Source organism: Stenella coeruleoalba (genome assembly GCF_951394435.1).
Source record: "Stenella coeruleoalba genome assembly, chromosome: 3".
NCBI classification, from domain to species: domain Eukaryota; kingdom Metazoa; phylum Chordata; class Mammalia; order Artiodactyla; family Delphinidae; genus Stenella; species Stenella coeruleoalba.
This window is the reverse complement of record NC_137148.1, coordinates 9,063,871-9,208,049: the sequence shown is the minus strand read 5'-3', so window position 1 is coordinate 9,208,049 and position 144,179 is coordinate 9,063,871. Positions and strand designations below refer to the sequence as shown.

The window sequence follows — 144,179 nt, the reverse complement described above, 5'->3', positions numbered from 1 at the left end:
CCTCTATTAACTGTCTGGACTTGTGTATGGTTTCTTGTTCATTAAACTGGTAAATCCCTTGGTTAGAGGCTGCATCTGTGAATTATTGATTAGCCTTAAGTTTACCTGGACTTTTTTGGGGAAAAAACAGAGTTCTAATCCATAGAGGACAAAACTATTTGTAACTTTCAGCCTTAATTTTTCCAGTCATTCCATGGGCATGCCCATATTTACCTTATTAAGAGAGTGAATTCCAATTTTCAAAGTATTAACAAATAGTCTTTCTCCCCATCAAAGTATCAAACACTTTCCAAGTAAGAAGAAAGGCTACAATATTTAGGGACAATACAGAATACTAGGTTGCTGGAATTCAAATTCAAAAGGCTTTCCTCTATTGTCCTTTTATTGGTCAAACAGGGATGGAGAGAAAAGACAAGCCATATTCAATATGATTGTTAATTTTCTGGGGTGTGATAACAGTATGGTGGTTACATAAGAGATTGCCCTTATTTTAAGGAAGTGCATGCTGTAGTACTTAGGGATGAAATGTCAAGACATTGGCAACTAACTTTCAAAAGATTCAGTAAAAACCATAATATATATTTACATATATTAAAATTTGCAATTGTTGAGCTTAGAATTTAGATCCTATTATGCTATTTTCCCACTTTCTGTATATTTGGCAATTTTTATAACAAAATGTTGTGAAGGAAAAGAGATGGTGACAATGGGAAAAGTTTTCTTCTTCTGGTAAATATGTCGATTAACACTCATCCTATATCCACACATCCAAGGTTCAACTCATCACATCCCCTCAACACCCCAAAAGAACATAGTAAGGCTTAAAGCCCTTGGAACTATTGTTGGGAAGTGAAAACATTTCCATTTATATTTTCAAATTATTGCTTACTTGATGGAGTGTTTTGAGGTTTAAATGAACTATTTTGAGTAAGGTGCTTAGGACAATACTTGGCACAAAGTAAGTACCCAATGCAAGATGGCTGCTGTAAACTGTAATTGCCTACAAATACAATGCATGCTGGTGGCCTCGTGCTAGCAGTTAAGTGCCACAAGTGCAGTTCTACTAGGAAATTAAAGGCATTGGTAGGAAGAAAAGACCCCTACTGGCTCTGGTGAATGGAGAAGGTGAGACAGAGCTGGCAGGACGGGGGCTTCCACCAGCAGGGAGGTTAGAATTCAGAGATGCGGAAGGGATACACATGCTCTCTCACTCTCAGTAATTCGAGAAATAAAATAAATCTTCTATTAAAATGTGAATCTTTAACTGACTCTACCCTGACCCCAGCCCAAAATGGCATGAAGTGCAATTACTGTGATGAACACTTGTCAGAGTTAAGCAAGGACACTTTTTTTTTTTTTTTTTACAGTTCACGGGCCTCTCACTGTTGTGGCCTCTCCCGCTACGGAGCACAGGCTCCGGACACGCAGGCTCAGCGGCCATGGCTCACGGGCCCAGCCGCTCCGTGGCATGTGGGATCTTCCCGGACTGGGGCACGAACCCGTGTCCCCTGCATCGGCAGGCAGACTCTCAACCACTGAGCCACCAGGGAAGACCAAGCAAGGACACTTTGAATCAGAAAAACTACTCCTTTAAAATGTTTGTTGACTTATTTCATTAAAAAATGTCTACCTTTCTTTACATAGGAAACTTCAATTTTTCTTTGCAGAACTTGAAGAAAAGTTGTGATGTAAGCCATATCATACCGATCGGCTAAGACTCTGCTAAACAAAATAGGACTACATTTTTACAATGAATATACACGGAACATTCCAAGGGAGAAATACTCTCCATGTATTATCTCCTTTGAGCCTCCAGAACTCCTGGTGGCAGTCAGGGTGTGAGCCTAGCTTGTCTCTTGCTACACCCCACACTTTCTTGTGGAGAATTTTGAAGGGAAAGTCAGCACGTGCATTTCTGGAGCCTCACTCTTGAAACCGCCAGCTGGAACATCTGGAGCACGATTATAATCCAGCCAGGAGATTCCATCTGGGAGCTATATTAGCTGAAGAACCTTGTGTGAAACTTTCAACATTTCAGAACCTCAATTTTCTTATCCTTATTTACCACCCAGATTATTACGTTGATCAAAGAAGGTGTATGAAGGCACTTGGTGAATTTTAATACACTATATGAATGTTATTGGTATTGCTCTAAATGACCAATTCTCTAAAGAACTTACAGAGGAAAACTTAATAAAGAGCAGTGAATAGTTTCACTCTCCAACTTGACATCTAATACAGACCACCACTTACTAAGTGCTAGCTATGGGCCAAACTCTGGGCCCAGCTTCTTCATACATTATCTTGATCTAACCTTCAGAACAATGCTACAAAGTGGGCATGATTGCTATTCCCATTTTACAGATGAAGTGTACAAATACCCCACCCAATACCACGCATCTTGGATGTGGGAGCCAGGCTTTTTGCCCTCAGGTGTGTGCGTCCAGAGCCAGCCGTCTCCCCCGCTGTGCTTCCTGCAGGGTTTGCAGTCCCTGGCTGTGCACATGGGTTTGTAAGAATACGGTTAACTTTACTAAATCACATCTCACAGAATTGTCTCTCCAACCACCTCAGACGCACAGGCAACAAACACGAGGTGCTGTGCACCACTGTGGTTGTGTGGTTACTTGGTGCACAGCATCACTGGGGCAAGAGATAACTGCTATACCAGGGTGTTCCAGCATGCAGCCAATGGAGAGAATCATTACCTGGTTCATCTCAAGTGTCCTAAACACAGCTCCTTCTTCCCCCAACACACTGGCTAATTCATACCCCACCACGTCCCTACACATACCCACCGTTCAGATTCTTGGTCTAAAGGTCATGCCATCTGGAAACATCTTCCCTGGTGCCCTCCCCTCCCAAGTCCCCTCCAGTTCCCCCTCAGAGCAGCTTTAATGCTCCTCTCCTGTCCTCCCAGGGCCCCAGATACTTTTCCCAATAAGCACATCTCCCAATTCATGTTTAGCAGATGGAGAAAAGCTTTATTCTTAGGAGGTGGTGGGAGTATTGAGAGCCTGGCTTACTCTGAAAAGGATTCTGCTAAGTCAAGAGGATGGATAATAAAGAAAGGCAAAAACCAGAAGAGGGTTTTAGTGAGAATGGTTAGAAATGACCCAACTCCGTGTTTGTTACTCTGCAGAAGAAGCATTTAGGAAAGAAGGAGGTGGAGGGAGGGGAGAGGACCTGAATATAACCGTCACTAATAACAGTCTCAGGCAGAATGCTTTACAGTTTGCGCCATGACTTCTAGGCACAAACTCTCAATGAATATTTAAACATGATTAGAACTACCTTATTACCTGTGTCCTTCTTGATTAATTGGGGGAACGGTTCTACATGCCGATAAGTGTTCTGTGCTTATATGTGCACTAGAGCCATTCATCTAGGACAGTGCCACATCTAAATCCAATCATTTGAAATGACAGAATGTAGTATTACTTGTAAAAGAAATTGTCTGTTATATTAAAGTATCACCAACTCAGACCTACCAACAAAGCTTATTATTGCAAAATACATTTCCTGGGATACCTTGTTTTCATCTATAGATAAGATCCACTTGCAATTACCTTATGAGTTATACATGTAAATGTAGTGCCTAAAATGTTTGGTGACTGGATCTTGAATTTGAAATTGGCCCCTTGTATTGAAATATCGACATTAGCTTTAAAGAAAGTGTTTGCTAAATGAAAGAAATATAATTTGAGTTCCAGTCTAAATGATTACAAATTTTAAACTGATGAAGCCTAAGTGAATGAGGTATGTTTGCTATCAGAGGTCTTGACTTTCCATAAGTTATGATTTAGGTTATCAGCATAAAATATATAAATGGAAAATTATACTCTTTATATATTTTATCTTCTGCCAGTGGAAGAATATAAAAAAAATCATCCAAAAATTAAGTCATATTTCCCCCCCCAAACTGTGTACCTATATGCATCATAAAAGCTGTTCTAGAATGTCCACAGAGGGCCTATTAGTAATAGTCCCAAACTGGAAACCACCCAAATGCCCGTCAACTGTAGAATAGATAAATAGAGCTATTCCAGAATATTTGCTTATTCTATTAGTTGTCTAGTCTATTACAATATATTATTTTATATATAATAACATTGTAATAAGGTATGCTCTATTAAATATAGTATTTTATATATAATCATAACAGTATTATAATAAGATAACAAATCCCACACAGTGGAATATTGTGCAGCACTGAAAATGAACACCCTACTACTGCATTCTACAACATGGATGAGCCGCCCAAACATATTTTTGAGCAAATGAACACAAGAGACTTCATGTATAAGAAGCATGAAAACAGGCAAGGCCCATGTATGCCATTAGAAGTCAGCCCAGGAATTACCCTTGGAGGGAGTGGTGACTGAAAGGGGACATGAGGGGTTTCTGGAGTGTTGGAAACTTTGTTTCTTGCTCAGAACACTGAATATATGGATGTGTTTCATTGTTGAACATTTACCGGGTGGAATTTTTCTGTACCATGGTATACATCAAGAGAAGTGTTTTCTTTTTTAAATTGGAGTGAAAAAATAATACCCAGATCAGAAGAGTACAGAGCCTGCCACAGAAGAAGGTGTTTACAGTCCACTGTCATTGAAATTGCATTAGAATTCTGTCTGATAAAGAACAAATTCAAAATAAAACACTACAAACAGATGCTAGAACTGCCAGAGGATCCAACACACTTTAAAACGTTGTGTGTGTGAGTGTGTGTGTGTGTGTGTGTGTGTGGTGGCAGGTAAATTAGGAGTTTGGGATTAACATACACACACTACTATATATAAAATAGGTAACCAACAAGGACCTACTATATAGCACAGGGAACTCTACTCAATATCTTATAATAACCTATAATGGAAAAGATATACCTGTATAACTGAATCACTGTGCTGTACACCTTAAACTAATGCAACATTGTAAATCAACTATACTTCAGTAAAATAAAAAAAATACCAAAACAGCAACAACAACAAAAACCACTGCAGAATGAAGAGACTGCTCATCTGACTTTGCCAGGCATTATGGAGTTAAAAATACAGACACACCTGAAGGAGCTGAGTGTGGAGGGCAATAGAAATCGCTCTGGACATGGTGATGTGCTTGAGGTCCAGGGGAAAATTCTGCATTTGCAAGTTGCACGACCCCAGGCAAATCATAATTTCTCAATTCCCTCACCTGTCAAATGAGGCTAAGAATACCTACCATACAAGCTTGTTTAAAGGATCAAATGAGAGAAAGTGTGGGAAACATTTGTTGACTGCAAGGTACTATACACATGGAAGTTACCAGGTTAGAGTGGTGTTTTTTCAGCATCCTGTACAAAGCAGGCACAAAATGCTGTCACTCCTGGCCACAGTGAGGATACAGTCTGAACACAGGGGTGTGTTTTTATACTTAAAGTCAAAATGATGCATCCAGAGCAACCCAATACCAGAAATTGGAATGCTGTTTCACTGTTCATTTATTAAACTTTTATCTAAAACACAAGATCTAATCATTCAAAACAACACCATTTTATTTAGTTTTTATTTAAAATAAATTTTTTGTTTTTGGCTGAGTCGCATGGCTTGCAGGATTGCAGTTCCCTGACCAGGGATTGAACCCGGGGCCCCGGCATTGAAAGCGCTGAGTCCTAACCACTGAACAACCAGGGAACTCCCAAAACAACACCATTTTAATTCAGAATTACCTCTCATAATCCTTCAAAGAAATAAAAGATTGCTTCATGATCCAGTGTTCTAAGACCAATATTATCACTTTGTGATCAGCTATGGCTTGCACTTTTCATCTTTATGAGCCCTTCCTTCCAATGTATGTGCACCTAACTCTAATTTGGTCTAATTCGGGATCCACAAATATAAACTTCACATAGCATTTCACTTATCTCCGAATTAAAGTTATTGCTCTAGTTCTAAATTCCTTCCTCCAAAACATTATTGTTTGTTGAATTATTGATCTTATTTGGAAACTTAGAATATTAGCTTTCAATTCCTTTACATTAAAATACCATTTGTTCATTTGCATTAAATAGCCGGCATTATGGGCCCACTGAGAATTAACTTTGCTTCTAGCTGTTACTAATTATTAACATATTTTTATCCTTGGCCTTCAAGTATTTGTTTTGATACCCTACTTTCCTACCTGTTCCAAGTCATAAGTCATCAGGGAGCAAGCAATTAAACTACCAGATTGCCCTAATGGCATTCATCCTGAGAGATCATTCATATTATGAATTAGAGTTTGTGTTTTAACAACTGGTAAAGACCAATCTGTTTAAATATTGAGAATTAAAATACAGAGACTTCCTGATTTTATGTATGAATATCCAGAGTCTTCTGCTTGACGTTGGATTTCTGGCATTGGAGAGACCTGGGGACGTCCATTTCTTCCTCAAAAGCAGAGAAACCCTGGGTAAATATTACAAAATGTTTTAAAAGTACATAGTCAAGTTCAAACGTAAGGGAAATTTTCTGGTGCTGCAAGAAACTGTTAGGGCACTTACACAAAGAAATGCAGGTTTGGACAAGGGCCCTACCAGCTGAGGGCCAGAGTTTTAATGCCCATGTGGGGAGACACTGGTGGGGTCTTAGACCCTGGGGAGCTAGAAGTAGCTGAAATTGCTAGCCCTACATAAACCCAACACCTTTGTAGACCTTCTGTCTCCATCATAAAGTCATTCTGTTATTCGAAATGGAGTAGGATTAGTTATATATGGCTGTGTAACTAATTACCCCAAAGCCTCTCAGCTTAAAACAACAAACATTTATTATCTCACAGTTTCTGTAGGTCAGGAAACTGAATGTGGCTTAGCAGGGCCCTCAGACTCAGGGTCTGAAAGACCAGGCTGAAATCAGGGTGTCAACCAGGGGTGGGTTTGCTTCCAAGCTCACTCATGTGGCTGTTGGGAATATTTCATTCCTCACAAGCTGTTGGCCTGAAGGCCTCAGTTCATTGCTGAATACTGGTCAGAGGTCTCTCTCAGATCCTCGCCACTGAGTCTCCCTATAGGGCAGCTCGCAACATGGCAACAAGCTCCCATCAGACCAAGCAAACAAAACAGTGAGAGAGGGTAGGCATAATGAAAGCCAGAACCTTTTGTAACCAACCTCAGAAGAGGCATCCCATCATTTTTGCTACATTCTGTCTGTTTATTAGGTTCAGGTCATGCTCAAGGGGTGGGATTTACACAAGGCTATGAAGACCAGGAGACAGAGATGGTTGGGAACCATCTTAGAAGCTGTTTAACACATGGTTATTGATCTGGACCCATATGTTCTTGTCCAGGAGTGAGTTATTAGAATGTAGAACTTTGGAGGAGAGATCGTGCAGACCTAAGATTCAGAGCTCTAAGGTGTGCAACCCAGCTGGTATTGGTGTTTCTTGGGGTAATGCTGACACTGGTGGTGTGAGAAGAAGCTAGAAGCTAGAACCACTGCCATCACTGGGATGATGAACCATTGCCAAGGTGATGCTTCAGGAGTAGTGAGCAAACAGGAAGTCTATTCTCTCTCCTTCTGCCTCCCACTCTCACTCTGAGCCCCTTATTGGCAAAAGCTGAAAGAGAGGAAGATGGCAGAAGGGAAATATGATTTGCAGAATCCCAGCCCTGGCATCAGAAAATATAGTGTAGAAGGAGCAGGGCGAAGGCTGAGATCCCGCAGCTGAATAACCAGCACAAACAGCAAAAAGGACTATCTTCCTACTGGCCCAAGAAGGTGGAAGAGACTTCTCTCTGCCTGGGGATCTGTATGGAAAACAATATTAACGTCTCCTATGAGATATCAAAACAGTAATTTTGTACACAACATAGACGTGGAGTATGAATTTATGCTATCCACATAATACAGGGATCTCAACAAATAACAACAAAAAATCCCAGGTAAGTGAACCCCTGTGGTTCCCAGCAGAAGCAGATGCAAAAACCCTCTGTAGAGACGTTTATATAACTCAGGGCATATGGGCTTCCTACAGAAAGAAAGAAATCTCCACTAAAGATGAGCTCATTATCAAAATTAAAAAACCGAAGAGGAAATGGTTCACCATAATGGGATTCAATGATCACCAAAACAGAAGAAAGAAAAGAAAGAAAACAGAAGTAGCCCAGTCAAGGGCTTGAGAGGTTAGAAGAATCTTTAAGAGATTTTAAATTCATCTGTTAAAAAGAATAACAAAGATCAAAAAATAATCATAATGAAAGAACAAGAAAACATGAGGAAAAAGAGGCAGATTTTTCTAACAGTTAAAATAGGACATCTAGAGGAGAAAAACATGTCAATTAAAACTTAAAACTCAGTGGTCAGGTAAAATAGCAGATTAGACAAAACTGAAGCAGATTAGACAAAACAGATTAGCCAACTGAAAGCTCTAGATCTAAACAAATTATCCAGAATGTAGCACAGAGAGAGACAAAGAGTTATTCCTTAAAGGGGGTTCCTAGTTAAACATGGCACCTTCAATATAAACATTTATCACCCTCCTTCATGAAATTTCCCCTAAAGTGGTGGTGGTAAAAAGAATGCAGAGGAACTTCCGTGGCGGTTCAGTGGTTAAGACTCAGCACTTCCACTGGAGGGGACATGGGTTTGATCCCTGATCAAGGAGTTAAGATCCCACATGCCACAAGGTGCAGCCAAAAAAAAAAAAAAAAAAGAAAGAAAGCGGAAACTCAAAGCACAGACAGAATGGGAGAGCAGTGCGGTAATAAAATGTTAGTAGTTAACATTTAGCCCAGAAAAAGCTAAAACCTAAACTGGCAAACCTAAAATGGCAAGGCTGGAAAGCAGGCTGATTCATGCTGCAAAGATCTGGTACCTCTGAGGGCAGGGGTGCATGTAGAACTCCAAACAGAACTGGCTGAAAGACTGAATGAGAAAAGGTTGGGACCAGTTCCCCTCTCATTCTGTAGCAGAAAACTCTGAGGAGAAGTTGAGCTAGACAGACTCTGGACTCAGCAAAATTCACCTCTATCATAGACAAGGACCACGCTAAAAACTGACGAGTCAGCAAAATTCTGCAAATTGCAAGATGAGCCCTGGACACTTTCTGCATTTGAGTTTGAGAACATCGGCAGCCACTGTCTACCCCTCAGACAGTCAAGTGCAGGACATCCCCTTTGGGAGACCGAACAGCTCCAAAGAAAACATCTATTTTTAATATAAAATACTTTCCTCCAATGCCTGGTAATTTTTTAGCTAGCTTCATATTAAGAGTGAGGATTAATAAGTTGATTGGGGGACTTTCCTAGTGGTCCAGTGGTCTAGTGGTCTGTCTTCCAATGCAGGGGACGTGGGTGCAATCCCTGGTTGGGGAACTAAGATCCCACATGCTACAGGGCAACTAAGCCCACTGGCCACAATTACTGAACTCGTGTACCTCAATGAGAGAGCCCGCAGGCTGCAAACTACAGAGCCCATGAGCTCTGGAACCCGTGCACCACAACTAGAGAGAGAAGCCTGAGTGCCACCACTAGAGAGAAGCCTGCGCACCACAATGAAGAGTCCGCACCACATCGATAGAACCTGAGTACCACAACTAAGACCTGACGCAGCCAAAAATAAAAAAAAAATAAAGTTCACTGGAAGCTCTATGTACTGAAAAGAAAAAGAAAAGAAAGAAGTGAAAAGAAAAGTAAAGAGGCTCTGAGGAAACATAGGCAATACTTAGAAGAAACAGAAAAAAGAAGCAAAAAAAAAGTATAATATCTTCAGAGTTATAAGAGAAGACAGCACATACATTAAACAAAAACAGGAGACAATTTAAAAAGGAACAACTGAAGAACAAAAATAATCTCTTGGAAAATAAAAATATGATGGTAAAAAGAAAATTTTCCATGATGAGGTTGAAAGATAATGGAAGAAAGGGGAGTGATGACAAAGAAGGTGTAAATGAGAGCTAATTCCTCATCTTCTGTAGTAAAAAATCAGTAGATGATATCCAAATCTGAAAAATCAATAATAACATCAGCATGTTGTAGTAATACAGAGGTGAATGTCAGAAGAAGCAAACAAAAGAGTTGAAAACAGTTGTGTCTGGGAGTTGGAATCCAGTGTGAGCCAGGGACTATTCTATCTGGTCATAAGTCTTTTAGAACCATTTGACTTTTAAGCATTACATATGTATTACTTCAACAAAAATAAAGTTAAAACTATATATGTAGAAGACGCCGGAAGAGTAAGATGCAGAGATCACCTTCCTCCCCATGGATACGTCAGAAATACATCTACATGTGGAACAACTCCTACAGAACACCTACTGAATGCTGGCAGAAGACCTCAGACCTCCCAAAAAGCAAGAAACTCCTCACGTACCTTGGTAGGGCAAAAGAAAAAAAGAAAAAACAAAGACAAAAGAATAGGGATGGGACCTGCACCAGCGGGAGGGAGCTGGGAAGGAGGAAAGGTTTCCACATACTAGGAGCCCCTCCACTGGCAGAGACTGCGGGTGGCAGAGAGGGGGAGCTTCGGAGCCGTGGAGGAGAGCATAGCAACAGGGGTGCAGAGGGCAAAGCGAAGAGATTCCCGCACAGAGGATCGGTGCCAACCGGCACTCACCAGCCCGAGAGGCTTGTCTACTCACCCGCCGGGGCAGGCGGGGCTGGGAGCTGAGGCTCGGGCTTCCGTCGGAGCGCAGGGAGAGGACTGGGGTTGGCAGCGTGAACACAGCCTTAAGGGGTTAGTGCACCACGGCTAGCCGTGAGGGAGTCCGGGAAAAGGTCTGGAGCTGCCGAAGAGGCAAGAGACTTTTTCTTCCCTCTTTGTTTCCTGGTGCACAAGGAGAGGGGATTAAGAGCGCTGCTTAAAGGAGCTCCAGAGACGGGCGTGAGCCGCGGCTAAAAGCACGGACCACAGAGACGGGCAGGAGACGCTAAGGCTGCTGCTGCCGCCACCAAGAAGCCTGTGTGTGAGCACAGGTCACCATCCACACCCCCCTTCCTGGGAGCCTGTGCGGCCCGCCACTGCCAGGTTCCCGGGATCCAGGGACAACTCCCCCGGGAGAATGCATGGCACGCCTCAGGCTGGTGCAACGTCACGCCAGCCTCTGCCACTGCAGGTTCACCCCGCACTCCGTGCCCCTCCCTCCCCCTGGCCTGAGTGAGCCAGAGCCCCCAAATCAGCGGCTCCTTTAACCCCGTCCTGTCTGAGCGAAGAACAGACGCCCTCCGGCGACCTACACACAGAGGCGGGGCCAAATCCAAAGCTGAGCCCCTGGGAGTTGTGAGAACAAAGAAGAGAAAGGGAAATCTCTCCCAGCAGCCTCAGGAGCAGCGGATTAAATCTCCACAATCAACTTGATGTACTCTGCATCTGTGGAATACATGAATAGACAACGAATCACCCCAAATTGAGGAGGTGGACTTTAAGAGCAAGATTTATTTTTTCCCCTTTTCCTCTTTTTGTGAGTGTGTATGTGTATGCTTCTGTGTGAGATTTTGTCTGTATAGCTTTGCTTTCTCCATTTGTCCTAGGATTCTATCCATCTGTTTTTTGTTTTTAATTTTTTTAAAAAGTTTTTTTCTCAATAATTATTTTTTTATTTTAATAACTTTATTTTATTTTGCCTTACTTTATTTTATTTTCTTTTATCCCCTTTCTTTCTTTCTTTCTTTCTTTCTTTCTTTCTTTCTTTCTACTTTTTCTCCCTTTTATTCTGAGCTCTGTGGATGAAAGGCTCTTGGTGCTACAGCCAGCACTCAGTGCTGTGCCTCTGAGCTGGGAGAGCCAACTTCAGGACACTGGTCCACAAGAGACCTCCCAGCTCCACGTAATATCAAATGGCAAAAATCTCCCAGAGATCTCCCTCTCAACACCAACACCCAGCTTCACTCAACAACCAGCAATCTACAGTGCTGGACACCCTATGCCAAACAACTAGCAAGACAAGAACACAACCCCACCCATTAGCAGAGAGGCTGCCTAAAATCATAATAAGGCCACAGACACCCCAAAACACACCACCAGACGTGAACCTGCCCACGAGAAACACAAGATCCAGCCTCATCCATCCGAACACAGGCACTAGTCCACTCCACCAGGAAGCCTACACAACCCACTGAACCAACTTTGGCCACTAGGGACTGACACCAAAAACAATGGGAACTACGAACCTGCAGCTTGCAAAAAGGAAACCCCAAACACAGTAAGATAAGCAAAATGAGAAGACAGAAAAACACATAGCAGATGAAGGAGCAAGATAAAAACCCACCAGACCTAACAAGTGAAGAGGAAATAGGCAGTCTACCTGAAAAAGAATTCAGAATAATGATAGTAAAGATGATCCAAAATCTTGGAAATAGAATAAAGAAAATGCAAGAAACATTTAACAAGGACCTAGAAGAACTAAAGATGAAACAAGCAATGATGAACAACACAATAAATGAAATTAAAAATACTCTGGAAGGGATGAATAGCAGAATAACTGAGGCAGAAGAACGGATAAGTGACCTGGAAGATAAAATAGTGGAAATAACTACTGCAGAGCAGAATAAAGAAAAAAGAATGAAAAGAACGGAGGACAGTCTTAGAGACCTCTGGGACAACATTAAACACACCAATATTCGAATAATAGGGGTTCCAGAAGAAGAAGAAGAGAAAAAGAAAGGGACTGAGAAAATATTTGAAGAGATTATAGTTGAAAACTTCCCTAATATGGGAAAGGAAATAGTTAATCAAGTCCAGGAAGCACAGAGAATCCCATACAGGATAAATCCAAGGAGAAACATGCCAAGACACATATTAATCAAACTGTCAAATATTAAATACAAAGGAAACATGTTAAAAGAAGCAAGGGAAAAACAACAAATAACACACAAGGGAATCCCCATAAGGTTAACAGCTGATCTTTAAGCAGAAACTCTGCAAGCCAGAAGGGACTTGCAGGACATATTTAAAGTGATGAAGGACAAAAACCTACAACCAAGATTACTCTACGCAGCAAGGATCTCATTCAGATTTGATGGAGAAATTAAAACCTTTACAGATAAGAAAAAGCTGAGAGAATTCAGCACCACCAAACCAGCTTTACAACAAACGTTAAACGATCTTCTCTAGGCAAGAAACACAAGAGAAGGAAAAGACCTATAATAACAAACCCAAAACAATTATGAAAATGGTAATAGGAACATACATATCGATAATTACCTTAAATGTAAATGGATTAAATGCTCCCACCAAGAGACACAAACTGGCTGAATGGATACAAAAACAAGACCCATATATATGCTGTCTACAAGAGACCCACTTCAGACCTAGAGACACATACAGACTGAAAGTGAGGGGATGGATAAAGATATTCCATGCAAATGGAAACCAAAAGAAAGCTGGAGTAGCAATTCTCATATCAGACAAAATAGACTTTAAAATAAAGACTATTAGAAGAGACAAAGAAGGACACTACATAATGATCAAGGGATCGATCCAAGAAGAAGATATAACAATTATAAATATTTATGCACCCAACATAGGAGCACCTCAATACAGAAGGCAAATACTAACAGCCATAAAAAGGGAAATCGACAGTAACACATTCATAGTAGGGGACTTTAACACCCCACTTTCACCAATGGACAGATCATCCAAAATGAAAATAAATAAGGAAACACAAGCTTTAAATGATACATTAAACAAGATGGACTTAATTGATATTTATAGGACATTCCATCCAAAAACAACAGAATACACATTTTTCTCAAGTGCTCATGGAATGTTCTCCAGGATAGATCATATCTTGGGTCACAAATCAAGCCTTGGTAAATTTAAGAAAATTGAAATTGTATCAAGTATCTTTTCCAACTACAATGCTATGAGACTAGATATCAATTACAGGAAGAGATCTGTAAAAAAATACAAACAAATGGAGGCTAAACAATACACTACTTAATAACGAAGTGATCACTGAGGAAATCAAAGAGTAAATAAAAAAATACCTAGAAACAAATGACAATGGAGACACGATGAGCCAAAACCTATGGGATGCAGCAAAAACAGTCCTAAGAGGGAAGTTTACAGCAATACAATCCTACCTTAAGAAACAGGAAACATCTTGAATAAACAACCTAACCTTGCACCTAAAGCAATTAGAGAAAGAAGAACAAAAAATCCTAAAGTCAGCAGAAGGAAGAAATCATAAAGATCAGATCAGAAATAAATGAAAAAGAAATGAAGGAAATGATAGCAAAGATCAATAAAATCAAAATCTGGTTCTTTGAAAAGATAAACAAAATTGATAAACCATTAGCCAGACTCATCAAGAAAAAAAGGGAGAAGACTCAAATCAATAGAATTAGAAATGAAAAAGGAGAAGTAACAACTGACACTGCAGAAATACAAAAGATCATGAGAGATTACCACAAGCAACTCTATGCCAATAAAATGGACAACCTGGAAGAAATGGACAAATTCTTAGAAATGCACAACGTGCCAAGGCTGAATCAGGAAGAAATAGAAAATATGAACAAACCAATCACAAGCACTGAAAGTGAAACTGTGATTAAAAATCTTCCAACAAACAAAAGCCCAAGACCAGATGGCTTCACAGGCAAATTCTATCACACATTTAGAGAACAGTTCACACCTATCCTTCTCAAACTCTTCCAAAATATAGCAGAGGGAGGAACACTCCCAAACTCATTCTATGAGGCCACCATCACCCTGATACCAAAACCAGGCAAGGATGTCACAAAGAAAGAAAACTACAGGGCAATATCACTGATGAACATAGATGCAAAAATCCTCAACATAATACTAGCAAACAGAATCCAACAGCACATTAAAAGGATTATACTCCATGATCAAGTGGGGTTGATCCCAGGAATGCAAGGATTCTTCAATATGCACAAATCAATCATTGTGATACACCATATTAAAAATTGGAGAAGAAAAACCATATGGTCATCTCAATTGATGCAGAGAAAGCTTTCGACAAAATTCAGCACCCTTTATGATAAAAACCCTCCAGAAAGTGGGCATAGAGGGAACTTTCCTCAACATAACAAAGGCCATATATGACAAACCCACAGCAAACATCATCCTCAATGGTGAAAAACTGAAACCATTTGCACTAAGATCAGGAACAAGACAAGGTTGTCCACTCTCACCACTCTTATACAACATAGTTTTGGAAGTTTTAGCCACAGCAATCAGAGAAGAAAAGGAAATAAAAGGAATCCAAATCAGAAAAGAAGAAATAAAGCTGTCACTGTTTGCAGATGACATGATATTATACATAGAGAATCCTAAAGATGCTACCAGAAAACTACTAGAGCTAATCAATGAATTTGGTAAAGTAGCAGGATACAAAATTAATGCACAGAAATCTCTGGCATTCCTAACACTAATGATGAAAAATCTGAAAGTGAAATCAAGAAAACACTCCCATTTACCATTGCAGCAAAAAGAATAAAATATCTAGGAATAAACCTACTAAGGAGACAAAAGACCTGTATGCAGAAAATTATAAGACACTGATGAAAGAAATTAAAGATGATACAAATAGATGGAGAGATATACCATGTTCTTGGATTGGAAGAATCAACATTGTGAAAATGACTCTACTACCCAAAGCAATCTACAGATTCAATGCAATCCCTATCAAACTACCACTGGCATTTTTCACAGAACTAGAACAAAAAATTTCACAATTTGTATGGAAACAGAAAAGACCCCGAATAGCCAAAGCAATCTTGAGAATGAAAAATGGAGCTGGAGGAATCAGGCTCCCTGACTTGAGACTATACTACAAAGCTACAGTAATCAAGACAGTATGGTACTGGCACAAAAACAGAAAGATAGATCAATGGAACAGGGTAGAAAGCCCAGAGATAAACCCATGCACATATGGTCACCTTATCTTTGATAAAGGAGGCAGGAATGTACAGTGGAGAAAGGACAGCCTCTTCAATAAGTGGTGCTGGGAAAACTGGACAGGTACATTTATGAGTATGAGATTAGAACACTCCCTAACACCGTACACAAAAATAAGCTCAAAATGGATTAATGACCTCAATGTAAGGCCAGAAACTATCAAACTCTTAGAGGAAAGCATAGACAGAACACTCTATGACATAAATCACAGCAAGATCCTTTTTGACCCACTTCCTAGAGAAATGGAAATAAAAACAAAAATAAACAAATGGAACCTAATGAAACTTCAAAGCTTTTGCACAGCAAAGAAAACTATAAACAAGACCAAAAGACAACCCTCAGAATGGGAGAAAATATTTGCAAATGAAGAAACTGACAAAGGATTAATCTCCAACATTTACAAGCAGCTCATGCAGCTCAATAACAAAAAACAAACAACCCAATCCAAAAATGGGCAGAAGACCTAAATAGACATTTGTCCAAAGAAGATATACAGACTGCCAACAGACACATGAAGAAATGCTTTTCATCATTAATCATTAGAGAAATGCAAATCAAAACTACAATGAGATATCATCTCACACCAGTCAGAATGGCCATCATCAAAAAATCTACAAACAATAAACGCTGGAGAGAGTGTGGAGAAAAGTGAACACTCTTGCATTGCTGGTGGGAATGTGAATTGGTACAGCCACTATGGAGCACAGTATGGAGGTTCCTTAAAAAACTACAAAGAGAACTACCATATGACCCAGCAATCCCACTACTGGGCATATACCCTGAGAAAACCGTAATTCAAAAAGAGTCATGTACCAAAATGTTCATTGCAGCTCTATTTACAATAGCCAGGAGAAGGAAACAACCTAAGTGTCCATCATCAGATGAATGGATAAAGAAGGTGTGGTACATATATACAATGGAATATTACTCAACCATAAAAAGAAACGAAATTGAGTTATTTATAGTGAGGTGGATGGACCCAGAGACTGTCATACAGAGTGAAGTAAGTCAGAAAGAGAAAAACAAATACTGTATGCTAACACATATATATGGAATCTAAAAAAACAAACAAACAAAAATGGTTCTGAAGAACCTAGGGGCAGGACAGGAATAAAGACACAGACCTACTAGAGAATGGACTTGAGGATATGGGGAGGGGGAAGTGTAAGCTGTGACAAAGTGAGAGAGTGGCATGGACATATATACACTACCAAACGTAAAATAGATAGTGAGAAGCAGCCACATAGCACAGGCAGATCAGTTCGGTTCTTTGTGACCACGTAGAAGGGTGGGATAGGGAGGGTGGGAGAGGGGGAGATGCAAGAGGGAAGAGATATGGGAACATATGTATATGTATAACTGATTCACTTTGTTTTAAAGCAGAAACTAACACACGATTATAAAGCAATTATACTCCAATTAAGATGTAAAACAAAACAAAACAAAAAAAACTATATATGTGTACATATACCTGTGTGTGCATGCATAGGAATCACATAGCATAAAATGAGAAGATCCAACATATGTCTAAAATATCGTTTCAGAAGGAGAAATAGGGAAAATGGGAGGGATACAATATTTTTAAAGATATTGGCTAAGAACTTTGCATTTTTAAAGAAATACATGCTGTTCGGATTAAGGAAGCTCTTTAAGTCTCAAGCTGTGCCTGCTTGATGAAACTGTTATGTAGGTTAACTGAGCTAATACCTATGATGGGATTAGAAGAAGCCCTGTCACAGAATAAGCTCTCAGTATATGTCAGTATCACTATTTCTTAATATGCAATTGAGACAACATTCCAGGATCCTTAGGGTCCTGGAGGAAGAACTGAGGGGTCCATGTGCCCTACCAAACTGTAATGCCTTAAAGGGCACCACAAAAGCCTTACTAGATTTTACTCATATGCATGTAGTTATCTAAGTCTGACAATTTAGTTTTGCAGGTGTAATAACATCAGTAGGTACCATTTATTGAGCGCCAACTGTGTGTGACTCCCTGTATTTTACATGCAGCATCTTATTTAACCCTCGTGACAATCCTATGCAATGGGCACTATCAGGATGCCCATTTTACAGATGAGGAACCCAAGGCACAGGGAGGTTGATTAACCTCCCCCGAAAGATAGAGAATAGCAGATCCAGGGTTTGAATCCAAGTATTCCCAGCTCCAAAGTTAACTTCTCTAGAAAAGGGTTTCTCAACCTCAGCACTACTGGCACTCTGAGCTGGATAATGCTTTGTTGTGGGGCTGTCCGGTGCCTTGTAGGATGTTGAGCAGCATCCCTGGCCCTGAATCACTAACTCCCCCATCCAATCATGACAAATAAAATGTCTTCAGACGTTACCAGATATCCGCTGAAGGTGAACAATCCCCTGGTTAAGAGCCACTGCTCTGGATCATCTTCCTGTATCCCCAGACTAGAGGCTACAACCATCTCCTTAAATCAGCAGAACAGAGCTCAGGAAATGGGCTCAGGTGTCAGGACAACAGGCTCTGTTGTCTACATGGGGCTCTGAGTCTCTCCACACCTCAGTCTTCCCCACTTTAAAATGAAAGTGGATTGGATGTGAGCTGAGGATTCTATCACCTCTGAAATCACATGATCCCCATACAACCTGGAAATGTTTTTGAGTGTGGTGATCCAAAAGTGGTATGTTTTTACCAGTCAGAATGTCCATCATCAAAACATCTACAAATAATAAATGCTGGAGAGGGTGTGGAGAAAAGGGAACCCTCCTACACTATTGGTGGGAATGTAAATTGGTACAGCCACTATGGAGAACAGTATGGAGGTTCCTTAAAAACTAAAAATAGAACTACCATATGATCCAGCAATCCCACTCCTCCTCATATATCCAGAAAAGAAAAACACTCTAATTCAAAAAGATACATGCACCGCCATGTTCATAGCAGCACTATTTATAATGTCCAGGACATGGAAGCAACCTAAGTGTCCATCAACAGATGAATGGATAAAGAAGATGTGGTATATATGTACAATGAAATATTACTCAGCCATAAAAAATAATGAAATAATGCCATTTGCAGCAACATGGATGGACCTAGAGATTACCATACTAAGTGAAGTAAGTCAGGCAAAGACAAATACCATATGATATCACTTATATTTGCAATCTTAAAAAGATATATTAATGAACTTATTACAAAACAGAATCAGACTCACAGATATAGAAAACAAATTTATGGTTACAGAAGGGGAAAGATAGGAGGGAGAGACAAATTAGGAGTTTTGGATTAACAGATATACACCACTGTATATAAATAGATAAATAACAAGGACCTACTGTATACCACAGGGGACTATATTCAAAATCTTGTAAAGAACTATAATGGAAAAGAATCTGAAAAAGAATATAAATATAACTGAATCACTTTGCTGTACACCTGAAACTAACACAATGTTGTAAATCAACTGTACTTCGATTTAAAAATAGTGGTATGTTTCTGAGGCACAAATTGCAGCTGCCTACTCTACCGTGTCCCCTGGTTTGAGCGACTCATTAAAATGGCCCCATAATGGGAGCTCCCGGAAGGAATGGCCAGTGAAGACTGAGAGCAGCTTGTTTATCCTCTCATTTGTAGTCCAGCCAATCGGCCATGTATCTATTCCATGACACTCTACCAATTTACTCGATACGCTGCGGCATCCAGAGGGACACGGAGCAATACCCAGTACTGCAACACGTGATTCTTTTCTGAGGGAGCACAGGATTACTAGAGAATTCTAAAAAAGAACCATTCTCCTCTGCCTGAAATGAGTAGATATCTCATTTTTAAAGAACATGAGTTCTTTTGAAAAAATTAACTTGTTTTCTAAAATAAAATATAAATTTACCTGTTTTTCAGCAGAACTTTGAGATTCTCAAAGAATGAAAATGCAGGGTCCAGTTACACAGTATCTAATATCTGTACAGCACTTTTAAACCTATGACCATGTTTTAGTACCTACTTTTTATTTTCACAACACTGTGAGTTCAATATCAAATTTGCAGCTATTACCATTCTTAGATGAAGAGACTTAGGCACAGACCGCTAATTGCCACAGATGACATGACAGAATACTGCTGAGGTCCTTCCATATCGGGGTTCTCACTTCAGCGGTGTCCATTACCCAACAAAGAACACATGTTGACCTGAAAGGGCAACTTCTCCACACTTTCCATGGCAGTCTGGTCCCCGTTCATTTTATGTCAAGTTTTGAGGCTCTGCAACTCAACAGAGATAGGGGAGGATAAAAGGCTTGGGAAAAGTTCAAAAACAATGGACGCCATCTGAATTTGAAAAATGGAACCTAACAGAGGAAACTTGGAAAAAAGAGGAACGGGGAAGACAAGGCAGAATACAATTGTTCATACAAAATCAGAATTTTTTTTAAAATCCAACTAGAATTAATCAAGTTTAGACCTGAATTAAAGCAATGAAAACTTGAAAGTTTGCAAATAAGGTCCCATTAAGCCCCCTGCGGAGTTGCAGATGCAGGATCCTGGGTAGGATTCACAGGGCAAGGTAGAAGTAGGAGACAGCTGATGACAGATGATGATCTCCAATCCTTGTTTAAAGCTTCCCAAATCATTACCCTCCACCCTCTCATCTCTGCTAAGTTACTCTCTGTACGGAGCTTTGGCAGGGAAACTGGCCCACAGTTTTCATTGTCCTTGTGGACATTGGAAATAACCTGTTGCAATTTAAAAAAAGTCAGGATTGGAAATCAGGAGACCTAGTCCTAGACTCGCTTCCACTATGGACCAGCCTGATGACCCTTGACAAGGCGTTAAACCCCTGGGGGCAGCGATTCTCCCTTGTGGAATGACTGTATTGAACTAGCGGAACTTTAATGTCACTTTTTGCCTTGAACTTCAATAAGCCAGTCCAGATGAAGAGAAAATAGTTAAATCCCTGAAGTTTAACTGAGATCCCTAGAATCTCTAGCTTGTCTTTTCTCCCCGTTTCTGTCCAAGCAGTGTCTTCAGTTCTCATTTCCCCATTAAAATAGAGTAGAGCTGATTCCAGCATTTGTACTTTGTCAGAAAGCCTTTTATACCAACCTGTTGTCTCCCGTTATATTTATATAACAAGTCTCTGAGTCTACAGTAGCCCAGATGAATGGAGTTGCAGCCAAAGCCGAGAGGAGAGATTGAACGTGTAACAAGAATGTCCTTTCAGCTCTTGCTAAGCCTTGCCCTGTGGATAACCTGGCTAGAGTCATTTCAGAAAGTCTGGGAGGTTGGGTCAAAAGAGGGAATGTGGGGGCTTGCCTCCTCCACCGTGCACCCACCCAACCTCCGCCTTTCCCTTCTCTTCATCCCATCTCTTCCCAGAGGGAGGCCCAGGAGGATAGCACGTGTGGGCAGAGGTCTGGGGGTCTTCTTGCCATTGGACCCTGAACCTGCAAAGTACATCTTCCCTGGGGTCCACACGTTTGGGAGACTCTGCACACCTCTCAACACACGCAGGAGCCAATCGTGTGTAGAATGTTCCATTGCAGACAAGTAAAACCTGTGACAAGGTAGATCTGACAGACTATACCTAAGAGTTATTGGGGCTTCATGATAATTAGGAATAAACAATAAGAAGTCCATTGGTCTGGTTTGTGAATGAAATCTATTGCCTGCTATATCAGTAAGCAAAGGAGGTTGCAGCCATCAAGCCATCACATGACAGCCTTCCCGACGGTGAGCCCCGAGGGAACTCAGGATGAAATCAGGCTGCCCAGCATCTAAAGCAGTCAGCCGCTGCAGCCACCCCCAGCAGTGCCCCCTGAGGAGACTTAGGATGGGAAAGCACAGGATACTGGCCCCAGATAGCTGAGGTGCATGTCACAGGAATGACTTCAGTGAGCCCAGACTCTTGCATCTTCCCATACACAGAAAAGCGCTAAATTCCTTAACTTGAGATGTCTGTTCTTCCTTAATTAGCAGTAACCTTTTGATGTTCCGACTACCTGGTCTTTGTTATAGAAACTCCTGTGTATCCTGGCTCCCTCTCTTAACTCTTTGGAGCAGTCCCTCAGAGTGATCTGAGATGCTGCGTCCCAGGCTTAAGTCCTCAGTTTTGTCTGCCAAATAAAACACAATTCTCAACTTTTAGGTTCTGCTTTTTTTTTTCCAAGTCGACACAGTTGTGTCTGGGGGCTTTTCACTTTGCTGGCCCCTGGTTTCTCCGGGTGACAGTCTTCCCTGCTCTTTTGTACTATTGAATTCTAGTACCTTGCTCGCACTCACTCTCACACCCCCAAACACACTCAGGGGATTTAACTCTGTGCAACAAGGGTTTCATTCTCTTGGAAATCTGTGTCTTCTGCTCCATGAGATTTCCTGGGTTCTGTCCCAGACGCCCAGTTTCACCCTTCACATGCCCAGATTCCCAGAACTCTGCCTTCACGTCCTTCCTCTTCATCCTTTTACCTGTAGCATCCCTAATCGCCCCCTTGGGTAAGGTCTCCACCACCAGCACAGTGAGTGTGGGCTTTGACTAGTAGATAAATGAAAAGGAAATAAGGAAGCTCAAGAAAGGGAGAGAAACAAAGTCTCCAAACATCCAGAGATGCAGAGGACTTATCTTCTCTGATCTTCTCAAGGCCACTCCACTTTGACATCTCTTATTTTTCTTCTGAATACAGTGGCTAGAAGTAAACTGAGAAAATATGTAAAATAAGAACACATGAATAAGTACCAAGAACATGAAACTGGGACTCCAACTCTAGAATCTGATGATTCCTTGGAAAACTGTTTCTAACAGACGTGTGTGTCTGACCTTTGAGATCCAGGTCAGACACACCATGACATTTAAAGCACCTCTCGCTGTGTATGAAATGTTCATCCCCATAGGGAGGGGAGGAGAGGATGGAAGTTACAGCCCAGATCAAGGTGGATTGATCTGCAGGAAAACCAGGAAGCCGGAAAAAAAGAGAAGGGAGCTGAAATTTCAGGAAGGGGCTTTCTTCACTAAAAAGTCAAGTAATCGGGCTTCCCTGGTGGCGCAGTGGTTGGGAGTCCGCCTGCCGATGCAGGGGACACGGGTTCGTGACCCAGTCCGGGAAGATCCCACATGCCGCGGAGCAGCTGGGCCCGTGAGCCATGGCCACTGAGCCTGCGCGTCCGGAGCCTGTGCTCCGCAATGAGAGAGGCCACAACAGTGAGAGGCCCGCGTACTGCAAAAAAAAAAAAAAAGTTAAAAAAAAAAAAGTCAAGTAATCAAATCCAGCTTAACAACACAGATGCTACAGGCTGTGATCAGAACATTTTAAATAACCAGCAAACAAGACTTCCTTCAAACATGGGTTTCTTCCTCCTGCTAGAAATAGAATAGTCAGTGCATCTACTCTTACAGCAGGAGAGGAGGGGGGAAAATAAAGGAAGAAAAAGTGAATATCCAGAAAAGCATCCACTTGCTGTGATGCCTTAAAAAAAGCAAAAATATTGACTCTGTGTATTAATCAAGGAGGAACAGCCACACGCAGCTTCCCAAAGAAGAAGTAGGTATGGTTACTGCACTTTGGAAAGCAGGAGTGGAGGGAAGTGTCACTTTAAATAACTGCAATTTAAGCAAAACAACAGCTTAATAAAGTGTCAGCAGCTCCCTCACAGTTTAAAAACAGATGGGCTTTGCTACTCAGGAAGAAAGAATTTTTCGACGTGCTGAGATTTGGAGAGTCTGTCATCGCCCTTTACTGAACCATTAAAACTCTGAAAAGCAGAAATAATGATACAATTTCCATTTCACTTCAGAAACTTTGGTGCTGTATGTTTCATGTGGTCAACAGTACAAAACCATCATCGTTTTCACATTATTATACAGAGAACAGACAGTTATATATTTGCAAAGTTTGAATAAGATTTTAGCTAAAGTATTTTTTTACAATCTTTTCATCTTTTTTTTTTTTTTAAAAAAAAACATAATCTCAAGACTTTATTGTCTTTGGAATGAAACAGGATACGAAGCTGAGAACTGGATCACTTGGTCCTTTCTCTTCTTATCTTTTCCCAGTTCAGGATGTTTGCATCTCTTAAGAGCCAGCTTTCTCCTAGACCTGCAGTTGGGCTCAATGCATTCAAACCTCAGCACAATCTTCTTGGTAATTTTAGGCTTTTTCTGGAAAATCCGTTTAGTCTGCCCACCGTAGCCACTCTGCTTCTTGTTATAATGCTGCTTTCCCTGGGCACACAGAGTCCTTGCCCTTCCTGTTCTGAGGGATTGGTGCCTGCCATACTTCTTACAGAAAGTCTGACGGGTTTTAGGAACGTTCACCATGTTTACGTGAAAACCGTTGTCATGGAAAAAAAGCTTTTTATTTTTTCCTGATCGAATATTCAGGATGCTAACAAAATAGCTGATATTTCAACGTCAGACCTATGAATACTGTATGTGTGTGCACGCACAAACGTGCGCCCACATGTGTATGCATGAGTGTGTGTGTGTGTGTGTGTGTGTATTTCAGCTATGCAAGGTATAGCTTTCCTTCCTGCCACAGAGAGGGTGGGCATCTCCTTCCAGGATGTCCAGAATTATTCTAGTTTTAGCCATGGAAAGTTCCAGTTTCCTGGGAAATTCCTCTATCCTAAGCAAACCAGGACTGTTATTTACGTTAGTCACAGGAGACTTTACCTCAGTGCTGTCAGATGCTACTATAAATTGCTGTAGAGTCTTTTTCCTTTCTTTTTCAAGTTTATTGACATACAATTGATACATAATATTGTATAAGTTTAAAGTGTACACCATGTTGATTTGATACATTTATACACTGCAATGTGATCACCACCAGGGTTTTAGCTAATACATACCTCTATCACATCACATAATTGCTATTTCTTTTTTTTTTTTTTTCCTGTGATGAGAACGCTTAAGATCGACTCTCTTAGTAACTTTCAAGTATGTGGTACAGTATTGCTATCTACAATCACAAAGCTGTGCATGAGATCCCCAGAACTTATTCATATTCTAAAGGGAAGTTTGCACTTTTTGGCCAATATCTCCCCGTTTCTGCCATCCCCTAGCCTCTGGTAACCACCATTCAGTTCCGTTTCTATGAGTTTGGCTTTTTTATATTCCACATACAAACAAAATCGTACAGTATTTGTCTTTCTCTGTCTGATTTATTTCACTCAGCATAATGTCCTCTAGGACCATCCGTACTGCCCTCAAAATATTAAAACTGGAGCTGCATATGATCCAGCAATCCCACTTCCGGGTACATATCCAAAGGAAATGAAAACAGGATGTCTGAGGTCCCTGCACTCCCCTGTTTACCTTTTGTGATAACCATAGCAAAGAGCCTTTTTCTTGATGCAAGGGCCTGGTGCCTTAAGGAAGCTGTGAGAACCCATTTAAACCCTGATCCTAATGTAAGAAGCTTGGCATCTGCCTTAGTTTCCATTTGGAGCTGGAAACCAAATCATTGGAGAAGGAATAGGTAGTTTGTAAAACCTGTCCTGCAAACAAACCTAGGAGTTACCAAGACTTCCAAGGGTTCTTTCATCACAAGCCCTGCAGGATATTTAAGAGGAGGGACTATAACATTCCCTCAAAAAGGTAGAAGCAGCCCTGGCCAGTTGAGGAGACCTAGGTTCTTAACCTGGTGCTGTTCTGACTAGCTGTGTAAACTTGAGTAAGTCTCTTCGCCTACATGGTTGGCTAACCAACTGCTTGACCAGTCAGCTGGCAGGTTGGGCTGGGAGTCCTCTTCCCAGATATCTGACTCTCATTGTTACCCCTTGCCAGTTACATGATATTAACCCTGCCCCTCTCTAATAATCTCCATATGCTTGTGTGTCCCAGTGATCGGGCAACTTGAGGCAAAGATATAGACCTTCAATAGGACATGTTTCTTCAGGCTACCAATAAGTTTCCGTAGGGATGATAAGGTTAGGGAACAACAGTTTTCTAGAACATTTACTCATCTAATAATCAGGATTAACATTTCTCCCCAAATTCTGAAACCAATTAGAATTTCTACCACATGGAAGCTAGTTACTAAACGACACCACACCTTTGTGTTTAATTACTAGTGAAAAGAGAACAATATGGCATCATCTAACTGAAACCAAAGAAAGGACAGCTTTAAGCGATAGAAGAACTATGCTGGGGTTTTAACCTTAAAATAGAGAGATCACATATAGCTTTATCATAATGTTGTATACTTCTTCCCATTACAATTTGATTCTCATTTTGGGGTTATTAACCCCATCATGGCATTTTATTTAAAAAGTAAGCTCTTATCACACCAACATAGAAATAAGAAGACAACACTGTTTTCATTGCAGCTCAGTGTCAATGTTGCAGATCCCAAGGCAACAAAGCTTTGTCCCAGAACAAATCTGTCTCCCTCACTTTTGCTTTGTGACATTGGAAGGAACCATCAACAAGCCCAATACTTTCTATGTTCACACTTTTTGTGTTAAAGGAGGAGTAGGTCAGTAAAAATTAATTAAAAGACCTACTTAAGCAGAAAAGAGAAATTTGCTGAGCAATCGCCCACTTCTTGGTGAAAACCTCATCCCAGGCACTAGTTTCTCCTGAGCAAGTGGCTTTATTTCTGATTTAACAGTGGGGTATTTCTTAGCTTCCACATACCATCTGCATCCATTTTCACAATGACTGAACAAATGCAATTAGCTTGCAGTGAGCCAAGTAATGGTTTTCTTAAAGGATTGGGAATACTTTCTTAGACTCTGATATGCATGGACATCTGCCCCAGGTTCTTTCAGCCAGGCTCCCATTCGTACCAACCACATGTCTTTTCCTAGTGCAGCAAGGCAAAAGCTTTGTTGCAAGAAAACAATACCAGGGGATTGAAGAGCCAGCTGAGGGTGTGGATGGGGAGCAGCAGGGCCTTACTGCCATTTCTAGCTGGTAAAATCTACACAGAAAGAAAGAAAACTAACACTCATGCACGCCTACTGAATGCTGGGCATTGCACTTACGCTTTTACAAGCATTATGCCAGTGGTCTAGAACGTCGGTTCCATCAGACCAGAGACCTCATCTGCCTTGCCCACTACTGTATCCCCAGTACATATGAGAGGCACTCAAAGAATATTTGAAGACCCCTAGGAGTCATCTCCACCCTCATATTGGGTAGAATCCAATGTAAATATCTTCTCACTCTCGGTGGTCGGGGAAACCAGCTGGCTTCTCAGCAGTCATCACACCTAGGAATCCTCTGAAAGCTTGAAGGTAGTAACTCCAAGACTTTCAGAGTTAAAAGAACTTGGAAACATTTTCATGGATACCTTTGCTTCACTGTTCAATGCAGAGGCCATAGTGAATAGTGTCTGAATGACCACGTGTGGATAAAAATATTTGAATGAGACAATCTAATCTTGAAAGGGGCCTTCCACCTTCACTGATTAAATTAGCTAACACTGTTCTCTAAAGTTACTGGTCATCCGGTATTCTTCATCTGTATTTCTTCAATATTTGTCTTCAATAATAAATACTTGAGAGTCTGCTATGTGAATGTTACACACTCTACCAGGGACGGTGGGTTTTACAAACTGAAACAGACGTGGCCGCAGTTGACCAACTGGTCCCCATTAAGACTCCTGCATGCCAGCCCACTGGTAACTATATTTCATCAAATCTAAGATATGTTAAATGTACGAAACATCTTGATTTCAGAGATGGTATAATGTGAAAAATGGTATTTTTACCTCTACCTGCATTTAGTTCTGCTCTGTTCTTTCTTCTATCGCTGTGTGTTACCACTGACCCACACATAGGAATGAAGAAATCTGAAAGTGCATGATGGTTTAGGGTGGAAATGGGGCTCTTCTCATGGTAACAGTTGTTGTAGTAAATAGACTACCCATTGAACTCTATTCCAAGCCTCAATGTCCTTCTATTACCACAATCTACTATATCACTTTCATCTGAATACACATTTTGCAAACACACAGAATTTAATCTAAATGGGAATTGACAGTAAAAATACATGTTTAGTGGCAAAGTAAAGTGATATAAGAATTGAAAAAAACTAGATTCTTATGCTTGTATACTCTTTGGTTGATCCATATTTAAATTCAACTGACGTTGATAAAAAAAGAATTCTAATGTTTTCATAATTAGTGTAAAATGATTTGGCAGGCTAAAATCTGCACGCTTCAAGTACTTTATTCTCGGTAGAAATTTTCAATGAGTTCATATAACAGACATATCCTGAGTCTCATTCCAGAAACTCACACCAATATCTTATGTTTTTGTAGCCCAGAGGAACTTGCCCAAACAACTTACTTTTTAAAAAAAGAAATTAACAGTAATTTTCCTTAAAATCATTTCTCTTTCCAGTTCCTTTGGTGGAGAGGGTGAGTTTTCCATTACTAAGTAGAGTTTTCCATACAAATAAATCAAGACTTCCTAATCATCATGATTTCTAATGCTGAATCTTGAAGAATTTTTAGTATACAGAAACCTGATCAGCAAAGTAACCATAGTTCCCTGGAAATGTTCCCTTCTGTAAATTTCTCACAGCAAACACACTCAAACAGAAAAGCAAGAGGCATAAATATGAAGTCTCTGAACCAACAGCCTCCCAAAGGGAAAGGATGGGTGCTGGGTTTCATAGCACCTGGCATATAATAGGCTTTTAATAAAGATTTAGTTTTTGAATGAATGGACGGATAGAAGGATGGATGAATGGATGGATGAATGGCTTGCATCACCACGTAAGAAGAAGCTATAATAAGCAAAGGATAATAGTTCCGGGACTATAGAGCATTAAAGAATAGCTACAAGAAACCAGTGAGGGGATCCACTGGCTTAACAGGATGCATTATCTGAGATCAAGTTAGCTAAGATGGAGGTTGTTCTTTATTCCCAGAGTGAGTCATGGATTTATTCTATCCCGTAAGGCTAGAGAGATTCTGCATGTTCACACAGAGCAGGGAGGCAAAGTCCAGCAGAATATGGACAGGCTTTCTAAAGTGGGATATTTTAAGAGCTTCAGAGCCCAGTTACTGCTCTGTTGGCTTCCCACTGTGGACTCTGCGAGACTCAAATAAAGTTCATACGGGTTATTTAGAAAATTAGATGGTTTCGTGTATCATTTCTTGGAGGTTGCACAGTCCGTAGATGAATTGCAACAGAGGTAGATACCAAATCCTTGAGTTCTCAGTCTGCACCCAGAGCTGGCTCTTCTAAAACATAATGCTTTCCTGAGTCTCTAGCAAGAAGGCCAACGGTTTGACAGATGGACTCTTCTTGAGTCCTGAACATAACTGATATGGTGGCCAAAGGTAAACAGAACAGTCATTTGACTCCATACTTGCCATCTAGCCTTGTCACGTGTCCTAATCAAAGCCAGAGGGCAGAGTCCGATGGTGAACATTTCTGCCATCTGCTGCAGAACCCCTCCCCCGTCCCCCAGTGAGGGGTGGGAGGAGAATGCAGCCAGGAGCCACCTTGCTTTGACTAATTCTAAACCACAGCAGCTCAGTGGCAGCAGACCTGCTGAGCTGGGTTTTACTTCGCCTCAGGTGTCACTGGCAACACTGTCAGTTGAGCGGGGATCGCTGCTGAACCTTTATTTCTGGCAATGAGGCAAGAAATAGCAAAGGCACAGCTGGATCTTATGATCACAGGTCGGGTTTGCAAGGCTTAGGGTTGGGGAGGGAGAGAGTCATCTTTTAATTCACTACCTGAACAGTCAGGCTGGAAGTCAAAATCTATAAAATCCAAGAGGGAATCCCATATTTTGTCTGCTTCCTGTTCTCAGATGGGGCTGTTCTTTCAAAAGAAAGAGCAGTGTTCTTTTAGGTGAGTTAAATGAAACAAGTAACCCCGCCTGCCCTGAAAAGAAGTAAAAGTCATTGGATTTAAATAATTTAAATACAAATCCTGTCTTCTCTTAATAGCTTGTCTATAAACTTCTTGAGAGTAGGGACCTTGTCTTCCCCCTCTTTTATGTCCCACAGTACAATTTATGGTGCCACGCACAAGGCAGGGAGTGAATAAATCTTTTTGGAATGAATGAAAGAATACAGACTCAACAGAGCTTAAATCTCCATCAGGCAGAAATGTGTAGGCCTGAAAGGAGACATAAAAAACACACACAGAGAATAAAAACTTCCGCAACTAGTATATTTGGAAGGAAATACTCCTAGTAGCTAAAGCAAGGCTTAAGGGTAAGAATACCCGGGGCAAATCCTGGCTCCACCACCTTCTGTGTGACCATCAGGAAATTATCCCACTTCTTCTTCAAACTTCTTTATTGTTTGCTTTTAAAGAAGTTGAAGTATAGTTGATTTACAATAATTCGGGTGTACAGCAAAGTGATTCAACTATACGTACAGAAATTATCTTATTTCTTGAGCCTGAATTACTGACTTTGCAGGGTTGTCATGATCCTGTGAAGACATAAGTCAGATTATATCACCTCTCTGCCCCAAGACCTCCCTCCAGTGGCTTCCCATCTCATGCCAGGTAAAAGCCAAAGTCCTGACAAGGACATTCTCCCTACTCTGGCCTCAACCTCGACTTTCTGTGGGAGAAGAACTAAGACAGATCCTATATATTTGGTTGATTTCTTTCATTTATTTCCTGTTTTCCTCCTAGAATGTAAGCTCAGTGAGGGCTGAGAATTCATAGACTTTATCCACAACACTTTGAATGGTACCTGGAACTCAATAAACATGTATTGGATGAATGGATGAGTTTCTAGCATAGTATCTGGCACATAGGAGCACTAAATGGAGATTTTCACCATGAGTTGGCCCTCTTGCTGACTGTTAAATCTGCAGATGCGAAACCCGAGCATACGGAGAACCAACTGTATTCTTTGCACTGGACCATTTTACACAAGGGACTAGAGCATCTGGAGATTCTGGTATTCTCAGGGCTCCTGGAACCAACCCCCCGCACAGATACCGAGGAACAACTGTATCCTTATTTTCTAGGATCTCAGGAGGAAATAAAGCTATGTACTGTGTGCTTTACATTAGACACAAAAATCAGTCTTCTAAGAACAAAACCATAAACATATACAGTGAAATGTTTTTATATAATATTTTTAAGATCCCCCCCCCAAAAAACCCCAATAAAACAAATAGGAGACACAGACCACAGAGTAAAGAGCAGCTGCAAGAAGAACCTTAAAAGGCAGGGCTTCTCTGGTAGCACAGTGGTTGGGAGTCCGCCTGCCGATGCAGGGGACGTGGGTTCGTGCCCCGATCCGGGAGGATCCCACATGCCGCGGAGCGTCTGGGCCCGTGAGGCTTGGCCGCTGAGCCTGCGCGTCCAGAGCCTGTGCTCCTCAACGGGAGAGGCCACAACAGTGAGAGGCCCGCGTACCGCAAAAAAAAAAAAAAAAAAAAACAGTAGAAAGAGGTAAGGATCTGCAGTGGGAAGAGTTAATATACAAGAAAATGGAGTAAAGAAGGCAGAGAAGGAAGAGGCTCAGAGAAAGGAGAGAGAGACAGAGACTATTAATTACACATTTTTCCAACGCTGTCTCCACCTTTATAACTTTGAGATGCCAGTTTGAGGATTTAAAAAGCTCTATTTTCTTTCCTTGAAGGGATTTTCCCCAGCACATTGCCAGCGTGGCAACTGCATTGATTCCATTCAGTGGTTCCGAAGAGGCATACTTTCTCAGGGATTCAGATTTCAAACATTTTTTCAGAGTTGCTAACATAAAAAAACTTCTCTTTATGATTACACATCTGGAAAACCCAAATGAATCACAGGAAGATCTACTCTGATAATAAAAGGATTTAGTAAGGTAGCAATTTTTTAACAAAGAAAAATAAATACCTGTTATATATAATAAACAAAAAACTAGTGAGATATAAAAAGAGATCACATTTATGATAGTGAAAAAGAGAAGACATACATCTTTCAGGCGTCAGTCTTACAAAGGAGTGTCTGAAACCCATATGAAGAAAACTGTAAAACACTCCTGAAAAGACACAAAAGTAGACAAACAAATGGGAGGACTTTCTGGGGCTGGAAGACTTAAGATCAACAAGGTATCAGTTCTCGCTAAGCCAATGTATGAATTTAATGTGATCTAAATTTTAAAATTTATCAGTTTTTTTTTTCCCTCTGGGCCAGAGAGGTTGATTATAGAGCTCATTTGGAATAACAAGCAAGAAAGCATAACACCCTGGAAAATAAAAGGAATGAGAGAGAAGGGAGGGTGGGTAGACCTATCAGATATTAAAACACACTATAAAGCTTCTATAATTTAAGAGGTTTTGTATTGGTACTTGAATAGACAAACATGATACAGGATTTTTAAAAATCCAGAAACAAACTCACATGAATATGAAAATTGCATATATAGTAAAAACTACATCTTAAGTCAGTAGGGAAAAGATGAACTTTTTCATAGGTGGTATTGGGATAACTGCATAACCATATGGAAAATTAAAACGTAAATCTTTACTCATGCTGTACACCAGGATACATTGTAAATGTGTATGTTTAAATGTTTAAAAAATATAAGATACTAGAAGAAAATATGGGTGAACACGTTTTTAACCTTAGAGTGAGTAAAACTTTCCTAATTATGACTTGAAATCTAAAAGCATAAGCAAAATGATTAATTTGATTATAAGAAAAACACTTTTTATGGGCAAAAAAAAAGCATAAGCAAAGTAAAAAGACAAATGACACTAAGGGAAAAATTCATGCATCAGACAGTCAATAAACCTAATTTATCAAGAGGTTCTACAAATAAAGGAGAAAAAACTCCACCAAAAAGTAATCTAGAAATATGAATAGATAGTTTATGGGAAAATAAATGGACTCACTCTTAAACAAATGAAAAGATGCTCAAGATTACTTTCAGTAAGGGAAATACAAATTAAAATTATGCTGAGACAGAGAAAGACAAATATCATATGATATCACTTATATGTGGAATCTAAAAAATGATAAAAATGAACTTATTTATAAAACAGACTCACAGACATAGAGAATAGACTTATGTTTACCAAAGGGGAAAGGGCGGGGAGGGATAAATTAGGAGTTTCGGATTAACAGATACAAACTACTATATATAAAAAATAGATAAACAACAAGGTCCTACTGTATAGCACAGAGAACTATATTCAATTCAATATAAACTAAAATGGAAAAGGATCTGAAAAAGGATCTGAAAAAGATCTGAAAAGGTATCTATCTACCTATATATATAGGTAGATAGATACATCTGAATCACTTTGCTGTACACCAGAAATTAATACAACATTGTAAATCAACTTGACTTCAATTAAAAAAATTATTCTGCCATGCCATCAAATTGAAACACCTCAAATATGATGAAATCCCTATGTTCATAATGATATATATTAAAAAAATGTTTTCATTCTTCCCTCTGGAAGATGTCTGTGAACAAATTCATTAATGTGAAAATTAGTAAACAAAGAGAAAGGATCAAGCATTTATCCTGCCTTCCTTAAGTGATTGTCCTTCAGTCTAGTCAAACAGGTGATAAAGGGAACTTTTGCTTAACAGAACCATTCCAGCTAAGGAATGAGGAATTATGGAAATTATATTTCACCATTTTGCAACCCCTAATGAATTAATGGATTGGCAAAAACCTAAAATTTGACACATGTGCTTCTCATTTACCCTATCTATCCCACTTCCGGATTTAACCCAATGATACACTGGCAAAGATTTGAAAACCCATATTCAAAAGGCTATTCTTCACAGCACTATTTTTTGTTTAATTTATTTTTGGGTGCGTTGGGTCTTCACTGTTGCGCGCGGGCTTTCTCTAGTTGCGGTGAGCAGGGGCTACTCTTTGTCGCGGTGCGCGGGCTTCTCATTGCGGTGGCTTCTCGTTATGGAGCACGGGCCCTAGGTGTGCAGGCTCAGTAGTTGTGGTGCACGGGCTTAGTTGCTCCGCGGCATGTGGGGTCCTCCAAGACCAGGGATCGAACCCAGCACCCAAGTAGCAGCCTTGCCAAATAAACCAAATCTGAATCTGATCATGCATCTACCTATCACTTCATAAGAAAGACAGCAGACAGAGGGACAGGTTAAATGTCACAAGCGGGAAAAATCAGCAAAATCTAGACTGCTGGAAACCCTACGGGATAAACACCCAGTCACTTACGCAAGCCAGTGCAGGGAAAACAAAGGATGAAGACAGACATAAGAGAGTTGTCATCCAATGCCCTGCCGGGGCCACGTTTGCATCGTGATTCAAACAAACGGATGGAACAAAACCATAGAAATGTACAAGACAACCAGAAAAAGGGAAGCCCCACCTGGGTATTTAACAAAATGAAGGCATTCCTATTACTTTTGTTTGGATGTGATGATACATAATATATAACACACACATACACTTTATTTTAAATAAAGTTGCTCTAAAACCAGCTGTGTAGCAATCTACCCAATACACTACATTATTCTTTTTCCGTTCAACTCTAGCTTGCCTCCTGGCACCTGAGTCCACGTCCCTCCATCCTTTTCACGAAATAGGAACAGAGAAAGGTGCCTCCCACGGGTGTCTTTACCAACCAAGCCCAAGACTAAAGCGCCTTCAGTCAGAAAGAGATGCTGCTTCCTTTTATTCTTCACGAAAAGGAAAGCAGTTTCTCCCCCATCAACATCAAACAGGGAGGTTGGGAAACCCATTTGCCTCCCAAGAACCTCCCTCAGAACCTCAGAAATGCCTGCAGTTCTGGGGGGTCCCACTTTTACAAACTGTCCCCTGTGCAAAGCCTTCCAGAAAGTGTGCTGGTCCTTAAGTGGGGATGGAAAGGACCTCTGCAATGACCTTCAGTCCTGCCCTTGGGGTCTGAGATTGCTGGACACAGGACGGTGGCCCGAGAGGAAAGGGGGAGGCCTCTGCAGTGGGGACAGCTGGAGGTGGGGAGGCCGCCCCAATCCTGTCCCCTCCCCCATGACACGGAGAAGTTGCTGTTTGTGATCCAGACTCCTGTGCAGTCATACTTCCCGTTTCCACTTCTAATGCTGATCCTACATTGTCCTCCTTCACCTTTCCGTTCCCCCAAGGACACTGCTTCTCCCTAATCAGAGACTCTCCTGTCCCCGTCCCATCAGAGGAGGGGCGCATCTCTGTCCAGGGCCGCTCCCCTGACCACGCTCCCTTCCTGCCGGCCCGGCCTGAGGCCCTAGGGATTCCAGAAAATCTTTTCCCCTTCCCCCCGGCTTTCGCCTTCTCCCCAGCTTTTCCACTCTTCTCAGTGGCACAGTGTTATTGTGGAGAAAAGTGCTTTTCCAAAACGAATCTGTGCTAGGATATTAGCGTTTAACAGCCTTTAGCGCTTTTTGAGAACTGTCCACCCCAGAGGCTGTTTCATCTGAGAAGGTGCCAGAAGAAACCAGTGGTGACGCCTAAGATGACCCAACATGGGCACTTGCTTTTCTGTTCTACACGGCGGGGAGGCTGGTGGTGCCCGGCTTGGGTCCTCTTTACCATCGGGTAGGTGCCTCCACCTCCGGGCTGCTGAAAAATGTTGACTGGGGTTAAGGATTGAGTTGTGCCACCCCCAAAATTCCTGTGTTGAAGTTCTAGCCCCCAGCACCTTCTGCTGTGACTTTATTCGAAATAGGGTCTGTGCTAATGAAGTCATGGGAGGGGCAGTTAAACCAATATGACTGGTGTCCTTATGCAAAAGTCCCCTTTTATTTGGACCCTTACAGGGGGAAGACAACACGAGGAGATACATGGAGAATATTCTTTTTCAAATTCTTTTCCATTATAGGTTGTTACAAGATATCGAATAGAGTTCCTGTGCTACACAGTAGGTCCTTGTTGTTTACCTATTTTACATATAGTAGCTTGTATCTGTTAATCCCAAACTCCTAATTTATCCCTGCCCTATCACCTTTCCCCTTTGGTAACCATAAGTTTGATTTCTATACCTGTGAGTCTCTTTCTGTTTTGTAAATAAGTTCATTCGAATCATTTTTATAATTTTTTATTATTTTTTAATTTTTTTCACTTTTTATTTTATATTGGAGTATAGTTGATTAACAATGTTGTGTTAGTTTCAGGTGTACAACAAAGTGATTCAGTCGTACATATACAGATATCTATTCTTTTTCAAATTCTTTTCCCAACTAGGTTATTACAGAATATTGAGCAGAGTTCCCTGTGCTATATAGTAGGTCCTTGTTAGTTATCCATTTTAAATATAGCAGTGTGAATAATTTTTTTAGATTCCACAATAAGTGACATCATATGATATTTGTCTTTCTCTTTCTGACTTATTTCACTTAGTATGATTATCTCTAGGTCCATCCGTGTTGCTGCAAATGCATTATTTCACCCTTTTTTATGGCTGAGTAATATTCCATTGTATATATGTACCACATCTTCTTTTATTTATTTATTTATTTTTTGCAGTATGCGGGCCTCTCACTGTTGCGGCCTCTCCCGTTGTGGAGCACAGGCTCCGGACGCGCAGGCTCAGCGGCCATGGCTCACGGGCCCAGCTGCTCCGCGGCATGTGGGATCTTCCTGGACTGAGGCACGAACCCATGTCCCCTGCATCGGCAGGTGGACTCTCAACCACTGCGCCACCAGGGAAGCCCCTGTACCACATCCTCTTTATCCATTCATCCATCAATGGACATTTAGTTTGCTTCCATGTCTTGGCTATTGTAAATAGTGCTGCGGTGAACATTAAGGATCTTGATTTTGGACTTCTGGCCTCCAGACTGTGAGTCAATAAATTTCTGTTGTTTAGGCTCCCCCCAACCCCATCTGTAATACTTTGTCCCTGCAGCCTGCGTGGACTAATACAGCTGGTAACGCATTACTGGCCCCAACTCCTGAGCATTCTCCTTGTCCTAGCGGAAGTTGCTGCACCTCACCCCATGGCCAGTGACCAGTGACGAAACGTGATATCAAGGGCCAGCCTTCTTGCCTCTAAAGGGACCAGCTGTGTGGTACGATTCCTGCTCCAGAGCTCGCCGTGGGATCTGGTCTCAAGTGGAGCCCACATTCTCACCTGCTTCTCCCCCAAAACACATCTCCCCTACCCGTCCTCTCCTGACCCCTCCTGCCCTTGTCCTGAGAGCACTTCCTCAATGAACCCCCTGCATAATGTCCCTGCTTCTGGGAGCTTGATGTAAGACACTCAGCATCTAAGTAAGAGAGTATCTGGGTAGGTGGTACCCACCACCCCTTCTCAGCACAGAGGCAGGTCCTACCCCATCTCCGTGTCTCCAGCTTGATATCCTTCCTCCCTGAAACCTCATGGCTCTGATAGCTAGGACCCTGGGGCACCCCAGAAATCCAACTCCATCAGGGAGACTCCAGGGACACCAAGTCCCCCTCCCCTCCACTGAGCAGCATCGCAGAGCCCCAGGGAGACCAGCACATTTTATTCCTCTGTTTCCATGGCTCCTTCCCCACGTACATGGCTTCTCAATGCATTTAATGTGCCACCGTGTAGGGATGCCTGTGGCTCATTACAGAGCCTATTCAAGTCCTTGTCAGCAGGCCTCCCAATGTGACAGACAGACGAGGGGAAAAGAAAAAGAAAGGGAGGGAAATCTTACTGTTTTAAGATTCACTAAGGGAAAAAAATCCACCTGTTTTCCCACTAGATTTCACGTCGCTAATGGTTTCATCTCTCAGTTTTCTCTTGCAGTAATGAAAAGAAAATATTTTTCTCCTCATTTTGCAGGCATTTCGGAGGAGAGGTAATATTTTTGGTTTTGTATTTTGTGTGTGTGTGTTTTTTTACCTCTAATTGGGTTCCTCAGTCTAATGACGGCCCAAAAAGCAAATAAGAAGGGACAGATTATGTAAATCACTTTCCCTTTGATCATGTTTCAGCGCGTCCAAGCCAACCCACACTTACACATGGTTTCCATGTGCACGCAGAGCAGATGGTGTTAAGGGTGTAGGTTTGCACTCAGAAGCCTGCTTGCTACTGAAAACTGCTGCTCCCACAGCTACAAAGCATCTCAAAGGCAAGGTAATTCCAGAGGAAAAAGAATTCAGAGTCCCCCCCGCACCTTCCGGCCAGCTTTCCGATGCAAATCTTCTGTAAAGTTGTCTCCAGAGATCAAATGTTTTTCTTTAAGAAAAAATTCCACAATATTCAGGCAAAATTCTACCCTAAGTAAGTAGCCTATATTTTAAAATATAGCTGCAATAGCAGGTGAAGTAGTTAAGTCTTTCTTCTATTCAGGGTTTCTCCCACCTAGAGTTTCACATCTTCCTCTGGGTCATTCCAGAAGTGACACAATTCAAATTCGCGTTTCCTATTTCTTATTTTTTTAATGGGCATTGTTTTAAATTTTTGCTCCTAATTTAAAAACAGGATCAAAATATAGAGCAACAAAATTTAAAACAATGTTATTTTATCCCACTCATCTTTGTGAAAATATGCTATTTGCCTACTCATCCTGGATTGAAGATGGAAAGATAAGCGAGATGCAGAAGCTGTGCTCAAGAATTTTACAGTCAAATATTAAGGCAAGAGACTTTCCTGGTGGCACAGTGGTTAAGAATCCGCCTGCCAATGCCAGGGACGTGGGTTCGAGCCCTGGTCTGAGAAGATTCCACATGCCACGGAGCAACTAAGCCTGTGCACCACAACTACTGAGCCTGCGTGCCACAACTACTGAAGCCCACGTGCCTAGAGCCCGAGCTCCACAGCAAGAGAAGCCACCACAATGAAAAGCCTGCACGCTGCAATGAAGAGTAGCCCCCGCTCGCCACAACTAGAGAAAGCTCAGCCCGCGCGCAGCAACGAAGACCCAATGTGGCCAAAGATAAATAAAATAAATAAATACATTTATTAAAAAACTATATTAAGGCAATAAAAAATACTCAAGTTGATCACAGGGCAGAATACAGTGCCTGTCATGAGGATTTTACACAGTGGTGCGGGGAAGGGAAAGCGTGATCCCACTGAGTTGTGGGTTTGGGAGAGCACATGGCTTAATAAATGTGATTTCAACAGCTAGAGATGGGAGGGGCATGGCATGGAAATGCAAAACTATTGTCCATAAAAGGGACAACCTGTGTGTGACAAGGCACAGAGGCAGGAAATGTCAGGCCCTGTTCACTGCATGGAAACCAGCCCAGTGTGAGTAGATAAGCAGTGAAGATAGTAAAGGCAGATCAGCTCCAGATTGTAAGGTCCCGCAAAGGCCTTGGGGGAGAAAGTCTGCTTAATGCTGAGAAACTAGAATCCATTATAAAGTTTTTGAACAAATGAGTGACTTGATCATAAGTGGTCTGTGTTCATTTCCTAGGGCTTCTGTAGCAAAGTACCACAGACTGGACGGATGGCTTAAACAAAAGAAATCTATCTTCTCACATTTCTGGAGGCTGGAAGTCCAAGATCAAGGTGGCAGCAGGGTTGGCTTCTCCCCTGGGCCTCTCTCTAGCCCCAGATGGTCATCTTCTCTTAGGTTTCTTCACATGATCTCCCCTGTGTGCACATCTCTGTGCCCTAATCTCCTCTTCCTACAAGGACACCATTCATACTGGATTAGGGCCCACCTTAATGACCTCATCTTAACTTAATCACCTCTTTAAAGGCCCTGCCTCCAAATACAGTCACATTCAGAGGTACTAGGGGTCAGGACTTCACCATATGAATGGGGGGTGGGGGGACACAATTCAGCCCATAATGTAGTGTATGTAAAAAATACCCTTAAAGAGGATGGAGGCAGAAAGAGCAAGTAGTCAGTGGAGTCTGGGAGGCCACTGGAGGCTGGCGCTATGGGTCCAGGGAGAAACAATGAATGGACAGGAATGAGGAGGTTTTGTGAAGATGGTTGCTTAGGACTTGGCACTGATGGATGTTGGAAATGTTGGGAGGGAAGGAATCAAAGATAGCGTCATGAAACTCCATGGGCCGGCTTGACATTGGCATGGACCTTTGCGTAAAATAGCTCATCAGTAAACAGGAAGGAAGGGACGGAATAGCGGGAGAGAAGATTTGGGCAGGGACTAGTGTGGGAGGCATATTTGTGTTTTTTTTCTGTAATTTTTTTTTTTTTTTTTTTTTTTGCGGTACGCGGGCCTCTCACTCTCGTGGCCTCTCCCGTTGCGGAGCACAGGCTCCGGACATGCAGGTTCAGCAGCCATGGCTCACGGGCCCAGCCGCTCCGCGGCATGTGGGATCTTCCCGGACTGGGGCACGAACCCGTGTCCCCTGCATCGGCAGGCGGACTCTCAACCACTGTGCCACTGGGGAAGCCCTTTCTGTAATTTTTAAAATTTATTTTATTGACATATAGTTGCTTTACGATGTTGTGTTAATTTCTGCTATACAGCAAAGTGATTCAGTTATACATATATATAGACATTCTTTTTCATATTCTTTTCTGTTACAGTTTATCACAGGATATTGAATATAGTTCCCTGTGCTCTACAGTAGGACCTTGTTGTTTATCAAATTTGCTTTTAACAGTACTTTTGTATTGATTGGTTTTTTAAAAAAAACATACATGCCAATTCAAAAAATCAAACACAAAAATAAATAACTGTGTAATTTCAAAGCCCTTCTGGGCTTGCTTTTTATATCACTGGACTCTCCCCCTGACTCCTGGGCATGTATGTTGAGGACATCATCCAAGAAAACAACCCAGGGAAAAAATTATAGTAGTCAAAGGTGAGGTCAGCTGCTAGAAAGAGAAGACAAAATTCACCAGAAACACAACAAAACAGTTATTTAGAGAAAGCAATTTGATGTAAGAAGGATTAACCTTGGACTCTTCCAAGGAGATTCAGTTACTCAAGTTCCACCCGTCTTCCTCCAAAAGTCTCATTACAAGGGGGCTTCAGGCTGTTGACATGATTGAAAGAGATGACACCTATGAAGTGCTGAGCACACCACCTGGTGCAGAGTAATTACCCAATATGTTAGCTATTATCAAGGCACTGATAACATCCTATCTGTTATGTATCCCATTTTGAAGAGCATAGTCTATGAGTCACGTGGACCAGATGCAGTGGTTCTTGGTTGATGCCTGACCATCTCCTTCCTTGCAGCTTCCCTCCTTGCCTGCCATCAGAATCCCAACTGTGTTCAGGGACTGGAAGGCCTTGTGCTTCTGTGGACCAGGCTCTCTATAGTTCCAGTGAGAATCTTGATTGGTCTAAGCCAGTCACTGCCATTTTATTCTCCTTGCGGGTGATGGATTTAGGTTTGGAAAAGGGATGCAGTCATGGTCAAGTGCAATGGAAGGAGGAATCTGCTGGGAAATACCTGCGAAAGTATTTCCTGCTCTTACAAAGGGGTAGAGATGGTGTCATCTGTGTGGTGTGATGGGAATTGCAGCAGCTATCTTTGGACTATGAGGGAAGCCAGCCTAAAAGGACAAACCAAGCCACTGAGGGTAACAGAGAGAGAAGGGGGAGTAAACTGAGTCCTAGATGGTTTTGTTGAGCTGCTGACTTAACCAGTCCTGGCACTGGCTCATCTCAGAACTTCTTTTAAAAGGGTAATGAATGACCTTAACCTTGTTATCTGTCTGTTACTTGCAGCCAAAAGTACCCTAATTAGTATAACTCCCTTTGGTCCACGTGGAAAAGTTCGACTCCTTTTCCTCTGGTGCATGTCTGTCTTCTTTGCCCAGACTAGGGGTGGAGTTTGGGCGTCCCTGTGTGGGGCTCTGTACACCAGCATCCGCTACACCAGCAAGGCACACATCCCTGAAACAGCCACCTCTTGGAAGAACCTGGGAAAACAAGTGCAATTTCCTGGTAACCAAAGCTCACACATTTCACTCCGACTCCCCCCCAAGTTGGACCTTCTGTTCTGAAGTGACTCACATTGCTTTTCCCTGGGCTCCTTCCAATGCTTTCAGCATCCTAAACCCCAATGCAGAATTCCAACTGTGGGCTCGTCTGCTTTCTCCAGACTATTTCCTTTGTGTTTGCCAGGCTTCTTTTCTGATATGAGTCACAATGCTTTGCCTACGTTATCTGCTGATAAAGAAACAAGTCAGCCTCCCCGCCCCGCCACCCTGGGCTGTCTGCCATTTTCCCCAGATCCAGTCTCCCCTGCTGGACCTGAAATAGTAACAACCACAACAATGCCTTACACTGCACTAGAGTTCTCAACAGTTTACAAAGCATTTCCAACATGCCACCTAATTTCATCCTTGCAATGATGTATGAGGTAAGTGGAGCAGACACAATTATTCCTGTTTTGCAGAAGAAGAACCACATGTAGAGACGATGACTTCTTGGACTGAGGTCAAATGGCAGATAGCTGGCACTAGTAGAAATCGGACCCAGAATTAGACAGTTTCTCTCCATCTAATTCAATTCCGTTCCATGTGTATTTACTCTGTCTTCCCTGTGTGCTCAGCATTTGGGGGCTTGCCTGGGACAACTGTGAGAAGAGGACTGGCATTCCTGCTTAGAAGAGATAGAGGGAGGTCAAACTGATACCAAAGAGCAGTGCCTAGGATCAAGTCGCCTCTCATTTTGTAACTTTTGTGTCAATTGAATGTGGTTCCAGGAATTTAATATACTCTGCTCTTTCTCCCACTAGGAAGAAGCCCTTTGGTTTGTTTTTTTCTCTTGAACGCTACATTGGGAAATGAAATGCAGGGAGTGGAGGATGTCCATTATCTACAAAGCTGACCGAAGCACGTACTTAGCACAGTGAGCAGAGGCAAATGGGGACTGGAAAGGAGAGCCCCACAGGAAGGGGGCTCACAATGGTGGAGCCAGGACTTATTTGATGAGCTGGATAATAACCTAAAAATATTAGTTATGTTTACAAACACTTATTGTGCTCCAGGTGTATCAATTCATTATTGACAAGTAACAAAAAGCCCCCCAAACCATGTGCCTTAAAACTACAGCCATGTATCATTTCTGAATTGGCTGGACTGGGCTTGGGTGTCCTTGGCTGCCATGTACGTGAGTCTGCGATTAGTGGGCAGGGTGGCTGGGGACGGGCTGGTCTACGATGGCCTTGGGCTGGGACGACTTGTCTTTACCGCACATGGTCTTTCATCCTCAAACAGGCTAGCCTGGCCACGTTCTTATAGCAAAACAGAGATGCACGAGAGCGAGAGACCAGAAGTGCACAGGGTCTCTGGAGGCCCAGGCTCAGACCTGCCCCACGGCAAGGTCACATCCACTGCATTCTTTGAGCCAATGCAAGGCACAAGGTCAGCCCACGTGCAGAGTTGGGGAAATAGATGTCACCTCTTGATAAGCAGAGATGCAAAGTCACCTGATAAGAGGTTTGGAAAGAGGGAGGGGTGCCGAATAGAGGCCCATTATATGTGTTGAATTTTGAGGGCTGAGAGAAATCTGTAAGATTGACCATCCTTCAACGTGGAAAATAATTACAGGTCAATCCTAAGACCTGTTAATGCATGCTGTGTAGGATCACTTAGAAAAGCATAAGCTGAGGCTTCTTTGATGATTACAAGGTCAAGGGAATATATATATATATATATATATATATATATATATATTTTTTTTTTTTTTTTTTTTTTTTTTTTTTTTTTTTGCAGTACGCAGGCCTCTCACTGTTGTGGCCTCTCCGGTTGCGGAGCACAGGCTCTGGACGCGCAGGCCCAGCAGTCATGGCTCACGGGCCCAGCCACTCCGCCGCATGTGGGATCTTCCCGGACCGGGGCACGAACCTGTGTCCCCTGCATAGGCAGGCGGACTCTCAACCACTGCGCCACCAGGGAAGCCCTCAAGGGAATATTTTTGCATGAGAGAGAGTAGCAGTCCCTGCACCTAAAACACGAAAGAGCAGACCAAGAACGGCATCTTTGGTCAAGGTCAGGGATATTAGCACCTCCTGGGGCAGTTCCATTGGGGGAGTTTGGAACGCTCACCACATCCAGATGTGGCTCGTGCTCACCGTGCGAAGAGGGCTTTACGCACATCGTTATGTGTCAGCCCCACGGCAGCTAAAAGTAAGGAATATTCTGAGAGTTGTTATTGAGTTTTATTCAGCACACTTTCGAGAACCCCGAGGCAGACAGCAGATGTTAGTTTCATCTCAGCTGTAGTGGACAAGAACACCTCTTTGACGGAAGCAAAGGAAAAAAAGAATCTGTCGTCTACAATTTGTGTTACACAAAAGCAACATCCTTATTTCCTACCAGGCCCCTCGGAGCTATAGGATACTTTAAGGCTTGAATTCTTCTATTTGAAACTAAAATCAACTGTTAGGAAAATACAACATCTGAGATACGTTTTTGTAATTATCTATATATCAGTAGTCAAATTTTTAACGGCCTGCTGGAGATCAGACTTGATCTAACACCTACCAACAGTAAACAGCTGGGACAAAAGCATATCTCTCCATGAACCCAGACATGTCAGTGCCCTTGTTCTATTATAAAGAGTGTTTGAAAAATAAGAACTGCTACCTTTAGAACAACTGTGGACATGTTCTAAAGGACATGTGGAATCAGTCTGGAGACCCTGCTAAATCGAAAATATATGAAATTAATAAACTTGTAAAATTCGAGCATATTCCCTTTCACAGGTAGGCAGCAAAATGACCGCTGTGCTCAGACAAACAAGTGATTCCAGTTAAGGAACGGACTATAACCGAGGCTTTGTTTGATCATGGCTGAGTTTAAACTCGTTAGAAGAAGCATGATCTGGAAAAGAAGCCAAAGAAGACAGCCAAGCAGGTGAACCGTCAACACCGCCGCTGTTTACTCCCCTTTGCTTTATTCATCAACTGCCGGACGTTTTGAGCACCTGCTTTTGGGAGGGCATCACCTCAGAGGTAAAAATCTCCGTCTAGCCCTTTAATGGTTCTGAGAGGTTTGAGGGATGGAGGGCAGGGGGACAAAAGGCCTGGCCCCAGCAGCCATGCGCTTTTGGGTCACTTCACCAACGCCCACACTTACGTGGCCTTACATGGTCCAACCAGGCACCTGGGACATTTTGTGTCTCTTCTGAGATGGGCCCTGTCCTTCTGCAGCTCTTCCCGGTGTCCGAGGGCAGTGGTCTCCCGCCACCATCCAAGGGTTCTCAGGCACCCCACCCCCAGCCCCAGCAGAGCCCAGGGGACACCCTCAGGTGCAGGGAAGCACCCAGGACGGGCCTGAGCTGGCCTGGTTGAGCGTGAATTCCACACCCTGCCTCAGGCGAATCTCTACTCCCTGGGCTCTAACTCCCCCCCAGAGCAGAGCCAGGGGTTGGGTCCAGGCATGGACCCCCCTCCTCGGGCCTTGCCTGCTGAGTCTGAACAGGGGCTGTCTCCTGGGTGCAGCAAAGTCAGGGCGTGGCACGCAGCGAGAGTTAAAGGCCCCTATAGAAATGGATTCCTCGCCCGGCCTGGGAAGGCAGCATTGCTATGGTTACATTTGAGATAGAAAATTGGTGGAGGAGAGAGTCTCAGAAACTGGCAACTAAACTCAACAGCTGCCTTTGGCCCTTGAGAGACTGAATGGAGATGAGGGGCTGGAACTTCGGCCTCCAGTTCTGCTTCTGACACTTGCTGGCTGTGAGATTTTGGACAAGTTACTTCATGTCTTGGAATCTGTCTCCCCACCAGTGAAATGGGAAAAGGAGTTACCTGCCCCAGTGGATCCCTGTGAGGTCTAAGGCTTCTATGATGCATAAAGATTGTAGAGCAATGCAGGCAAACTGTAAGCCCATATAACGGCCAGAGCAGCCCAGCCTCAGGGCACAAGGTGGAGGCCAGGGCTCCTGCCCACATGTCTCACTCCGGGTAGTGACTCAGGCCTCCACCCCAAACAGCCTAAGCAGTAGCTACAGAGGTCAGACAAGAGCCAAGAGCTGCAAAAAGGTTCAGGTCCCTGAGATCAGACTGAGATTTTAGTGGTGAGGAAAAAGAGGCATAGCCAGAGGCCGGAGGATTCTAGGGAAGCCGGGAGGCTCTGACACGTGGCCAGTCCAGACTCCCACCTCCACCCCCTACCAGCCAAGCAAACAGGCCAAATCAGCTCTGCCTCCCTCCTCACTCCACACCAGCTTCCCAGCCAGGGCATCCTCTTCTCTGTAAAGGGCCCTGAATGTTAAGTTTAAAGGGCAGGATGGAGGAGTGGACGAGAGAAGGGGAAGGACATGATCAGCGTCGCCCCAGCCTCATATTCCCCTGGGGAGCCACTCTTCACTCTCACGAGGCCATGTTCGGCTCTGAGCAGCTCTTTGCCCAGCTAACGAGTGCCCAGGTGGGTCTGATGGGCTCAGGTAGGAGGGGAAGATGGTGAGGAGGAAACCGTGCAGGAGGGAGGGGCTGTTCGGGCCCTCGCTCACAAAGAGGCTCACACGTGTGTTCACATGCGCACACACACACACAGGTCCACCTTCCAGCTGAGTGATGGCGGAGGCAGTGGCGGTAGGACCCTCCAGTGTTCTCCTCTGTTGATGAAGCCCCAGACCAAGGTCCTAGACAGCGACTCTTTGTCCAACACTTGTACCAGGTCTTCTAGGGCTTGAGTCACTGAGACGTGATGGCCGCAGGCACTGGAGAGCTGTAAACATTTAACAACAGGCTCTCAGGGAGCGGCGGGGAGGCCATGATTTGTAGGCTTTGCCAATTTCTATGGTGTAACTACTCCACTGAGGCCGGTTTCAAGCTCTGACATGACGTCACCTAAAGTGTGACTGGGAAGACACAGCTATGATCAGCTGTGGTGAGCGGCACACCTCGCGGGTACCAGGGAATCACAGGTCGTGTGAATGCAAGAAAGGCTTCCCAGTTAAAAGACCACGATACTCAACCCCAGCAAGAAACAGAACTGCAACACCAGCCGAGCTGCTGGCTAAAGTTGACGTGTTCAACTGACAATACTTACTTGAGTAAGCGAAAACCATGGAGAAAAACTGGGGGGAAGAAAAGTCCTTGTGACTTTTGCCACAATGCATGGTTAACATAGGTGGAATGTTTTTCTGCCCAGAAATTGGCAGAATAAACATTACTGCGTAAGCTCAGGGAGACATCACCTCTTATGAAATGTTTGTTTATTTTGGTGTCAAACAACTTCAAACAGCTTTATATCATACGAAGTCAGAAAAGAACTCACTAGAAAGGCACTCCAATCTAACTGAGGTAACGTGGAAGGATTCTCTGCCTCAGATGCGTAGGATCCCCTTGCATGAAGGATGAAGGGTCATGTGAACCCTCTGGAGTGACTGCCTGGGGTGGGCGGAAGCAAACTCCCCCCTCCTAAGAAAAAGCGAAGTCCTTCTGCAAGTGACAGCCTTGGCCCACTGTTCTCCAAAATCCTCATCAAACAACTTCTTTTCATTCCTCTGCTTTTGCCCAGTTGTTTGCACCTCACATTTTTAGTAGCTTTTCTGAACGTAAACCTGAGATGACTCCCAATGCAGACAGAGAAATCTTCTGTTACAGTCTGTTGAAAAACTGCTCACTGGAATAGGGGAAGAGAATGGGAAGAGAAAACACATTTCTCTATTTATCTAAAGGAAATGGAGCCTCAAACAATCAGTTAAGATTATAATATTCTTGAGGGAGGCAAAACCCTCAATTCCAATATAAACTACACAATTGGTTATCTCTATACCGTTAAGAAAGTGTCCCAGCCAAATGAACTAAACATACTCTGGGTAGCCCAGATCCCTTACAGAACAGCAATCGGCGCAAAGGCAAAGAAGAGATAAAAATAGAACACCTCCCCGAGATGGTAACCCCAGGTGGAAAGCTCTAAACCTATTAGTAGTGTGGGTTTAACATCTCACCCATCAGGAGTTTATTAATGAAGCTGTTAGACTATTAGTGCCTGGATTTATGCAGCACAGACTTCAGAACTGACACCCAGACACCAGGACGCAGAAAGGTGAACGTCCAGCCACAATCCCACTGCAGGGACGTGGAAGGTGAACTAGGTCAGGAGGGCACGGGGGTGCCACCTTATCAAAGCATTCTTTCCATAACATTCCTTTAAAAAATAACTTCTCCCTCGTGAATTTGAAAGATACAAGCATTCTATTTTGCACACTTTTCCAGAAACGCATACATTGAGTGAACAGAAGTGAATCTGCTTTTGCATGTAACAGGGCGGGTAGAAGAGGGGAAGATGCAGCCTCGTGTTCCTCAAAAGGCTGAGGTATGAGGGTCCTGGGGTCCTCAAGCTGATTTCTTCTTCTACCATTTTAAAGCTGTGCAATCCTTGGCAAGTTAATTTTTCCGTGACATGTCAAGCCTGGAAAGGAGGAAACCCAAGTAGCGTACTTGATAAAATGTCCATAGTGGGGTGTCCAAGCCGTGTCCATTACAGGTCAGTGTCTCTAGCTGCTTTTAGACCATGCTACCCGAGCACCTCACCAGGAAGGTGGGACGTACATGAGCTGGATTTGGCTTTGTAGTTGAAGAAAACTTGCCTCAAAGTTAAGTAGACATTTTTTTAATGTGCATAAGTGTTTATCTACCCTGTGACAAGTAGGCATGGATGATAAATAGTTCATTCAAATAATAGTTATTGAAATTATTTCTGCAATAGCTCCCTGATATTTTGTCTCAACTCACCTTGCTATGTAGCTGAAATCAGCATCCTGGTTAACAATTTTCCTGAATATTCTCTACAGGTTAGCCCCAAGGCTGGGATCTTCTGCATCCCTACCTCACTAGCCACGGCCAGGCTGGTTTCCTGGGCCTCAGAGGAAGGAATCCGGAAACAGCACAAACAATTACTTCCTGCTTCCTGCTTCCTGCTTCCTGCTTCCAGTTTTGGCCAATGCAGCGGGAATGACAGGCTCCTGCTGTCTCTGCCTCAGAATACATGGAGGAACCTAGGCAGAGGCTTGGTCCACAGATGGATGGAAGAAGGCGCTCAGGAGATGAGCTCTGCAGAGTCGGAAATCTTTGCACAGGAGGAGAGAATCCAGCCTAAAGAAAGGGGAGGGGTGACGGGAGGGGGAAGCTTCAGCCTCTGTGAAGGCTGCAAAGGGAGGGAGCCAGTGGGGAAAGCCAAGAAGCGGGGACCACTTCACAGGGCAGAACTCCGAGGAAGTGTTGGCCTCTGGCCTGGGGCTGCAGCGGGGGCAGCCCAGAAGCCCCAGCTGATGCTTGGGCCATGCGGTCAGTGGCCTGCAAGTAGCAGGGATGGCCCACAGGTTAGCCTGGCTGCTCAGGAGCAGGCTGGAAGGCCGCCCTGAGCACCGCGTCAGCCCAGAGCAGGATTTCAGAGTGACCTGGAGGCTGGGTTCCCAGAGGCGCCCAGACCTCCTCCCCACTCACTGCCCAGGAGACAGGCAGGTTAGTTGGCTGACGTCTGAAATATCTTTAAAGGGGGCAGGATCTCTCACTCCAGAAGAGGAAAATGGTTGCCTAAAATGTTCTTTAAAGAGAAAAGCAACAGCCTGAGAGAATTCCCACTCAGTTATAGCTGTGAGTAGGGGCCTAGGACATTCAGTACGGCTACCAGCTTTGTTCTACTGAGCGTCAGGGGAAAAAAGACCTGGTAAGTGCTTTCTCTCTTCCCCCGGATGTGAGAGCCTTCTGCCTGCCTTGGGAGGACAGTGTTTATTCTGGTATGGATCCCATCCCTGGCTGCCTCGTCCAGGCCTTGCTGACGTAGGCAGGGCCAGGGCTAGCCTCACAGCTCCTTTTTCCTTGTGCAATGGACTTACTGGGGTCCCCAACCTACAACGCGCTCAGCCAAGCTCAGGGTCCTCAGGGATGAGAACTGCTGAGGTCACAGAAAAATGCAGCATCATTATTCCTGAATAGAGGGCCCCAGGCCTGGTACGCCTGACCCTGATTTTCCATTTAACCATGAATAAATGATAGCCACTCTTTTCTTGTTTTGATAAGTGGAGAGGACCCAAGGTGAAAAGGCCTGAGAGGTGGACGAGGGCACTGCTGAGGAGATGAAAGGGCAGAGGAACAGAAAACAAAGACCATCTTGCTGGACTCTGCAGTTTTTCCAGGGCTCTGCTTTGCTTCCCCCGACTCTCACAAAACAGAGAGGTGGTTTCAAGGAGGTCAGATCATGTCCGACATCCAGAATCATGCCTGGCTCAGTGAACACACTGGCAGGAACCACTTGTAGTTTTAAGTTGGTTGATTGCATATTTAATCATCTTAATTCCACCATTGGGGTAAATTGAAAAATCCCTTTGCAGAACCTCACCTGGCAAATAAAGGGGGCTGAAACGTGTGAGCTGGTACTGACATGAGATGTGTCAAGAGAATGTAGGTTTGCTGAGAAAGCATAAATTAGAAGCTGGAGAGTTTAGCGCTGGAGGAACTGGAGAAGGGGGCACACACACATACACACACCTTGTTATCCTGTTTTATCTCCATCATTGCTGTTCTCACAACCTGAACACACTTCATGGATTCACTTGTTTGCACCTGTCAGCCCAGCATAAGAACACCCCTGAAGGCAGGAACCTTGTGTGTCTCGTTCGACTCTAGGGTCCCCAGGGTCTAGAACGGTGCCTGGAACCAGAGCTCATCACTGTTTGGAAGAGAGGAGAGGAGGGAGGGCAGGCAGCCGGGCACTTGTCCCATAACAGATGCTGAAACCAACCGGGCTGCACGGACCCACACAAGCTGGTCATGCCAATCTCCTCCACGGTCAGCAGGCCAAGTAAGAAACCACGGATTTGGGGTAATGACCATCTCTTGAATTCTACTGTTACCCAAAGAGCAGCTCTGTGAACTAAAGAGAGTAAGATGGAGAGAAAGAAAGTCTTTCCCGGTTCCAGACACACAGGAGGGGAGGGGAAGAAACAAACACGCCAACAGAAAACCTAGCTGCTGGCTTGCTTGCTGTGAGAAGCCCACGTAAGAGGAGAGTTTGGGGTTGGCCCCGTCCAGTGAGCTGGAAACCCCGGGAAGGGTCCCAACAGTAGGGGCCCTGTCCCTGGAACACTGGGGTTTCCTTGCCTCCGTTTATAACTTTGCCCTGGTCGAGATAGTGGGAATGAGTTCTTTAGGGTGACATACACACGGAGTCTACAGTCTGTGGCCTACAATCTGTGCTTAGCCCATATTCCGCTGTTCTTATGTGGAAGGAACAGAAACTGTGTGTCCGTCCTGATGGGACACCAAGCACAGGTAACTGGGAGATTTTTGTTTACTCTGAGCGTGAAAAGCCAGCACATTTAGAGCAAGACTGTGTGCAAACCCAGTTCCAGTCTACACTGGGGACAACACGTTAAGATGCTCATCGGCAAACTGGAGGGTCCAAGAAGATGGGCCACTGTGGTCCGAGGACGCCAGGCATGTCACCCAAAGAAAGAACAGGGGTGTGTACCCTGGAAAAATGAGGGCTCGGAAGTTCCTAGAAACCTTCGGGAAGCATGTGACAAAGAGGAAAGAATACAGTTACTCTGGCTACAGATGGGAGACAAAAAAGGTTAGACCAATGAGATAGGAAAGCAGAGACTGACTAAACGCAAATGGACTTTGGTAACAATTAGAAGTTTACGACAATTAAATGTGCAATAGGGAGCAGCGTGGCTTCTGGAATGTTCTAACCTGGACTGGGGCCCTCCCTCACCATCTGCTAATTGTGAGGTCTTGGGCAAGTTACCCAATTTCTTTAAGCCTCAGTTTTATCATCTCTAAATTGGGAAACATGACAACAACTTCTTCAAAGTTTGCTGTGAAGGTTAAATTTTAATAATTCATGTAAAACAGTTAACACAGATAGTAGGTACCTCATAAACATTACTATGATCATTTTATTATTATAGAAGATTCAGGACGTAGCCACCTATTACATGAAGGAGTCCTGTTATAGGTTGAATTGTGTCCCCAGAAAAAGATATGTTAGGGTCCTAACCCCCAGGACCTCAGACTGTGACTTTATCTGGAGACAGGATTTTTACAGCAGTAACCCAATTAAAATGAGGTCACTAGGGTGGGTGCCAATCCAATAAGCCTAGTGTCCCCATAAAAAGGGGACATTTGGACACAGATGGGGGGAAGACAATGTGAGGAGACACAGGAGAAGACAGCCGTCTACAAGCCAAGGAGAGAGGCCTGGAACAAGATTCTCCCTCACAGCCTCAGAAGGAGCCAACCCTGAAGGCCTCTTGAGTTTGGACTTCTGGCCTTCAGAGCTATGAGACAATAAAAGTCTGTTGTTTATACCCCCGAGTCTGTGGTACCTTGTTACAGAAGCACGAGCAAACTAGAATGGGTCCCCACTCACCAAAATCGTGTGGCCTCTTGCTGGGGGCGGAGATGGTCATGACCAATTTACCATCTGTCATAAATAGAGACTCCTGGGCAGCACCACCAGAGACCAATTCAACTAGATCTGGACTGGACCCCAAATCTGCATTTAAAAATCATGCCTAAAGTACAGCATGTGATGGTTGGCTTAAAGCCACTGGATGGACAAACTTCAAAGTATTCTTCAGCTCTGTTTGCTGTCCATGTGAAGCAAATATGAGAAGGAAGGTGTGTGTGCACATGTATGTGTCTGCGTGTATGTCCACGTGTCCATGTCTGGGTCATTCAAAGCATATGCCCGTGTTCAGAAAGGATCTCCATTTCAAGATTCTACAGATGAAAATGAGAGAAGAAAGGTAAAGAACGCAAGTTGAATTGATCTGCCTTTTCCACACGCAGCTCCCATCTCGGTCCAAGCAGCGCTGGCAGCAGAGTTATGCCTCCTGCTGCCTCCACAGTTCTGGCTGACAGCCACCCCAGCAGCTGTTGGGGGTTCGAGGGGCAGTGGGGTGAGCAGATCTGGCTGGGGCAGCTGCAGCTGCTCACGGCGCCTCTGCAGACTGCGGGGGCTCGGAGCTGCCTGAGCACGAAGGCTGATCCACCAAGTGCACAGGGCAATTTTTGCAAAGTCCAAACTTGTCTTTGTGATATGCGATAGTTTCATTTTCAAAGAAAGAAATAGCAGGTCAATACAAAGTGGGCATCTTCTGGTATTTTCTTTTATATAAATATTTATATAAATATTAGCCAATTCAGATATAAAAGACCATTTTCCCACATAAGCTAAGATATTAGGTCTGTGCATAAAGATAGGTGAAGAACCAGCCCCCGAGCAGTATGCGAACCTAGGAGAAGACAGACAGGCCCGGCATGTGTTTGAAAATAGGTGGGGACATCTGAACTTGTGTCAAATAACAGTCTACTTCCAAAGAGGGATACTTCAGCTGTGTAGTATTTTCCAATTTCATTTAACTTACATAAAGCAGACTGAACAAGTTCTATCAGCCTGAAAGCTGTATTATTCCCTCATTCAGGTCTGGGTTTTTTCTCCTGTGTAATGGTTATCTATAGCTGCATAACAAATTACCCCCAAAATGTAGCAGCTTATCGACAGATAAATGGATAAAGAAGATGTGGTACATATATATAATGGAATATTATTCAGCCATAAAAAAGAATGAAATAATGCTATTTGCAGCAACGTGATGGACCTAGAAATTATCATACTAAGTGAAGTAAGTCAGACAGAGAAAGACAAATATAATATGCTATCACTCGCATGTGGAATCTAATTTTAAAAAATGATATAAATGAATCTATTTACAAAACAGAAATAGACTTACAGATTTCGGAAACAAATTTATGATTACCAAAGGGGAAACACGAGAGGGAGGGATAAATTAGGAGCTTGGGATTAACATACACACTACTATACATAAAATAGATAACTAATAAGGACCTACTGTATAACACAGGGAACTCTACTCAATCCTCTGTAATAACCTATATGGGAAAAGAATCAGAAAAAGGATGAACATATGTATATGTATAACTGAATCACTATGCTATACACCTGAAACGAATGCAACATGGTAAATCAACTGTACTTCAATAAAATAAAATAAAGAATGGCACACATGTTGGGCTTCCCTGGTGGCGCAGTGGTTGAGAGTCCACCTGCCGATGCAGGGGACACAGGTTCGTGCCCTGGTCCGGGAAGATCCCACATGCCGCGGAGCGGCTAGGCCCGTGAGCCATGGCCGCTGAGCCTGCGTGTCCGGAGCCTGTGCTCCGCAACGGGAGAGGCCACAACAGTGAGAGGCCCGCATACCGCAAAAAAAAAAAAAAAAAAAATTAGCAATAAAGGTACAGTAGCACTAGTATGTTACTATTTCTAACAAAGGCCTTCAGGTCACATATATAAAATGTTTCATCACAAACACATGCAAATTATATTGAGTCCGTATTGGTAATCACCAGCCAAGTAGCGGACATATGACCTGTGGATTCTTGTTGCCTGCAATCACGTTAGAAGTTGTGTGACAATTGAATCAATAGGGTGAGCGTAGGAAGGCCTGAAATTACATGATATTTTCCCTTTGCCACCCTAATAATGAATTTCTACCTAATCAACTAGAACAGGAGTACCATTCATTCCTTCTAGTTGATGATACAACAAAAGAAACATTTTGCTGACTGTGAAAATCCCACCTGATTGGAGGATACAGGACATGTAAATGAAAGAAAAAGTTCATGATAATAATTACAGTACTAAGCCTAAAGTGAAGATAGAGGGAGATTTTTAAAGTCTGAGCACCTGGAAACAGGAGTCAGGCCCATCATCACAATATCAAGGAAGTGTGATGGAATCTTTTTGTTAGGGGAAACTCTGGCCGAAACCGCCCGCCCTGGCCAGCCACCATAGTAACCACTTGCATGAGTTATCTTACAACAGGAGGTCCTGGTAAGGAATATGGAACTAACAAGCTACCACCAACTGCAAGAATTCGAGAAAGGTCAAAAGGAGAGAGGAGGTGCCAGTCCACATATCCCACCAACCAGAATCCTTCTCGCTGGAATCCATCTTGGCTGACTGATGCGCATGCCACCAGGAAGGACACTGAGTCGGAATGATTGGCCAGAGACAACCTGGAAACTAACCCCATCACCATAAAACCCGAGACTGCGAGCTACGTGGAGAGCGGTTCTCCTGGGTTCCCTTACCCTGCTGCTCTCCGCCCGGCCGCCCCTTCCCAATATAGTCTCTTGCTTTGTCAGCACGTGTCTCCTCGGACATTTCATTTCTTAGTGTTAGACAAGAGCCCACTCTCGGGCCCTGGAAGAGGTCCCCCTTCCTGCAACATTTTCACTCATCTTTTTTTTTTTTTTGCGGTACGCGGGCCTCTCACAGCTGTGGCCTCTCCCGTTGCGGAGCACAGGCTCTGGACACGCAGGCCCAGCGGCCATGGCTCACGGGCCCAGCCGCTCCGCGGCATGTGGGATCGTCCCAGACCGGGGCATGAACCCGTGTCCCCTGCCTCAGCAGGCGGACTCCCAACCACTGCGCCACCAGGAAGCCCTTCACTCATCATTCATCCACGTAACCAGGGAAACATATTCCAAACAATGGACTGAAGTCTCCCAGTGCTTACCCTTCAATTTCATCATGTAGACTGCATTTTGGAAATCCCAAACATTGAAACTCAGTGTTCCCAAATACAGATTTTTTTCCTCTTTAGAAGATGGCAATAGTGAGCAAGAGTCAGCAACCTCGGAGGCAGTATCACACATACCCCGAGCAAGAAGGGCACAGCCATCTCCCTCCCTTTCTCATACCTTACACGGGAATCTGTAAATCAGACTCGTTCACAGCCTCCTGGGACAGCAAGGAAGTTGTTTGTAATCACAGAGCACTAATACACCATAATCAGTCAATGTCTTCTCAACTGTGATCAAAAATTAATTTAAAGAGTTTTAACTTTTAAAAGGGACATTGATGTGATGGTCATAAATCAACGAGCTAAATATTAGCCCTCATAAGTGTTATAAAATCAGTTAACGATCCCTTCTGCGGTGAATACCGTTCTTAACCATTAATGCCACTGCTATATGCAATGCCTCTCTTAAGATGTCTCAGCCAATGCGTCTCAACATGCAACATTCACTTTCTTAGCAATCATGTGAAAAAATAAGGCTATATCAGGAATTCAAAAACTGCTTCGGGGTTTTGACTTCTTGGTAGGTCCCTAAATATTATAGGAAAAAAATCATATATTCGGTGGTTCTCAAACTGTAGCATGAAACAGCATCACCTGGAAGGCTTACTAAACTACAGGTTGCCGGGCCCCACCCCAGAGTTCCTGATGGAGCAGGTCTAGGGTAGGGAGAGAACTTCCATTTCTTCACAAGGTCTCAGTTGATGCAGGTGCTACTGGTCCAGGTTTAACAGGGAAGAGCCAAATCTGACTACGTGTTGGATCTGTTTCTTTTACTTTAACCTTTCCGTTCTGCCGCTTTTGTTCACTGAAAGGATACTGTCTATACAGAATGGCCTGCCTCGGGGAACCCTGCCCCTCTGCCTGAATGTTAAACAAAAGTGCCTTTGTTCAGGGAAGCACCCTGACCCTGTCCACCTGTGGACGGCTACAAGAAAGAAGAAAGTAACACATCCCCTCCCCAAGGCTGGCCATTCCAGGGGACATTTGCAAAACTTATGGCCTTCTTACTTTACTTCCTCATCTCCTCCCCCTCTCTGTGCTATAAAAGAAACTGGCATCCAAATCCCAATAAGATGGTTATTTTGAGACTTTACTCTGCCATCTTCTCAGCCTGCTGGCTTTCCGAATAAAGATGGCGTACTAGGAGGACGCGGAATTTGTGTTTCCTCACAACGAGGGCACCTACCAGGCACCGGTGGGGGACCACGGACACCTAAAGATATGGGAGGAACCCCCAGTGACTGGGTAGGACATGGGGCGTGGGGGGAGTGAGGCGGGAGGAGAAGTGGAGGCAGGACGGGACTGGCGCTCCTGAGGGGCGGCTTGGGGAGGGGAAGGGATCCCTTGCCCAAAGCGGGAAATTGGGGAGCCATTGGGAGGGCAGAGGATCAGAAGGGAGTGTGGCCAGGTTTGCCCCGCCCACTTGGGACCCCAGGAACCTGCTGAGATCCCAGGCCTGATCCTCTGCCCTCCCGAGGCCCCCTTCAGCCACACGGGTCCTGAGGGAGAGGGAGGGAGGGAAGGGGGAGCAAAAGTAAAGGCCGGACCTCCGGGACCAGCACCCCTGAGGGGCGGCTAGGGGAGGGGTTCCTACACCCAGTGGGACCCACCCACTGTTAGGGGTCCAGCCGCGATGGGGGAGACCCTGGGGGAGATGGTGGGGGAGGGGTGCGAAGGAACGGAAGGGAGCGGGGCCAGCGCTTTCCCTGTCCACTTAGGCACCGGGGAGCCTGTTGGGCTCTGGAGCCTAATCCTCTGCCCTTGGGGCCTCCCTCCTGCCGTGCAGAGCCCAATCCCCACCCCTACCTCCCCACTCAGGCCCCCACCTCTACACTCCAAGACCCCTCTGATACCCCCTCCAAGGAGCTGGGCCTAAACCCCACCCACACACCCCAACCCAGGGCCTTTCCTCCAAATTCTAGAACTCCACACTCCAGAGGCCCTCCTTTCCACGTGCTGCCTCTCCCCTTCCGCGCAGGTCCTAAATAGAGGCCCCGCCCCACACTTGAACGTGGCCCCGCCTAGACCTCACCCCCAGGGCCTTTTCCGACTACGTGGGTCCTGAGCCTAGGCCCCGCCCCACACTCAAACGTCACTCCCCTACCCTCCTAGGTCCTGCCCCACCCAAAACCCCGCCCCTGTCTAAGTTCTACCCCCGCCTAAACTCTGCCCCTTAGCCAAGGCTTTTTTTTTTTTTTTTAATTTTATTCTATTTACTTTTTTATGCAGCAGGTTCTTATTAGTCATCAGTTTTATACACATCAGTGTATACATGTCAATTCCATTCGCCCAATTCATCACCCCCCCACACCCCCCCACATATTTCCCCCCTTGGTATCCATACGTTTATTCTCTACATCTGTGTCTGAACTTCTGCCCTGCAAACCGGTTCATCTGTACCATTTTTCTACGGTCCACAAACATGCGTTAATAGACAATATTTGTTTTTCTCTTTCTGACTTACTTCACTCTGTATGACAGTCTCTAGATCCATCCATGTCTCAACAAATGACCCAATTTCGTTCCTTTTTATGGCTGAGTAATATTCCATTATATATATGTACCACAACTTCTTTATCCATTCGTCTGTCGATGGGCATTTAGGTTGCTTCCATGTCCTGGCTATTGTAAATAGTGCTACAATGAATACTGGGGTGCATGTTTCTTTTTGCATTACGGTTTTCTCTGGGTATATGCCCAGTAGTGGAATTGCTGGATCATATGGTAATTCTAGTTTTAGTTTTTTAAGGAACCGCCATACTGTTCTCCATAGTGGCTGTAACAGATTGGGATTCTGTTTTACCTTGTTGATTCATTGTTGTTGATTTTTTATATATTTATTTTTCCTGATAAATCTTTTATTTTTCTAATTTTATTTTATTTTATTCTTTATACTTTATTAGTGCTCTCTCCTTTTGGTTTGTTTGCCACCACCCCCGTTTTTTTTTTCATTTTTCTGTTGTGGTTTTATTTTACCCTGTTGCTGTTGTTTCAATTATAGTTTTACTTTTCCTAATATATTTTTTATCTTTCTAATTTTATTTTGTTTTTTATTCTTTGATATTGTACTGCTCCTTTTTTCTTTCTTTCTTCCTTTTTAAAAATATTTTTATTTTTTAACCACACCACAAAGCTGGCAGTATCTTCGTTCCCAGGCTGGAGGTCAGGCCTGAGCTCCAGTGATGGGAGCTCTGAGTCCAAACAGCTGGACTAACAGAGAACCTCAGACCCCAGTGAATATCAGTCAGAGTGAGGCCTCCCAGAGGTCCTCATCTCAGCACCAAGACCCAGCTCTATCCAACAGCCTGCAAACTCCACTGCTGGACATCTCAGGCCAAACAACCAGTAAGACAGGAATATGGCAATACCCATCCAAAAAAACCAAAAATGAAATGGCAAAAAAATTTAACAAACAACGGAGCAAGGTAAAAACCTACAAGAACAAATAAATGAAGACAAAATAGGCAACTACCTGAAAAAGAATTCAAAGTAATGATAGTAAACATGATCCAAAATCTCAGAAACAGAATGCAGAAAATACGAGAAACATTTAACAAGGATCTAGAAGAACTAAAGCACAAACAAACAGTGATGAACAACACAATTACGGCAATTAAAAATACTCTAGAAAGAATCAATAACAGAATAACTGAGGCAGAGAAAGGATAAGTGGACTGGAAGATAAAATGGTGGAAATAACTGCCAGGGAGCAGAATAAAGAAAAAGGAATGAAAAGAATTGAGGACAGTCTCAGATACCTCTGGGACAACATGAAACGCACCAACATTCAAATTACAGGGGTCTCAGAAGAAGAAGAGAAAAAGAAAGGATCTGAGAAAATATTTGAAGAGATTATAGTCAAAAACTAACCTAACATGGGAAAGGAAATAGTCAATCAAGTCCAGGAAGCACAGAGAGTACCATGCAGGATAAACCCAAAGAGAAACATGCCGAGACACATATTAATCAAATAATCAAAAATTAAATACAAAGAAAAAATATTGAAAGCAACAAGGGAAAAGCAACAAATAACATACAAGGGAATCCCCATAAGGGAATTTCAGCAGAAACTCTGCTGAGCTTTCAGCAGAAACTCTGCAAACCAGAAGGGAGTGGCAGGACATACTTGAAGTGATGAAAGGGAAGAACGTACAACCAAGATTACTCTACCCGGCAAAGATCTCATTCAGATTCGAAGGAGAAGAATAAAGAATGTTACAAGAGACAAGGAAGGACACTACATAATGATCAAGGGATCAATCCAAGAAGAAGATATAACAATTGTAAATGTTTATGCACCCAACATAGGAGCACCTCAATACATAAGGCAAATACTAACAGCCATAAAAGGGGAAATCGACAGTAACACAATCATAGTAGGGGACTTTAACACCCCACTTTCACCAATGGACAGATCATCCAAAATGAAAATAAATAAGGAAACACAAGCTTTAAATGATACATTAAACAAGATGGACTTAATTGATATTTATAGGACATTCTATCCAAAAACAACAGAATACACATTCTTCTCAAGTGCTCATGGAACATTCTCCAGGATAGATCATATCTTGGGTCACAAATCAAGCCTTGGTAAATTTAAGAAAATTGAAATCGTATCAAGTATCTTTTCCGACTACAATGCTGTGAGCCTAGATCTCAATTACAGGAAAAAATCTGTAAAAAATACAAACACATGGAGGCTAAACAATACACTACTTAATAACCAAGAGATCACTGAAGAAATCAAAGAGGAAATCAGTAACTACCTAGAAACAAATGACAATGAAAACACGATGACCCAAAACCTATGGGATGCAGCAAAAGCAGTTCTAAGAGGGAAGTTTATAGCAATACAATCCTACCTTAAGAAACAAGAAACAACTCAAATAAACAACCTAACCTTACACCTAAAGCAATTAAGAAAGAAGAACAAAAAAACACCCAAATTTAGCAGAAGGAAAGAAATCATAAAGATCAGATCAGAAATAAATGAAAAAGAAATTAAGGAAATGATAGCACAGATCAATAAAGCTAAAAGCTGGTTCTTTGGGAAGATAAACAAAATTGATAAACCATTAGCCAGACTCATCAAGAAAAAAATGGAGAAGTCTCAAATCAAAAGAATTAGAAATGAAAAAGGAAAAGTAACAAATGATACTGCAGAAATACAAAGGATCATGAGAGATTACCACAAGCAACTATATGCCAATGAAATGGACAACCTGGAAGAAATGGACACATGCTTAGAAATGCACAACCTTCCGAGACTGAACCAGGAAGAAATAGAAAATATGAACAGACAATTCACAAGCACTGAAATTGAAACTGTGATTAAAAATCTTCCAACAAACAAAAGCCCAGGACCAGATGGCTTCACAGGCGAATTCCATCAAACATTTAGAGAAGAGTTAACACCTATCCTTCTCAAACTCTTCCAAAATATAGCAGAGGGAGGAACACTCCCAAACTCATTCTACGAGGCCACCGTCACCCTGATACCAAAACCAGACAAAGATGTCACAAAGAAAGAAGACTACAGCCCAATATCACTGATGAACATAGATGCAAAAATCCTCAACATAATACTAGCAAACAGAATCCAACAGCACATTAAAAGGATCATACACCATGATCAAGTGGGGTTTATCCCAGGAATGCAAGGATTCTCCAATATGCAGAAATCAATCAATGTGATACACCGTATTAACAAATTGAAGGAGAAAAACCATACGATCAACTCAATAGATGAAGAGAAAGCTTTCAACAAAACTCAACACCCATTTATGATAAAAACCCTCCAGAAAGTAGGCACAGAGGGAACTTTCCTCAACATAATAAAGGCCATATATGACAAACCCACAGCAAACATTGTCCTCAATGGTGAAAAACTGAAACCACTAAGATTCCACTAAGATCAGGAACAAGACAAGGTTGCTCGCTCTCACTATTATTCAACGTAGTTTTGGAAGTTTTAGCCACAGCAATCAGAGAAGAAAAAGAAATAAAGCAAATCCAAATTGGAAAAGAAGTAAAACTGTCACTCTTTGCAGATAGCATAATACTATACATATAGAATCCTAAATATGCTACCAGAAAACTACTAGAGTTAATCAATGAATTTGGTAGAGTAGCAGAATACAGAATTAATGCACAGAAATCTCTTGCATTCCTATACACCAACGATGGAAAATCTGAAAGAGAAATTGAGGAAACACTCCCATTTACCATTGCAACAACAAGAATAAAATGCCTAGGAATAAACCTACCTAAGGAGACAAAAGACCTGTATGCAGAAAACTATGACACTGATGAAAGTAATTAAAGATGATGCAAACAGATGGAGAGATATACCATGTTCTTGGATTGGAAGAATCAACATTGTGAAAATGACTATACTACCCAAAGCAATCTGCAGATTTAATGCAATCCCTATCAAAATACCAATGGCAGTTTTCACAGAACTAGAACAAAAAAATTGCACAATTTGTATGGAAACACAAAAGACCCTGAATAGCCAAAAAAAGCTTGAGAAGGAAAAACGGAGCTGGAGGCATCAGGCTTCCAGACTTCAGACCATACTACAAAGCTACAGTAATCAAGACAGTATCGTAGTGACACAAAAAAAGAAATATAGATCAATGAACAGGATAGAAAGGTCAGAGATAAACCCACACACATATGGTCACCTTATCTTTGATAAAGGAGGCAAGAGTATACAATGAAGAAAAGACAGCCTCTTCAATCAGTGGTGCTGGGAAAAGTGGACAGCTACATGGAAAAGAATGAAATTAGAACCCTCCTTAATACCATACACAAAAATAAACTCAAAATGGATTAAAGACCTAAATGTAAGGCCAGACATTATAAAACTCTTAGAGGAAAACATAGGCAGAACACTCTATAACATAAATCACAGCATGATCCTTTGTGACCCACCTCCTAGAGAAATGGAAATAAAGACAAAAATAAACAGGACCTAATGAAACTTAAAAGCTTTTGCACAGCAAAGGAAAACATAAACAAGACGAAAAGACAAACCTCAGAATGGGAGAAAATATTTGCAAACAAAGCAACTGATAAAGGATTAATCTCCAAAATTTACAAGCAGCTCATGCAGCTCAATATCAAAAAAAAAACAACCCAATCCAAAGATGGGCAGAAGACCTAAATAGCCATTTCTCCGAAGAAGATATACAGATTGCCAACAAACACGTGAAAGGATGCTCAACATCTCTAATCATTAGAGAAATGCAAATTAAAACTACAATGAGGCATAACCTCACACCGGTCAGAATGGCCCTCATCAAAAAATCTAGAAACAATAAATGCTGGAGAGGGTGTGGAGAAAAGGGAACCCTCTTGCACTGTTGGTGGGAATGTAAATTGATACAGACACTATGGAGTATAGTATGTAGGTTCCTTAAAAAACTAAAAATAGAACTACCATACAACCCAGCAATCTCACTTCTGGGCATATACACAGAGAAAACCATAATTCAAAAGAGTCATGTACCACAATGTTCATTGTAGCACTATTTACAATAGCCAGGACATGGAAGCAACCTAAGTGTCCATCAACAGATGAATAGATAAAGAAGATGTGGCACATATATACAATGGAATATTACTCAGCCATAAAAAGAAACGAAATTGAGTTATTTGTAGTGAGGTGGATGGACCTAGAGTCTGTCATACAGAGTGAAGGAAGTCAGAAAGAGAAAAACAAATACTGTATGCTAACACATATATATGGAATCTAAAAAAACAAACAAACAAAAATGGTTCTGAAGAGCCTAGGGGCAGGACAGGAATAAAGACACAGACGTAGAGAATGGACTTGAGGATACGGGGAGGGGGAAGGGTAAGCTGGGACGAAATGCGAGAGTGGTATTGACATATGAACACTACCAAATGTAAAATAGATAGCTAGTGGGAAGCAGCTGCATAGCACAGGGAGATCAGCTGGGTGCTCTGTGACGACCTAGAGGAGTGGGATAGGGAGGGAGGGAGGAAGACACAAGAAGAGGGAGATATGGGGATATATGTATATGTACAGCTGATTCACTTTGTTATACAGCAGAAACTAACACAACATTGTAAAGCAATTATACTCCAATAAAGCTGTTAAAAAAAAAAAAAAACTACAATGTGGTATCACCTCACACCAGTCAGAATGGCTGTCATCAAAATATCTACAAACAATAAATGCTGGAGAGGGTATGGAGAAATGGGAATCCTCTTGCACTGTTGGTGGGAATGTAAATTGGTACAGCCTCTATGGAGAACAATATGGAGTTCCTTAAAATACTAAAAACAGCACTGTAAAGCAGTTATACTCCAGTAAAGATGTTAAAAAAAAAACAAGAAGAAGAAGAAACTGGCCTCCAAACCCTGACAAGATGGTCCTTTTGAGGCTTTAGTGCGCCATCTTCTCGGTCTGCAGGCTTTGTGCATAAAGGCCTACTCCCTGCCTCAACACCTCATCTCTGACTTATTGGCCTGTCGTGTAGCGAACAGAGCGAGCTTGTACTCGGTAACACGAGGACCACACTTTGAGAACTGTCCACTGAAAAGAAAATCCACAGCCTAAAAGTTGAGGATTATGTTTATCTGGTGGCCAAAACTGAGGACTTAAGCCCAGGAAGCAGCCTCTCAGATGGCTCTGAGGGATTCCTCTGAAGTGATAAGGGTGGAGCCAGGATTTATAGGGGGTTTTGTAACAAAGTCCAGGTGGTAGGAACATCAAAAGGTTACTGTTAAATAAAGAAAACCAGACATCTCAAGTTAATGAATTTAGTGCTTTTCCGTGTATGGGGAGATGCCAAGAGTCTGGGCTCATTGAAATGGTCCCTTTGATATGCACCTCAGCTCTCTAGGGCCAGTATCCTGTGCTTTCCCATCCTGAGTGTCCTCAGGGGCACCGTTGGGGGTGGTCGCAGTGGCTGAGGGCTTGGCAAAGAGGCAGCCTGCTGGTCTCCATCCTGAGTTCCCTCAGGGCTCACTGTTGGGGGCTGCTGTAGGGGCCTGATGGCGGCCACATCCTTTGTTTACTGATACACAGGCAGCATTTTCCATCCACAGCACCATTACTCTAAAGGAGTGGGCAAACTTTCTGTGAAGGGTCCAATAATAAATATTAGGCTCTGCAGCCCACACCGTATCTGTTGTAGCTCCTCAGCTGTGCTGTTGCAGCATGAAAAGCAGCCATAGACAATACAGAGATGAATGCACATAGCTATGTGTCTGTAAAATTTTATTAGAAACCAGGGGCGGGTTGGACTTGGTTCACGGGCTGCAGTTTGCCCACAACGGGTCCAGAGGAGGAAGGTCTGTCCCCACCAGACCTACCCTGGATCCCAGGGCCTGAGCCACACCTGAAAGTGATGAATGGAATATTTATAAATGGAATATTTCCTGCCATATCAGTAAACAAAGGATGTCACAATCATCAATGATTGCAGCCCTCCAATGTGAGCTGGTGAGCCCTGAGGAAACTCAGGGCTGAAAAGAATACCTGCCATCTAGCAGCCAACAGGCTGCAGCCACTCCCTGCGGTGCCCCCTGAGGAGACTTAGGATGGGAAAGCACAAGATACTGGCTCCAGAAGGCTGAGGTGCACATCAAAGGAATGATTTCAGTGAGCCCAGACTCTTGCATCTTCCCATGCATAGAAAAGCGCTAAATTCCTTAACTTGAGTTATCTGGTTTTCTTTAATTAACAATAATCCTTTGACGTTCTCAACTACCTGCCCTTTGTTGCAAAACTCCTCTATATCCTGGCCCCTCCCCTTGCCCCCTCAGAGAAGTTTCTCAGAGCTCTCTGAAATGCTGTCTCCCGGGCTGGAGTCCTCATTTTGCCCCAAATAAAACTTAACTCGCAACTCTCATGTGGTGTATTTTTTAAGACAACAAAAAGAATAAAGGGTATGCAAGAGAATCCCTCCACACCCACAGTTTCTTCCCGAAGGGTCTTGCCTGACGTGAACAGAGAACCAGAAATACCATGACACCAGAATTTTATCTTTTAAAACATGTCCCAAGGAACCCTTTGTTCAGTATTTGTGCAGAAACAATACAGCATATTAACATCACGAAGCTTCAGAACCTGGGGAGTTAGCCAGCGTTTCAGTTGGTTTGGAGGAGAATATCAGAAGTCTACCTCTGTCTGTCTCTTGTCATCATGCATAGTTTCAGCCTCCAGTCGTCCAGAATAAAAGCGCTAAAAAAGCTGAGAATTATCTTCAATTTGTAGAAAAGTGCCTGGCACTTTTGAGGGTAGGTCCTCAAAAGTGTCTGTTGAATCAAATAAAGTCTATGACGTCCATAAACCTGTTTCTAGTCTTGAGATTTCTAGATTTATCCTCAGAGCCTGGTAGCCAGCTGTGCCTCCCTCCTCCTTTCATTATAACCCTGGGATGGTAGTGAAACTGCACAACTCAGATGAGATGCAAACTCAGTCGAAACCCGGATTGGGACCTGAACCCATGAGCTGGGACTCGAACCCACTGTCTTTTAATTAAAATTGCACACCTGGTCTCCAGACTTAATGAAGCTCAGGTTCTTTATGTCTCAGCACAGAAGGAATTCAGCCAGAGGCAAAGTGATAGGTAAGAAGTGGATTTATTTAGAGAGACACACATTCCATAGATAGAATGCAGTCCATCTCAAAAGGGCAAGAGTGGCCCTGGGAGAAACACAGTCCACAGGCAGAGTGTGGGCCATCTCAGAAGGCGAGAGCCTCCAGAATATGGGGTGGTTAGTATTTATGGGCTGGATAATTTCACAGGCTAATGAGTGGGAGGATTATTCCAACTGTTTTGGAGAAGGGGCGGAGATTTTCAGGAAGTGGGCCACCACCCACTTTTTGGCCTTTTAGGGTTGGCCTCAGAACAGCATGCTAATGTACTAGAATGAGTGCATAACGAAACTCACCATCTACTGGAAGTCAAATCTTCCACTATCTTGGACCTAGTTGGCTCTAACCAGTTAATGTCTCGCCGGTAATATCATTCTTTTAAATGTTGTGTCCTGCCCCCTTCCCTTCAGTTTCACTAGGAAGGACAGGGCCTCCAGGAGGGAGGCTTGGGACAAGCATATGTCTATCAAGACCACCTCCTGTGAGTAGGTGGTGAGGACAGTGCTCCTTTCTATCTCTCAGCTACTGTAGCAGGTGCTGGAATCTCAAGGACCACTCAGTTCTCCAACCATGTAAGTGAAAGTTGGAAAAGTTGGGATAGAACACCAGGGAGGAGCCTGGGATAAAAGCAGAGAACCTAGGGCAGCTGATGGAGAGCCTGGAACGAATGCTGTGTCTCATGCGACAGGGAAGATTTTAGTATCAGAAAGGCCAGCAAGGTAGTATCAGAAGGGGGGTGACTGGGGGGAGGAGTGGTAGAGAGCAAAACTTCTGCATGTGTCATGAAACCATTAGAGGAAATGCTTTTTATTTATGTGCAATTTGAAAGTGTGAAAGGAGAAAAACTAGACCTCGGGGTCTGAGAATCTTCCAACAAACAAGAGGTTTTACATAAGATATATAATCTATGGTGGTGCGTTAAACTGATACAAAGCCAGGGAGGTCATTGTGCAGCTTGAGTTATTAACATTAGGCATGATTTGTGAAGTAACACTATCCCTCACTAGGTGTAGGTTTAGGACCTGATGCAATTCTCTTAAATGTAGTTTACAACTTGGTGTTACACAAGGAATGGGGTTAAAGGATTACATTCCCCAATGAGTAAACAGTGGATAACAGGAGTGTCCTTATCCCTTGACATCAAATGCCAGAAAAACCTGACAGAGATGATCAGTAGCATTTTATGATGGATAACAGAGCCTCGTCAAATTTATGTTACTTGAAATCTTCTAAGCCTGATCAGTCAGTTAACAGAGCTCCTTGTTTATTTAGTTCACTGGGTTGTAAATGTTCTGTCCACTCCAGCTTATTTAGCAGCTCCCAGAAAAGTCATTTAGAGGGTAAAACAAAGAATGCTGCCCACCACCCAGTTCTACAAGGATCAAGTCGTTAGCCACTGCAGTCACGGAGTGACAGAGCACCCTGAGAGGAATTCAGATACACATGTTCCAGCAGGGCTCTCAGGAAACTTATTTTCTAGACCATCCCCAGTTCCTGAGACTGAGGAACAGAGAGAAAAGAAGTCTTTTTAAACCCAAATGAATAGATAATTCATTCCAACGGTTATTTATAAACTAGTGAGTTTTATACTGTAATACCTGATTCATGATTAAGTTTTTAAATGAAAACTATCCAGGATAGATAAGAAGATGTACCCTACGATTCCCTTGGGCTCAAGGCCACTCGTGTGCCAATTTAGATAGGACTCCAGAAAATTTACCATTGGTATGAGCCTGATCGATCACTGGTATCTCGTGGGTATAACCATTTAGCAGCTATCTTTGCACCTTCAGTAGGATTGGAAAATGTAATCAGCCACGTCGAATCCTTAACGAAATTCATTCAACAAGCCTTAAGTGATAGTTATCGGGCCATTATGCTACTGAATTCTGAAGTCTCTATGTGGAGAAGAGCGGTATTACAAAATCACATGGCCCTAGTACCTCAAGGAGGCACCTGCACCCAGCTTCAAACTGAATGTTATGTCTTTATACCAGATTAATCCTTTAATGTGACATATATCCTTTTAATATAAAATCCTTTAATATTTAGTGACCCACATGAAAAATCAGATTTCTGCCTTGAACAATCACTCCTTAGTCTGGGTGGTCTCTTAAAGACCTGGGCTGGTAATGGAAATTCTTGGCTTAATTTCCTTTTTTTTTTTTAAACATTCAAATAATCTTTTCTGTTTGTTTGTTTGTTTATTTATTTATTTATCTATTTAACATTTTTTTGGCTGCGTTGGGCCTTCATTGCTGCGAGTGGTCTTTCTCTAGTTGCCGCGACGGGGGCTACTCTTTGCTGCAGTGTGCGGGCTTCTCATTGCAGTGGCTTCTCTTCGTTGCGACCGTGGGCTCTAGGTGTGCGGACTTCAGTAGCTGTGGCACACTGGCCTAAGTTGCTCCGCGGCATGTGGCATCTTCCCTGACCAGGGATTGCACCCATGTCCTCTGCATTGGTAGGTGGATTCTTAACCACTGAGCCACCAGGGAAGTCCCTTAAATTCTTACTTATGACTTTATTAATGCTACTAGCTCTATTATCTGTATTTTACCTATTTTACAAGATTGTTGTGTTTGTACTACCCAATGTGTAACAGAGTCTCTGACAAAAATAATGATGACTAAGCAACTTGAAATGGTTGACCAAATATATAGTTTTACATAAGACTGAAATGACTGTAATAGTGTAACTCTGGATATGGGAAGAAACAACAAGGGAGAATCATTTCATGGACCATAACAGAGTAGTCAGTCATGTGATCCAGAGACTTTTATTGCTACCATTAACAGGGTCTAGAAAATGAACTGGCTTATCAATGGAATCCTCACCTGACCTAGGTATGAGCCTTCCTAGCCCTGTGAGACACACTGGTCATGAAATGCCTCCCAAACCTTGGTAGAATGTATAACCCAAAGGGGGGACTATAAAACAAAGAATGTTGCCCACCATCCAGTTCTACAAGGATCTAGTTATTAGCCACTATCGTTACTGACCCACGGTGCACCCTGAAAGGAATTCAGGACAAAAAACAGGATGAGGCATCCTGTGCGTTAGAAAAACAGACCCCCTCAAATAGTTAGATGTATATTTTAGGAAGAATTTTAATGAACCCGCATTCTTTCATCCTCTCATACATAGAAAAACACTAAAACCCTTAACTGAGATATCTGTTCCTTATGCCTATATCCGTTATCTTTCGCTGAGATGTGCGCTTGACTACACGAACTCCCTAGTCAAAAATCACGTATATACTGGCTTCTCCTCCTACTTCTTTGGAGCATTCCCCTCAGAGCTTCTCAGAGGCTGCTTCCCATACTCTAGTCCTCAGTAAGGTCCCTGAAGAAAACTGAAACTCACAGCTTTTACATTGTGCATTTTTCTTTCAGTCAACAAGAGCACAGCACCTGAATTAAAGTAGTTTGAGGCCCAAGGACATTTCATGTTCTCTGAATCTGACCTTGAATGGAGAGCCAGGTGAGTGAAAACAGTTGTAGCTAGTGTATGAGTCAGGGTTCTCCAGAGAAACAGAACCAAGAGGAAATATATCTATATCTATATCCACATCTATACGTGTATCCGTATCTATCTAGATAGATTGAGAGAGAGACAGAGAGATTTATTTTAAGGAAGTGGCTCATGAAATTACGGAGGTTGACTAGTTGTAAGTCTGCAGGGTAAGCCCGCAGGCTGGAGACCCAGGGAAAAATTGCAGTTTGAGTTTGAAGGCAGTCTGCTGGCAGAATTCCCTCTTCCTCTGGGAGGTCAGTCTTTTTCCTGTTAAGACCTTCAGCTGGTTGGATGAGGCCCACTCACATTATGGAGGGTAACCTGCTTTACTCAAAGTCCACTGATTTAAGTGGTAATCTCACTTTAAAAATGCCTTCACAAAATCATCTAGAATAATGTTTGACCAAATACCTGGGGACTGTGGCCTAGCCAAGTAAACACATAAAATGAACCATTGCCTGGAGTCATCCTCTGACAGCATTTTAGACATAGAAGCTCAGTTATTGGTATTCCTAGGGCTTCCATGTTTGTTCCTGAAGCTGCAGGAATCCTCTCCTTAATTTCATGCATTCTTCCAGTATTCTACAATACTCCAAAAAATACTCAGAGTTGGTTTCTCCTTCTGAAAAGAAAAAAGAAGAGAAGAGAAGAGGAGAGGGGAAAGGAGAGGGAAGGGGAGGAGAGGAGAGGAGATGAAAGAAGAATAAGATCCTTAAATGACAGGGGAGAAGTGAATAAGCCAAATGCAAGCTAGCCCAGCAGTTACTCTCCCATACTGTGGGAGTGATATCACATCACGTTTTACCTCTTCTGTGGGCCCTACAAGGAATAGCTTAAGTGTAGCTTTTCTTTACCCGAACACTCCATGGTTCTTTGTTAAGGAGATGAACCATTATGTTGGAAGTTTCCAGCAAGCTACTGAAGCTTGTATATTTTCTCTTATCTTTTCCATGGTCAGTGGCAGTTTATTAATTTATGTCAGTGAAAAGCTATGAACAGTGTCCCAGAGGGTCCCTGCAAAGCTGAAGGATGGGCTCGGGATTTGTTCTTATCTGGATTAACAGCAATCACATTTCTCAAGCTCGGACGTTTTTCTAAAAATTGAGCAAGGAAGGAGGTGGCTTTTCTGCAAACATGGTAAGAACTAGGATGCTGACTGAAGTCATTATTTACAGCCTTCTCTAGTCTGCAAAGTCACACACAGATACTTCAGCCTGAATGGAATAATTAATCAATTATATGAAATCACTTGGCTGAGAAAAAAAGATAGCTTTAAAAAGAAACCCAGGGCTTCCCTGGTGGCACAGTGGTTAAGAATCCATCTGCCAATGCAGGGGACACGGGTTCGAGCCCTGGTCCGGGAAGATCCCACATGCTGTGGAGCAACTAAGCCCGTGCACCACAACTACTGAGCCTGCGCTCTAGAGCCCATGGTCACAACTACTGAGCCCACGTGCCACAGCTACTGAAGCCCGTGTGCCTAAAGCCCGTGCTCCACGACAAGAGAAGCCACTGCAATGAGAAGCCCGCACACTGCAACGAAGAGTAGCCCCTGCTCACTGCAACTAGAGAAAGCCCGCGTGCAGCAACGAAGACCAAACGCAGCCAAAATAAATAAATAAATAAAATTAATTTATTTAAAAAAAAGAAACCCAGGTAATTTCAGCAGGGAAAATAGGTTTTAAATTTGTAAGAGAAAGTATTTGCCATCTCTAACTCCAGAATTGTGAGAGAGAAGAAAACTGAGGTGGGAAGAGCCCAAAGGTTATCTTCCAGAATCGTGGTCAGGTGTATGCTTATTAATATAGACTCTTATCAATTATTAGGCAACTTCAAGGTTATGATATAAAAAATGTAGCCTGTGTTCACACTGATTCCTAGTAGACAGCTTAATTCACGAATACATTAATCTAAATCTATAAAACAACCATATTTAACACACTTTCTATCAGAGAGGCGATCTAGGTGAAAATTATCAATGGTAAGTCATAGTGATAACATGTGCCCTGGATACCATGTGATGAAAATGACATTCACTCATATGGCCTTCCTTTCCAAAACCCATAACCCCTGTTTAACAATGAGATGGGAACTCTCTGGTGGTCCAGTGTTTAGGACTTGGCGCTTTCACTGCCATGGGCAGGGGTTCAGTCCCTGGTCAGGGAACTAAGGTCTTGCGAGCCACATGGTGCAGCCAAAGAAATGAGAGAAACATCCGACAGACATAAATTGAGGGACAATCTACAAGATGAGATCATTAAAAAGAATCTTATCTATTTTTCTTCTGGAAACCTAGAGGGACATACAAAGTATAAGTGGTAGACTCTGATGCTGGTAGGATTATTGAGAAGCAGTGACTTGCTTTCTCCTTTGGACATAAAGAATACCGTTATTTAGGTTTTCCAAAGTATACTGCTTTTGTATTTTTTCAGAATGTATTCATAGAAAGTATTTCTTGAAAGTAGTCAGAACGTTCATATGGCCTATGGAGGGAAGGCACAACGTGCAGCTTTGGAGGGAAAAATATGGCCAAGAGCTTCATGTTGGAGACGTCTGCCATTCCTCACTTAAAAGCCTGTGAACTGTTTTTTCTAGTTCATTAGAATTTTGATATGGATTGCACTGAATCCAAAGACGGCTTTGGGCCGTATGGACATTTTAACAATATTGTTAAATTGTTCCAATTCATGGGATATCTTTCCATTTGTTTGTTTCTTCTTCAATTTCTTTCATCAAAGTCTTGTAGTTTTCACAGTACAGCTCTTTCACTTCCTTGGTTACACTCATTCCTGACTATTTTATTGTTTTTGATGGTATTGTGAATGGGATGGACCTTAAGGTTATTATACTAAGTGAGGTAAGTCAAACAGAGAAAGATAAATATTGTATGAAATTGCTTACACATGGAATCTAAAAGAGCTGAACTCATAAAAACAATCATAAAAACAAAGAGTAGAATGGTGAGGGTCGGGGGTGTGGGGAATGGGAGGGATGTTGTTTAATGTACAAATTTGGAACTAATAGATACATAAGTCCTGGAGATATAATGCACAAGATAGCGATTATAGTCAACAATACCGTATTATAAATTTCAGAGCTGCTAAGAGACTACATTTTAATTGTTCTCACCATAAAAAGGAAATTATAACTATGTGACATGATAGAGGTGTTAGCTAGCACTAAGGTGGTAATCATATTGCAATATATAAGTGTATGAAATCAATACATTGTACATAGTAAACTTACACAGTGTGATATGTCAATCATCTCTCAATTTCTTAAGCCTGTGAAAGCAGAGCTTTTGAAAAATGATGTCAACAACGTTATCAAAACTCTAAGATTGCTCAGACCGCCTTTTCAAAGGCAAACAGCACAGCAGGTGGATTTTGTGGATCCGGAAACAGCTGTGGTGAGTGGGGAAGCCCAGACAGTGGGGACCGGTGCTGTCATTCTGGAGGCCAGCCTCACACCTCCATCCCAGCTGACCCAGCTGGCCCAGCGCCAGAGAGTCAGCCTAGAACAGGGGAGCCCCTGAGAGTCCCCCTGCTGCCTCGGCCACTGCTGGGGTGATGCCACCTGGCATTGTAGTCCTAGCCGATTGTAGGGCTGACATCACCACTGACTACAGTGTGGTGGTTGTATTTTAATCCAAACATATATTTTTCTTATTCTTAGATCAATAAGTTTCTAAAGAATGATCAAGAACAGCAATTCTCAGAGTGTGGTCCAGTGACCCCTGGAGGTTTTCTAGACCCATCCAGGTGGTCTGTGAGGTCGAAACTAATTTTTTTTCTTTTTTAATAATACTGAAATGTTACTTGCTTTTTTCCAGTCTTATTCCCTCTCGAACGTACAAGGAAGTTTTCCAGAGGCTACATGACATGATATTGCAAGAGACTGAATGCAGAGACAGAGATAAGAATCCAGCTGTCTTTCTTCAACCAGACCTTAAACCAGAACCTTTTGGTCCGCTGTTACCTTTCCACGCTCATCCCACCCTCAGGTCAGACTGGACCAATCACCGTCTTGGGCACGTGGACTGCTGCCCCAGCTCCTCGCTTCTCCTCCGCCCTTTCCCCGGTGGACCGCCCTCCTCCTGCCTCCTGTCAACCGGAAGGGCTCGGTTCCACACCCCGTCCCTTGAAACCTGTTCATTATCACTATGCCTACCCACCCACAAACCAGCGGGAATCTCCTTTCTGTCCTATAACATTCATCGTCTGTTTTGTATTTTAAAATAAATGTTTACTTTGCTTTTGCTCTAAAATCTCTAAGAAATAATGTGCTTTGGGTAGACTTGTGTTTAGTCATTTAATGTTTACCAAGCATTTTCAATACGCTATCACATATACTTCCTGTGAATATTGTAGAGGGGCGTGTTATGTTCCCCACTTTTAGGTGAGGGCGCTGAGACTCAGAGCTCTCTGATGGAGAGCTTCTGATGCTGTGGAGTTTCTCTGATGTTGCACATTTAATGTGTGATCAGGCTGAGTCTCAAACCTCAGTCTAGAGACCCCAGGACCCGTGCTCAGTCATTTATAGATTCTCCTGCTCAGACTGATTCTACGTGGAAAGCTGAGTAGAGGCTCGTGGGCCTGAAAAGACAGGAGTAAAGCCTCAATGTACTATGTCTATTCACCTGTCACTTAAGCTCTCTGAAAAGGATATACTCATAGCCTTTCACACCCACAAAAAGGAAATTTAAGGAGAAAAGGGTCAAATAATGTCCTAATGTCCTAGTACCACTGAATCCTGGATAGATGGTTTAAAAAAAAAAAAAAAACTAACAAAAGTACATGTTCTTCAATTTCAGATTTCAGACTCCCTTGAGATGATTTTATCTTGCCTTCGGAAGCCTCTTTATTCTTGATGTCTTTGTCATGTTTATTTTTTGTACTTATAGCAATTCGTATACCCCTGTAAGAAATTTTATACAGGGAAATAAATGCTAAGACATAATATTGAATAACTATTTGAATCCTTGTGTAAGATGGGTATTACTGCCTCTACTATGGAACTATGATCACAGAATGTGGAAGTAACTTGCGCAAGGTCAAACAATGACTCAGTGAAAGAGCCAGAAATAAAATGATCCCTACCCTCCACCCCCATTTCTCTGCTAAAACACATTTTTCATAAATAACTTACATAGCATTTGCAATTCTGTGGGAAATCAGTATTCATGGTTGTAGCACTCCCATCATTTTTGCAGTTTCTGTTTTCTAACTTCCAAATAAAGATAAGAGGAATATTTTGCTGAGATCCAGGCTGGTTATTTTTTCCTTCAAATATCCTTAGCTAAAGGATGACCTCAGATGTGATGAAAAGTGACCTCCACGTCCTTCACCAGCTGTTGGATCACTTTTGCAAAATGCCTCAAAATGTTTCTCAATTACCCTGTGACTGACTGACAAGTTGGAGCCCAGTGAAACCCTGGAGGATTCCCCATGTGTGTGTGTATGTGTACGTGAGAGAGAGACAAAGACAGAAACAGAGACAGAGACAGAGAGGGGTAGTCCATCATTTTTATTTTGGGACATGCCTATCTTCTTCAAGTATTGTATGTGTACTTGTGGGTGTCAAAGAAATTATATTTAAATAACCGTTATTTAAAACCCCCATAACATAATACAGTGAGAAACATCCTGGATGTTACAAAGCAAAGTTGAGAATGGCTGCTGCCCTCCCCTTCCCAGCAATATCAACAATGGAAGAGAAATCCTGTGAAGTGAATAAGAATTCTCATCCATCAGACAACAGCACAAGGAGACAGAACATATGGGCCAGCTGGGAATAAGAAAGCAATGTTCATCAAACTGATTGATAGGCGGGGTTATTTTAATACACCGTGGAACAATTCTTGTATTTCATGAATGCTAACGAAAACTCTGTCTGCAATAATAGCAGTATATTCTGTAGTATATTCTGGTTTACGAAGCACTTCCAAACGTGCAACCAGGATGGTGGTGAGAGCGGGCTCTCCCGGGTTTCCCCACATTAGCTATCGACTCCTGTGCTTGGCCTTTCGCAAGCTCGGTTCCTCCGAAAAGGAGGGCAGAGAAGCCCTCATGTCTCAGGATCTTATGGAGAGCAGACGGGACAATGCTGAGCTATAGGGGCTTGCAGGCGGCACTGAGACGGCCCTGGATTCTCACACCAGTCCTGCGGGAGGTCAGTGTTCACATCTCCAACTTGCAGATAAGAAACTGAGACTCAGAATGTTTCAGTGACATAGTCAAGGTTCCAAAATATGCACATGGAGAAGAGAATCTGCATTTTCTGTTTCTTCTTTGAATACTTTTTCCAGTGTTTACAGCATTCGCATTAAGTAGTGTCTTAGACTCAGTGCCATTTTTTCCAGCACCACTTGGGATTACAAAAGAGCCTGCTTAGAGAAGAAGGGGAAACGGCTCCCAAAACTCAACTCTAGAAGGCAGCCAACGGTGGGGAGAAATGGGATTGGGGCTTAAAGACCTGGCTTCTGGTTCCAGTATGCGCTCAACAGGGTTGTGTCCCACATAAGTTCAACCATCCTTTCTTCCCCTTTTTGTCTGTTTGCTTTTGTCTTTCTTGGTAAAAATGGGTCAACCTGCCTTACTCCCAGAGTTATAGTGAGCTTATAAGATTATTCACTCAGAATTCTAATAATATCTATGGAATGTGCATGTCCACATAAAAAGCTTCCAAAGGGTGGTGTCTGACATATATCCTCAGCAACTAGGACTTGTGGGGCTGGACACACACACAGACACACACACACGCACGAATATACTTGTGAGTGAAAGTAAGTATCAGGAAACATTAGTGGTCATCTGTATTAATGTATTAGTGGCCAATCTGTATTAATTATCTATAATACATACTGTGTATATTTTTCATTCTCTGCGTAGACCTCACTTGCTGTTCTTCATTTACATAACAGTTGTGAGAAACTAAATGTATCTATGCTCCAGAATTATACGGGATAATATCTATCAAATGCTTCTTCTGTACCCACCGTGGTTCTGGGTGGTAGAAATACAGTGAGCAAAGATGGACAAGCTCTCTCTCCTCAGTGGGCTGCCAGTCGACCGTGCAAGTCAGAGGAGAAAGACAGTAATGCCCAGGGAGATACTGATGGATGACGATGAAGACAAAGTTATGAGAGTCGAGTGCCTGGACTGCCTTCTTCAGATCTGGTGGTCAGGAATAGGCCCTTTCAAAAGCTGATTCCAGAATGCCAAGGAGTTAGCCATGCACAAATCTGGGGGAGACGGTCCCAGGTGGACGGAACAGCTGATGCCAAGGCCCAAAGGGAAGGGTTGGTTTGTCACATCTGAGGAGCATCAGAAAGGCCAGTGTGGCCAGAGGAGCTGTGAGAGATGAGCTCCTAGAAGCAGGCAGGGCCCCCATCACCCAGGGCCTGGTAGGGGTTGCATTTGGCTGCATGTAAAGACACCAACCACAGGGACTGCATCTACTAGGGGTTTGTTTTCCACACAACAAAACAGTCTGGAGGCGGGGTCCACTGCCCTGCAGAGACACCACAGAACCTCAAAGTCCAGCTTCCCTTCGTCTTCCTGTTGCGCCACCTTTAGCATACGGCTTTCATGCCTTTGGTTGCCTCGTAGTTGCGACACAATTGCTCTGCCTTCCACCTCCTGTCTGAATTCAAGGCGGTGTGAACAATGAAGTCACCAGGAGGAAGGGTGGTCCTCATATCAAGAATGCAGAAACTTCCCCAGAAAACCCCAGTCAACTTCCACTTACATTTCAATGGCCAGAACTGCCTCTTGGCCACCCCTAGCTGTAAGGGAGGCTGGGAAATATGGGTGTTTTTTTTCAAGCTAAATTCCTTAAACAACCGTATTTTCTTCAGTAGGAACGCTATGGATTAGGCAGGTACTCTAGTTTGGATTCTACTCTAGATGGGAAGGTATCTATGGGTAGATGGGTGAGTCAGGAGTTCTGCTTCCACATGTAAAACTAGGCAAGGCTGTTAACACTAGAGGGTCTTGATCAGTGTGGTCCCAGAACAGGCCTCGGGCAAAGATATGGATCCTCTCAGGCCTTGGTGCAGCCCAGTGGTGACCGGAGCCTCCAGAGCCCTTGGGTAGCTTAATTCCTTCCTCAGCATGCTCCTTCTTTTACCCCCAGGGTTCCCTAGCAATACCATGGGTCATGGAATTGAAGATGCCGTCGCTCTTAACATATGACTTTAGGTACCACTAAGAGGAAACAACGCTGCAAACTAAACTATAACACAATGTTTTCTAACCTAGAATTTTTATTTCCTACTTCTTAGAAATGGTGCTTTTAGACTTAAGGCATGAGTTTTTAACCATATAGCACTCTTGAACACACATAAAGAAGAAAATATTCATACAATTAGTTGGGTTAGGTATCCTCAAAGCTTCCTTCTATTTAGAATCAAACCATCAGTGTCTGTGGATTTCCTCACTCTGTTCTATGAATAGTGTTAGTGATGGAGCATCTCCTAAGAGTGTTCCACTACTGATTTCATATTTTCTTCTAAGCTGCTGACACCTGTCTGCAAGTTTTGATATGAATGCAAGACAAAGACAACTATATCACGACTGCTGCCTGGCCAACAGCTGTCCCGCTGGTAGTGTTACTGAAACGTCGGGGGAAAGTCCCAGATCAACGTAGAGTATGTGCATTTCTCTGTGTGCCCTGATGCAAAGAGCTGGGCAGCGCTGAGTTAGACATCTGGGTAAGGGAGGTCAAGGGCGCAGTGGAATGTGAGTCTGGAGCTTAATGGAGAGGCAGGCATAGAGAGATGGGTTTGCAGATTTGGGGTCCATACGCATGTGGATGATAGTGGGCCTCATGTGACCACTGAAGCCAAGTCTATACACGGAAGAGGGCTGATGTTGAGCCTTGAGAGACTCAAGTGTTCAGAAACCTAGAAGAGGAGCCAACCAACCCAACTGAGAGTTAGCAGCCAAGCCTCCAGCCCAAGCACTGGATGTCAGCGCCACGATGTGGCAACCCTGAAGCTAAGGAGGAAGGGGACGGTCAGCTAGGTCAAGCGCTGCTGACAGGTCAAGGAGGATGAGAGCGGAAGAGTGAACACTGGATTGGGCAGCGTGGAGGTCACGAGTGACCATGATAAAAGGACTTTCCTGGCTGGTGGCAGCCTTTGGGGCGCTGATGGCAACCAGATGGACTGGACTGGGTTGAGGAGACGGGGGTGGGGGTGGGGGTGTTGAGATGCTCTTCGAGCAGCTGTGCTGTCAAAGGGAGACATACAGCCAAGAGAGCCGATGGTGTTTCCTCTTCTAAAGAAACTGGACATGTCTGAACGCTAATTTATCAAGGCGGGACTGATGGTCCGTAGAGGATACCTGCAGTTACAAAGCGCTTGAGAAGGCGAGAAGGTTGCAGTCCGAGGCACAAGGCCAACGGGTCAGCTTTGGACAGAATCAAGACCCAACGCAACATGCAGACGGCAGAGACAGGGGACACAGACGCAACCTTGCAAGACCTCTGTCCAGGTTTCCAGGCTTCACAGCTCTGCCTTTCTCCCCCGGAGTGGGGTAGGGGGGAGACTCTCCCATTTGCAGCATCTTTTAACAAATCCCTGCTATTCTTGGGCCCCCGGTCGGTCCCACCTGGGGTCTCATTTCCGCACTTCACCGGTCGCTCCGAGCGTGAGCCGGGTGAGGCCATCTGGCAGACGGTCCGGTTCCCCGACGGCACACAGCACCCCTGGGTGCCCCACTGTTGAAGCTGTTTCCCCACCACCGTCACCGTCTATCTGGAGGGTTGGTGGAGCACCGTGCACGGGGGTGCCACCCTCCTGCTGGGCGCTCTTCAACCTCGGGCGACTGTCCCCGCCGGCACCAACGCCCGCCTCTTCTAACCGTCAACACCCCGCCCCCGCTCCCCTTCTACCTCCTCCGCCCTCGGCCGAGGCTTCCAACGTGGCGCCGCCGACTGCGCATGCTCAGTACCCGGGCGCGCGGGAGCCGGCGGGAGCCGGCGGCAGTCGGCGGGCGGGGCGGGGCGGGGCGGGGAGGGTGCAGTGACGCCACCGCGCAGCCGCGGGCTGGCGAGGCCGCGCCACGTAGGCGCGCAGCGGCCGCGCCCCCTCGAGGCGGCCGCGGTCGGTCCGCTCGCGCGCGGCCCCGCCGCCCCACGCACGCGCCTCCCTCGCTCCCGGTGCTAAAGCTCGCGCGCACTTCTCTCCAGGCCCGCGAGCCTTCGACGACCGCCGTCCAGGTCCCTCTGAAACCCGGTCGCACCATGTCTTCGCCTCCCGAGGGGAAGCTAGAGACGAAAGCTGGACACCCGCCCGCCGGTACTGACTCGTTCCCACTTTCTCTCCTCTCGCGGGCCCGGAGGGCGGGCTCGAACCCGCGGGCACGGGGCGCGGAGCGCGGAGCGGGGCGCCGGGCGGGGGAGGCAGCCGGCCAGCCTGGGACGTGTCCACTCGTGGGGTCTAAGTTAAACTCAGCCCCGCGCTGGTGAGACGTGTTTCTTTATGCGAAACATCGCAAGCCTGTGCGAGCTGCATGCAAATTAGAGTGACTTGAACAAGCCCAGATGCACAACTTGCTCCCAGAAGTTTGGGCGGTGAATACTTACTTAGAATGTACAGATGTTTTAGAAAAACGAGTAGCCGAAACAACGACAAATCAGTGTTTTTAACGTCATGATGATAAATCGTAGGCTGACAGCATTACAAAAGAACCAAAGGAGCGGAAATCATTTTTATCATTAATCACTCAATATGACTTTTTTCCCCTCCAGTTTCTGTCGCATTCTGCTTTTCCTCAGAAGTGGTTTTGTTTTTTGCTTTTTGCTTTTGCACATCCTAAACTTCCGAGCCAAGGAGGTTAAATGCAGGAAAGAGTCATCTTTCTTAGAAAATGAGTCTCTAACCAACCTTCATGTTCAAACCGTCTCTTCCCCTTTCTGAGCCCAGTTCCTGTTTGCTCTTTCGAATCTGCCCAAACTGGTGGATTGCTTTTTCTCCTCTCCTTTGGAATGACGATCGATCCGTATGGAAGGACACTGGGAGGGAATCAAAGGTGATTGGGTCCCAGGATACGAGTCATTTCAGTGTGTGGGGTTTTAGGGTCTTAGTTGCACACGTTAGTTAAAGTATCAACTCAGTTTGCTAATAACAGAAGCCTTAGCCAAACATGGCTGCTTTTTATGGAACATTTGTGCCATCTTCTTGTTAGAGGAAAGATTCCCCTAATTTCTGTCTGCCGCCCCCCACTATAGGGCACTAATTCTCTGCCTCAACACGGTGAATAGAGAAGTTCTTTACATATGTTGCATTCCAGAGTAGGGAATGCTTTTCACTAGTGAAGCAAGCTCTGAACAACAAGAAGACTGACTGGCACTAGGAAAGAAAAATGGCTAACCGATGCGTGGGGATGTAAGAGCATGGGATTTTAGAAAATAGTTCCACTGTAATGGAAAATAGACTTTGGGGGTCTCTGTGTTGAATTAGTTTAAAATTAGAAAAGAACTTCAAAGGCATTTCCTTTAATCATAATTCTGACGTTTAATTCCTGCCGCTGCGGGTTCATGTCCATCATTCCTGCCTGATGACCTGGGCAGCACGGCAGGAGGGAACACCTTCATTTACACTCGTGGCCATGGACCACACAGCAGCAGTCTGCACAGGGCTCCCCTGTCCCCGGGCGATGAGTGGCATTAGATGTATGTGTTGGAACGATACCAAAGCAAAGTAGCGGTAATGAAATTACATATAGAGAGAGCCATATGGAGAGTTTTAAGATCAGAGGTATAAACTGTCTATATTAACTCCCTGGGAGAAACTTCATGAAGGACTCTGATTTTCTTTGAATTGTAAACAGCTAGGCTGTGTGAGTTACAAGTTAAACATCTTATTTATGCCCAAGAAGAGGGGAGCCAGTGTATTTGTGCTGCTGTAGCAGTGCACTTGGGTTTTAAGTTTTGAGGCCTGTCACTTCTCTAGGGTTCAGTTTTCCTAATCCATGAAATGGGAGGTTCGGGCCAGATGGTCCCTGAGAAAGTAGCAGGGCAGGGCTGCCTTTGTGCTGTTCCTGTCGCCATCCATCAGGATTGGAGCCCAGGGGCAGTTAGTCCCACAGGTAAACTCCTCAAGTGACTTCAGGGCGGGTCCCTTAAGCCTTTGAGACCCCCTTCCAGCAGGAGCTGCTAAGGAAGCTGTCACTGTCATCCTGCATTTCCCAAGGCCGGTCACACTTGGCCAGGGGTGCAGGTTAGAAAGAGACCTTTCGTCCCTTGTGGTATATTGCCTGCCAGGTAGTACCGCTCAGGTGCTTTTTCTCCCTGTGGTACAGAGGCCCCTGGTTGGAAGGCTGTTTTGGCAGAAAGTTCTGGGTGGCCTTGTTTACTCCGGTATGATCAGAGGTTAGACAGTTCTGCAGATTAGATGTTAAAAAAAAAAAAAAAAGGAAGGCAACCACTATAATAAAGGATAATCATCGAGTACAGCCGAGAGCCCAGTTCATAAATCAAAATAACAGCCTTAAAAACACTGGGAAAACTTGCATTAAGGGCTTAAGTTGGACAACAAGAGCTTGTGCTTAACTCTGCAGTTGAAAACAATAAAACTCTCCTCCATGACTCTCTTCTTTTTCTTTTGTGTTTTCTCGTTATTGCTGTCTGAACCAGACACGCTCCTGTGCATCCCCATAGCCTCCACCTGTCCGCCTGTTCTTCTTGCTTCCAGGGCTACCCATTGATGCGCAGTGCCTGGTTCAGAATACTCAATAAATAGCTCCCGAGTTTCTCCAGAGCCTCTTACTGCCTCTCCCTTCCTCCGTAGCATGTGCAGCCCACAACTTCCCTCCGCCGCTGAGCTGTCTCCAGCGGGTACTGGGGGTGCAGGTTGGACTGTCAGCCAGCTTCGGCAGCAGCATCACAGCGGAAACTGTAACTAACATTTGCTGAGCGTCACGATGCGTGGGGGTATAGGGGAAGAAGAAGAATTTTCCCTTTACCCTTCTAGGTTCTTAGCTGAGATCCCCCTTAAGATAAAGGACAGATTAACAAGAGAAAAACAGAAGCTTAATAACATGTATATCTCCTGTATACATGGGAGATACTAAAGAAAAATGAGTCACTCCCAACCACCACCTTAAATAGTAAAGATGAAAAATGCCAGGGAGAAGGGGAGGCCCCCGTTATGGGAGGGAACCAGGAAATGCACCAGTGGAAGGAAGACGGTTATGCAGATGTTAAGATTCTGCTATAATTTAGTCATCCTTTTCTTCCTGGTACAGAGAGAGAGACACTTACAAGTGGAGATTTCCCTTATAAATGTAAATGTTCCTAACAAGGGTGACTTCTCGGTATACGGCTTTTCCTTGTGTGCCGTTTCTTTTTTTTTTTTTTTTTTTTTTATGCGGTACGCGGGACTCTCACTGTTGTGGCCTCTCCCGTTGCGGAGCACAGGCTCCGGACGCGCAGGCTCAGCGGCCATGGCTCACGGGGCCCAGCCGCTCCGCGGCACGTGGGATCTTCCCGAACCGGGGCACGAACCCGCGTCCCCCGCATCGGCAGGCGGACTCTCAACCACTGCGCCACCAGGGAAGCCCTGTGCTATTTCTTAATCTGCTCAAAATCATACTTATGCCGAAGAGCCATGTTTTGGGGTGGCATGCTCTGCTCCCCTTCACCAGCCCAATTCTAATTGCTTGGTACTCATGAGCTCATTTAACTAGCAGTCACCTTACAGTTGGGATACGGAGGACAACACCCTCTGCAGTATTGCCGACACCCCCAAGCCTTGAACCGGCAGCCCTTCTCGACAGGGGGCTCCATCACTTGCCAGGGGCCTCCTCCCAAGGTGTGAGATTAATGAGGCTTCTGGAGAGCCTGGGAGAAAGGTGCTAGGCGAATAAATACAAAGTCCACCCACTGAGTGCTGGCTGGCACTGCATTGTGTCCTGCAGTGCGCTGGGGGCCGGGTCCTCTGGAAAAGTAAGCAAGTCTTCACGATTTGAGACCTTGCCACCGCCCTCGGCCACAGATAACCTGCGGAGACACGGGTGAGACTGCTTGTTTTATGGGAGTTCTTGCAAATGCAGATTAGCAAAGCGAGTGAGGTTCTGTTTCATCGAGCGGCAGCGCTCTGATTGCCCGCAGAAGGGGGGACGTGATGCCAAGCCCCACTATTACTCCAGCCGGTTTCCATGAGTTTGTGGTGGCGACGAGGATAACGTCTCTTTGTTAAATACGTTTTGCTGGCCCTGTTCCCCCCCATTTCCAAGGGGAGCCAAAACCGTATGTCAGGAAAGTTCTCATAAATCTAATACAGGATAGCTTGGAGCGTTACTAATTTTACGTATGGTTTTCTTTCAAGAGTAGAATTTATGTCCCTTCTAGAACTGAGTCAAATGGATTTATTAAAGTAAAATGGGAAAAGAGACCACTTTGCTTTTCTTTAGTAACTTCAAAATAATTCAGTTCTCTGTTCTCTTAATCAGTCAGGATGCATTTAAAGGGTTGTGGGTGATACTTCTCCTTGAATTATCTCCGTCGGGGGTTTTCATATTATCGCGGCCACTCTGTTGCTAGAAAGGCAAGACTGATTTGGTTTTTAGTGTATTAACCGTGCAATCACAGGTGTGCTAAGCACGCCCCCAGCACCCTCAATCCAGTCACTGATCAACGCTTGAAGATACAGGAGAGGGGTCTGCCTTTGCTCCTGACATGCCAAAAAAAAAAAAAAGAGAGACCCTTTTAGTCACTGCATTTTTCTTTGATAATAATATTTTAATTATAATCTGAGCCTTTTTAAAAAAAATTTATGTTGTTGAAAGTCACTGACTTTTTTTAAAAAAGCTTCCTGTCAGGGTGGACCGAGCACCTCTAAGACGTGTTTTCAGTTTCCCCTCTGTGCTCTAGGACTTCGGGGGACAGACGCGTCCTCCTTTTTCTGTTTATTCCAGACGATGCCTGTGCACTCTTGCTTGGTTTTGTGAGTAGTTTCCCCTTCCCAGCTTCAGAAATTCTTTTGTTTGGATAGGGACTATTCACTGTTGTATAAAGTACTGTGGTAGTTACAGTTTTATGTTGTACTCACTAATTGTAGCAAATGGCCCCAAATCTCAGTGGCTGGGCAGGTCAAGGTGTATCTCTCTCCTGGTGGCCCTCCTACCAGGAGAAATGCAGAGGCCCAGGTCCCTCCTGCCCAGCGACTCCGCCTCTGGAGGGGACTGAGTGCGGGCCGTGGTGCCGGGGCCTTGTGGTGCTTCGGCCTGGGAGCGGCACGTGTCACTGCGTTAGTTTCCTGTGGCCACTGTAGCAAAGCGCCGTACATTTAATGGCTTAAAACAGCACAACTGTATTATCTTCCAGTTCTGGAGGCGAGACGTGCAAAATGGGTCTCAGTGGGCAGAAATCACGGTGTTTGCAGCTTCCTTCTGGAAGCTCTAGGGGAGAATCCATTTTCTTGCCTCTTCCAGCTTCCAGAGGCCATCCACAACCTCAGTTCCATCTGCGACATTCCTTCCCCTTTGCCATGCGGCCCAACACGTAAACGGGCTCCAGGGACTAGGGCGTGGCCCTCTGGGGAGGGCTCATTACTCTGCCTCTTTTTGCTGTATTAGGGCCACGACCCAGGTAAATGGCCCCAGCCCAGCTGCAAGGGAGGCTGGGGTTAGGGTTGATGAACGCTGCCTCCCTGCCTGTCGCCAAGTACCTCCAGGCAGGGAGGCTACTTCTCCGTGGACTTTCTGAAATCCGCGCCCTGAATGCAAGGTTTTCCCCTGCGGCTGCCCACACCCTCCTCGGGTTTGGCCCGGTCTCCGTCCGGCTGGTCCTTGTCTTGGCCTGCTCACCACGCACTCTGCCCTCTGGGGCGGCCTGTCAGGGGATGGAGCAGGCCCTGCGTGGAAGACGGGTTGGCCTGTCCAGTCCCGGTCCACAGCCCCATGGCCCTGCCCCACGCTCCACGCCTCTGAATGCCACGTCTCCTCTCCTGCGGGGTGAGCAGGGTTGCTGCCGTGCTGTTGAAGGGCCTTCCCACCTTATTCCGACTCTGAGCGCAGAATAGCAGTTTCCCTTGTTTGGTCTTCAGTTTTCTTAGAGAGGAAACCGTCAGGGCTGCAGGTTCAGCAATTTATCTGGGACACGCTTTCTAGCGCAAGCATCACGTTCGCCTGCTGCCTCAGGCCGGAAAGCTCCCGTGGGGGGAACTGCACTTGGCCTCGGGGGTGAGGGGTGCCGGGGCTCCTGGGGTCCCCGTGACTCACTGCCTTTCACCCTTCATCCTCCACCCTCCCTTCACAGGGCTCCCCACCTCAGGGCCACCAGCCTCCCCAGACGGGCGTGGCTCTTCTGCTGGCCAAGGAGCCTCCTCTCCTGGTGGAGCCCTTCCTCTTAACCAAGAGGGACCATATTCCTTTGCCCTGATCCCACCACTGTCCCCCATCCCGGGGGCTGTCTGGTCCCGTGTCCACTTTGCTTTCCAGCCACAGTGCTGCTTTACCTGACATGATCGCGTTCTCGGGTAACCTGCAGCTCTGGGTGTTCCTGGTTTGCTTCCTTTTGTTCTCACCGGAGCAGTTCTCGGAGGCTTTCATCTCTTTTTTTTTTTGCGTGGATTCGGTTTCCTTTGAATCACATTTCAGTAGCTCTTCTTGGGCAAGAACAAAGAAAGCATCCGCTCACAAGTCCTGCTCAGCACGGCAGCCAGGGCTGGGGCTGCTCCCTGGTGCAGGGTGCTTTGACTGTCCATCTAGGGACACCCTTCTCATCCCCCTGCCCGGCGTGCAGCTGGGGGGTCTTCCTAGCCTGCTGTTGAGTGTGGGCCCAGAGCCAGCTGTCGGGGACCATCTCACAGTCAGGCACCCAGATGCCTGAGGGGATGCCCGGCCCTGGGGGGCTATGTCATCAGCTACTTCCTCGATATTTACCCACCTGACAAAGTCTGACCTGGAGGATGCTTCCTCTTCCCCCTTTGCTCCTTGGGAAGGAAGCTGCTCTGCAGAGAGCTTTCAACATCAAACATACTTTCTTTCCTGTCCTAGACCCTCTCCATAGGCCATCACTCTTGTCTCTCTGAGGAGGAGTGTCGCTCTGTTTCCTGGAATGTTCACGCAGGGCAAGGCCTGCGGGTTGTGATTAAGGGTGCAGGCTGCCGGGGTCAGAAGCTTGCCACCTGTGTGACCGGGGCCACTGGCTTCCCCTCCTCCTGTGGGGGGGGGGTCTACACCATAGGGTGATTGGAAAGTCAGGGGGTAAGGGGGCGCCTGGCCAGTGGTTACAACAGGGCCTGGCATGTGGCGGCATGAAGAGTGGAAGGATTCTCCAGGATCTGCAGGTCACCAGAACTTACTTAGGTGTGGTGAGGTACTGACGACAGTCCTGGAGGTGGTCAGCTGACCAGGGCAGTGGAGCGCCCCATGGTGGGCGAGCACTTTGCAGGGTGTGTCACTCACTCTCCAACAACCCAGTGCATCGGTCCTGCCATCCCCACCTTACACGTGAGGAAGCTGTGGGGAGGAGGTGGTAAACCACCAAGGACTCGCACACTGGAGGGTTCTCTAAGTGCTAGATGCTAGTTGTGAAAACCCGTCTTCCTGAGAGGAGCTGAGAGCTGAGCATTCATGGGGACCAGGCCCTGGCGGAGGTGTTTCACATGGGCTCACTCCTTCAGTCCTCAGAGAACCCCTGGGGGGAGAGCACTGCCACCCTTTCTTCACAGGCAGGACCCTGAGACAGTGCCAGCAACTTGCCAACACACACACGCACACACACACACACACACACACACACTCTCTCTCTCTCTCTCTCTCTCTCTCTCACACACACACACACACACACACACACACACACACACACACAGAGGCAGAACTGGGATTTGAACCCAGGGATCTAGCTCCAGTATCCATGCCCTTAACTTCAGCTTGGCACTCCTGTTAAGAGGAAGCTTGTTATTCTTTTCTCCCCCCTCCTTAAATTTATTTACTTATGGCTGCTTTGGGTCTTCGTTGCTGCACACCGGCTTTCTCTAGTTGCAGCAAGCGAGGGCTACTCTTCGTTGAGGAGCACGGGCTCTAGGCACCCGGGCTTCAGTAGTTGCAGCACATGGGCTCAGTAGTTGTGGCTCGCGGGCTCTAGAGCGCAGGCTCAGTAGTGTGGTGCACGGGCTTAGTTGCTCCGCGGCATGTCAGATCTTCCTGGACTGGGGAGTGAACCCACGTCCCCTGCATTGGCAGGTGGATTCTTAACCACTGCGCAGCTTGTTATTCTTGAAATTTGAAGCTCACGTTTGAATAACAAGCACCACAGAAAAAATCTGAGTTGTTTTTGTTTTTACTAATGTCTCAGGAAAATACTTACATTCACAAGGAATTCTGCAAAGATTTCTGCAGAACAAGCTCTGCCTTTACATTTTTTACCAACGAAGAGTCCTAGAGACAGTCATAAAACATTTGATAAATATGTGCTGTTGTATTTTCTGGCAGTCGTGCAAGTTAGAATGAATCTGTCGCAGCCTTGAGTTATTATTATTATTGCCACTTTTTATTGCTGCATTAATCACCACACATACTGTGAGAGATTGATGAAGTTAATTGTTTTTATAAACTAGATTAAATGAAGTGCTAATGTGGGGTGACTGGTTTTGGACGTGTGTACTTACGTCAACAGAGAAGTGGACAGGCTCCCTGCGAGCTTTCCGAGCCGTGATTATTTCAAACGTCATCTTGATGTTCATCCTCCATTCCTTTTGTAGTGAGTTGTACACTCTTTTTACTGTTAGCCAGTTTATAGAACACACCTGGGATTTATAGTTTTAAGGCTTTTGTGTCTACCAGGTCGAAATGATTCAGAGATCATTTTTAAATGGGCGTCTGTATTAGTTTGCTAAGGCTGCTATAAAAAAATACCACAGACTGGGTGGTTTCAACAACAGAAATTTATTTTCTCACCGTTCTGGAGGCCAGAAGTCCAAGATCAAGGTGCTGGCAGGTGTCGTTTCTCCTGAGGCCTCTCTCCTTGGCTTGCAGATGGCCGCCTTCTCACTGCGTCCTGACGTGGCCTTTCCTCTGAACACGCGCCTCCCTGGTGTCTCTTCCTCTTCTGATAAGAGCATCAGTCCTATCAGATTAGGGCCCCCCCATAACAGCCTAATTTTAACTTAATTGCCTCTCTAGAGGCCCTGTCTCCAAATCCAGTCAGGTCTGAAATTCTGGAGACTAGGGCTCCAACCTGTGAATTTAGGGAGATCACAGTTCAGCTCATAACAGCACCTTTAATCAGTTTCTCATGGGCATGGGATAAGGGTGGGATAAATGGGAGAGGAAAAGGAATTTTTAAAAAATTTAGTGGGACAGTTCTTCTAGCCTCCTCTTTTGGCCAGAAACATTCATAATCTTATATTTCAAGAGAGTGAGTAGATAATTATCTTAAGTATATTACAGAATTTTATTTTCAGTCTCCATTTCTTAAGGTTTGGCAGGCTGCATAACCTGGGCAATCTTGATAAGCCACCTGCAAATGGTATTTTTGTTTTCTTATTTATTTATTTTTTTAATTTGAACCCAAAGTGAGGGAAATCTGTAGGAATCACACCCAGAAAAGTAGCTAAATTCAGAACAGTTAGCCTGAACCTTGGGCCCACGTGAGGCAGGAAGTGACCTGGTGTCTCTTCCTCTTTTTATAAGAGCACCAGTCATACTGGATTAGGGCCCCATCCCTATGGCCTCATTTAACCCAAGACCCCAGCTGAAAGCTGGTGCTCAGAGGCCAAACTCATGGAGAAAGGGTACAGGAAAAAAACTGTGTCCAGCAACACAGTGGGGTGGTGGGGAAGCTGGTATGTTTCAGCCTGGCCTCTGGATGGCAAACAGGCTCCTGGAGAATTTGAAACTGCAGGCCTGCCTTTACATGGGCAATGAGTTCAAATTTACAGTTTGGCCATTCCTGTTCTCAGTTAATGTAAAAAGGATTTCCAGGTTTGACAGAAGCGTGTACAGCAACTCTCCAAAGGGATGCTGCCTGCACCCCACACCCCAGAGGATCCCCACAGATAAAGGCTTACTGAAGACAAGCCCATGGCCCACACTCACCCCAAACAAGAGCCAGAATCAGAGAAAAACGAACAGTGAATGCGCCTCCCGAGGACCTCAGATAATAAAATCATTAGATATACAACCATAAGACAAGTATGCCTAAAATGATTAAATACATAAAAGAATTAAAAACACGAGATATGAGTAATGCACTATCAAATAAAGAACAGACAGATTTGAGGGGGGAAAGGCTCTAGAAATGAAAAATAAAAATGATTGGAATAAAAGTTGGTCCGGATAAAAGCAGATTTTTGAGAGAATTACTGGACAGGGTTATATTTCCTTTTTAACAAAGTAAATGTCCCCTCCCCACTGAAAAGAAGTGATGGGAGATTCTCATTCCAAAACCAGACCAGCAGACGCATCGTTAAACACGGTCCTTTATTTCACATGCCCTCTGCTTTGCCTTCCTCTGATGGACTGCAGCTGGGTACTGCTGGCCGTGCAACAGGCATTGTTAGCTTCCTGAATCCTCCCAGGGAAATTGAAGACTAATAAACCCGAAGTGTATAAGCCTCAGGGTGTTTCACATTCTCCTTCCTGTCCGCAGCATCATAAAGAAACCAGTCCTGGGCTTTCATAATTCAGCAGGGTCCAACGTAATTTGAAACACCGGAGGATGTGGCCTGGCAAGCTGGTTGTACTGTGTGGTCAGGGCAGGGCTGTGGCGGAACATAGAGTGGCTGTCCTGAGGAGGGAGGGTGAATACCCTGAGCCCCACACCCGAACGTGGGGCCAATGAGCTCCGTTAATACACTCTACTTTCTGTCAAGTGCCAGGAAGCTGCTGAGCACCTCTATCTTCGTCCCTTTGGGCTGCTATAACTGAATACCACAGACTGGGTGGCTTATAAACAACAGACATTCTCACTGTTCTGAAGGCCAGAAGTCCAAGGTCAGGGCACCAGCAGATTCGGTGTCTGGTGATGTCCTGCTTCTTAGTTCACAGACGGCTGTATGCTCTGTCCTCACCTGGCAGAAAGGGTGAGGGAGCTCTCTGGGGTCTCTGTAAGGGCACTAATCCCATTCATGAGGGCTCCACCCTCATGACCTAAGCACCTTCCAAAGTCCCCACCTCCAAACAGCATCACTTTGGGAGTTAGGATTCAACAGCCTCTCTTCTCATCTAAACTTCTCCATCTTAGGACGTGGCTCTTATCCCCTTTCTGGAGATGAAGCATTGAGGCTTTGAGTGGCTGACTAATCTAAGACCACATAGCTGAGTACATGGAGGGACTTGCTGACCCTAAAACACGCACAGGCGACTGCCATGTGGGGCTGGCTTTTTGGATATAAGGCCAGCATTTCCATACTTTATCCCATGGAACACTAGAGTCCTGAAGAATGATAACCAGCATTACCTGGGGGAGGAGTTCTGTGGTGAAATACACTTGGGAAAGATGGCACATTATATGCCCCATATAAAGCTTACAGTGCACACTAAAGGCAGAAAATCTGTCTTGAGGAAACACATTTCATTTGTTCAACCTCGCATTTCCCACACTTAATAGATCCTAGAATCCCCACTTCTGTTGTCATGTTTTTCTCTTGCAAAACATCATTAACATATTAGCCATTAAGGGAATACAAATCAAACTACAATAAGACACCACTTCACACCCACTAGAATAACTATAAAACGATAGACAATAACAAGAGTTGGCGAGCATGTGGAGAAATTGGAACCCCTACTGGCTGGAATGTAAACAGTTCCATGGCTTTGGAAAGCATTTGGGGTTCCTTCAAAAGGGTAAATATGGGGTTACCATGTGACCCAGCTATTCCATTCCTACATATGTACCAAGGAAATGAAGGTACATGTCCATGTGTCCACACAAAAACTTGTACATACACAGTTGTTTATATCTGCATTATTCACAGTAGCCAAAAAGTGGAAACAATGCAAATGGCCACCACAGATGAATGGATGACAAAATGTGGTCCACCATGGTGTGCCGTGGAGTATGATTTAGCCATGAAAACGAGTGAGGTACTGACATGGGCTGTGACATGGATGGACCTTGGAAGCATTATGCTAAGTGAAAAAGCCTGTCACCAAAGACTATGTATTTTATGATTCTGTTTATGTCAAATGTCTAGAAGAGGCAGATGCAGGTGACTGGTTGCTAGGAGCTGGGGGAGAGGAGGGATTGGAGAGTGACCAGTGATGGGTTTCTGTTTAGGGTGATGAACATGTTTGAAAAGGATCATGTGCAACTCTGAATACACTCCAAACCAGAGAACTGTACACTCTAAATGGGTGGATTATATTGTATGTGAATTATATGTCACTGAGGCTGTTTTTAAAAACCAAATAAACTTCTGCCAACTCTAGGGTTTCACAGCACAGTTTGGGAAAGGTTGCCACCGGAGTGGACTCTGGCTGTGTGCACAGCAGCTGTCCTGTGTCACCTGTGGCTGTATCGCCCCTTTGAAAGCACCCTCGGCATTTGAGAAAATACTACAGTCAGGGATTAAGTGGGTTTCTTTTTGCATCGAGAAGCTGAGTGTAACCGAAAGCAAGCAGCCACTGTGTGCACACGGTTTATACTCTGGTTGCACGACTGCTCTTACCAAGTACTTGAAAGGGGACCAGACAAACAAAGGAGGCTTGGAAGCTTTCTAAGTGGATCTGAAGTAAGAGACAGTGTTGAGGGTCACATCATATTGCATCTCCCTCTGACAGCCTTAACCTCTGCGGTTAATCCCTGTCGCCGCCAGCTGATCTGGACTAACCTGGGGCCATGGGACAAACACACACCCTTGAGCTCGTTCCCCTGCCGTCCGGTGGTTCCGTGTCCACACTGATCATTCCCTCTTTGTCTTCACCGCAGTGAAAGCCGGTGGGATGCGAATTGTGCAGAAACACCCGCATGCTGGAGACACCAGAGAAGAGAAGGACAAAGACGACCAGGAGTGGGAAAGCCCCAGGTAGGAGCGTTCTGGCGAACCTTGAGATGTCTCACGAATCCCCGTTACTCAGTTAAACGTTAATGTTTGTTCTCTGCTCCGTGCTTCTGATAACCCCTGGGCTTCGTGGGCCCTGTGCTGTGTGCTTTTCCTCTCCTGAGCAGTGAGGCGGGGCTTGTGTTCCCAGATGGGAGAAACAGGGCATCGAGAGCACGCCCTCTGCCTGCATAAATCCGAGCGGGTGCATCTGTCTGTGGGCAGAAGCCCTGAACCTCCACTACCATACTACTAGTCGAATCTCTGGGCTGGGCCTGGCATTCTGTGCAGTGAGGGCAGAGAACTACTGATTGGAATAATGTTTACAAACGTTAGGGCTTTGCCAGTTTCAGCCAAGCAGAATCACTGAGGCCACACCCTTATGAGTGACCGAGTGCCCTTAAACGACATCTCAGCCCCCAGCTTCCCGCGTCCCCGACAGCTCATCTTCCTACCACACAACCATCTCTGTTTACACCTGTCTTCCTTGGTGATTCTGATGTCAAGTTTGGTCCAACGACCTTGATACAAGTCCATTTCCTTCCGCCTTGTAACATACAAACATGCACCACCAATGCCCACCTGTCTGTGAGCTTGTCCATGTCAAGGAAAGTGGACACTAAGCTTTCTGCCTTATAACTCGCCCCCAGACAAGTCTCAGTCAGAGGAAAAGGAAGAGTGGAGGACAGCCAACCTGCGTTTCTGTACTTCATTCCAGCAGTCCTGAATAGCAGGTGGAACGCTCCCTGGGTTACACACGGGAGACTGAAGTCCACAGAGGCCATACACTTGCCATGCCGAGCAGGAACTAAACGCAAGTCTGGGGTCCAGAGCAGGGCAGGCTTCCATAAGAGTAGCTGCTGACAGCACGCACCCCCTAAGAAGGACGTGCATGTGCTTGGTGATCCCACATGTCTGCTTACATATGTGCTGCCCCGTTGGGTATTTTCTATAAAACCTCATGTGATATGACTTACAGGGCAGTCACTGGAGGGGAGGACAAAATTTGAGGTGAAGTTTCTGAGTGATTATTGCCCATTTTAAATCATGAGATCAGCAACGGGAAGGTTCTGCCTAAGTTCTGGTTTTATAAAAGAAGAAGGTGGTTTAAAGAAAATTCTAGAATTTTCTTTCCACTGGCTATCTTCACAAAGCTGTGTTTCGCATGTAACATCAGGAATTCTCCTGCAGGTCCGTGGTCCTGTATCTGAAAACCTTGGAGCCTAATTTATTTCAGAATTGAGAAATTCTGATGTTTTAGGAGATGAAGCAGGTTTTAGGAGTATAGGACCATACATATTTCATACAGCACCCGTAGTGGGGTCTCGGGCAGCCTAATCTGTGTATGATGTTCGCACCAGCAGAGATGCATTTTAAAAATTTACAGACTTGGATCAGTCCAGGTTAAGTTTTGCCTGCATAAGAGTTGTAACAAAACTTTAGTTCAGTGTGTGAGAATATTCCTGGATTTGGAAGCAAATGTAAGAGCATGTGGCCTATAGTCATTTCCTCCTCTAGGAAGCCCAGGATGTCACTTCCCTTCATACCCACTGGTTCCCTAAGAAGGAAGAGAGGATGAGACAGAGAGCCATGCCTAGAAAAAAATCCTGGAAAGTTAATGAAATGTGCATGATTTTAAGTGGAATAAGGGACAAATAGCTATTTCTCTGCATAACACAGTGTCAATACAGTGACAGATGATAATTTATTAGCATGTTTAGAAATAAGGACAGAACAGCCCATTAGTTTTCTTTCTATTGATTTTTTTCTCATGAGGTGAAATACAGCATTTATGGAAGATGTACAATTTAAATATATGTGCTAGAGGATGAACGATTGCACGAGAAAAGAGAGAGCACCCAGCTCTCTAGATTTTATCATCTTATCCACTTTGAAGGGTGGTTGGAATGAAGTGTTTTGAAGCAGGCGGACTACAGGGCAGGGTTTGCATATGACCAAGAGTATGTTTGTTCCCTGCAGTCAAATTGTTGTACTGTGTTCCTCATGGTGTGTTAGCTCTTGTCCTCTGGACTTTGGCTTCTCTCTTTACTGCTGTGGGTTAAACCACCGGACACGCCATTGACAGAAGGGGTAAGCCCCTGCAGACTCTGAAGCTATTGGCATATGTTGCCAATACAATTTCTTCCAAGCCCCTACACCAGACCTGGTACTCTGTATAATAGGTCATTTCCATCACCATGCACTCCCCGTTTTTCTGATGGGCTAATTGACTAGTCATAGTTAATAACGGTCATTGATAATGTTACAGGATGCAGCGGACCTGGCCCTGCTCTAAGTGCTCTGCCCGTGTTTATTCATTTGAACTACTTGCAACTGCTCTATTCTCATCCCTCTGTGAGAGCTGGTTCTCGATTATTATCCTCATTCCAGGTTACTACTCCCACTTCAATGGCTCAGAGCGGTTAAGTGACTTTTCCAAGGGCACATGGCGAGTGAGTGGCAGAGCCAGCCTTCCAGAGTGGCAGCTGGCTCCGTAGTCCCCTACTCTTAGCCCCTGGGGTGTGTGTACCAACTGAGCACCCGTTTTGTGCTAGGCACTTACTAAGTGCTTCCCATTGGGTTTAGTGCACACACCACCCAAAAGTTGGTATTACTATGCCCATTACACAGACGAAGAAACCAAGGCCCAGTGAGGTTATCTGACCCAATGATATGTAGCCAGTCAGTGGTCTGGCCAGGATTCAGTCCTGACCCTGTCTTGACTTGGAAGCCTATGTCCTTAATAGGCTACAGAAGCCCCCTGAACTGACAAAATACTTTTAGGATCAACAGACTGTAAATCCAAATCCCTCTATAAAATAAACTTACTGATTCTGGGGTTGCCCGTAACCTATTCCATATTCCTCAAGCCCATAATCCCACCTGTGCAGCCCTACCATCAGTAGATGGCCTAATTCCAGCTTACAACAGGCTTTCAGGGCACTGGGCTGGTTTTACTTTACATGTGGAAAGACCTCTTCATCTCCAGAATTTGTCAGACATTTAATGTTTTACATTAATTTCCCTTGGAAATGTCATGGCATGTGACTTCCACATTCATATTACCCTAATCCTAAAGTTCTGTATTTCTTCATGTTTTGATCCAAGTGTTCTCCAGATATGAAAATAAGTGCACAGTCTCAGATGCCAATTTCCTCCTTAGATCTGCATTTGCAAAACTCTTTGCTTTCCTTCCCAGATATTTAAAACTGGCTTTGTATTTACTGACTCATCTCTGGCGGCTTCCTTCCACAATCAGTAAATCAAGTACTGATTACAGAGAAAATGAACAACTGGAGCGTTAAAGAGGTTATTATGTGACCCCAAAAAACCCCCAAACACTTTTACTTGGAATCTTCTTTTGCAAGTCTTTATGTTACTCTTACTCCCCATAATCTGGTAATTTTTCAGATATAATAATAATTTCTTCTGCCACCAAATTGTCTGAAATGCTCCATTTAAAAAAAGAAAAAATAATAATGTAGCACAAATTTGAAAATGTTTCCCAAGGATTCCATCAAGCTGAGTTCTAGTTACCTGTGGCTCTTCATATCCAGACAGAGTAAGAGACTTCATTGTTATGAGCTAATACTTTCCTGAGTGGCTGCTAGATATAGTCTCAGAACTGACCCACTCAAGGAAAGCTCTGATCTTCCTCAAAGCCTTCTGTTGAGCATATTAAGATGAAGTGCCCAGTTTCATTATGTAAAAGAGAAATTGCAGCATAGAATGGACTTCAATAGTCAGTAGGATTCACTAAAAAACAGTGTAGTGGTGAACATGTACTGAGGTCCTACCATGAATCGAGCTTGGTAAAAAAAATATTTTAAAAGGTAGGTGACAGGAAGAGTAAAGTAGAAATGGAAGGGTTTGTGTGTGGACTGGGGGTGGGTAGGAAAGGGGTGGAAGGAAGAGGGAAGTGGGGATGGGGCAATAAGGGTAGGAAGGGAGCAGCCCTTCTCTGAGCTCGGCAGTTTGTACAGCTCTGACTCAGGGCTGTGGTGCTGTTTTGTGTTCACATACCCCCAAAGTAAGCAAACAATTCCAATCATCCAGAATGTGGGAGAGATCCAAGATGGAACACACACAGTAACAGATGGACCTAATTGTAATACAAAGGCTACTATTACCAACTGAAAGGCGTGGGTGGGAGAGCGACCTAACCTAAGTACAATAATAGTATTTTGGGAAACAGTATTTTGACTGGGTACTATAAGGCTAAAGACAAGAAATGCAAAAAACTGTGCATAAATGCTACACTCCAGTTAGTAAATACGTCTTCAGGGGTTTGGGTTAGCAATTCTGAAATTGCTTTATGGGTATATCACAATTGAACAAGTAAGTAAATATCTTGTGGCTAATGAAGAGTCAGACTTCTCACTGTTAGAGAAAGAAGCTTACAAATAGGAAAGGGGGAAGACTAAAATGGCTTTGTGGTGTTTAATTGGAGTTGGAGGTATTAGTATGAACTCATAGTTTTAAATGGATGGATGGTTGGATGGATTGCAGATACATACAGACAGGTACATACATATATAAATAAATATACGTGGGGGAGGATTTGTGTACACACCTGTACTTCCCAGCTGTGTTCACTGACAGGGCATAAAAGAACTGGCACCATGTAGCCATGAGCATCCCTAGGGCCAGGATCTTGGTTTCTAAACACCATTCCCCAATCAAGTGAACTAGGGTGTTTTGGAGAAGTAGTTAATTCCAGGGCCAGGGCTGGAAAAATACCAGATGAGCCTGTAACAACTTGTAGTGCCAGAACATAAGGAAAATTCCAAAAAGGATGGGACATGTCAAAACAACACAGAAGCCAACCTGAAGACACACCTAATGTCAAAGACGGAACAGTTTGTGATAAAATAAATAATGATCGTATTGGAATATAACCCATAGAGTGAAATAGATATCCATGAGTCCATACTGATATAAATAAGTTGAATACATAAATGAGAAGGAACAGCTCTTCTTTATAGAAGAATTCCAATTAATATTGTTATAAGGAAGGCGAGAACTAGACTATCACCAATAGGCAAACAGCACAGTGGTTGTCAGCAGGATCCACGGACGGATACTACGACTAGTGGGCAAAAATTTAAGGAGAGACAGGATAATTTTACAGTGTCAGTTTCCTCCAATATATTTGTTAATTGCAAAACAAGGGATGTCTTTACATGGAGACCATGAAAAGGACGCTCTTTCACAGCATAAGCGCTGAAATAAGAAGGCAGAGAGTCACGGATATGCAGGCAGCCGGGCACCTGCATATCCGTGCCGATCATTTTTGTTGCCCTGTGCACGTCTGTGAATGACCGTGAAAGTGCCGCGAGTATTTGTTTCTCATCAAACTCTCACCTGCTTTTAGCCGTCACTGATAACGCCTGCCTGAAACAGTTATTACCAGATGCAGGCTCTGTTGCCATGGGGCTGCCGTCACAAATACCGCACACTGGGTGGCTTAAAATAACTGAACTGTATGGTCTCACAAATCTGGAGACTGGAACTCCAAGATCCAGGATTGGTTCCTTCACCGGCCATCTTTGGCATGCCTTGCCTTGTAGATGTGTCACCTTGATCTCTGTCTTCACATGGTCTTCTCCCTGTGTCACTTCACCTTCCCTCTGTATATGTCTGTCTCTGTGTCCAAATTTCCCCTTTTTGTAAGGACATCAGTCATATTTGATTAGGACCCACCCTAAAAGCTTCATTTTAACTCAGTTACTTCTGTAAGACCCTATTTCCGTAAAAGGTTAAATTCTGAGGTACTGGGGGTAAGGATTTCATATATTTGGGGGCGGGGAACAAGTCAGTGCCTAACGGATGTCAAATAGTAATCTATGGCCATTTTTAATGGTTCTCTCAGTTAAAGTTAATTCTGAAGATAAGAAACAGAAAATTGAAAATGCTGAAGTTAAAAGCCCGTATGCCTGGGAATTTTTATCTAAGCCATTATCTGCGTGTTTGAACTTGAACTAAACCATGTGGCTTGCGAGCCAATTTCAACATCATCCTTACTTTGCAACAATATCATCTTTTATATCCAAGCTAGTTGTCAGCTGCCTTTTAAAAGGGATGTATCTTTCTCCCTATGATGTGTGGAGATACCGTTGGACTAGGAGTGCTGAGTGCCAGCCAGCTCCCAACTCCTGTGCTGTTTGGATGGCCTGTGTCGGCAGGCAGGACCCATGACGTGGCAGCAACAGTTGACCCGGGGGCTGGAGTGCCGTGGGCCACAGGCCCCTGCCCTCGGCCGAAGGCAGAGTCTCGATGTGGTGACATGAGTGACGTGGGATGTCCTTGTGAGGGGGGTAGCTGGTGTCACCTGCTTGTGGTACAGCAAGATACTCAGAATAGAAAGTACAGGAGGAGGGATGTCATAGCAGCGTGAAATAGTGGTGGACGGTCCTGTCTGCCTTGGTGAGGAAAACGGGGAGAGTCTAGTTGCTGTTCGGCAGCTCTCACTGTCAGGTTTGCCCACGTAGGGGCTGGATGTTTGAGATGAAGGTTTCAGCAGGACCTGCCCTCTCTGAAAGCAGTAGGGAAGGATCTGTTCCAGACCCGTCCCCTGGTTCCTTGGCTGGTGGTAACGTAACTCCAGTGTTCACATGGCATTCTTGCTGTGTGCGTGTCTGTGTCCAATGTCCCCTTTTCATAAGGATGCCAGTCATATGGGATCAGGGCCCACCCTAATGACCTCACCTTAACTAATTATGCAACAACTCTATTTCCAAATAAGGTCACATTCTGAGGTACTGGAAGTTAGGGCTTTAACATAAGAAACTTGGGTGAAGGGTAGGGACACAATTCAAGCCATAACAAGCAGGCAGCGCCTCAATGCCACGAGGCATCGGTGGGTGGTGCCCAGCTCCAGTGACATCCCAACAGCAATGGTGGCTCAATAACTTGTGAACCGTGAGACCTACGTGGCAAGTGACTCTTGCTTCTGTGCGATCCATTATGGTTGCCCAGGCTGAGCACTGCAGCAGCCTGCCTTCCCATCCAGGTGGATGCCTTGTACCAGGGGTGTGGCCCCAAACTTTGATCATGCACTCCATCAATTGAAAAAAAACGCTTTTTGCCTGCACCCTCCATATGTATATATTCATTTTAAAATTATACATGCATATTTTGCTCCCATTATATAGATTGTAAAAGGTATACAAAATGGATATTAATGTATTAGATCAAGGTGAAATAAGCAATATTTTACATGTCTTGCTAACCATTGACTTTTTATTATCATTAGCTAACATCTGAAGGTCCAAATACCCTCGAGGTAGTGCTTCTTATTAATGATTCCAATGTAAATCTAAATTTCTAATGTCTTTCCTGGTGATTTCAGGTTTTATGGAGAAGGGTGGCTTCCTGTCACGTCTGATTAGATCTTTGGTGTTTGTAATGTGGTTCATGAAATACCTGTGCCAGGGCAAGAAGCGAGAGCTCTTCTCTTTTATTATTGTTCACTTGTGCTTGTATTGGTGTTAACTTCAGCCTCTGGAGGATTTTTTTTGCAGGAATCTTTTGAAGCCACGTGTTCATTTTGTCACAGTTTGTTTAAATTCATTCACTACACATTTGAGCACAGATCTAGGTGCTTGGGATATATCAGAGATAGAACTAGAGAATTTAATGCATTAGCCCATTAACCAGACAGTGTCCTATATATGTGGCAAAGGAAGGGGCGCAGGGACCTGTGGGTGGTGACCCCCCTCCTTCCTCCAAAGCCTTAAGGGCCATGAGGCTGGGTGATGGACAGTCAGCCTGCAGACTGTAGTAAATAGTGGTAAAGCTTAGTTCGTTGGGTTTTGGTTCTTTACGTAAAAGATAAATGCAAATAGAAAAATTTGCACGTTTATCTCACTTTCCCAGTGACGCCCTGGCCTTCTGAAGCGCAAGGACTGCCTTCCTCGCTGATTGATTGGCGGTGGCTCCAATACCAGTTCTGTGGTTGTACGTAGTATAAATTAAACGTGTCTTCCAAAACCTGTGGCTATCTGTATTTTAGTATGATCATCAGCAGTGCAACTGTGTACATGAAGAAGTTTTGCCCAGAATTGTCCAGTGAACACAGAGCAGCTGGTGTGGGACGCAGATAATTTGTGTCCCAGGAGTCGTGGGCAACGGCGTTGACAGGAACTCGGTGTCTGAGCTCCCCTTTCACGTAGATGGGCCCCAAGGAAGACTGGGGTCTGGCAGGTAGCGAATCAAAACCTCACCGTGCCACAGAGGGAGGAAGAACATGGGCATCCCTGTGTCACGGGAGCCTGGCTGGACTCCACCAGGGTGAGGATGAGAAGGAAAGTACGGAAGGCTCGGCTGCCCTCCAGCGCCGGGTGCTGTTGGTCACGGGCTCAGAGGCAGTATTCGCTCAACCTCAGGTTCTGTAACGGATGCGGAAATGGGGTGTGATTGATGATCTTCAGAGCATCCCGTTCCCGGCTCCTCCCCCTCCACAGACGTCCAGCCTCCTTATGAGACTGCCACGCTCCCCGCCACCTTTTATCAGATAGAAAGAGGGAAGAAAGGAAATGGAGCAATCAGTTTTCCTCTCCAGGCACAGCCCTGTTCATCTGTACTGGAGTCAGCCTCTTGGAACAGATCACTCTTTCGTGTTCACGGTGTTCCTCAAAGGTTGTGCTGTTTATCAGGAAGTTGTTTCCTTATTACATAAACGTAGAAACTGAATTTAAATCAACTCTCCAGCAGTTGGATTTTACAGGATGCAATATGTAAGGAGAACTACCTAGAATAATGCTGCGTAGAAGAATTACTGCATAGAAACAAGAGCCCTTTATTGAGTTTATTACATTACAATTACTATTCCTGAAATTTTCAAACCCTCTACTTAAATAAACTCCCTTGACTTAAACTGGGTCAGAATGCATAGCGCTCAGAAAATACTTAGTGAATCAGTAATAATTAGCTTAGAATTTGATTCTTTAGAGGTATGTTGTTAATTAACTTATTAACTTGATTACTTCTTATTTTCCGGCTGGTGAAAGAGGTGAGCTAGGTAAGGCCAGTGTTGAGGATGAAAATTCTTCATCCTCGTGGGCATATTCTGTTGAGCCCTCAGCTCGCTCTAGGGAAGATATTGACTTTGATTTCTGGTTGTGCACATCCTCAGGGGCAGAGATATACTCATTAACGTGGACTAGAGTCATGAGGATGGCATTATACTCAAGAAATCCTCACAGAACCGTTGGATTTAGAGCTGGACGTACCTGAGAGGTCACCTAATCCAGGTGTTCCCAGGTGGAGCTCTTGAGAAGTAAGATGGCAGATTTCACTCAAGACCTCGAAGGGTCTAGATACCATGAGCAAAACACCTATTAGGTAGAGATCAACAGAGATTTTTACGTTAAAAAGAAGCCCTTGCCCACTTATGGGTATATATCCAAAAGAATTGAAAGCAGTGTCTCCAAGAGTTATTTGCACACCCATGTTTATGGCAGCATTATCTACAACAGCCAAGAGGTGGAAGCAACCCGAACGTCCATTGATGGATGAATGGATAAACACAGTGCTTGCGGTATGTACATACAATGGAATACTGTGCAGCCTTAGAAAGGAAGGAAATCCTGTCACTGCTACAACGTGGATGAACCTTATGCTAATTGAAACAAGCGAGTCACCAAAGGACAAATATTATATGATTCTACTTATACACATAAATATACCTAACACTACTGAACTGTACACTTTAAAATGGTTATGATGCTAAATTTTATGATATGCATTTTTTACCACAATAAAAAAAATTTTTTTTTAAGAAACAAAAGAAGCCCTGCTGCTGAGGAAAGTAGTTTCTGGCTCCTCAAAAGGTAAACACGGCATTACCGTGAGCCCCAGCAGTTCTGTTCCCAGGTGTGTATCTAAGAGAATTGAATACAGAAGTTCATACAAAAACTTGTACGTGAATTTATCACGTCGTTATTCACAAGAGCCAAAAAGTGGAAACAACCAAACACTGCCATATACACCATATGGTATACCCATATAGTGCAATATTATTCAACCATAAAAAAAGGAAGTGCGGATGCATGGTATGACATTGGATGAACCTTGAAAACATGATGCTAAGTGTAAGAAGCCAGACACAAAAGACCACACATGATATGATGTCATGTATACGACATGTCCAGAATAAGCGAATCCAAAGAGAAGATTCCATGCAGATTACGTATAGCAGATTCCTGGTTGCCAAGGAGCTGGGCAGAATAGGGAGTGACTGCTTACTGGGTCTGGGCTTTTGTTTTGGGAGGGAAGTATTCTGAAATTAGATAGAGGTGATGGTTGTGTAACAAAGTCAATGTTAAAAGAGCCACCAAATTATATTTTTAAGTGGTTAAAATGGTGAATTTTATGATGTGTGAATGTTACCTCAGGTTAAAGAAAAAAAAAAAGAAGTCCTCAGGCACTAAAGGTTGGCAACCATGGCTGTAATCCAGCCCCCACATTTTCATAGCTGGGGAAGCAGATGCACACTGAAATGACTTTCTGGAGGGCCATGGCTGCAGTACTCGAGGACAGCAGGACCACTCGGGGAGGTGAGGAGAGAGACATTAGTTGGATGCCATCCACTGCCAACAGCAGATGACCCCGGCGCAGATGGGCCCAGGCATCAGGGACATGCGCTGTCTCCCATGCAGAAGGCCCAGAGCAGGTCTGGCTGCAGGGGAGGGAGGTGGGTCTTCCTTCCAGAACGGCCCTGCCCCACTGGTGTCTCTGGCTGGTCCTGCAGCAGCTTTCTCCGGTGGTGGGTTAGCCACAGCAGGTCCCGTCTTCACATACCGATGTATGGTACCCAGAGGAGGAAACGGGCATCTCTTCTTGCCTCCTTTTTAGGAGAAAGAAAAGCTTTGCCAGAAGCCCCCTAGCAAACTCATTGGCCAGAACTGGGTCCTGAGACTCTTCCTAACTCGTACCCTGTGGTTTGCAGTAACGTGCATGTTGTGGACGTCGAAAAGTCAGGCGCAAAGACCAGTACCCTGGGTCATGCGCGTCGTCCATGGAGGGTTCCTGGAGCTGGGGAAGGGGTGTGGGAGGCCCCAGGTCTACACAGGAGAGGAGGGAAGTCCAGGGAGGACAGTGGAAGCAGAGGTCGGAACCTCAGCCTACAGCCTAGGGAACAAGGTTTGGGAACCGTAGGGTCTCAATTCAGAGCAGGGTCAGAATTAAGAGCTGGCACCTAGCCAACGCTACAGAAAGGTTCCCCTCCCAAGGGCACTCACAGACTCCCCACAGAGTGCATGTTTGAACCCATACCCATTTAGGATGAAAAACTGAGGGATTTGTAAGTTAGGCCAAATCCTCTTAAAGGTTATTCCCTGTTGACACCATCAAAACTGACCAAAGACCACTGGTTCAGTTTCTAGAATTGCACCGTGCCCAGTTCTTCTCCATCTTTATGGGACAAAGCGTTTTTGCGCCTCAGTGTTTTTCCACATGGCAGCCTTTAGTGATTTCCCAGGGTGAACACCTCCATATCCCCCCCCGCTTGAGGCTTTTCATTTACTTCCCCCGCCTCTGTAAGCACCTACTGTGTGCTGGCCCCATGCTCTACAGCTGGGACATGTTAGTGAACAAAACGAAACCCCTCTTCTCACAGAGCTTACGATCAGGTGTGGGCACCAGATTCACAGGTAGGCAATTGGATATATGTGTGGCAAGTAGTGGGAAGGTTCTTCATCTCCTAGGAGAACTACACAGGGAGGAAGCCAGCCGAATGTTCTTCACCTCTGTTAACACAGCCAAGGTCCCTGGGAATGAGGTGACCTCAGGCAGTCATGGGAGGGGGTGGGGTAGAGAGGAAATGAGGACGGCTGCTGGTGCCACTGTCCTAGGACACAGCTGTCAGTGTCCTCCGGAGCCCATGAGTGTCACACATGAGCTGATCACCCGGATCACTGACCACTTTTGCTCCACCGTTGACATCTCTTTTCTGCAAAGGTGAGTTTTCTGCTAAGGGGAAGCGAGAATAGGATCTTGGTGGAAATGGCTTCAAGAATAGTGGTCAAGTCTGAGGCTAAGCATTTTGCAAATAGAGTACAATCATTGTGGGCTGTTTGGTCTGCTGGTGGGAGATGGTTGGCAGCTGCCTCCCGGGCGCTCGAGGTGGTGAGCAGAGCCTGGTGAGGGCACCCCGGAGCACTAGAGAAGGCTGTAACCATGGGCCCCCATGAATTTGTCCAGAAGTTGGACTGCTTCCACGAACTTTTTATTCTGGCTAACTTTGAACTTACGTAAGTCAAGACTTAAAAGATGAAAACTGGGTGTGGGGAGGTGAAGGTTCTAAATGACATCTGTTACGAGTTCCTTTGTAGCCGGGTCCCTCAGTGTGATGATAATGAGATTTAGAGCATCTTCGGCCAGGCTAACTAAATTTAGAGAAGTAATTGCTGTTTACCCTTCTGGGTGGCGTCATGGGAAGCATGAAAATGAAGGGACCGAAAGCCAAGATGACAGAGTAGAAACAGCCAAGTTGTGGTTTGGGTGCCCATTTTCAAAGATAGCAGTCGAGGATAATGTTTAAGTTTGATTATAGGAGCGCTAATTCGTTCCCTTTCTTTAACAACATTCCTTCCTACGGAAGAGCTTGACCTTTGCAGCTAAAGTTAACTTTGCCACATGTGGATTTAGTAGAAAGCTGACCAGATGGAGTAGTTTTGACAGTTTTTTTTTTTAACTTAAATGTAGTTGATTTACAGCGTTGTGTTAATTTCTGCTGTGCAGCAAAGTGAAAAGTGTCATTGGACTTTTGATAGTGATTGCGTTGAATCTGTGGATGACTTAGGGTAGTAGGAACATCTTAACAATATTAATTCATCCAATCCGTGAACACAGGGTATCTTTCTATTATTTATGTCTTCTTCCATTTCTTTCATCAATATTTTATAGTTTTCAGTGCACAGATCTTCTACCTACTTGGTTCAAGTTATGCCTAAGTATTTTATTATTTTCAATTCTATTGCAAATGGGATTGTTTCTTTTATTTCTTTTTCCGATAGTTCACTGTTATTGTATAAAAATGTAGCTGATTTCTGGGTGTGCTGGTTTTGTATCCTGCATCTTTACTGAATTACTTTATAAGTTCTAATCGTTTCTTGGTGGAGCCTTTAGGATTCACTAAGATCATATCTCTAAGCTGTTTCACTTCTTCCTTTCTGATTTAGATGCCTGTTATTTCTTTCTCTGGCCTAATTGTTCAGGCTAGGACTTCCAGCCTCTGTTGAACAGAGGTTTTGAGAATGGGTGTCCTTGCCTTGTTCCTGATCTTTGTGGGAAAGTTTTCAACTTTTCATCATTGAGTATAATACTAGTTGTGGGTTTGTCCCAAAGATCTGTGTCTTCTGTCCGTACAGACATGCAAGCATACACACACACATGGGCGCGCGCACACACACACACACACACACACACACACACACACACACACAGTGGCTGAATGACTGGTTAGCTGACAAGTAAGGTAAAACTCACTTGCACCTCACCTGGGAATCTTGCCAAAATGCCCTGGTCTGGTGTGGGGCCTGAGACAGCATTTCTTCTCGGTTCTGGGGGTGAGGCTTGGGGCTTGGGGGGGTGCAGTGAGGGGAGGTGGCCTTGGTGCTGCACATTCCCACCACACTTTGAGCAGTGAGACTCCATCCCATTCTCTCTAATGCTAACAAAGTCCGTGTGCTTTTCAGAAATGTATCGACACTATTTAAAAGGTAGAAAATGTTATATAAATAATTTACCTTTTAGCTGTTCGTTAGTAATTATAACTTCCTAATTAACCAACATATTTATAAGTACTCCAGAGAGAAGGAGGCAGATGCTGTGAGAACTGTCCATCGAGCAGAATTGAACCTTTTTTCTATGGGACTTGCATCTTTTGAGAAAGTATCTATCATTCAGCTGGTTGAGTTTATGACTGTGTCTCATCTTAATCGGGCCTCGGGGAATGAGAAGTTTAGATTGTCCCAGCTATCAAACAAGCAATTCAGCATCATTCAGAAGTCTAATAGCCAAAAAATGACAAATCCAAGCCACTGATAGACTAGGTGCTTTATGTACTTAGTCTTATTATGTCCTCCCATTCTGCAAGGAAGGTGGTGGATGCTTATTTTATGAGTGAGGAAATTCGCTCAGAAAGGCTAATGACATGCCCAAGGTCATTCTGATAGGAACTGACGGAAGTCGGATTTGAACCCAAATCTAGGATTCCAAACACACGCAGCTATATTTAAAATGGATAACCAACAAGGACCTACTGGATAGCACAGGGAACTCTGCTCAGTATTATGTAACCATCTAAATGGGAAAAGAATTTGAAAAAGACTAGATACATGTATATGTATAACTGAATCATTTTGCTGTACATCTGAAACTATCACAACATTGTTAATCAACTATACTCCAATGTAAAATAAAAAAGTTTTTTAAAAGTGTCCTTTTTAAAAAAAAAAAAAGTCCTTTACTATTATTAAAAGCAACAACAGAGACTTGCTGCTCTGCTGCCCGGCCCTTGTATTCTGGTCACCAGCCCTCTTTTCACAAGGAGTTGGAGAGAAATTATTGAAAAGAGAGCCTAAAACTCTACTTAGAGTTTTAAAGTCCGGAGATCTATTTTCAGCACTAGGATTGTATTAATAGATACCGGTTTCCAGCTAAGCTCATTTAAGATGGAAGAGATTCTGTGATTTTCCTTCCACCCCAGTTGTCAACAGGCTTTGCTGTTCCACAGGGTTCTGCTGAAGGAGCCCTACAGTGACCCGGGCCCCTCCCACAAGGGCACGTTCCCCCACCCCACCCCACCCCAGACACGCCTCCTCGGCCTGAGTGACGTCAGCTGCTGCTCCAGCCGGAGCCCCAGAGCCCGGAAAACGACCATCCCCTTAGGAAGCGCCAGCCCCGAGTATGGGGGACACGGGGCCCAAGACTCAATTTAAGAAGCTCTGAGGTCCCCAAAGTCTGCTGCAAGGAAAGGAGATCAGAGCAGGAAAGTGCAAGTAAGAGGAAGTTGGCAGCAAGGTAAAACCGATGCCTCACGGCTACTAAATTGTTACGACTTTAAGTGGAAAAAAAAGAAAGAAGGGCTTAAATTGGAAGGGTGGTGTCACATGGACCCAAGACAAATACTGCTAAAGAATGGAAGTGTCTGTTTTCATTTTGCCAGAGATTCCAAATGTGATTATATGTAAACGAATGCAAACCCTTCCCACCTTCAGCAAGGGTGAAGGGTGGATTTCTACGAGAAATGCCTTTGTTGGGTCAGAGAGGAGCCTAAGGGGAGAGAGGCTCAGGTCAGCAGGGTCGATGTGTTGCAGGAAAGAGAGCGGAGCGGAGCGCAAAAGGATGGTCACATCCCAGGTCTCAGGTGAGTGAGTCCCTGGGACAGCTGCCGAGTGTGGGTTCTTGGCTTCACGCAGGGAAGAATTCAGAGCGAGCCATAGTAAAGTGAGAGGAGGTTTATGCAGGGAGATACACACTCCATAGACAGAGTGTGGGCCATCTCAGAAGGCAAGAGGCCCGGGGATAGCAGGGTTGTCAGTTTTTATAGGGGTGGGTAATTTCATAGGCTAATGAGCGGGCGAATTATTCCAGCTATTTGGGGGAAGGGGTGGGGATTTCCAGGAATTGGGCCAACACCCACTTTTTGACCTTTATGGTCAGCCTTGGAACTGTCATGGCACCCGTGGTGTGTCATTTAGCATGTTGATGTGCTACAATGACGCGTACACTGAGGCTCAAGGTCTAGTGGAAGTCAGCTCGTCCGCCATCTTGGACCTAGTTGGTTCTAACTAGTTTATGTCATGTCCTCAACGGCTGTCTTTCTTTTAAAGTTCGTGCCCTTCCCCCTCCTGTCTCATATTGACCCCCTCCTCTCCTCCAGGGAAGATGAGGACATTCTACTCCGAGCATCTCTGGGCATTCAGAGCTCATGGCTTCGTGCCCAGATGGCTATCGTCCTGGATGAGAGGCACTGAAAACCCAGGCCTGGGGGTGAACACAAGGGCTCCTTAGGGGGACACAGAACCAGAAAAGAGAAATGTTTCTCCTTGAAGCGTGAGCTTGACCCACTCAGGCCTTTCATCTGTTTATCTGTTGGTCTTCTCAGCTTCCTTTTTAATCCTAGACCACTCTTATGACCATGAAATCAAGCAACTTAGGTACACGTCATCCTCAAGAACCAGCTTTCCGTGTCTGCCTGAAGGGTGCGTAAAGCAGCTTGGCCTGGGAAAGGCCCAGGCTGGGGGACAGAGCCGGCTCCATGAGTCCTGGCCCGTGGCCCCTGGGCGGTCCCAGGTAGAGTGCTAACCTTTGGGGCCTGTCCCCTCATCTGTAGCACTAGATTTGTAGACCAGTCTATTTCTCTTACAGAACTTTTATAGTGAAAACAGAATGAGGGCGATGAATATCTGCCCGCTTTGAAGAGAGCTAACAGCACAGCATGAACTGACAACAGTCTCACCTGGTTATGGCGATTCTGCTGCGTGGCGGGCACGCCCCTAGACTCAGGAGGAGATGAGAAAACATAAGTTTGTCCTCCAGAAACCTGGGGAGACGGCTCAGTCCTCACTGAGCTCCTCTGCATTTCTTTGGTGGTAGGGTAGTTCCTGGTAGGTGTTTATAAACCATGTCAGGCTTAAGCAGGATGAAACGTGCTGTGTTCTTAAGTCTTTTTAAAGGTTTTACTAAAAATTATTGTATGACATTTTTAGGGTAGCACAGGTGAAATGGACTCTGTGCTCAATGGCTCATTAAGCAGATCTCTCAGGTTTACTTTTGTGCTCTATGTGCCTTTCTGCAGCCGAACGATGCACCATTTGTATTTTAGCATTTCTTCAATAATCTTCCACATGGACGCCTGGCAGATGCACGCGATGGCACGCAGGCCCCTTAAGATGCGGGGCAAGATGGACGAGCCTCCTTTTCTTACATCCTCAGGAGTCCTGTCAACACTGCAGGTGTCATGACTCAGCGTAATGAGGATGAAGATCATGACATATAATAAAATGTAGAGCCAACTCAGACCAAGATTTTTAATAAGGCAGGAGCTTGGTTTCACACATTTCTTCTTTTGCTTTAGTATCTGGCCCAGAACCTGCAAAATCATCTCTCCTCGCAAAGTGCCATGTGGTAATTAGTGACTGTAGCATGCTGTCTTTTCCTTTGCTAAAAATGCCCCAAACTGTTTTGTTTTCTCTCTTGCCTGGGTATTCTTAATGATCGTTCCTATATGTGCCTCTGTTTCTCATCTGTTATTTCTCCCCAAGTGTCCCAAGGAAGTGGGCTTAACAATAGGCATGTTAGGATGAGCCCGAGGAGGTTAGTATTGTTTCCACAGCTCTGCAGCCACTGCATTGTTCTTACAAAGCATCAAGGTGGAATAGAACGACTCACTTGGAAGACCTCAGTTGGGCCAGCTGTACCACTACCTCATGCAACTCAAATTATATTTATAGGATAGATACACACACACACACACACACACACACACACACACACACACACATATGGGGAATTGAATTAATTTCCATGGTTTTTTACATTCATCTATTTTTTATCTAATGGGTTATGTTTTGTAAGTCTTTATTGGATTTGTTAACAATGTTGCTTCTGTTTTGGGTTTTTGGTTTTTGTTTTTTTTTTTTTTTGGTTTTTTGGGCATGAGGCATGTGAGATCTTAGCTCCCCGACCAGAAATTGAACCCATACCCTTTGCATTGGAAGGCAAAGTCTTAACCACTGGACCACCAGGGAAGTCCCTCTAATGCACTATTAATATGGTATCTTCCCTCTTCTATCAGCTTAAAAGTTTGTTTTTGTAAGTACTGTTTTGGAAGGAGGAAACGGTTCCCTTTTTTTCTTTCGTAAACTGCTTACTCTTTAGAGGAGAGCATGACAGCAAGAAGAAGGTGAGGCCGCAGATATGTAAGGCATGTCTGTCTGTATTTCTTTGGCGTTGCCATTTCACCAAGGGACGTGACTCTGAAGGATGGCTGTCCCTTCTCATGGCCAGGACTTTGCGGCTGCAGCGGCCGGGAGCATAAAGACGTGTAAAGAGGGTTTTTCGCTACCTCGAACACTGAATGTCTTGCTGTGCAGCTTCTTTGATTGATATTCTGTGGGCTCCTTCCTAACTGCGTCCCTTAAAGGGTGGTCGGGAAGAGCAATTTCCAGAAAGACTCTGTGTAAGGGTCCGTTGCTGGGTGGTGGGTGTGAGCTGGGAGGACCTCACTGTCAGTGGCTAAGCATCTTCATTTAGATGCCAACGTTTTCCCCCAGATGGTTTTCCTTAGGATGACCGGGACATTCCGGGGCATCTGGACCTGGCGGGGGTCGGGAGGGGTGGGTGGCAGCCAGCAGCTGCCTCCCATGCCACAGGGACAAGGTTTAGTTAGCAGCTGCTTGTAGGAGGGGTGGAGGGGTAGAGATGAGAAGATTTCTTCTGGCTGCTCACAATGTCTAGTCCAATGGGAGTTTGCTTGGCACCGTTAATGTGTTCCTGAGAAATTCATCATAAATCAGTTTCCCCAATCAAATGTTCATTTCTTCCTGACATAAACGCGTCCCCATTGATCCTTGCATCTCTGCCGGCGAAATTAAAAAACGGTGTTCATCTTTGCCAAATCCAGGCGTGCCGTATCATCAAGAGGCTTCTTGCCAGGTCCAATTTGGGATCATCAAATTAATTGTTACATGTGGCAAGCTGACACGTGAAGAAAGTGATAAATACCTTGGTACAGCCTCCCTGTGAAAATTCCACCGTGAGGTTTCACGGCCCCGGGGCCCGGATGATGGATGAGGCAGGAGAGCTCCCCTTGCTCCCGTGGCTACTCATCTGTCTCCACGGCATCAGGAAAATGCCCCCGTTGGCCTAAAAACCCTCATTAACCCGCGCCTTTCCCAAACTGTGTTAATTCTTCGCCTTCGTCTTTTGCTTCCTCCCCAGGTAAACTATTGTGAATCGCTTTTCAGGGGGGCTCTTCACTCCCTAGAAGTGACCCAGCAACTATTTCATGAGACCCCTGGCGGGGTCCTCAGGATCTGCCTGTTAAGTGGCCCAAAGGACAGGCAGATGACGGCCACTCGCCTGGGTTTCTCCAGGTTGGAGGATGCTGCCGTGAGAACCCGCAGGGGCGGGCTGCTACTGATGTCCCTTGGGGAGGGGGCGGGGCACGGCCCTTAGACTCAGCTACCTGAGTGACACCTGCAGGTGGGCGGACGCATCAGCAGCCTGTGGCCTGGGAAGTTACTCCCCGAGTTCTTTAGCGCCTTTCCCATCGTGTCACGAATACTCTGTAGTACCAGATGCAGCAACATCCCTCCAAGGAGCAAACCCAGGGCATCAGGCTACAATATCTAAAGCTCTGCAGCATTCCACCTGTGGGTGGGTCCTCCCTTCTCTCGCCTCTAAGAGTAGCAGCTCAGCAACTGTATTTCCCTCCACGGTGGGTGCTGGGAAGTTTACAGCCACATTTGAGGCTCAAACCATAGGAAGGACCTACATAGGAAATCCCTACTTTCCTAAGAGGAGCGCCTACACTCTGCCCATCTATGTTTCCTCGTTTTTCAAATGCTTTTGAATTTTTTCCTGTATATTTTTCCCGATTTTGTTTTTGTTTACTCCTTGTAATACAGGTTTTCTCACCATAAGAGGTATGAAATGCAGTTATCAAAATAGTACTTTATGCTATACTTACTTAGAGATTTAATCACAAGATTTCATGATCACTGCTCTCACTTTGTAGTGGTGGTGAATGTAAACTGTAGTTTGAGGTATCTGCAACAGCAGGAGCGTGACTAAGAGTTACAGGTTCGGCTGATACTACCGTAGCTTGTTGCCTGAGTTCGTAACAAAAGAGAATGAAGGGCTTCCCTGGTGGCGCAGTGGTTGAGTCTGCCTGCCGATGCGGGGGACACGGGTTCGTGCCCCGGTCCGGGAGGATCCCACATGCCGCGGAGCAGCTGGGCCCGTGAGCCATGGCCGCTGAGCCTGCGCATCCGGAGTCTGTGCTCCGCAACGGGAGAGGCCACAACAGTGAGAGGCCCGCGTACCACAAAAAAAAAAAAAAAAAAGATAGAGAATGAAAATAAAGATACAGGGTTTGGGTTTTGTTTGTTTTCCCCTAGCCCTAGTTCATGGGGGCCCTGATTTTTAGTTCTGGGACCCTTGGGTTAAGAGCCCTTGTCCTCTTCGAGCCATATTGTATCAAAACATATATGTCTAAACTTGTATAACAGGTTTCCTCTAATTTTCCATCACATCAGACAACTTTTCAAAGGTCTAGATTCCGGCATGATTTTCAGGGTCCTACACCCAACATGTACCTTCATTCAGTGTGGGAAGGGCCCTCAGCTTAGTGTAAGTGATTGGACAGCAAGTCTGCATCCCTGCCGGCCCTAAGCACCTTCTCCATTTTCAAATATAACAAAAACACCCCCAGGCAGACTGACGAGACTTCCTCTCACACGGTGCATGTTCCCTCAGCTCAGCCCTCAGACACCTCTGTGCTGTTTGCCCTTCAGCGTCCAATCCAGAACCTGCGTGTCTTCCTGCCCTTGGTCCTCACCTCGGGTGTGGGGTGGGTGCCGACTGCTTGCCCAGCTCTGTGGTTCCTCAGGGCGCACCAAGCCTGCCCGCGGTTGCAGGGATAGCATCCTGGGGAGGTCTAGCCTCCTCTCGACCTCTACAGTGGAAAGGAGTTAGGGGCAGAAAACTTGGGTGTCAGTCTCAGCTTTGTGACCTGCTGCCTGTGTGGTGGTAGGAATATATCGTAATTCTTAGAACCTGGGCTTTTGGGGGTATAAAATGGGGATAAAATAATAACCCCTCGCAGGGTGAAAAGACACCAGCTTTGTACAAGATACTGCTCATCGGGAAGCCAAGGGCTTCCTCAACCAGGGCTTCAGGGCTTCTTTACAGACCGCACGCTCGCCCGGCGCTGGTCCACAACTTTCCACTGCGCTACGTCGGTCTCTGGAGCCCCTGCTCTTTGTAACCTGTCATTGAAGGCCCTACCCAGCGTCGCTCCATCCAACCTTCACTGCAGACCCCAGGTCCCACACTTTTCCATGAATCCAGGCCTGAGCAGAGAGCACACAGCGCCCAGCCCTCCTCCACACTTGTGCACTGCCGCACCTCCCATCTGGAAGGTTCTCTCAGCTCACCTCAAGGCCCCGCATAAGCTGCTCCCGCATTCCTGCAGCCCCCGGGGACTTCTCCCCTCTGCATTCCTTCTACACGTGCAGCTGCATGTGCCCCTGTATCACTTTGCTGGGGCTGCCGAACAAAGTGCCACGGACTGGGCGGCGTAGACCATGGAAATGTGTTTTCTCACAATTCTGGGAGCCGGAAGTCCAAGGTCAAGGTGTCGTCAGGGTGGATTTCTGAGGCCTCTTTCCTGGCCTTGTAGACAGCCATCTTCTCCTAGGTCTTCACGTGATCTTCCCTCTGTGTTCGAATCTCTCTCCTCGTGGACACACCAGTCATACTGGATTAGGGCACACCCACCCTAATCACCGCATTTTAATTTAATGACCTCTTTAGGACCCTGTCTCCAAATAAGGTCACATTCTGAGGTGCTGGGGGTTAGGACTTCAACATAGGAATTTGGGGGACACAATTCAGCCCGTAACAGCCCCTCACTTAGCACAGGGTCACCACCTGCCGGAGTCCTTCCCGGGCTGCCCGTGAGCTGTGTTTGCACCGAGATTGTCTCCGTTTGGGGGGAAGCACCATCTACTGTCCCTCTGAACCCCTGCGGTGCTTGAGGACTCACTCGGAGGGCAGTGTGATTTAGGGACCTCTGCCTGAATCAGCTGGTCTCGGTCTAGTCAGGGACACAGGGTGTATACACCTGTGGACAGGACGGTGAGAAACACCAGCTGAGTGAAACAGGAGACAAAGCACTGTAGGAGCTCAGAGGATTTTAAAGCCACAAGAGTGACACTCAGGGGGCCCGTGTGTCCTCAGAGCACCAGTCGGGAGGATCCCATTAGGATGCTCTTCTCAAACCATGGTAATCATGTCCCCAGCCGCACCCCGTCCGGGTCTGGCCCTCGCTAGAGGACGGACACAGACGCGGCGCTTTGGCTTGGCAGGTGAAACTCTAATGGTTTCTAATGAAGGGAAAGGGTCAGGCCCACACCGGCTGGAGGCCGGCCATGCAGCCAGCTGGGAGCTGCCAGTCACTGTTGGCCACGTGGATTCCCTGGTCCTGCTCGTCCCTTGCGGTGTGCAGAAGGGCAGAATCCTCTGCTCTCCCCTCGTGCCAAAACCGGGAAGCAGGTACCCCCGGGCAGGATTTGTGTCATGTTTGACAATTTCAAATATTTCAAGAGCTCAAGTTTTACATTCACTCGGGTTTCAGATAAAGCCCTCAGTTGTCATTGTTTTAGCTACATTACGGGTTTTCTCCATCCCTTCTTCTCCCACTCGGTGCCCTCCCGGGGAAATCTCATTTCCACTCACAGTTTTCACACGATGCACGTGCAGATAGGCCCTTAGCCATGGTCTGCGGGTGTAGATAACCCCAGGGCCATATCTCCAGCCCTCACCACTTCTCCAGTTCAGGCTGGAACAGCTGGCTGCCTGCCAGGCCTCTCCATCTGCGTGTCCAAGGCGAGCTAAATCCCATTTGCCCTGCCCTTCATGCCCGCTTCTCTTTCACCCCACCCCCTCGTACCTTACAGCCCTAACAGGGGAACATCTATAGCCCCACCATCACCACAGACACACACACACACACACACCACCGTCCAGGCCCGGGCCCCAGGACTCTGCCTCTCAGGGCGGGACTCTGGGCCATTTGCGCTTCGCTTCCGGAGATGACTGCCCACCTCAGCTCCTCTCTGCCCTGCACTCTCTCTCTCTCGGAGGCCCAGGGGGGTGAGGGCTCCCTGAGGACGTCCAGGCCTTGCTTGCCTGTGCATTCTCCCATCCTGGGCCCTGCGGCTCTGTGGACTAGATGATAGAGGCCAGGAGCCGCCCCTTCACCTGGCTGATTCCTGCTCGCCCTCAGGCTCCACCTGGGCCTCGGCTGCCCCACCTGGGCTCCGTGGAACTCTGTGCTTAAATGCTTTAAGGGCACCATAGGTTAAAGTTGTGTTTTAAAAAACTTTCTCCTGCCTCCTTGGAACTCTCACTGCATGCCGGGCTCTGGAGTAGGCATGGCGCGACACCTTGGGCACAGGCCAGCCCGAGAGCACTGGAGCCGCCTTGCAGGCAGCCCGTCGGCAGCCCCGAGTGCCAGCCCCCGGGAGGGACAGGTTGAGCGGGTGTACAGAAGCGGCCGAGCCTGGTTCTAAGCCGGGAGCCTGGGCATTTTCCCAAGGGAGGCCCGTGGGAGGGCACAGTCCGCCCGGCTCTCACCAGCCAGGCGCAGAGCTCTCAGCTGACGGGGCTGAAGGACATTCCCAGGGAGGTTTCTCCCCATCACCTACAGGAGGCACCTAGTGTAAGGAACGGCACCAAAAAACGGAGGAGAGCTTAAACAAGCTTTGTTTGGGAACGCTCCCGGGCGAGGTTCACTGGTCCGAGAGAAAGGGGCTAGAGAAGTCGCGCCCTATAACAAAATTTAGAGGGGCGGGCGCAGGGGAGGTGCTTGCTGTGTGAAGCAGCCTTTTTTTGGTAATCTCTCGGGTGTTGTGGCAATGTCAGGTGTCGGTTGCATCAGCCTCAGAGCCGTTGGTTCCGCCCCTCGGGGAGCGGGAAGACCGGGGCCGAGTGGTGTGGCAATGTCAGGTGTCGGTTGCATCAGCCACTTTGGCGGGGGTTCCGTCTGGCTCCCTGGGCCCTTCCCCGGACCTGCTGGCCTTACACCTAGCAGCGCACCTTCCTCAGCCCAGGTGTGCCTCCTCCGCCCACATCCCCACGTGATGCCCTTTCCACTGCGCCCACCGCTGGGTCTGGTCCTTGCTTGCCTTTCCCCTTCCGAGCGTCCCCGCCCCTCCTAGGCTTCAAGACCCGATGCACCTGACTTCCCCTCTGACCGCTTTGCGGACCTCCGTGACTCTCGTGCTCTGTCTGTGCTGTGGTGACGTTTCCTGCAGGCATCTTGGCGCCATGGGCACAGGATGGGAGGGTGCTAGTTAAAGGCGGTTCTGCCGCAGCTGCTGTGTGCTTTGGCCACGTGCCTACCTGCAGTGCCCTGAGCCTCAGTTTACCGTCTTGGCGATGGGGTGGTTATATCTTGTTCGGAGGATTGTCCGTGATAAAGCTGGTTGAGGCTTCTGCGTGCTGCCTGGCCAACAGCATCACGCAGAAAAGAGCCTGAGGATGGAATTACTCTGGATGGGCATGGGGGGGGGCGGGATAGTTTTTACATTTTGTTTGTGTGTTTGTTGTGTGCGTGTGCGTGTGTGTTAATACAGATTAAAAGCTGTTCCCTGGTCTGTATCATTGCCGGGACACGCGGTAGCGAATTTTCCCCTAGTTGTTTGTGAAGGTGAAGGTGACTGGACCTCCCCTCTCCCCGCAAGCACGGTGACCTTGGGGACAGCTTGGTTCTCAGCCTGAGTCATGGCAGCATCTCCTGGGAGTGGATGAAGCACAGATCGCCAGCCCAGCCCCCAAGTTTCTTGTTGAGCATGTTTGGGGGGGCCGGGGCCAAGGATGTGCCTTTCCAACCGGTTCCCGATGAATTGATGCTGCCGTGCGGGGACCACATTTTGAGTCACTGCCCTGAAGAACATGAGAGAAATGTGATAAATCTGGTTGAGTACTAACAACCATCCTTCCCTTTTGAGGACCTGCCCTGGGACATGTTACAAGGAGCTAAATGTCAGCGTATTTTACAATAGCCACATTTTTCGATGACATTGTGAGATATGGGTGCCTTCCTTCTGTAGCGTTTTTCAAAGCCTGCTTCCTAGCAGTTCAGCCCTGTAAAATACCTTGATAAAAAAGAGTCCTGTGGCCCCAATCCCCCCCCCCCCGCCTTTGTCTTGCTGTAGCCTCGGGGTTCCTGTGCGGCCCCTCCCAAGAGGCCGCCGGCTGGGAACCAGGTGGCCGCTGTGCGGCCTTAGGTTCCACATCCATGGATCGCCCACCAGCCAGTGGGCACCGCACAGGGCAAGGCAGCACAACTCAGGGACTACAATCAGGACAGCATTTTTTAAAGTATTTTAAAAATATTAAAAAAAAAATGTTTGTTAAAGCTCCGGGTATTCTTTAACTGCTTCAAACAAACCAAGGGAAAAAGGATTTAATTTTCAGTCAACGAGGAAAATTGAACACATTATTAATTATGTGATATTTTATAAAATGACTGTTCAGTTGTATTGGGTGTGCTAAAATGGTATCATTTTGTTCTGTCAGAAGTCCTTATCTGTTAGAGATACCTGCTCAGATGTTTATGGATGGAATGATGTGACATCAGGAATTCGCTGTAAAAGCCACCAACACAACAAAGTAGAGGTGGGAGGAGCAGATGAAAGAGGAAAGTCAGCATGTTAGTTGCTGGAGCCAGGTGCCAGCATGTACTACGCTTTCCGCCCTTGCTTGTGTTCGCAACTTTTAAATAAAAAGTTAAAATTTAAAAGAAAAATTCTATGAGTCCCATAGTCAGAGAAGTCTCGCCAACATCTCTGGTGGTCCCCTCTTGGGAATTCCTCGCACACCTGAGCCTATGACCCAGCTGGGGAGGCCCAGCCGCAGAGAAAACCACAAACCCCGTGCAACCCAGCATTAGCCAAACCCGTCTGCAGCCCTCCGCAAAGCGCAGCGGGGAGTTTACAGTGAGGTGGGATAGGAAACCTTCTCCGACGGTGGAATGTCTTTAGCATTTGACCTGTTGAGCTCATTCCTCTCTGGGGCCCGTTGTGTTTGGCTCTCGTACCCTGGGCAACAGCTACGCTGCCTCAAGTAGACTGATGTGGGATCGCGTGGAATTAATTGGACTTCATTTGTTATCCGCCATCCCAAGTCATTTGCCTGACTCTTTATAGGAATGTGTGTATATATTCTGAATAGCGAACTTAACAGCTCTTGTAAAGTATAACCTCATGCAGTAGAACTTTACTAATTCGTGTTAATTCTCCTCAATAACAGTGTGATATACTTTCTGGAATTCCAAGTTAGAAAATATAAAGAAATGTGGTATTGTCGCTTTTGTGACCCTACCGTAACTCAGACTTGTCTAATTAGAGTGTTGCCAGTAAAATCCCTCACAGAGGAGATGCGATTTCATGCATAAGTAAGAATTCTTTGTAATAAACATATCAACTATCTGTGTCTACAGATAATACACAAATAATATTTTCACTGTAGGGTTTTGGGGTTTCTTCCCCAAACCTTATTTTCTTAAGGGGTTTTAATATTCTTCCTGTTCTTCTGTTTATGTTGCCTACTTGTCCAACCTTTCTCCTAAGGGATATAAACTTCAAATTAGTGACATCTGATAAATAAGGTTTTACTCTAATGGAAAAATCATTCACCTGATAACAGCACTCAAGCCGCCCGCCAGTGCCTTGCCATCTGGTCCAAGGACGCTGTGTCTCGATCAGAGCCTTAGCTGTTAGTCTCCACATCCGTTCCTGTAATCGCCCTATGGTGCAGGAGTTTACCTGCGAAACCCTACAGTAACTTTCATGCATTATTATAATTACGGAGAAAAATGGAGGCTCAGGAAAGTTTATCATTGCATGCGTTTCCTCAGAGTAGACTGTAGGCTGTGGTCCATTGGTAGATCCTGAGGTCCGTTCAGCTGGAGACAGACCAGCATTTTTTTTTTTCTTAAATAGAATAAGATCAAGCAGAAAATACGAGAGTGCATCCCAGGCTGTAAGAGTCAGAATTGCTTGTTTCAGGTGTGTCTGTGTGTGCACACTGGGTCACAAGTGTTACTGACCCAGGTTTTTATTGTGGGTCATGATCAAAGCCATCTGATAGAGAATAGTTAAAGCAGTTCCAGACTAGAGAAGAATTAATAACTGAAGATTAAACTTTTTCTCCTTAAAGTTAATAATCTGGTCACATGTGCCCCCAAGTCGTTTCCGTGCTCTGGCAGCCTACGCCCTCTAGGAGCTGCCTGCTAAATGGAGTTGCAGCGAAGCGCAAGTTTGTATCACTGGTGTTGCGTTGTTAAAGGGTGATTCAGCTCCTTGGGGTACCGTCCAGCTCTTAGCACTGACTAAGAGTTGGAGCCCCTCGGAAGAAGTGATGACATCACGGTAAGGCACCAAACTGGTGGGATCATGGAGAGTTAAAGGGAGAACAGGACTGTTAGCAGCCCTGGTGCCACCAGTGTCCCCCACCCCTTGATCAGTGCCGGGTGCTACGTTGTGAAGTACTGTGAATATGAAACTTTATTCAGGGATAACCAGCGTCCTGCAGTTGAGAAAATATGAGAACCGCCCCTGGTCCTTTCTCTGCGGTCCCCTGCCCCACCGGGGCGGGGGCAGGCGCTTGTCTGTTTCAGAGCCTCCGCTGGACAGGTGTCATCCGTGCTCAGCACCGCTCACCTTCAGAGCGCAGCTGAAACCTCACGGGTCCTGCAAACCAAATCCCCTGCTGTATGCGCTCCCATCACGCCTTGGCTTCTCCGTAACCGCTCTTTGCCTAAATATACGCCCTCGATTAATTTCTCATTACTCATTTTACCGGCCTCAGACTCGTGCAGCCTGGCCGACTGCCTCGGAGGCAGATCACCGGCTTCCCTTTAAAGCCGCTCCCCTCTGACTTCTCCGTGAGGGTTTTGGAACTAGCTGTCCACCTTGTGTCTCACAGTCGTGGGAATCCAGATCCAGAAAGGAGAACTCACTTGCCCGAGGTTAGGGAGAGACAGGGGTGGTTTGCATTGTTCCTGAAGCAGGAACAGACTAGTCCATGTGCACCGGGCATGCTGTCAGAGCCTTACCTGCTTTCTCCACGGCCATTCTCTGACCTACAGTGTAGGTTTACATAAACCCGTCGGACGACCTAAGTGTAATTTAATGTATTAAATTTGGATAAGCTTTTTCTGACCTCAGGTCCTGTTTTGAAGTTAGGAAAAAGTGCGTCCTTGATCAAATCCCATGATAATTTTTCTCCCAGAAACTGTTGCAAGAAATTCCTCCTATTAAAATGTTTCTCAGCTGCCCGGTCATTGATTAGTAAAGTGAGTTAGTCTTAACTAGTCAGTCTGTCACTGTCTGATTTTCTTATAAAATAAGGGACATTTGGGTAAATTCAGAAAATTGTGCCGCAGCTACAGAAGACCTTAAAGTATTTTGAGGTTTGGACTTTGAAAAGCACTGGCTACCGTTAGGGACCCAGGCTTGTGGGTTTGGATCCTGGCTTCTCCTCTTACTAGCTGTGTAGCCTTGGGCCGCTTACTAAGCCTCTCTGGGCCTCAGTGTCGTCATCTGTAAATAAGTTGTGGCTGATGGCAGCTCTTACCTGATCAGGCCCTTGTGAAGATTACATGAGTTACTGCTTCTCCAGCACCTGGATTAGCTCCTGGCGCAGAGCAAGAGAAATATTAGCTCTTATGAGCAGTATGTCCGTAACGGACTCTTCGCCTCCATCGCTTTACAGTCAGAATCCTCACGAGCTGAAAGCAACCCTCGCCCTCTAAGTGGATCACTCTGGTTGTTCTTGAACACTGAAGCCACAGGGTTCTCAGGAGGCCACCTGCCTCTCAGGTTTGGGGGCATCGTTTCAGTGTCCCACCGTTTGATACAAGTGCCGATGCTGAGCGAAGCTCAGATTTCCCCGTCCAGAGTTTGGAGGTTACTGTGGCTTTCTCATCCCACCTAATGACACATGTTTGAAAAATGCTTTGTTTCTAGGGATCTCACATGATTTCGAGGGCAATTGTACTCTTACCCAAAGGAAGGCAAAACTCTTATTGCCCAAATGAACGTCACTTTGTTATGGCCCCAGGAACAAATGTTCCACCAACGATACTTGGTCCAGCTTTCCCACCTGACTGCATACTTTCTAGAATTTCCCAACATGTGGATATATCGAATAAATTCCAAGGGAGAAATCAAAGCTCAAAGGTATGACTTCACTTTACTTCTAAGTCTGCTGCTGTCCCCTCGTCACCTGGCTCAGGAAAGGGTATACTGCCGTGGAAAGGAAGGCCGGAGGAGGGCAGAGTCTTAAACCGAAGATGGTTTCCCCTTTCTCCATTAAAGATGCCCACTGTCGACCGGGTTTTGCACGGACGGCAAAACCGTGCCGGTGAGGGCATTCAGCCCTCGTTGGGGGCGCTTTGTTTCACCACAAGTGACAAGGTGCCCCTGTGTCTGTGAGCCACGTCCACAGCCTTGCTGACCGTCAGCAGTGGAGCGGGCCAGGCTTGTCCATCCAGCGACCCCAGCAGCACATGACTGGAGGTAACTGGCCATGGGGAGGAAAAGGAATGGAAAAATGGATGCCCTAGACTTGGGCCTCGAGGTGAATCGCTGTAGTTTCCCTTCCAGCCTTGGAGGTAAAAGTCTTTCCAAGTGGAACAGCCACTTTCAACTCTATGCACAGTCAGAAACACAACTGAAACTGCCTTTAATCAGAGTCTGGGTGTGTCAGTGCTGACAGGAGTTCTGCCCCAAAGGGTTCCACGTTCAAATGCATTTAGGAAACATGGGTTAAATGAAGTTTACCTGGTTTCCTTATGACGTTTCAGGGCCCTCATGTACCAGGGGCATTTAAATCTCTGAGAGGAGGAGACAGTCAGCAGTGTTTCCAAAAATTAGTCGAGCAAGGTTACTCAAATCATGCCGCAGGACTGGAGTTGGTTGGAACGTATTTGGGGCCACAGTCCTGAGGGCTGTGCATGTGACCGGTATAAGGGGGACAGTTTGCCAGAGAATCTGAGGACCCAGGTTCTTGTCAGGGCTCCACTCCCTCCCAGATCAGTGACCACGGGCGACATGGCCTCCTCTGTCACAAGTGGCTTCCTCATCTGTACAAAAGGAGGCCGAGCTCCCCATGTGCCAGCCGCCCTGCGCACCTCGTAGTGAGGTGGCTGGAACGTGGGAAAGCGGGCTCTGAGCTCAGCTGCACATGTGAGACAGGGTTATGAGTACAAGTTCTCTGAACCCAGAAAAGGCTGAGGCAGGCTGCCAATTTGGGAGGAATTCCCTGGTTGCAGTCGTTTTATCCTGCCTTGCCAAAGGTTTTGCTTAAATGCATGAATCAAATTTTACTCTCTATAGATAAACGTACAGAACTGACCACAGCTTCTCTGTGTAATCCCAGGCTAATGCCGATGATTCTCTTTACCCCTTGACAGCTGTACTGTCTTCTTTATTCCAAATCCACTTCTCTTGCTTGGTGGGGGAGGGAGTGATAGCCAGGGCCTCATAGGAGGTACTGAGCAGAAAGTGCCGCAGTGTCCCCGGAGCAAGCAAAGTGCACAGTCCGGAGGGTTCGGAAAACTGCAAAGGTTTTCGTATTTTCACGCTAAAGCTCATATGGTGGCAGAAACGGAACCGATGTGCAGCTATTTACACTCTTTACTTATCCTACTTAGTGTAATCTCTATACGTTTTGCTGTAGAAAATAGTAATGGTTTTGACTGTGGGCTGCTGCCCGGGACCCTTTCAGGAATAGTCATTGTATGTGATTTAGGCAACGTGGTGCCTTTATAATATTTGCAAAAAATATGAATTCTGAAACCCATCTGGCCCCAAGAATTTGGGGTACGAGATCAGGGACCATAATGGAAACTGAGGCACAAAGGCACATGTCGCCTGTGGGGTTGGCGGAGCAGGCTGCCCTGTTACCGGGTTCAGGAGAGAGGTTGCCGCCCCCTTGTGGCCGCTCTTCACCATCACGCACCTGGGCACCTGGCGAGGAGAAGCCTCTTCAGTGCTTTGGAAGCCCCTCCCTCTCTCCTTCCTCCCTTCCCTCCTCTGAAAGCCACAGAAAGGGGAGGCACATCACGCCGAAGGCCCCTGCTCTCTGCTCCACCGGGGCGCCTTGGGAGACCAGCCAAGGAGAAGGCTCCCGGGTACCCCGGCACCCGGGCGGCCAGGTAAAGAAGCAGTTAACGTGCACCCCAGGTGCTAGCTACCGCCAAAAGCCAGCAGTACTTTATGAGCCTTGGAAGTCTTGTTGTACCAGTCCGTTCTGAATTATCAAATTAACACTGCCTGTTTATAGCAACTTCTTAATAGTTTAATGATTGACTCATCCCTATGGGTCCTTTGGTATATTTGTTGTCGTTGTTAGAGGAAATAGAGGAAAGAGTCCTTTAGAGCTTCTTTACCGGGTGACTCCCTTGACGATGCTTCCAAAATTCTAAAATAGAATCCCGCTCAACTCTTCCTGACACACATATTGCGAATCCAGCTGAAGAGGCAAAGGGAGCTTAAAAACTGTCCATGTCGAGGGTCGGAATAGCAGCTGCCCGTCTTTATCGTCTCCAAGCTCCGGAGACAATGCCTTGGATATTCTGGTCCCTCTTGCATTAAGCGAAGTCACACTTTATAAAAAGACTCCGGTTTCTTTATAAGGTTGGCTGCCTTTAAGCCTGGGCCTTAGTCTGGTCACCTGTATTTTTTGAGACTTTTAGGGAAATATGGCAAGAGTCCTGCAAAGAAACCCAGCCCTTGTGGGCATCTGCCAGGAACTGCCATATAGAAAGTTGATGGATTTTTCTCCTGTTAAATTTAATTCAGACTCTTGAAAGTGGTCTCGGGAAGGCACTCCCCCTTCTCTGTCTTCCATCTGCCCCTGTTCTTACCATCCGAGACTCGACGCATGGTTCCATCAGCACTCTCTCGGTTTGACTTGAGATGATTCGAAAACGTACCTCTTAGCCTGAGCCCTCTCTTAATAGGGAGAGAGACTCTTTACTATTCTTCAAGATCATTCTGGCAAAAGCTGGAGGAAGAGCCCATTTGCTTGGGAACACACTCCAGGTTATGCCCCCATCATGGGCGGATCTGGCCCAGCCAGACTGGTAGGTAACAAAAACAAATCCACATTTTGAATCGCTCCTTTGCAAGCCTTTGAGGCTCTGGTGCAAGAGGAGTTTCATGCATTCCTAAGACGTGAGCCACAAACAGCGCCCAGGGAGTCACCCTGGTTAATTCACCCCCTGCAGCTGCTACAGGACATGCCGCTCATTTGGTGCTGACGGCATACGTTGAGCCTCTGTGTGCGCCAAGCACTATGTCAGGTGCTGGGGACACAATAAAGCGAACCGTTGACCTTGACCTTGAAGCAGTGTTAGGCGTGCAAGAGCCTCCACTACATCGTGATACGTGGGAAGTCCTCGTGGGAACACAGCTGGGCAAGGGTCAGCTCAGGGAAAGCAATGGAAAGAGAACATGTGAGCCGCCTTTGAAGCTGGCTCAGGTTTTCAGGTCATACAGTCAGGAGTTCCAGCATTTCTTTTTTTTTTTTCTGTGGTACGCGGGCCTCTCACTGTTGTGGCCTCTCCCGTTGCGGAGCACAGGCTCTGGACACGCAGGCTCAGCGGCCATGGCTCACGGGCCCAGCCTCTCTGCAGCATGTGGGATCTTCCCAGACCGGGGCACGGTGTCCCCTGCACCGGCAGGCGGACTCTCAACCACTGCGCCACCAGGGAAACCCAGGAGTTCCAGCATTTCTAACACGCATGATGAAACTCCTAAGAGCCCCGGTAATGTTGAGGATCTTTTTAGAATTCTGTGTCTCGGCTTGGAGCAGCTTTGCAACATGTTTAGACTGGTGTGTTTGGGGAGTGAAAAGAGGCGCGATGAGTAATGACACCGTGACCGAGGCCTAAAGCCGGACTGTCCCAGAGAGTCAGGGACACCTGGGCCAATTCCGTCTTACCTCTATCAGTCAGGGAAGAGGCAGGAGGGGGTTGGCTGCTTTTTTTTTTCTTCCAGGAAAGGATAGGAAGACAAATACAATGCCATCTGCCCTTACAATCGTTTTTGAAGACTGCGATGCAGAAGATGTTTGTACTTATGTCACCAATAATTGTTTTAGGATCTCACAGCCCTGTTACTGAGCCATAAAGATGTTGCTTTTTTCTCTATATTCAAAGCAGCACCTTTTTGAAGCAAATGCTGAGGAAAAGCAACACCTGGCATCTCGAGCTTCAGAATTCCTCTTGACTGGGGTTCTCTGAAGGGGATAGAAATTACTTCTTTTAAAAACAGTGTTTCAAGTTAGTACTCCCATTCCATCCTCACCTGCCTGCGTGAAAGAAGCAGCACAGACAGATGCGGGTGATTTTCATCCGGGTGCTTGGTCACGTGTCTCACGTGGAACACTGCCCGCCGATTCCCCGGGCAAGCCTCCGGGCCAGTCTCAGGCAGGCACCCACTGCCCAGCAGACTCTGGCTCCACGCCTTTCCAGGTTGTCTCTTGGTGTCACCGTTCCTTAAGGTCCTCCCCTCTGGTTTCCAAGGTGACAACTCCGCCATTGGCTGTATTAACCGAGGCTGTGCAAACCCTCTACTCCAGAGACCATGTGGCCCAGATTCCCTGGAAGAGCTCGTTTCAAATACCATCTTCCATTGTCCACATAAGGGCTTCTACTTGTCAGGCAGTGTGTTCTAGTTTGCGATAACAGAACGCAAAACAATGGGGTTCTATCACCTGTGGCATGTGACCCAGAGAAACCCAGAGGAAGCAGGGCCCTGGGTCCACTTGCACGTAGTCTGTCTTGAGCCCCAGTCCATCCTGAGGAGCTCAGAGCCTGGCACAGTTAGGCTGTCTGGTGCCGCTGGGTCTCCAGTACCCAGCCCTGTGGCTGCACCGGCAGTTGCTCAGTGTTTATTTAATGCATGGGCCCAGGCACAGGTGGTGGTGAACAGACTCACATTCATGGACCCGCCGTGCCTTGGGCATCCGTGCTGCCCTGGATCCCAACAGTGCCAGGTTGAGCCCCCAGCCAGAACCTGCTCTTCGACTGAAACATCCTCCTCTCCCGACCGTAATAAAACTCCCCTTCTTGCAGGGCCCATGGGTGTTAAAAAGGAGAAAAGTGGAAAAGGCTCCCAGCTCTTCCTCTCCCCCAGCCTTAGTTTGCATCTCAAATCCTTTACCTTCCTGGCAGGGATCCATCACTGTGCTTGACTGAGGGTGTCCTTGGGCGCCTCCGAAATGTGACCCTGCTGTTATCACACTTTCCCCCACTCCCCCTTCGGTGTGGATTTACTTGCCCAACGATGACGGAAGGCGGGCTGTGGGGTAGGCTGTGTTCATGCCTGCCATCTCAATGTAACATATAGGTTCTCCTTTGATCTCTTAAACACTGAGTTTACATTTAGCCCTAATCCCCCTAGGAGCTCATCATGACCGACCTCCTAAGAGGTCGGCCCAGGGTGCCTCATCCCAGCTGCCCTCGTTGTGGCCGTGGGACCGACTCTCCAGCTGTGACTGGACTCGCTAGGAAACTCCAGATTACGGCCTGTTCAGTTCTTCCCCCAAAGCCCTGGCGCGATCCACGCTGCGGTCCCCCGAGTGTTGCCTCGGGTTTCGGATCGGCACCGTCCTGCAGACACAAGGATGTGCTTCTCTGCTCTAATTTTCCCCAAGTACGACGACCATCCTCCAGTCCTCCCTCCCCACTGTAACACGGGGATGCATCTGCTTTTGTTTACACGCTCAGCTCACGACAGCTCTCTCCTGGAGTCACGCCTTGCGTGCAGCGTGCCTAACGCGTGATGCTCCCCTGAGCTTCCCCAAACCCCCGTGAGATCCAGGGGTAATTAGCCCCTCACCTCAGATGAGGAAGCTGAGGCTCAGGGGCCCCTGGCCACCTGGCCATCAGTGAGAATGTTTTCTGTCTGCCGGCCCATCTCTCCCAGCCCCACGCATCCGCCTTGATTGTTAATGCTTCACTGGTGGCAAAGGCAAATTATCCGGCTGCCCCCAAGGAAAGCAAAGGGCCCTAAGGGAGGAGACCCCCGAAGGGAACATCCGGCAGGGAGGGTGCTGATGAGAGACTCAGGGTGGGGCGCAGGGCAGCACGCCTGCTTCTGCTCTTCATCTCCACTTGGAACCCTTACTTGCCAAGTTCGGAGAGAGTCTCTGCTTCCCCACACGTGCAGGAGCGGCCCTGGAGAATGCGCATCCACCACCATCTGAGGGAGGATCGTAGCCTGTGCTCGTTCTTCCTGTCGATAAGGACAAGCTTGGTTTTCTTGTGGTTGTCATGGAGACTGGCCACACTGAGATAAGGAAAACCCATTTCTGGAAAATCACAACGACCTGTTTTCCGGTTTAGCGTCTGGTAAACCTCACAGGTGTGCTGCGTCGGCCTCCTGATGACATTCGGGGGGCCTGTACGACCAGCTCTCTGAGGACTTTAGTCTTCACCTGGCCCCTAACTCAGAGCCCTGCCACGCAGCAGGAAGAGGAGGGCCGCCACGAGAGGGGGGCAGGTCCTCCAGCTACTACACAGGCAGGAGGCGGGAGGCAGGCCTGACGCGGCGTCGGCGCTTCCTAATTCTGAGGCACGTTGGGTACTCAGGGTGTATACGTATGTATATTTCTGTTGAGTGGATAAATAAATGACACTGATGAATCCACAAATAACCCAACAAATGAAACTGATGGATCAAAAACAAACCTTAGGGCCCCGAGCAGTGATTTCCCAGGCGGGAACCTGGGCAGGGGAGGGGATCAGAGCTTCCCAGACTATACACTATCAGGCAGAGAAGGAAGACCGATCAGCGCCCCGCGTGCGCGCCCCACAAATTTAGTGACCTTGACAAGGTCTGTCCGGCTGCGCTCTGGGCTTGCGCTAAACACGGGGGCCAGGGTGGGAGCTACTGGATTGAATGGAAGTTGTCCTAACTCACTAGCTGGCTTTTTTTTTAAGTAAGCAGAATTGGCGGTGGGTTTACTTTCCTGCGTACCTGCTCTTTTTCTGTTAGTTGTGGATAAAGGCTTGAGGGCGTGGTATGATCCACAGAGGCAGCGTTTTAATCAGGCCGCAGCTGAATGTGCGAAGCCAGAGACCACTGAGGACCGCAGCTTATCACTTATCAGGTGTACCTGGATGCCCAGGGAGGGAGTGACGGCCGCTAGCAGCTCACCAAATCCCTCTGCGCCGTGAGTTTGGAGGGTGGATTAAGGATGTAATTACCGGTGAATCCAGCAGCCGAGAAGTCCAAATGCTCTTGTCCATCATTCCAGGTACTTGCCTTTAACCTGAGCTGTGTTTGGTGCTCCCAGGCCATGTCCTGACTTCTGCAAGAGGCAAAGCTCCCATGGCCAAGAGAGACCTGCCTGGCAGTCTCCTGAGAGCAACTTAATCTGGGTCTCCTCTTTCCTTGCTAGGGTCTCCCAGAACCAGCCTAGTGAGAGCTGGTCCCACGTAAAGCCAGCCCCCTGCACCTCCCAAGATGGGAGTAGACCCAGACCAGACGAGTGTTTTGGTGTCTGTATTTTATTTAATATCAGCATGTACTTCTTTCTAACAGGAATTCTATTAACAGTCGTTTTACTTTTACACATCTTGCTTACACGATCATTTCCCTTTTGTTAAAGCCATAATAGCTGTCCTCTAGAAAGTACATACTTTGTACTGTGAACCATGGATACTGTCCTCCCCCAAATCGTACCATTATAAAACATGACCTTGACCCTGAAGACAGCCGACAAGATCTGATTTTAAGCTATAGACAATAAATACCCTGGTTTTTAGCACCTGTCTAGTCAGCATTAACTATTCACTGGTACTTCCCTATATTGGAATTCAGAAGAATGACACTGAAACAGATGTATTCAGAATCAAAGATGGGATGGTTTAAAGTGTAAGTGCTACTTACTGAAATGACATAGCATTAGAACGTTTAATACATATGTGTGATAGTTACCCAGATTATCTGATAGTTACACAAAGTATTCTCCGGTTATGCCCAGAGCATGTCCCTGTTGTAAGGAGCTGATTTTGCCAGTGGAGGCAGTATGCTGTTCTAAGCACAGTTTATATACATTATTTCATTTGAACTCACAACTGTTCCATAAAATAGGGATTGTTCCCATTTCACAGATGGACATTGAGGCCCAAGGAGCCTACTCATCTGAAGTAAGATTTGAACCGGGAGCCATCTGTCTCCAAAGCCCAGTCCTCAAACGCTGCATTTCACAGCTTTCCTCTGTGGTGCTGAGTCCCCCCTGAGCTCTGTAGAGACAGGGGCAGAATGCGGTGAATTTCCAAACAGATGCTCAGCTCACCCCCGCACTGTCGGGAGGCCTGGCCGGGTTTCTCTCATCAGATACGGTGACCACTCTGTACTGTGATGAAGGCAGACACACATACTGGTCCAGAAAGGCCCCCCTGTACGAAATCCATAAGATGCAAGCTAACGATTAGAATCATGACTGTATTTATCTTATCTTCTTTGCATCCAGCACAGGAGAGAGAATAAGGTAAGAGCAGAGGGAAGACAGAGGAGGGAAAGCCATAGGTCACACGATGAGACGGTCTTGTGTGTAAAGGGCATTGGTATGAAACTTAGAGTGCCTTTCTGGAAATACGTGTCTAGAGGGAAGATGGGGCTTCCCGGGCCCTGGTAAGGTAGCTGTCACTGTACCTTGTGTGTCTGTGGGACACGTCGTTTACACATAGGCCATCCTCGCCCTACACACTCAGTACTTGGGGTGGCCGCCTTCTCGAAACAAGCAGGTGGTGAAGTGTTGGCATCTGGATCGACAGTCAGCCAAGCATCTGTGGGTGGAGTGTCATCTGGAGAGCAGGCTTTTTAGAATCCCAAAGAAGAGCATCCTCCCACCTGGAGACTGGACCGTACACATCTCTAGGACAGACTCAGAGGCACAGGCTGGGTTTGGGCTTTGTCCCAGAGTCATGGCATCCTGGGATCAGCAGGCCTGAGTCAGGGAACTAGAGGCACCACAGCCGATGCCGAACCTTGGCCTTCTCGTTGAAACAAAGATGGAAACACGAGCTCAGACATTGTCCCCCAGAAGAGCACCTTTGCTCGTGCCCTTTAAAAAGATATTACAAACTCCGCATGCCCAATCCTACAAGGAATTGGGTCCCTGATTATTTTCTCTAGATTTAGCATTTCGCCTAAAGCCCTTGAGTCGTGTTTCATTTCCCTTTAGTGAGGCTCCCTGCACAATGACCTAACCCTTAGGGAGAAGGGAACACACTTGTCCTAGGGTGCCAGTAGCCCCTGCCCACCGCGGACCCCCAGCTCCCTGTTACCCTGGTCCTGGCTGAGCCAGCCAAGGCCCTGCTGGCCCAAGAGCCACCAGCTAAGAGGACCGGCAGTGCCATCTTGTGGGAGTTCTCGAAGCTCCTAAAATCAGGCGGAAGGCGGGAGACAACCTTGACTGTCACGCTTTGAAGAACGACACACGAAGAAATGTATGGATGCAGTCAAGTGAGAGGGTCCCCTCTGGTCACCAGCCATGCTAATTATTATTTTGGTGTCCAGAAAATTAATAACCCAGATAAATGAACACCAAGGCAGAAAGATATTTCAAGAACTACAGTGGCTAGGAAGGATTTCGTTTTCCTTCTATTTACTAGGAAATGTATTTAAAATCACCCCTGGTGGGAATATATTTTTCCGTAAACTCTATGAAAACACAAAGCCATAGGTATTAAAGTCCAAATATAGCCGCGGAATCTGCTTCTAGATCACCTCGAGGCTCTGTCCTTTCATGAGGAGGGTCACCAAAGAGGTGCCTTTTCCCAGGAATCTGTCATGGGAGCAGGACCCAGACCAGCCCACCTCCATCACTAAGAGAAGAGGGGCCTTAGACCCCATTCGCTCTGCTGACAGCAGCAGATTAAACTGTGCCCCTTCCTTCAGCTCACTGTGCTGTGGCATCATGTCCTTCCCATTACACATGCGTGTGCACACTCACACACACGGATCTCCGCCTTCTCAGGCTCCGCCCAGACTCCCCTCTACGAAGTACCTCCCCCGCCCCGCCCCCAGTGTGTTAGCTGCTTGTCAGAAAATGAAATTGAAATCCTGACGCAGCTTTCTGGGCTTGAGTGTTCATGAGAACAGTGTGCTCCCTGACTCACCAGGTGGCTTTGACTTCTAGGGAGATTCTCGGGGGAAAATCCCTTTCTGAGCGCTCGTGTGCTTTCTCACCGGGAAGGGAGGGAGCGTCACGTGATGACCGCTCCCAGGTCCTGATGTAGCCTGGATGGCGCCGTGCTCCCACCACCACTGCCAGTGTCCCCACCAGCTTCCTTCCGTGCTTGCTTCCTGTGCTGAGACCGGGAGCTGTGGGTGGGGGAGGACTAGTGGTCTGGACGGAGCCTCTCACCGCAGGGCAGCAGCCTCGCTGTGAGCTCGAGTGGCCGCATCACTTTCAGGCTTTCTGCCTGTCTTCAGTGGGCTGGGAAACTAACCACCAAGCCCAGGCCATTCCCATCAGGTCAAAATAGGACTCAAATAGATCGAGAGCCCGGAGAGTTTTTCTTCAAGTCCATAGTTTGGTGACATCTGTTTTGTGTATCCCAGACCCTCCTTTTGCTTCCTTGGGAGCTTTTCTGTCCCAGATAAGCAGGGCTATTCTGCACGGCTAGGGGATCTGAAGGTGAGGCAGAACTGATCCAGTTGTGAATTAGCAGTGGAGACATAAGGAGGGGCTAGAGATGTGTCATCCTCATCCCGACACCTACCATTTGCTGAGTGCTTGCGATGTGCCTGGGAGCACGTGTACGTAGAGTCACCTGGCGAGGGAGGGTCCACTGCCTCCCGTTTTACAGATGAAGAAACTGAGCCTCAGAAGGTCAAATGCCAGCCTACCAGCCAGTCACTGGCAGAGCCAGGATGGTCTGACATCAGAACCCACACTCAGCTGGCGTCCACCTGCCACCTTTCCTCTGGGCCTCCTTCTTAGACTGTGTCGACTGCATCTTGACTTGACGGATAGTTTGAAACCTTCACTGGGCTTTGTTCCTGAAGCTCGCGAGCTGAGATGTGGGTGATGGTGGGACCCGTGACCCAACAAAGAACACGAAGCTGAGAGCTCCAGACCCGCATCCTCCAGGCTCTGCCTCTGGGACCACGAACAAGGTTCAGCCTCCTCCAGCCACCCATAAAATTGGGATAACACCTGCTGAAGAGAACCAGTTGCATTAATAATTTATGTGGAAGCACTCTGTACCCTAGTTGAGTGCTACAGACATAAATGATAGTTTTCAAGGAAAAAAAATCCATTATCAAGTCAGAAAGTAAATGCTTAGGCAGATTTGAATACCTTGTACTGCCTGCTTGAGTAAGGGATCCTCTGATTGCATTTAGATTACTTACTGTAAAAATCTGCATCTCTAAATCGTGTATAGAAGGCAGAACCTGAAAATAGAGGCTGCTCCGTGACCCACTTCTCAGCCCTAAAATGAGGGCATCAGGCTAATGCCCTGGGCTGCCCTCGTTCCAAGTCTGGCTTGGAGCACTTCTCTACTGTGCAACTGTCCGGCGAGTTACTGAATCTCTCTGATTTACTGTTCCCTCATCTGTAAAATGCAGATAACAGTTTCTACTTTGTAGGGTTGAAAGGTTAGATATCACAATTCTGTGTAAAGCCCTTAACTCAGTGCCTGGCCCACGATAAGTAATCAATAAGTAGTAGCTGTTACCGTCTAAGATCATTCCCATCCTGTAGAGAAAATAGAGAACAAACAACTCATTAAAAGCTATGATTCTTTCAGAGCGTATTTACATGAAGAGGAGAAAGCATTTGCAGAGGATGACTTGGTGGACTGCCTTGAACCTAGATCAAAACTGCTAACGTGAAAAGGATTCTGTGAAATAGAACTCTTGGCAATGCCTTTGCTGCCCTTTTGACTACTTGCAATGGGATTAGTGACTTGCCTGGTTTCTCGGTCTTACTGATTACTCTGTGTGTGTGTGTGTGTGTGTGTGCACGCCCCGATCCCAAAACACTCCTGCATGGCAACTCAGCGACCCCAGTCCTTGTCAGGATGCTTGGGAAGGCATAGGCTGACCAGCCAAGCAGAAATCCTACCCACACCCGACCGTCCCACTTCATGGAAGCCTGTTCTTAGATGAAGAAGGAGCCCTGCACTTTTCTGAGGGTGGAATCCCCCCTTAAAAAGGATTTCTAAGGGCTTAACGCCCTGGAGTTCCAGGAAAGAAGGGAAATGACTCCATATCACTAGCTGGGAAAGTGGGCCAGCGTAGGGAGCGGGCACTAGTCACTCTGACCACGTTGCTTATCAACAGCAACCCAGGGAAGACGGTCAGCATTTTGATTCTCTTCAGGGCGCCCAGAATCGCTTCCCCAGGCTGAACTTCTCTCTGTAGTCCCCGAGAAGTGTAGCCTCTATGTGCCTGGGCCAGGCACAGGGGTGTCCTGCAGAAGGCTGGGCTGCCAGAGGAGCTTATCTTCAGTGTGTCCACTGCAGTCTCGGGCAAAACCCTAGAAGCCTCAGCAGAATGGAGGCGGGGAGGGGCCTGAGGTCGTGAAGGAATTTGCAGTCAAGCCCGTGAGTCTGGGAAAGAGCCCTGCTAACCTTCCTCAAACATGCGGGGCCTGTCCCACGGAGGAGGTCGTGGACTTGGGTTGGGGCCACTGGGCGAAGGGCAGGGAGCCAGAGACCGTGTCACCATGAGGACACCCAGAGGGCCACGAGCTCCTCGTCTGCAGAGGCACAAAGGCACAAAGGCTGTGGCCGCGCTCCACATGGGCGGGAAGCTGGACGAGGTCACCACTAGGTCCCTTCCAGCCCCAACTCACCAGCCAGTGGATTCACACCTCTCAGGGCTGGACAGAAAACGTCCGCATCGCCCGGGGCCTGCGCTGACAGCCAGGTTGTGAAGCCTTAGGACAGAAAAAAGAATGTGATCTCAATTATTTTTCTACGTGGTGTTTTGGATATGAGTGAAATAAAATATATTGAAATTTATTTCCGTATTCACTGTTTTAGAGTTCAGCAGAGTTTTTAAGATATGAACTCAGTTTTCTTAGCCCTGGGGACTTTCATTTAAAGATGAGACCGTGAAAACTCAGTCCTAAAGGCGTCTGCTTTCCACAGGGTCATGCATTCACTAAGCATTTCTGGCATTTTGTCCTGCCTTCTGCCTTTTCTGAGAATGTCAATAAGGCATAAACCTTATTCATCAAGGAAATTTATAAAATAAAGAATAGGAAACTTTTGTTAAGGACAAACGACCCCGTTAAGAATTTGATGTGGTCCTTGACAGGTGAATACCGGAAACCTACGTGCATCCAACATTTGGCGTGTGCGCAGGCCAGGTGTGGTGAAGTTGCAGTTTCTGTTGCTGTGTAGGAGGGTTCCCGGAGCTCTAATCCCCACTAATTGCATCAGGTTCTCAGTTTCTTTAAATTTAAATAAATATGGTTTTCAAAAACTGGAAAGGCCTGAGGATGTGGGGAGGACAGGAATGATATTTTTCTCTGTCTCTGTTTCCTGCGAGAAAGTACTGTTGCTTCTTCAAAACAACATCTGTCAGAATGATTTTCATCAGATTAAATAAATCCTCAAAGCCGCTATCACAGTTTATAGAATCTTGGAAACGTAGGATATGCTTCGCGTGGAACCCTAATGGAATTTAAAATGTGTGTGTTTTTGCAAACACAGCTTCGAGAGCAGACTCTTTACTGGGGTTTGTGAATTTAAGCTACCATGTCTCAAAGAGTTTAGAAAGTGTTTTTACTACATAAATGTAATGGACAATCGTTTACCAATTTGAGATGCTATTAATTGTAGATGGAAAAGGCATTGAGCCTGGGGCTCTTTGGCCAAGCCTGATGAAAGCCAGCATCGCACACTCTGACAAAGAGCTGTGTGAAAACAGATACCGCGCGTAAGTATGGCACGAGAGGCCAGGCTTCTGTCATCTTTTCACAGGCAGCTGCCATATGTCCTTATGGTCAATTATGGCCTTTTCAGTTTTTTAGAGGAGAGAGAACTTTGTTGCCGCGGGGCGGGGGGCGGGGGGGGGGGGGCGGGGGGGCAGGGGGGATTATGTCCTAAAGACCTTGAAGGATCAATACAGATTGATATTTATTATTCCTTGCTGCAAAAAGCTTACTCTTAAAATTAGTTGCTAAATTTAATCCCAGTGAGATACCACTTCACACCCATTAGAATGGCTACTACCCAAAAAAACCCCAGAAAATAATAAGCTGTGAGCGTGTGGAGAAACTGAACCCTGTGCATTGCTGGCGGGAATCTAAATGGGTGGAAATGCTGTGGAATGCCGTTTCTTGGTTCCTTTACAATATTAGAATCTAGAGCATGGTTCTCAAGCTTCAGATGCGAAACCCTTGGCCGTGAAATCCCTGGAGACAGCCTGTGGGTGATTTGGACCAGTCAAAGCAAGATTCCTTGGATTCCAAACAAATCCAAACGTACTACATCAGGGACTTAACACTTGAGCCAAACTTGTTCATCCCTGGCTGACTATTGATTCCACAGCCAAATCATATCTGTAATAAAAGGAAAAAAAAAAAACCCAACCCAGTTCACCACACCACAAAAGCTAAATAAAACAAAACCAGCGTCATATAGGGAACATTTCTGTGCTGCTTAGTAAGACTTGAAGTTTCTTAGTCTCATGGAGTAACAGAAATTACTTGGGGGAATTTGGGGTGTTTTTGTTAAACTCTTTGGGATGTAAACAGTGAACTTTCTGAATCCTGAGACTTTTGCCTGCAGCAAAAGAAAGCTAAAACAAGGACCCCTGCGGCAGGGTGGAACAGCAGAGCTGGTGGAAGGCGGGCTGGGCAAATCAGGGATGGATTCCGCTCTGCCTGCCCACAAGACCAGCCTTAAGCAAAACTGGCCACTTCTGGGAGCATCTCACTTTCCCCACTGGCCGGCCTTGCATTCATCTACAGCTCCCGCGTCCCCCTACCTCTGACTGAGGCATTTCAGAGGTGTGCACACCTATGTACTACCTGGAACTGTGTTCTGATGCTTTTAAGCTACGACACATGCAGTTATTTTTTTAAAGGCATAGAAGAGTCTATAATACCATAGAAGTAAGCTCGGCAGATACTAAGTGCAGAAAGCAGACTACAGAACAAGGTGATTCTTTTGGTAAGAAAAATGGAAATTTAAGAAGAAAACAAGTGCATCTGTCTATCCATAGAAAGAAAGGCTGGAAGCACATCCCACGTGTTAACAGTGGCTATCTCCAGGTGGTAGAACTACAAGTGGTTTTAACGTGCTTGGCTTGTTGCTTTTCAACGATGAACATGTATTGCTTTGGTCCTATATTCCGTCCCCTCGGTATTGGTGACAGGGTGGGCCAGCTTAGTACCATGAAAGAGGTTAAGAAATGGCAAGAGCTTCACAAGGACCTTACTTTTTTAAAAAATTTATATTGGATTATAGTTGATTTACAATGTTGTGTTTGTTTCAGGTGTACAGCAAAGTGAATCAATTTTACATATACATATACCCGCTCTTTTTTAGATTCTTTTCCCATGTAGGTCATTACAGAGTATTGAGTAGAGTTCCCTGTGCTATATAGTAGGTCCTTATTAGTTATCTATTTTATATATAGTAGTGTGTATATGTCAATCCCAATCTCCCAATTTATCCCTAGCTCCCCTTACCTGCTTCTAACCATAAGTTTATTTTCTACATCTGTGACTCTATTTCTATTTTGTAGATAAGTTCATTTGTACCCTTTTTTTAGATTCCACATATAAGTGAAATCATGTGATATTTGTCTTTCTCTGACTTCACTCAGTATGTCAATCTCCAAGTCCCTCCATGCTGCTGCAAACGGCATTATTTCATTCTTTTTTATGGCTGAGTAATATTCCATTGTGTGTGTGTGTATATATATATATATATATATATATATATATATATGGAGAAAACCATAATTCAAAAAGACACATGCACCCCAATGTTCACTGCAGTACTATTTACAATAGCCAGGATGTAGAGGCAACCTAAATGTCCATCAGTGGAGGATTGGATAAAGAAGATGTGGTACATATATACAAAGGACCAAATGTTTTTAATACTTGGGGTCCTGTAGGGGCCAGGAGCTTTGCATCGGCTCTGGGATCTCACCCGTTAGAAGCTTCCGGAAGCCGTGGACTCTGTGAGGACTCTGAAAGGGTAGCCCCTCAGTCCATAGGACAGGAAGCTCCCTGGTTGGAGTCTCCCATTTATCCAGCATGACCCTGCTCCTGCCCTGCTCCGGGGAGTGCCCAGGTCCATATCTCTTGAGACCAAAACTACTGCGCTTGCCCACAGTTACAGTTTAAGGATTAACCAAAAACCGAAAGAGGGCTCTTTGGTGACGCGCCCACTGTCTGCTATGATCGTTCTCCGCTCTGCCTGAGCTCAGCCTCCGCAGGAGGAGGACCCGCAAGTGTCCCAAGTGCAGCAGCCAGCGGGTCCATGTGATGAAATAACGGGAAGAGGTGTGCCTCCCGCTTCCCGCGCCCTCCCGAGGGTCCTTGTTTGTCACACGGCCCTGAAACCAGTCTCCACATTCGCGTCACCTGCGTGTGCCTCTGTTGCGAGTCGTGATGGTCAATGTGTTTTCCTTCTTGTCTTCCAGTCCACCCAGACCGACCGTGTTCATCTCCGGTGTCATCGCCCGGGTAAGAGCCCTTTCATCCCATCGGGGCCTCGGCCCGCGATGTCCTGATTCCTCCTGTCCTTATTCAACCCCACTTGTCCACCCAGGTCCGGAGGTCACTTAATCAATCGCCCCCTGTCCATAGAGCGTGCTTCTGCGCATGCGCCCGTCAGGGGCAGATGGGACGGTGGTGACGCGGAGCCTGAGCTGGTGCAGCTGCCTCCCCTCTGTCCTCGCCCGTCTCCGTTCTCTTTAGGCTCAACCAGGGTCGGCAAAGGGTTTCAGGGTGATCTGTGAACTGAGACTGTTTTTACTTTTAAATGGTTGAAAATTTGAAATAAGAACTGTATGGCGTGACGTGAAAGGTACACGGACTTTAAATTCCTGTGTCCATGGTTAAAGTTTTAGTGGCGCACAGCCTTGCTGTTCATGGATGTGTATCATCTATGGTCCTCTCGTGCTGCACTGGCAGAGTGCAGAGAGTATGACCTGAAAAGCCTAAGGTATTTACTATTTGGCCCGTTACAGAAGATAGTTGCTGCCCTCTGAACCAAACTGATGGGTTTGGGTCACTCTCTTTGCCTTTCAAGAGCCCCCTCTTCTTGTGAGACCTAACGGTTTTGTAACCGCAGACCTCCCCCCAGCAAGCCCCCATTTGGGGGACGGTGCACTAATTCCATCCATTGATCTGCGGCTCACAGCCCATTCGAGCCCTTAGCATATGATGTGTAAAGAAAATGCCACTGTTGGGGACGGCTCAGCACAGCCATCCAGGGACCTGGGACAGACGGAGGGCACATCTACTACATGCGAGGAAATTAAATGCCCGCACAAATCTGAGGTCACCCCACAGCTCAGCCACCATGGCTCTGTCCTGCCCGGGGTGGGCTGGACCCCAGCCCCTGTCACAAACGCACATGAAGGCAATTCCTGCCTGAAAAACAGCCGTGTACCTTCTCTGAGACTCGGCTGGTTGAACCTGGCTTATCTCACAGCTTCCAGCCCTGCCCTGTGTGTTTCCTTCCCAACGAGCACTCCAGGCCCAGCTCGCAGCTGTGGCAGCAAATCTGAATTTAAGACCCCGGATTTGGTTCTGTCTTGCCCCTCAATTCAAAAAAAATCACAAGAACTGTTCTAGCAGAAGAAAGCCATCCAACGCCCAGCTTAGTTCTGAGTGAGTCACACATACGGTACCTGATTCCATGGCGTGGCGGCAGAGACAGCGAGCTTTCTCACCTTCTGGAAGGGACACGGGCCTGGGTGCCTGCTTGGGCTCTCCAGAGAGCTTCAGGAGCCCCAGCAGTCCCAGGAGACAGGCTGCTACCTGCCGGCAGGTTCCCCACTCCATCACCCACCCGCCCCGTCCCCAGAGGGAAGCCAGGAGATGCTGGCTTTGCGTCTCGCTTCACGTACTCGCTCAGCTGTTCACGGTTGATGAGCCAGTGCTTTCTGTGTCTCCCGCCAGGGCGACAAGGACTTCCCCCCGGCGGCAGCCCAGGTGGCCCACCAGAAGCCCCACGCCTCCATGGACAAGCACTCTTCCCCGAGGACACAGCACATCCAGCAGCCTCGCAAGTGATGGCGAGGACCCAGCGCCCTCAGCAGCCGGGCCTCAGTTCCCCGACACTTGGTATTTCCCCAGCAAAGAGAACTGGTATTTTCTTCAAGACACTGCTCCATTGGGAAATTTAAGACAGAGCCAAGCGCCCCTTCCTTTGCCTTGAATTTCCATATCTAAAGCTAGAATCAGACCCCAAGGCTTGTTTCCAGGGAGTCCTGGCAGGTGTTGTCTGCGAATCACCGTGGCGCTGCAAGTGCCATTAGCAGAACTTGCTAAGACTTGAGTGAAATGGAATCGTTCAGAGTTTAGCTTCAGTTCCGGTTTATCAATTGCCCTGGACTTAAAAACAAGTGGGCACAAATTTGGGAGGGTTAGATCGGGTCAGGGGAAAACTCAGTCATTTCATGCTTTTCGGTAAGAGGACAATAAAGTCTTAATGCCTAGTGGGGAGAGAAAGAGATGAGCGCGTTAATTACAGAAAAACTGAGCAGGGGAGACTTTTGCAACAGGCAACAGCCTCACTGCATTTCTCTCCTTTGTGTGACGAGGGATCCCAGCACAGGGCGTCACCAAGCACTCCCAGGGAAACCAGGGAAAAGCTTACAGCTTTGAAAGGGCTCTTTCATTCCAGGGGTCATCTTGCTGAAAAATTTGCCCAGAGGGAATACTTCCAGAATGAGGTCTCTCAGTGTGGGTCCCAAGTCCTGCATTGCCCCACCATCCAGACAGGCTTGCCGCGAAATCAAGGCAAACCTTCATTTTTTCAGTGATCACCTCTCGAGCTGCTCTTGAGCTCTGGGAGTGATCACTGACCAGGTGGAGGAGCAGATGCCTAGCTAATTCTGGAACACTAGAGCAAAAGCCTTGACCACGTGGGAAGACGAGACGAGAACCTGCCCTTTGTCTCCCTAGGGCAGAGTAGAACTACCACGTGCCATTTGAGCTAGAAAAGCCTGTTTGTCCATCAGTCGAAGTATCAGGAACTCCCTCTGCCCAAGGGCACAGGTACCTGGGCCCGTGTTCACTTGGGCCTCTCAAGTTATCCTACGCTTTCTGCCCGGGTTTCCTACCCAGAGCTGCCTTAGACTGCTCGCTGGCTGATGGCTATTGGGTGCTCTGCTTTTCTGAAAAGCCAATGGGCTCGTTTACTCAGATGTTCAAATCTCCCGGAGCAGATGCTTTGGGAGAGGGTGCAGCCCAGCTGGCGCGCTTGCCAGCGTGGTGTTTGCCGCGGGGTCAGCAGTGGGCACACCACAGCCTTTCTGATGCCCTTTCCAGCTCCACATCCGTGACTGGGAAAGGTGACACAGACCTAGCAGACCCAGCTCTCACCTGTCCCTAAGGAAAAAGCTGGCCCGCAACATTTGGTTTCCCATCTCACTGACCTGCGGCAGCCGGGGTCTCACCCTCAAGGCACCGTGTAGTCACCTCTCGTACTTCTTAATCGCTGAGATGTTGCTAAAAACTGAGGCTGGCTTTTAGAGATGCAGACAGGGCGGGCAGCCTCCTCCCAGCCGTCTCCTGGAGCCGGCATCTCAGAAGGATGCTGAGAGCAGGCAGCACTAGGTCAGTCTGTGGACCACTGCACCCCCTGCTGCAGAAATGAAGACGCACCCCTGATACTTTTTAGTGTGGCAGCCAGGACTGCCATGCTGTTTCCCAAGGTGCATTCTTCTTGTCCTTTTAGCTACATCTGGCATGTATCTGTAGATCACTGAAAGCAAAATGTTCTTCTGAATGAGTTTATCAATGGTTAACCTCAAGAAGAATAACGATTATAATAAAGCGCCTGCATTTCTTCTCATGGTTTGTTTTCTCTTACATCTCAGAGACTTTTCCTTCTCATTTTACTGGGGTTGCCAGATGGTTTCAATAGAAATACGAACGTGCAAAAACGAGGGGTGTTTTCACAAACTGTTTCCCAGACACAAAGCCAACCTATTGGACAGCAGGCACCTTGAGTCTAATCGTCTACTTTAAAATGTCATAAAATGGAAAAGCTTCATGCAGTGGATTAAAACGCATTCCTTGGGTTCAGCAGCTGGCCCCGTGCTGGGAAGGCCCTTTGGGAACAGACTTAGAAGGAATGATTAGTAGTAAGCCCGGGGATGGCTGTATGCAGCTTTTGATAAATAAGCTAATTTATCCAAAGGTCTTCTGGAAGCTTTATGATCAGGATGAGAAAATAATCACAATCACGAAACCTCAAGATCCAGAATCAGAGTACAGATTTGAGTTGGGAGAGACTCTGAGGTGTTTTCACCTGATGAGGACCTCGGGGGGCAGCCTGGCAACCCTGAGCCTGGGGATGCAGGTATGGCCAGAGTCTGCATCTCCCAACGAGCCTCACCTCTCCTTAGCCCTTAGGGTCACCTCTGGGCCCTGCAGTTTGTATTCACGCGTCCAACTCCCTTACTGTTGGGTTGGCCAAGAAATTCGTTCAGGTTTTTTTCTGTAACATCTTACAGGAGAACCCGAATGAACGTTTTGGCCAACCCAATAACTTGAGGATGGAATGAGGGTCTTATGCATTCAGTGTCACTGGGTAGAGAGTCGTTCTCGGTACATAAATATGAATAGAAATGCCAAACACACACTCACCGTGGAGCAGAATCCCCCCTCCACCCCAGAGTTTGCACATTGTTACTGACGTCATTGTCACCCAATGTCACGTCAATGTTAGTTCCCCATTGCCGCCATAACAAAGTACCACACACTGGGTGGCTTAAAACCATGGAAATGTGTTACCTCACAGCTCTGGATGCTAGAAGTTTGCAGTCAAGGTGTGGGCAGGGCCATATTCCCCCAGAAGGCTCCAGGCGAGGGTCATTCTCGGCCCCTTCCGCTTGTGGCAGCTGCTGGCAATGCTTGGCGATCATCGACTTGTCGCAGCATAAATCCAGTCTCTGCTTCTGTTGTCACATGGATGTCTTCTTGTGTATCTGTGTCCAAATTTCCTTCCTCTTCTAAGGACAACGGTCGCTGGACCAGTGCCCACCCTGATCCAGTGTGACCTCATCTCAACAAATTAGATCTGCAAGGACCCTGTTTCCAAATAAGGTCGTATTCACAGACACTGGGGGTTAGGACCCGAAATAGTGTCTTCTGGGAGAGACACTATTCAACTCAGGACATCAACCATATGCTGAAACGCCAGAAACCTAGCTCCCAGCTCACACCATTTGAACAGCTGTTCATTTGGTAAATTGCTTTCCTGAATGAGCTTTACTATGAGAAGGCTTCACCCGCCACAGGTTTTGTTACAGTGTTGCTGGCCACGGAGCAGTCAAAACCTGTGTGCAGGGGTAAGGGGAGGAGAGCAGGGCAGAGGTGCCAAGGGAATGGTGCCCCCAGGCTACAGGGGGCTGTCTACCCCCGGTTTCAGTAGCTCCTGAGACTGCAGCTCTCAACTGCACGTGTCCTCAGATCAGAGTCACCGTGTTTCTACAGCCTACATCTTGTCTTTTGTAAGAGTGCTGCATGGGCAGTGGTCGTCCCATATTACAGATGGGAAGACTGAAGCTCGGTGCCCAGGGTCCAGAGTCATTGTTAGCCAACACTTGTCCAGGGAAGATACACAAATGGCCAATAAGTACCTGAAAGATGCTCGATATCATGAGTCACCAGAGAGATGCAAATCGAAATCACAGTGAGATACCACTTCACACCCACGAAGATGGCTAGGATCAAAAATCCAAATAATAACAAGTGTCGATGAAGATGTGGAGAAATCAGAACCCTCATACCGTGCCTCATACAGAGAATGTAAAATGGCGCAGCCCTTGGGAAAACAGCCTGGCAGTTCTTCAAACGATCAAACATAGAGTTACCATGTGACCCAGAATATCTATTCCTAGGTATATACCTGAAAGAAATGAAAACAAGTGTCTATGCAAAAACTTGTACACAGATGTTTAGGACAGCACTACATATAACAGCCAAAAGGTAGAAACAACCCAAATAGGTCCATCAACTGAGGAATGAATAAACAAAATGTTATATACATACACACACACACACACACACACACACACACACACACACGCAAATGGAATATTATTCCACTGTAAAATATTATTCCATTATTTGGCCATACAAAGGAATGCAGTACTGATATACGGCGCAATACGAGTGGACCTTGAAAACATTATGCTCGGTGAAAGAAGCCAGCCACAGAAGACCACGTATTATACGATTCCATTTACGTGAAATGTCCAGAATAGGGAAATATCTAGAGACAGCAGCTGCTCAGAGCTGGTGAGCGGGCAGGGAGGATACAGGGGGTGAGAGCTAAAGGAAACGGTTTCTTTTTCAGGTGATGGAAATGTTCTAAAATCAACTGAGAGGATGCTCGCACATGTCTGTGAATATGCTAGACCCATGGAATCGTACACCTTATGGGAGCCGTAAGGAAGTCACCGGTAACTGTAAAGTGATGGGGTGGGGGCTTGAGGAAGGGTGTGGGGTGGTGGGCTTTGCACTGCGGCAGCCTCACACCTGCCTGGTTCACACCTGGCCCCTGCTGGAGCGAGAAGTTCCTTAACTAGCATCTCTGGACCTCAGTTTTCCGCCTGTCTAAATGGGCCATTTTGTATGCAGTGTCTTGTAAACATGAAAAGAAAATTGTGGATACTAACCTCCTGGTTAACATGGAAACCAGTATCAGTAGAATAGGGCTTCCAACACGGACAACATGCTGGGATGGTGCAGAGACTGTGGGTTAGCAGGGAGAGAAGATTCCAGAAGGGGATGGTTGGATCAGTGCCAGTCTAGACTGTGTGCCGGAACAGCAGCAAGGAAGCACAGAGGAGGCCAGAGG

General features: G+C 45.7%; 2 protein-coding genes across 4 annotated transcripts; one reads left to right on the top strand and one right to left on the bottom strand.

The window, feature by feature from the left end:
- Window positions 1–23,804: 23,804 nt before the first annotated feature.
- On the bottom strand, window positions 23,805–24,146 carry LOC307184106 (large ribosomal subunit protein eL42-like; the record flags this gene model as incomplete). Its single annotated transcript, XM_079917359.1, has 1 exon — window positions 23,805–24,146. The coding sequence occupies one exon, from the start codon at window positions 24,144–24,146 to the stop codon at window positions 23,805–23,807; it is 342 nt and encodes a 113-aa protein (XP_079773485.1).
- A 55,121-nt stretch (window positions 24,147–79,267) lies between these two features.
- DAP (death associated protein) lies at window positions 79,268–143,754 on the top strand. Of its 3 annotated transcripts, XR_013827651.1 has the most exons (5): window positions 79,268–79,633; window positions 92,218–92,314; window positions 137,779–137,821; window positions 139,265–139,429; window positions 143,676–143,754. XR_013827651.1 is itself a non-coding variant. In XM_079917301.1 (4 exons), exons 1-4 carry the CDS (start codon window positions 79,276–79,278, stop codon window positions 139,376–139,378), a joined length of 612 nt encoding a protein of 203 aa, XP_079773427.1. In that variant the 5' UTR covers window positions 79,268–79,275; the 3' UTR covers window positions 139,379–141,147. The 3 variants fall into 3 exon arrangements, 2 of the variants coding, with proteins under 2 accessions (XP_079773427.1, XP_079773426.1); XM_079917301.1 differs by lacking the exon at window positions 143,676–143,754 and having other exon boundaries at window positions 139,265–141,147; XM_079917300.1 differs by lacking the exons at window positions 137,779–137,821; window positions 139,265–139,429; window positions 143,676–143,754 and adding an exon at window positions 107,070–108,040.
- The last annotated feature ends 425 nt before the right edge of the window (window positions 143,755–144,179 follow it).

Bases quoted from the DNA above. Each gene is read 5' to 3' on its own strand.
- DAP (XM_079917300.1), top strand. From the start codon at position 79,276: ATGCTCAGTACCCGGGCGCGCGGGAGCCGGCGGGAGCCGGCGGCAGTC. The intron at 79,634-92,217 runs GTACTGACTCGT...TCTTCACCGCAG, and splicing joins AGCTGGACACCCGCCCGCCG to TGAAAGCCGGTGGGATGCGA. The intron at 92,315-107,069 runs GTAGGAGCGTTC...GCTGTTCCACAG, and splicing joins CAGGAGTGGGAAAGCCCCAG to GGTTCTGCTGAAGGAGCCCT.